At 43.5% G+C, this 130,891-nt stretch overlaps 1 protein-coding gene across 1 annotated transcript; it reads right to left on the bottom strand.

The window, feature by feature from the left end:
* Nucleotides 1-12,672: 12,672 nt before the first annotated feature.
* Nucleotides 12,673-121,127, bottom strand: LOC310800173 (exostosin-1a-like). The gene is made up of 11 exons (XM_083662757.1): nucleotides 119,880-121,127; nucleotides 51,003-51,096; nucleotides 50,275-50,382; nucleotides 47,923-48,042; nucleotides 35,999-36,131; nucleotides 33,526-33,644; nucleotides 31,815-31,910; nucleotides 16,660-16,749; nucleotides 15,583-15,743; nucleotides 15,316-15,487; nucleotides 12,673-13,894 (listed from the first exon to the last, which is right to left on the bottom strand). The coding sequence occupies exons 1-11, from the start codon at nucleotides 120,851-120,853 to the stop codon at nucleotides 13,709-13,711; spliced, it is 2,253 nt and encodes a 750-aa protein (XP_083518883.1). The 5' UTR covers nucleotides 120,854-121,127; the 3' UTR covers nucleotides 12,673-13,708.
* Nucleotides 121,128-130,891: the final 9,764 nt, after the last annotated feature.

The raw sequence follows: 130,891 nt of genomic DNA, 5'->3' as shown, positions 1-130,891 counted from the left end.
TCTCATATACACTCTCCTACATACAGACTGTATCTCTCATATACACTCTCCTACATACAGACTGTATCTCTCATATACACTCTCCTACATACAGACTGTATCTCTCATATACACTCTCCTACATACAGACTGTATCTCTCATATACACTCTCCTACATACAGACTGTATCTCTCATATACACTCTCCTACATACAGACTGTATCTCTCATATACACTCTCCCACATACAGACTGTATCTCTCATATACACTCTCTCACATACAGACTGTATCTCTCATATACACTCTCCACATACAGACTGTATCTCTCATATACACTCTCCTACATACAGACTGTATCTCTCATATACACTCTCCTACATACAGACTGTATCTCTCATATACACTCTCCTACATACAGACTGTATCTCTCATATACACTCTCCTACATACAGACTGTATCTCTCATATACACTCTCCTCACATACAGACTGTATCTCTCATATACACTCTCCTACATACAGACTGTATCTCTCATATACACTCTCCCACATACAGACTGTATCTCTCATATACACTCTCTCACATACAGACTGTATCTCTCATATACACTCTCCACATACAGACTGTATCTCTCATATACACTCTCCTACATACAGACTGTATCTCTCATATACACTCTCCTACATACAGACTGTATCTCTCATATACACTCTCCTACATACAGACTGTATCTCTCATATACACTCTCCTACATACAGACTGTATCTCTCATATACACTCTCCTACATACAGACTGTATCTCTCATATACACTCTCCTACATACAGACTGTATCTCTCATATACACTCTCCTACATACAGACTGTATCTCTCATATACACTCTCCTACATACAGACTGTATCTCTCATATACACTCTCCCACATACAGACTGTATCTCTCATATACACTCTCCTACATACAGACTGTATCTCTCATATACACTCTCCTACATACAGACTGTATCTCTCATATACACTCTCCTACATACAGACTGTATCTCTCATATACACTCTCCTACATACAGACTGTATCTCTCATATACACTCTCCTACATACAGACTGTATCTCTCATATACACTCTCCTACATACAGACTGTATCTCTCATATACACTCTCCTACATACAGACTGTATCTCTCATATACACTCTCCTACATACAGACTGTATCTCTCATATACACTCTCCCACATACAGACTGTATCTCTCATATACACTCTCCTACATACAGACTGTATCTCTCATATACACTCTCCTACATACAGACTGTATCTCTCATATACACTCTCCTACATACAGACTGTATCTCTCATATACACTCTCTCACATACAGACTGTATCTCTCATATACACTCTCCTACATACAGACTGTATCTCTCATATACACTCTCCTACATACAGACTGTATCTCTCATATACACTCTCCTACATACAGACTGTATCTCTCATATACACTCTCCACATACAGACTGTATCTCTCATATACACTCTCTCACATACAGACTGTATCTCTCATATACACTCTCCTACATACAGACTGTATCTCTCATATACACTCTCCTACATACAGACTGTATCTCTCATATACACTCTCCTACATACAGACTGTATCTCTCATATACACTCTCTCACATACAGACTGTATCTCTCATATACACTCTCCTACATACAGACTGTATCTCTCATATACACTCTCCTACATACAGACTGTATCTCTCATATACACTCTCCTACATACAGACTGTATCTCTCATATACACTCTCCTACATACAGACTGTATCTCTCATATACACTCTCCTACATACAGACTGTATCTCTCATATACACTCTCCTACATACAGACTGTATCTCTCATATACACTCTCCTACATACAGACTGTATCTCTCATATACACTCTCCCACATACAGACTGTATCTCTCATATACACTCTCTCACATACAGACTGTATCTCTCATATACACTCTCCTACATACAGACTGTATCTCTCATATACACTCTCCACATACAGACTGTATCTCTCATATACACTCTCCACATACAGACTGTATCTCTCATATACACTCTCCTACATACAGACTGTATCTCTCATATACACTCTCCTACATACAGACTGTATCTCTCATATACACTCTCTCACATACAGACTGTATCTCTCATATACACTCTCCTACATACAGACTGTATCTCTCATATACACTCTCCTACATACAGACTGTATCTCTCATATACACTCTCTCACATACAGACTGTATCTCTCATATACACTCTCCACATACAGACTGTATCTCTCATATACACTCTCCTACATACAGACTGTATCTCTCATATACACTCTCCTACATACAGACTGTATCTCTCATATACACTCTCCTACATACAGACTGTATCTCTCATATACACTCTCCTACATACAGACTGTATCTCTCATATACACTCTCCACATACAGACTGTATCTCTCATATACACTCTCCACATACAGACTGTATCTCTCATATACACTCTCCTACATACAGACTGTATCTCTCATATACACTCTCCTACATACAGACTGTATCTCTCATATACACTCTCCACATACAGACTGTATCTCTCATATACACTCTCCTACATACAGACTGTATCTCTCATATACACTCTCCTACATACAGACTGTATCTCTCATATACACTCTCCTACATACAGACTGTATCTCTCATATACACTCTCCTACATACAGACTGTATCTCTCATATACACTCTCCTACATACAGACTGTATCTCTCATATACACTCTCCTACATACAGACTGTATCTCTCATATACACTCTCCTACATACAGACTGTATCTCTCATATACACTCTCCCACATACAGACTGTATCTCTCATATACACTCTCCTACATACAGACTGTATCTCTCATATACACTCTCCCACATACAGACTGTATCTCTCATATACACTCTCCTACATACAGACTGTATCTCTCATATACACTCTCCTACATACAGACTGTATCTCTCATATACACTCTCTCACATACAGACTGTATCTCTCATATACACTCTCCTACATACAGACTGTATCTCTCATATACACTCTCCTACATACAGACTGTATCTCTCATATACACTCTCCTACATACAGACTGTATCTCTCATATACACTCTCCACATACAGACTGTATCTCTCATATACACTCTCCTACATACAGACTGTATCTCTCATATACACTCTCCACATACAGACTGTATCTCTCATATACACTCTCCTACATACAGACTGTATCTCTCATATACACTCTCCTACATACAGACTGTATCTCTCATATACACTCTCTCACATACAGACTGTATCTCTCATATACACTCTCCTACATACAGACTGTATCTCTCATATACACTCTCCCACATACAGACTGTATCTCTCATATACACTCTCCTACATACAGACTGTATCTCTCATATACACTCTCTCACATACAGACTGTATCTCTCATATACACTCTCCTACATACAGACTGTATCTCTCATATACACTCTCCTACATACAGACTGTATCTCTCATATACACTCTCTCACATACAGACTGTATCTCTCATATACACTCTCTCACATACAGACTGTATCTCTCATATACACTCTCTCACATACAGACTGTATCTCTCATATACACTCTCTCACATACAGACTGTATCTCTCATATACACTCTCTCACATACAGACTGTATCTCTCATATACACTCTCCTACATACAGACTGTATCTCTCATATACACTCTCCTACATACAGACTGTATCTCTCATATACACTCTCCTACATACAGACTGTATCTCTCATATACACTCTCCTACATACAGACTGTATCTCTCATATACACTCTCCTACATACAGACTGTATCTCTCATATACACTCTCTCACATACAGACTGTATCTCTCATATACACTCTCTCACATACAGACTGTATCTCTCATATACACTCTCCTACATACAGACTGTATCTCTCATATACACTCTCCTACATACAGACTGTATCTCTCATATACACTCTCCTACATACAGACTGTATCTCTCATATACACTCTCCTACATACAGACTGTATCTCTCATATACACTCTCCTACATACAGACTGTATCTCTCATATACACTCTCCCACATACAGACTGTATCTCTCATATACACTCTCCTACATACAGACTGTATCTCTCATATACACTCTCCTACATACAGACTGTATCTCTCATATACACTCTCCCACATACAGACTGTATCTCTCATATACACTCTCTCACATACAGACTGTATCTCTCATATACACTCTCCACATACAGACTGTATCTCTCATATACACTCTCCTACATACAGACTGTATCTCTCATATACACTCTCCCACATACAGACTGTATCTCTCATATACACTCTCCTACATACAGACTGTATCTCTCATATACACTCTCCCACATACAGACTGTATCTCTCATATACACTCTCCTACATACAGACTGTATCTCTCATATACACTCTCCACATACAGACTGTATCTCTCATATACACTCTCTCACATACAGACTGTATCTCTCATATACACTCTCCACATACAGACTGTATCTCTCATATACACTCTCCCACATACAGACTGTATCTCTCATATACACTCTCCTACATACAGACTGTATCTCTCATATACACTCTCCCACATACAGACTGTATCTCTCATATACACTCTCCTACATACAGACTGTATCTCTCATATACACTCTCCCACATACAGACTGTATCTCTCATATACACTCTCCTACATACAGACTGTATCTCTCATATACACTCTCCCACATACAGACTGTATCTCTCATATACACTCTCTCACATACAGACTGTATCTCTCATATACACTCTCCCACATACAGACTGTATCTCTCATATACACTCTCCTACATACAGACTGTATCTCTCATATACACTCTCCTACATACAGACTGTATCTCTCATATACACTCTCCCACATACAGACTGTATCTCTCATATACACTCTCTCACATACAGACTGTATCTCTCATATACACTCTCCCACATACAGACTGTATCTCTCATATACACTCTCCCACATACAGACTGTATCTCTCATATACACTCTCCTACATACAGACTGTATCTCTCATATACACTCTCCTACATACAGACTGTATCTCTCATATACACTCTCTCACATACAGACTGTATCTCTCATATACACTCTCCCACATACAGACTGTATCTCTCATATACACTCTCCTACATACAGACTGTATCTCTCATATACACTCTCCCACATACAGACTGTATCTCTCATATACACTCTCCTACATACAGACTGTATCTCTCATATACACTCTCTCACATACAGACTGTATCTCTCATATACACTCTCCCACATACAGACTGTATCTCTCATATACACTCTCCCACATACAGACTGTATCTCTCATATACACTCTCCCACATACAGACTGTATCTCTCATATACACTCTCCCACATACAGACTGTATCTCTCATATACACTCTCCCACATACAGACTGTATCTCTCATATACACTCTCCCACATACAGACTGTATCTCTCATATACACTCTCCCACATACAGACTGTATCTCTCATATACACTCTCCCACATACAGACTGTATCTCTCATATACACTCTCCCACATACAGACTGTATCTCTCATATACACTCTCCTACATACAGACTGTATCTCTCATATACACTCTCCCACATACAGACTGTATCTCTCATATACACTCTCCCACATACAGACTGTATCTCTCATATACACTCTCCACATACAGACTGTATCTCTCATATACACTCTCCCACATACAGACTGTATCTCTCATATACACTCTCCACATACAGACTGTATCTCTCATATACACTCTCCCACATACAGACTGTATCTCTCATATACACTCTCCCACATACAGACTGTATCTCTCATATACACTCTCTCACATACAGACTGTATCTCTCATATACACTCTCCACATACAGACTGTATCTCTCATATACACTCTCCCACATACAGACTGTATCTCTCATATACACTCTCTCACATACAGACTGTATCTCTCATATACACTCTCCACATACAGACTGTATCTCTCATATACACTCTCCCACATACAGACTGTATCTCTCATATACACTCTCCTACATACAGACTGTATCTCTCATATACACTCTCCACATACAGACTGTATCTCTCATATACACTCTCCTACATACAGACTGTATCTCTCATATACACTCTCCCACATACAGACTGTATCTCTCATATACACTCTCCCACATACAGACTGTATCTCTCATATACACTCTCCTACATACAGACTGTATCTCTCATATACACTCTCCCACATACAGACTGTATCTCTCATATACACTCTCCACATACAGACTGTATCTCTCATATACACTCTCTCACATACAGACTGTATCTCTCATATACACTCTCCTACATACAGACTGTATCTCTCATATACACTCTCCCACATACAGACTGTATCTCTCATATACACTCTCCCACATACAGACTGTATCTCTCATATACACTCTCCTACATACAGACTGTATCTCTCATATACACTCTCCCACATACAGACTGTATCTCTCATATACACTCTCCTACATACAGACTGTATCTCTCATATACACTCTCCCACATACAGACTGTATCTCTCATATACACTCTCCCACATACAGACTGTATCTCTCATATACACTCTCCCACATACAGACTGTATCTCTCATATACACTCTCCCACATACAGACTGTATCTCTCATATACACTCTCCCACATACAGACTGTATCTCTCATATACACTCTCTCACATACAGACTGTATCTCTCATATACACTCTCCACATACAGACTGTATCTCTCATATACACTCTCCCACATACAGACTGTATCTCTCATATACACTCTCCCACATACAGACTGTATCTCTCATATACACTCTCCTACATACAGACTGTATCTCTCATATACACTCTCCCACATAAGACTGTATCTCTCATATACACTCTCTCACATACAGACTGTATCTCTCATATACACTCTCCCACATACAGACTGTATCTCTCATATACACTCTCCTACATACAGACTGTATCTCTCATATACACTCTCCTACATACAGACTGTATCTCTCATATACACTCTCCTACATACAGACTGTATCTCTCATATACACTCTCCTACATACAGACTGTATCTCTCATATACACTCTCCCACATAGACTGTATCTCTCATATACACTCTCTCACATACAGACTGTATCTCTCATATACACTCTCCCACATACAGACTGTATCTCTCATATACACTCTCCTACATACAGACTGTATCTCTCATATACACTCTCCTACATACAGACTGTGTCTCTCATATACACTCTCTCACATACAGACTGTATCTCTCATATACACTCTCCTACATACAGACTGTATCTCTCATATACACTATCCTACATACAGACTGTGTCTCTCATATACACTCTCTCACATACAGACTGTATCTCTCATATACACTCTCCCACATACAGACTGTATCTCTCATATACACTCTCCCACATACAGACTGTATCTCTCATATACACTCTCCTACATACAGACTGTGTCTCTCATATACACTCTCTCACATACAGACTGTATCTCTCATATACACTCTCTCACATACAGACTGTATCTCTCATATACACTCTCCCACATACAGACTGTATCTCTCATATACACTCTCCCACATACAGACTGTATCTCTCATATACACTCTCCCACATACAGACTGTATCTCTCATATACACTCTCCTACATACAGACTGTATCTCTCATATACACTCTCCCACATACAGACTGTATCTCTCATATACACTCTCCCACATACAGACTGTATCTCTCATATACACTCTCCCACATACAGACTGTATCTCTCATATACACTCTCCTACATACAGACTGTATCTCTCATATACACTCTCCTACATACAGACTGTATCTCTCATATACACTCTCCTACATACAGACTGTATCTCTCATATACACTCTCCTACATACAGACTGTATCTCTCATATACACTCTCCTACATACAGACTGTATCTCTCATATACACTCTCCTACATACAGACTGTATCTCTCATATACACTCTCTCACATACAGACTGTATCTCTCATATACACTCTCCTACATACAGACTGTATCTCTCATATACACTCTCCCACATACAGACTGTATCTCTCATATACACTCTCTCACATACAGACTGTATCTCTCATATACACTCTCTCACATACAGACTGTATCTCTCATATACACTCTCCTACATACAGACTGTATCTCTCATATACACTCTCCCACATAGACTGTATCTCTCATATACACTCTCTCACATACAGACTGTATCTCTCATATACACTCTCCCACATACAGACTGTATCTCTCATATACACTCTCCTACATACAGACTGTATCTCTCATATACACTCTCCCACATACAGACTGTATCTCTCATATACACTCTCCCACATACAGACTGTATCTCTCATATACACTCTCTCACATACAGACTGTATCTCTCATATACACTCTCCCACATACAGACTGTATCTCTCATATACACTCTCTCACATACAGACTGTATCTCTCATATACACTCTCCCACATACAGACTGTATCTCTCATATACACTCTCCCACATACAGACTGTATCTCTCATATACACTCTCCCACATACAGACTGTATCTCTCATATACACTCATATAGGTAGGAAATATTACTTTGATCTTGATGAACCCAATAACTATGGGAATGCATAGCATTCCTCATATTGGCTAAGGGCCTGTGTCCACCTAGCGTCTTTTTCCGACCGTTAAACGCTGGGGAGCGCTGATCCCAGCGCACAATATACAAGGAAGCAGTCTGAAACTAACGTTAGTTCAGTGCGGTAGTAGCTTGATAGCTGACAGCTAACATTAGCAAACAACACGCATACAGTGATTTAGCTCAACACTCACCAGAAATATCAAGTGTCTAGCCAATCTGCTCCCACAATTGAGCCTTTCTGTCTCTGTTGCGATAGTTTCTCCATGATTAAGTTGCCAGAAAAGCAGCACCACCCGACACCAGCGTCTTTCTGAAAAGTTAAAATATTCTCAGCTGGAAGCGCTGGGAGTCGGGCGCACAAAAACGCCGGAGCGCTGTGAAAATAGACGCTGGGCGCAGCGCACTTTCTCTAGACGTCCGTGTGCGCCCGCATACGCTCTCCCCCCCATTGGAAACAACTGAAAAAAGACGCCGGAGCTGATGAAAAGACGCTAGGTGGACACAGGCCCTAAGAAGAAAAGAAAGAGGAAGAAGCATAAATAATCTATTGGCACAACTCGGGGTGAAAGGTTACCAAAAGCGATGAACGAAAACAAAATGGCAACGCTAGCAAAGGAAGAGTCAGAGCAGGTGTGCGTACATTTCTCGAGAAATGCTGCTGGCTTTATGAGGAAAACGTCATTGGCAGATATGAGGAACTAAGAACTGGCTGATGCGAGATGATTCAAAACAGCTGCAACATTCCAGTTCAACCAAATCACAGAACGAGCAGAAAAAACCCGATATGATGATAGGACATATCGAGGCCGAAGGAAAACGGAGCTTGAGTGTTTGAGGACATTTCTCACAAATCATTTCAGTCTTCAGCTCACCGTGGTGGCAGGGTCAGGGAATGCACTGATCTGCAGCGTATGACATACAGTATGAGGCTCACGTTTGTGTTGAAAAACTCCTGGAAAATGTCATGAAAACATAATTAAGACATGTTGAACTGAGGGAACATAGATCTCTTCAAAGTTTTCACATTTTGCCATTTCCAAGGCAACGCTTATAACCAAGTACAATAGAACCTCACTCATCTGACTCCCTCAGAGATGAACAGCTGTTAATATCAGGTTGAGATTTGGAATTCCACAAGTCCCACTACAGTCTTATTTTGAAGTTGAAAGGCTTCTAACTGCATGTACCAACCAAGAAATACCCAAAATTGTGCAAAACCACCTAATATACAGTAGCACCGTTTCCTTGTTACATACTTCCTTCCTTCCTTGTGTCTGTCCAGGTCAGCAGCAGTCAGTTCAGATGTCAAGAGGTTCAGATAACTGAGGCTCTACTGTATCACAAGATGTCATCTGGTCATATTGGCTCAAACCAAGTGGGCAAAATACAGTACTGTGTTGTGTTCGGCGTGCCGATTCTGAATGGTTGTGATGTCACAGTTTCCCACAACATTTCCTTCTGCCCCCGGATGGAAACATGACCAGCCCCGTGTCTCACACTTGTCAGCCTGGGCTAATGCCAAAAGCTGCAGTCACTGGCCCAAATTAGATCTAATCTATGGAGATGATAACAGGATATCCCTCGCTAAGCCAAGCCCCCAAAACCATCCACTCCCTCGTAGGGGTGCTCCAAAAAATCTATTCTTGAAAGGATCGCGATTCTTAATGCCACAATTCCTGGATCGATTCCAAACTCACAAGAATCGATTCTTCTTCGTATTGTATTGTATTGTATTTTTTTTTTTTTTTACAGTGCACCTGAACGCAACATGCAAGATACCGGCTGAATAAGTGTCCAAATGTTCATGTCATATTGTGTACTGTACTGCCACGGTGCCACCACCTCTTGCACTTAAGAACTCTGGTTAATGTATTCCCCCCAAAATCTATAAATCCTTCTCAAAGTCTACAGATCCCCCCCAGCCTATAAATCCATCTTATCTGAAGAACATAAGGGGGGAATTCCCCCCTAGTTTGCAAAATGAATTTAGACCCTGACTGTAATACTTCAGAAGTTGAATTTGAAGTTCAGCATTAATAGATTTGTCATTTTTTGTCTTAGATTTACCTTTGTGTGTTATTGCAATATAAAACTACATAATTGAGAACGATTCTAGATTCTGGAATCGAGAATCGTTGGAATCGAGAATCGTTGGAATCGAGAATCGATTCTGCAATCGGATCGTGACCCCAGGAATCGGAATCGGATCGGATCGTGGCTTAGCCGGATCGGAGCACCCCTACTCCCTCAGCTCCGAGTAGACTTGCGTTTCAAAACAGACGTTTGGCTCCACTGGCAAAGCTCAGCCTTAGTTAAGGCAGGGCAACTGATCCTTTACTAGCCTTCCCCCGGGTTAGCACACATTCAAGTACCGGTTCAAGCTTGTCCTATACATCCTTTACAAAAATAAAAACAATATATCTAAAGACATGATGCAGGTTTGTTACTAAAATTAAAAGTGTTAACAATCGGCGGCTTCATCCACAGAAATTTGCCCTGGATTCCTATAGCGCTGAACAGTCACGTGACGTCTTTTGCCCCGGAAGTGAGTTTCTCATTCATTTTCTCCATAGACATTTCGAAAAATCCTTATCTAATGAATTTTAAGGCTGGAACCAAACTAACCCATGACCAGAGTTGGGGTCCGTTACTCAAAAAAGTAATGTATTACACATTACACATTACTTAAAAAAAAAAAGTAATGCCTTACTTTACTTGATTACTCCCTGGAGAAAGTAATTCGTTACACTACTCGTTACATTACTTTTGCGTTACTCCGTAACATCGCCTGAGATGCATTGTCACGTAATTTGCCAGTTAACAATACAACATTAAACCTTACATATATGCCCATATATTAGCACAAATCTCTATCGTAATAAGGTAGGTTGCAAAACTTTTCCTGTCTGATGGTGGCTGTCCGTTCCCTGCCATCTGTATTTTGCTCAATATGTTTCTGGAAAAATGGCGATTTCATTCTACTGTTGAAACTGGCAACATTTCCTCTACCATGTAGGAGGAGGCAACAAGCCTGATATATATATATATATATATATATATATATATATATATAAATGTCCATCTCTGATTTTGATGTTACCTGGTGAAAAGAAAGCTTTTGCTGAGATCTTTCCTCTCTACACTTATCTTGCTAGTAGGCAAGTAACGAGTTAAGTGTTTGATTAGTAACTGTAATGTGATTACTGCACTTAGGGACAGTAGTGCCTTACACTACTCGTTACCGACAAAAGTAATGTGATTACAGTAACGCGTTACTGTAATCACATTACTTTTGTAATGTTATCCCCCAACACTGCCCATGACCTACTGAATCGTGAGTGACCATAAAACATTTCAGTTGGAGCAAAAACAAAAAATACAGAAGGGGAGGAGGAGGAGGGGGGAATTTAATTTTCAATTTTTGTCTCTGGAGAAAACGAACAGGGAACTCACTTCCGGGGCTGGAAAAGTCCCGTGACTGTTGAGCTCTATTGAGTTTCTGTGGATTCTATCTATCCCCACAACACAGATTGAGGGGAATCTTCATGTGAGCTGATGTCTTCGGGGGCGGAGGGGGGTTTAAATATACGAGTCCTGCTTATTATGGTGCATTCTGGACTGCGATTTGCATAAAATACAAAATAAAATAATTTCTTTTGTTCAGAACGGCAGATAATGACAGACACGTTTTGCTTGTTCATTTGACACAAAATAGTTTCATCGTACTTCAGTTAGGAAAGCACAACCGTTAATGCTCATCTGAAGAATTGACCAGAATATCCATAATCTCACCCGTTATAAAGAAGACCGCAAATCACGGAGGGAAAAAACAAAAACAAAAAAACAGGAAGCAGCAAGATCAAGGTGCTCGTTCGCACCCGGTCTGTTTCGGGACTCGACGCCGTTCGGTAAACTTGAGGCACTGTGAATATCAGATCATCCATCCTAACTCAGTTCTGTGGCTGAGGCCGTTTGTCAGTCCTCTCGTCACCCACCTTACCACTGGGTTTAATTAAGACAGTACAGAGAGAGTAGTGCTGGCCGCCATTCATTCATGGTATAAAATAGCTAAAACGCATCCAAAATAGTGTTATCCTCTTCATCGTCATAATTACCAATAATAACCTCTTCTCTTGAACCTGTGCATAGTGAACAGAACAGACACTTTTCAATAGGTGCGTGTCGGGAGCAGTTGAGCACTTTTAAAATGTCAAAACGGCAAAGCTGCTATACTCGGCTCCATCGCTTCCGCCGCTTCCGCCAGAGTCCATCAGTTTATAGTCATCAGGTCACTGCTGGCGTGCGACGGCCAAATACAGCCTCGTTTATCAAGGTCAAATACAAGGTCAAATACAGCCTAGTTTATCAAGGTCAAATACAGCCTCGTTTATCAAGGTCAAATACAGCCTCGTTTATCAAGGTCAAATACAAGGTCAAATACAAGGTCAAATACAGCCTCGTTTATCAAGGTCAAATACAAGGTCAAATACAGCCTCGTTTATCAAGGTCAAATACAAGGTCAAATACAGCCTCGTTTATCAAGGTCAAATACAGCCTAGTTTATATCAAGGTCACATGGGACCCTGACAGCTGACCCCCCACGACTGCACATGAGCGAGTGAGGAAAGGAGAAACGGAGGAAGAATGGAGGACGCAGCGACAGCAGACCTCCATGCGTATCTTCTGTCCTACTTTCTCTTCCTCCTCTCCCCAGCCGTACCCCGTCCTGTTCACCTCTGACGCCCCACGCCGACCACGGACAGGGGCGTCTGCGTTATTGCTCTGCGGTGTCCGCCCCCCCTCGCTCACTCGATTTGTCCGGAGAGCGGAGGGAGGGCTCGGGGGGGTTATAGCCTCTCGATGTCCCTGTACTTCTTGCGCAGTATGGACACCTGATCCTTGAAGAGCAGCGGGTCCAGCCTCATCTGGGAGTGGAGCAGGGGCATGCTGCCAAACCAGCTGGCAAACTTGTTCATGCAGGTCTGACGCTGGGCGAAGTGGTCCGGGTCGGCCCAGCGAGACGCCCGGGACGTCTGGGGGGGAGGGGAGGGAGGGAGGGAGGGAGAGGAAAAGAGAGGGGGATGATGACAGAGAGATGGAGGGACAGAGATGGAAGAAGACGGGTAGAAGGAGGTAGAGCGGGAAGAGAAACAGAGAAGAGACAAAGACCATGAATAATGCATCGGCAATTATTCTGTCCTTCCACAGCCTATTGTGATTCGTCATCAGTTATTTTTTGAAGCGCACTGCAGGACAACAACTTTCAATTTCGATTTGCAAATCAAAGACGGGTTGTAACCCCCAAACACCCCCCTCATCCCCCCAGGGGTGGTGTGTGTCTAGACTAGAAGCCAATCGGGAAAGGCATAGGCCTTATTAGAGTCCTCCACTCTGAGTGTCGTTGTGGAAAATACAGTAAATGATTATGTCTGCTTCTAGAGTTCCGAATCAGGAGTTGCCATGTTTAAGGTACTGAAGGATTTGCAAAAAGAAAAAGAAAATTATATTGCTAATTAAAGGTCCGATCCGTAAGTTCTAACTATTACTGACACCGGTGGCTCCCTTTTTCTATTTACTATAGATACAATTATTACATGCCTTCAAATAAGTCGTCAAACGAGTGTTATTTATTGTGACAAGCAACCTTTTTTCCCAGCATCAGAGTTTTAACAAGGAAATGTGCCCAGCTGCAGCAATCAGTCACGTTCTAGACCGGATTCAAAAATAAGGTGGATAAAGTGTTTTCTCTCGACTAGAAGATAAGAGTGTATGGAGGTGGTTTTTGCTCAAAGTTTTGATTTGTTTCCTAACACTCCTCTCAAAATAGATCCAGGCTTTCTCTCTAACACAGCATTCAGCAGCATAACAAGCTCTAGCGCAGTGATACTCAACCACATGCGGCCCGCGGGCGCCCCGTGTGGCCCGCAATGGATTTTTTTTTACTGTGCACCTGAACGCAACATGCAAGAGGGACTACAGATGCAAATTAGCTTTTCGCTATCTCTGGTGCAATATATTTATTGTGTACTGTCCCTGCTTCAATAAACAATAAAGATAAAGATACCCGCTGAATAAGTGTCCAAATGTTCATGTCATTCTGGCCAATACTCCACTTCTGTTATAGCATTTCAGTCTGGAATATGGAATATCTTTCAATAATCTATAATTTAGCTGCTAAATTTTCAAATACCGCCGTCTGCTTGCTACCCAGGCACTTATGTATGTACTTAACCTAACTAACTTAATTTAACGAACTATCCGGTGTGCACAACATTGTCAGACTAAACTCCGGCTGACACCCCAAAAACCTACAATCAGCTACAGAAAAATGTATATTGATTGTTTATTAACTGGCCCCTGGCCTTCTATCATTTCACGAAAGTGGCCCCTGGGCAAAGCAAGATGAGTATCCCTGCTCTAGCGTTTCATTACAACTCCACTGACGGCCCCTCACCTGCCCCATCATGGTCTCCTTGTATTGTTTCTTCTGGGTGACCTTAATCGGCGGCAGCTTGGTGACTGAGGACACCAGGAAGTTCATCAGGATGTCCTCACAGTTTGACATCTGGTCTACCATGGTCTTCAGACTGGCTGGAAGGTAGGTAGTGTACAAGTAGTGGTAGTATCTAGGAGAGGGAGAGAAATTGAGAAGGTGTTGCGTTAATATCGAATAGAGTAGAATAGAACAGCAGAGAAGAGAGCAGAAGGTCAGTGAAGGTACCTGTGGTAGATAGCAGCCCCAGTCAGCACCATGGAGTAGTCGTTGGTCCATTTGGAGGTGTAGCCCCAGCGCTGCTTGTTGCTGTCCCAGAAGTGGCTGCGGGCCGGATAACCAACAATCCGCTCTGGGAAACTCCGCCACACCGTGAAGGCAAAGTCCACCTTTCACCAAGTAGAGAGGGAGTGAGAGACGAAGAGAGAGAGAGAGAGAGGAAGAGGGAGAGGAAGAGGGAGGGAAATAACAGGATCCTTATCTATAAATAAATAGATAAGCTACAAATACATACAAAAGCTAACTGCAGCAATTTGTGCAACGTGTACTCTTGAGTAACAATTGTTCTAAATTTTCGTTTTCTGGTTGTCCTACAATCAATCAATCAATCAAGTTTATTGAGCAGACTCAGTCAGTCCATAAAGTACATACAACATTTAAAAAAACACACAGGGACATAAAAGACAAAAAACAGAAAACTCATTGCACAAGGCAATACCAATATGTCCAAAGCTGGGAACCATATCTGACAGTGCTAAACTTGGGGTTAGTCAGCACCTGGATTACACAGTTCATAGACCCGTTTAGACGGCATATAAATTTATACATCAATTTCCTCAGGAGAGCCTCAAAGGTGTGAATTCTGGCCGTACAGAATAGTTCGCTGGCACTACTCCACCTGGGCTTGTTCAAGAGAATCCTAAAACAGTCATTATACGCAACCCGTAGTTTGTGATGGCTCTCTTTCCTAAACTTCACCCACAAGGGGGCAGTATACAACGGTGTACAAAAAGATCTAAAAAGAGTGAATTTGACACAGTCAGAGCACCAGTTAAATCTCCTAGCCAGCATGTTAGCCTGTGCATTACAGCACGCGGCGCTGTCTATACATGTCATCATCGTCCATCAGACGATCAGTTATTAAGTGTCCCAAATACTTTGTTTTACAGCAGACGGATAACATTTGCTCTGAGAGATAGAAGAATGGGAATCTGAGGTCCTTGTCCCCCTTAACCCTACAGATTAAAACCACACTCTGTTTAGCATTATATGTTATATCACTACAGTATAGTATATATACAGTACCTCTGTGGTGGAGAGCACGGTGTCTTCATCCAGACTGAGCACAGCATCAGTGGGGATGGTGTCATAGGGCAGGAAGCGACTGCTCATCACCTGAGAACACATACGTACATTAGCAGAACGTTGGTGGTTGGGACATCTCTGCAGAAAGGAGCACATTCTAACGATTTGAGCGCTTGTGAAGTATAGCTCCCTGGCAAACAGTCTCTCTTCACGCCTGGCAGCATGATAAAGGCATTGGCTCTTTACAGTTTACAGTAGTGTGTGTTAAAACTGGAGACAGACAGTTTTAGGAATACCACCACCTGAACTCACATTAGAAATAGATAGATATCTTTATAGAATACTTAGAATCGCAGCCATGAAGCAGATAACAAGGAATTGGTTAAAACCTACTCCACCCCTCTTTAATAAATGGAAGTCAAATATAAACAACATTCTAGAAATGGAAAAAATAACTTACAGAATCCAAAATCTAGAGGTAGAATACTTGAAACGATGGAATAAATGGATTAACTATACGGAACACACCTGAAAATGAAGTTTTTAATGAATTAATGAAGAGTTAAGGGGCGTGTATGTATGTACGTATGTACGTGTGTGTGTGTTTTTTTCTTTTCTTTATGTGTGTGGAAGCGTGTGTGTGTGTGACTGTGTGTATGTGAGTATGCATGCAAGTATTTTTTTTTCTCTCTTTTATTTAAAGTATTGTTGCTGTTTTTTTTCAATACAATTACCATGGATGTTGTATATTATCATCTTTTTTCTTTTCTCACATAAAAAATACATAACATATTGTAAGAAAGTTACGTATAAGTATAAACAGTTTATGTAAATCTATGTAAAAAACAAACTGAAATCTTGCAATAAAGTAAAAAAAAAAAAAAAACGGAGACAGCCAAGCATTGATGTCGACAAAACGAACACCATGAAGGCGACATAACGAACACCATGAAGGCTTTTGCAAAAAGACACTCATTCACTGAAGATCTAAATATAGGGATGGAAATCTACAAGCAGTGGAGTGTGTTTATGCTCATTAGCCGTGCCTCTCCGCGTGTATCTATGCAAATAGCTCCGTATAGAAAGTGTTGTAAGGGTTTCTGCGATTTTAGCACAAATAAATACTCATCTAAATGCCTATTCCATTCCAAATATACTGTGTGGGTTTCTATCCAGGTTTGACTGCAGTTTCTAAGACATTGTAAGACCCTTATCTTATCACCCTCTTTATGACAATAGATTTGAGTATCAATGCTACACGACTTCATTCTGTGTTGGTTGTTGTGGCCTTCCCAAGAGGAGAAATATGTTGTACCACAGCATGGCTACGCTCGGTCATTCATATCAAAACTGCGAGGGTCGTGGATTCTTTTTTTAATTAATTTTTTTTCCAGATTTTTTGTCCCATTTTTAACCCCCTTTAGTGCTAATTAAATTTATTTATCCTGGTTGCTGCTCCACCCTCTGCTGATCTGGGGAGAGCCGAAACTGGCTCCATGCTTCCTCCGAGACATGGGCAGTTAGCCAGCCGCTTCTTTTCACCTGACAGGGGAAGCTTCACCGGTAGGACATAGCACGTGGGAGGTTCACGCTATTCCAACCGGTTCCCCTCCCTCCGAACAGGCGCCCTTAACGACCAGAGGAGGCACCACATTAGCAACCAGGATATTGCATGTTTTGGTGAAGGGGGTTCCTATATGAAGGAAACCCCCGGGAGGCACGGGGAGAACATGCAAACTCCACACAGAAAGGCCCTTTTGACGACCGCACGCATTCCTTCAGTGTTCACAGCGTCCCAGGTGGGAATCGAACCCAGGACCTTCGAGCTGTGAGGCGACAGCGCTTACCACTGCACCACCGTACCCCCCCGGGTCGTGGATTCTTACGAGGACAAAAAGTTTGATCCACATCCTATTTTTCCTACCAGGTCCCGGGGAAAATGAAACACAGTAAATGACCATAGAGTTGTGACTGGACTCCTTTCATTGAAAATGGACCAGAAGCTTAAACATAGCAGCATTTGATGTTGGTTGCTTGTTTTGCACAGTGACCCCACAGTACAAAGCATCCAAAACCCAACTCTGCTCTTGCCGGTTTGGACAGAAAGGAAGAGGCCAGAGCCAGAGCTGGATGTGCACTGGGCTAGCAATGGACCCGTTTCACAGCAGCCGTTTTGAGGTGGTATAACGCAGGAAGTAAAGCAGGTGCAATCAATACCCTTAAAGGGATAGTTCGGATTATTGGACATAAAGTTGTATGAACTCCATACCAGTTAGGTTGGGCGATGACTGGGTGGAGTGATCCTCTGAGTGACCAGGTGTGTGACTGGGTCAGTTAACGAGGTGGAGTGATCCTCTGTGTGACCAGGTGTGTGACTGGGTCAGTTAACGAGGTGGAGTGATCCTCTGAGTGAGCAGGTGTGTGACTGGGTCAGTTAACGAGGTGGAGTGATCCTCTGAGTGAGCAGGTGTGTGACTGGGTCAGTTAACGAGGTGGAGTGATCCTCTGAGTGAGCAGGTGTGTGACTGGGTCAGTTAACGAGGTGGAGTGATCCTCTGAGTGAGCAGGTGTGTGACTGGGTCAGTTAACGAGGTGGAGTGATCCTCTGAGTGACCAGGTGTGTGACTGGGTCAGTTAACGAGGTGGAGTGATCCTCTGAGTGACCAGGTGTGTGACTGGGTCAGTTAACGAGGTGGAGTGATCCTCTGAGTGAGCAGGTGTGTGACTGGGTCAGTTAACGAGGTGGAGTGATCCTCTGAGTGAGCAGGTGCGTGACTGGGTCAGTTAACGAGGTGGAGTGATCCTCTGAGTGAGCAGGTGTGTGACTGGGTCAGTTAACGAGGTGGAGTGATCCTCTGAGTGAGCAGGTGTGTGACTGGGTCAGTTAACGAGGTGGAGTGATCCTCTGAGTGAGCAGGTGTGTGACTGGGTCAGTTAACGAGGTGGAGTGATCCTCTGAGTGAGCAGGTGTGTGACTGGGTCAGTTAACGAGGTGGAGTGATCCTCTGAGTGAGCAGGTGTGTGACTGGGTCAGTTAACGAGGTGGAGTGATCCTCTGAGTGAGCAGGTGTGTGACTGGGTCAGTTAACGAGGTGGAGTGATCCTCTGAGTGAGCAGGTGTGTGACTGGGTCAGTTAACGATAGTCAATTGTGTCGGGCAGTGATTGATGCAGGATGTATGTATGCAGAATATATATTATGTGGGGAGACATTTATTTTTTGTATCATTGTAAAGCAACAGCACAGTAAAGAGGATATTAATCTAACATGATGTCTGTAGTTCTTTATAGATCTAGCCTCTTAATTTGGCTCTCAAAGTGCACCAGATTGAAGCATTTTACTTTAAAATGGACAACATTTTCCAACCAGGGGGGCACAGCGCCCCCTGGAGCCGAGTGCACCAGCTGGGCGTACGCCTAGGTGTAACGCTACGTCCGACGTAGAACTCAAAGTTACGACTAACTTAATTTTATGACTAGTGCACCATGTAGTCTTAAGCCCTGTATGCGCTGCGCCTGGGTGTAACTTTTACGTCTGGTATGGAGCAGGCGTAAAAGTTACACCCAATGCGTACCCATACTGACTGGCAGCTGTCTCATCTTGATCTGCGCTGTCGGGACTGACAGCTCTGTGCTGTCAGTGCCGTTCAGTCCTGTGATGCGGGGGAATCTTCTCCAAAAATATCCATCGATATGTGTGTGACGTTTTGGGCGCAGGACCTCCGCTTGTCGGCGGGTTTTTAAAAGCCGATGCGTCGGAAGATCTTCCCATTTCTTCCTGACTTCGTCAACTGCCCGCAGTGCGCAGTCTGCCATCGCATTCAGTACTGATTGCACTTGTGATTGTGTTTGTTTGTGTTGGCGCTGTTAAATTGAGCTGTGAGAACGTTTCTACGCTTTGAATACAACTCTATAAGTTTGAGCTGAGTTGGAGCTGTCTGTCAACTGTCTTGAGCTCGTCTGAGAGAAGTGTGTTGCTTGGCAACAAGCACGTATCCACGTGGACGCGCACGTCCGCAGCCTAAAGACCGGGCGCAGCTACGACCATGGTAAGTCAGGCTTGGTGCACTCGGTGTAAATTAAAATCACAACGTCGGGCGTAGCTAAGACCAGCGTAACAGTTAAGACCTACTTTTTTACGCCCAGCTGGTGCACTCGGCTCCTGGGCCCCCCGCACCGCACTAAAATGACCTCGGTATTTCTCAAACCCTGGCTACGGGCCTGCACGGAGTTATCAAGTTTTACTCCTAAAGAAAGCATGCATGTGTTATGACATCTCATTTCAACAATAAAACCACAGTCTTGCTGTTGATCAGACCGCGCTATTTATTATTGGCACTACTTTCTGGCTCCAGCACTGCATCCGCGGTGGTCACTATAACGCTGTGTACAGGTGTTTCAGACACAGCGCGCTCTGTAAACAGTAGGGGTGGGGGGAAAAATAGATTCACCTAAGTATCGCGATTTTTAATGTCACGATTTTTTGAATCGATCTTTTATTCCAGAATCGATAATCGCAATTTTTTTTTTTTTTTGGGTGCTTGCAGTCAGGCCACTCACTGAACAGCAGGCCAGGCGCCGCCTACTGGTTTACTAGTGGTTTTATTACTTTATTAGTTAGTCTGAAGTAATAATTACACTTCAGGGTTAAAGTGGGTGCATCTCATTGTAAAATTGGACTTCAAACGGCCCAAATCTGGCTTCAAACGGCCCAAATTGGGCTTCAAACGGCCCAAATTTCACGCGCGTCAGCCCATATCGGCCTGGCCTGCTTGGTATCTAATGCCCGGCCTGAATTGTGATCCCAGTCCACCCCTGTTTTTAACTATATCGCCCAGCCCTACTCATGATATATAATATACAGTCTCTAGTGTATGATTCAACTTTTCCCATGTTCTAATCTAGTGTAAAAAGCAAACAAACTGAAAAAAGAAAAGAAAAAAATTAACAAAAATCGCAATAAATCGTAATATCGAATCGCAATAATCGTAGAATCGCAATACTTAAGAATCGCAATATAAATCGAATCGGCACCCAAGAATCGTGATAGTATCGAATCGGGAGATAAGTGAATCGCCACAGCCCTAGTAAACAGGCTACTAAAACATACTAAACATGTCTGGCTATGAAAGCGATGAAGATATGCCGTTTACACCAGATTCGAGGGGATGTCTTTATGAACCTGTTACCTTGTTCTCTCCCTCTATAACAATGACAGGGACTGAAGTGGTGCTTTTACCTTGTTCTCTCCCTCTATAACAATGACAGGGACTGAAGTGGTGCTTTTACCTTGTTCTCTCCCTCTATAACAATGACAGGGACTGAAGTGGCGCTTTTACCTTGTTCTCTCCCTCTATAACAATGACAGGGACTGAAGTGGTGCTTTTACCTTGTTCTCTCCCTCTATAACAATGACAGGGACTGAAGTGGTGCTTTTACCTTGTTCTCTCCCTCTATAACAATGACAGGGACTGAAGTGGTGCTGTTACCTTGTTCTCTCCCTCTATAACAATGACAGGGACTGAAGTGGTGCTTTTACCTTGTTCTCTCCCTCTATAACAATGACAGGGACTGAAGTGGTGCTTTTACCTTGTTCTCTCCCTCTATAACAATGACAGGGACTGAAGTGGTGCTTTTACCTTGTTCTCTCCCTCTATAACAATGACAGGGACTGAAGTGGTGCTTTTACCTTGTTCTCTCCCTCTATAACAATGACAGGGACTGAAGTGGCGCTGTTACCTTGTTCTCTCCCTCTATAACAATGACAGGGACTGAAGTGGTGCTGTTACCTTGTTCTCTCCCTCTATAACAATGACAGGGACTGAAGTGGTGCTTTTACCTTGTTCTCTCCCTCTATAACAATGACAGGGACTGAAGTGGTGCTTTTACCTTGTTCTCTCCCTCTATAACAATGACAGGGACTGAAGTGGCGCTTTTACCTTGTTCTCTCCCTCTATAACAATGACAGGGACTGAAGTGGTGCTTTTACCTTGTTCTCTCCCTCTATAACAATGACAGGGACTGAAGTGGTGCTTTTACCTTGTTCTCTCCCTCTATAACAATGACAGGGACTGAAGTGGTGCTGTTACCTTGTTCTCTCCATCTATAACAATGACAGGGACTGAAGTGGTGCTGTTACCTTGTTCTCTCCCTCTATAACAATGACAGGGACTGAAGTGGTGCTTTTACCTTGTTCTCTCCCTCTATAACAATGACAGGGACTGAAGTGGCGCTTTTACCTTGTTCTCTCCCTCTATAACAATGACAGGGACTGAAGTGGTGCTGTTACCTTGTTCTCTCCCTCTATAACAATGACAGGGACTGAAGTGGTGCTTTTACCTTGTTCTCTCCCTCTATAACAATGACAGGGACTGAAGTGGCGCTTTTACCTTGTTCTCTCCCTCTATAACAATGACAGGGACTGAAGTGGTGCTTTTACCTTGTTCTCTCCCTCTATAACAATGACAGGGACTGAAGTGGTGCTTTTACCTTGTTCTCTCCCTCTATAACAATGACAGGGACTGAAGTGGTGCTTTTACCTTGTTCTCTCCCTCTATAACAATGACAGGGACTGAAGTGGTGCTTTTACCTTGTTCTCTCCCTCTATAACAATGACAGGGACTGAAGTGGTGCTTTTACCTTGTTCTCTCCCTCTATAACAATGACAGGGACTGAAGTGGTGCTTTTACCTTGTTCTCTCCCTCTATAACAATGACAGGGACTGAAGTGGTGCTTTTACCTTGTTCTCTCCCTCTATAACAATGACAGGGACTGAAGTGGTGCTTTTACCTTGTTCTCTCCCTCTATAACAATGACAGGGACTGAAGTGGCGCTTTTACCTTGTTCTCTCCCTCTATAACAATGACAGGGACTGAAGTGGTGCTTTTACCTTGTTCTCTCCCTCTATAACAATGACAGGGACTGAAGTGGTGCTTTTACCTTGTTCTCTCCCTCTATAACAATGACAGGGACTGAAGTGGTGCTTTTACCTTGTTCTCTCCCTCTATAACAATGACAGGGACTGAAGTGGTGCTTTTACCTTGTTCTCTCCCTCTATAACAATGACAGGGACTGAAGTGGTGCTTTTACCTTGTTCTCTCCCTCTATAACAATGACAGGGACTGAAGTGGTGCTTTTACCTTGTTCTCTCCCTCTATAACAATGACAGGGACTGAAGTGGTGCTTTTACCTTGTTCTCTCCCTCTATAACAATGACAGGGACTGAAGTGGTGCTTTTACCTTGTTCTCTCCCTCTATAACAATGACAGGGACTGAAGTGGCGCTTTTACCTTGTTCTCTCCCTCTATAACAATGACAGGGACTGAAGTGGTGCTTTTACCTTGTTCTCTCCCTCTATAACAATGACAGGGACTGAAGTGGTGCTTTTACCTTGTTCTCTCCCTCTATAACAATGACAGGGACTGAAGTGGTGCTTTTACCTTGTTCTCTCCCTCTATAACAATGACAGGGACTGAAGTGGTGCTTTTACCTTGTTCTCTCCCTCTATAACAATGACAGGGACTGAAGTGGTGCTTTTACCTTGTTCTCTCCCTCTATAACAATGACAGGGACTGAAGTGGTGCTTTTACCTTGTTCTCTCCCTCTATAACAATGACAGGGACTGAAGTGGTGCTTTTACCTTGTTCTCTCCCTCTATAACAATGACAGGGACTGAAGTGGTGCTGTTACCTTGTTCTCTCCCTCTATAACAATGACAGGGACTGAAGTGGTGCTTTTACCTTGTTCTCTCCCTCTATAACAATGACAGGGACTGAAGTGGTGCTTTTACCTTGTTCTCTCCCTCTATAACAATGACAGGGACTGAAGTGGCGCTGTTACCTTGTTCTCTCCCTCTATAACAATGACAGGGACTGAAGTGGTGCTGTTACCTTGTTCTCTCCATCTATAACAATGACAGGGACTGAAGTGGTGCTGTTACCTTGTTCTCTCCCTCTATAACAATGACAGGGACTGAAGTGGTGCTGTTACCTTGTTCTCTCCCTCTATAACAATGACAGGGACTGAAGTGGTGCTTTTACCTTGTTCTCTCCCTCTATAACAATGACAGGGACTGAAGTGGCGCTGTTACCTTGTTCTCTCCCTCTATAACAATGACAGGGACTGAAGTGGCGCTTTTACCTTGTTCTCTCCCTCTATAACAATGACAGGGACTGAAGTGGTGCTTTTACCTTGTTCTCTCCCTCTATAACAATGACAGGGACTGAAGTGGTGCTGTTACCTTGTTCTCTCCCTCTATAACAATGACAGGGACTGAAGTGGTGCTTTTACCTTGTTCTCTCCCTCTATAACAATGACAGGGACTGAAGTGGCGCTTTTACCTTGTTCTCTCCCTCTATAACAATGACAGGGACTGAAGTGGTGCTTTTACCTTGTTCTCTCCCTCTATAACAATGACAGGGACTGAAGTGGTGCTGTTACCTTGTTCTCTCCCTCTATAACAATGACAGGGACTGAAGTGGTGCTTTTACCTTGTTCTCTCCCTCTATAACAATGACAGGGACTGAAGTGGCGCTTTTACCTTGTTCTCTCCCTCTATAACAATGACAGGGACTGAAGTGGTGCTTTTACCTTGTTCTCTCCCTCTATAACAATGACAGGGACTGAAGTGGTGCTTTTACCTTGTTCTCTCCCTCTATAACAATGACAGGGACTGAAGTGGTGCTGTTACCTTGTTCTCTCCCTCTATAACAATGACAGGGACTGAAGTGGTGCTGTTACCTTGTTCTCTCCATCTATAACAATGACAGGGACTGAAGTGGCGCTTTTACCTTGTTCTCTCCATCTATAACAATGACAGGGACTGAAGTGGTGCTTTTACCTTGTTCTCTCCCTCTATAACAATGACAGGGACTGAAGTGGCGCTTTTACCTTGTTCTCTCCCTCTATAACAATGACAGGGACTGAAGTGGCGCTTTTACCTTGTTCTCTCCATCTATAACAATGACAGGGACTGAAGTGGCGCTTTTACCTTGTTCTCTCCCTCTATAACAATGACAGGGACTGAAGTGGTGCTGTTACCTTGTTCTCTCCCTCTATAACAATGACAGGGACTGAAGTGGTGCTTTTACCTTGTTCTCTCCCTCTATAACAATGACAGGGACTGAAGTGGTGCTGTTACCTTGTTCTCTCCATCTATAACAATGACAGGGACTGAAGTGGTGCTTTTACCTTGTTCTCTCCCTCTATAACAATGACAGGGACTGAAGTGGTGCTGTTACCTTGTTCTCTCCTTCTATAACAATGACAGGGACTGAAGTGGTGCTTTTACCTTGTTCTCTCCCTCTATAACAATGACAGGGACTGAAGTGGCGCTTTTACCTTGTTCTCTCCCTCTATAACAATGACAGGGACTGAAGTGGTGCTGTTACCTTGTTCTCTCCCTCTATAACAATGACAGGGACTGAAGTGGCGCTGTTACCTTGTTCTCTCCCTCTATAACAATGACAGGGACTGAAGTGGTGCTTTTACCTTGTTCTCTCCCTCTATAACAATGACAGGGACTGAAGTGGTGCTGTTACCTTGTTCTCTCCCTCTATAACAATGACAGGGACTGAAGTGGTGCTTTTACCTTGTTCTCTCCCTCTATAACAATGACAGGGACTGAAGTGGCGCTTTTACCTTGTTCTCTCCCTCTATAACAATGACAGGGACTGAAGTGGTGCTTTTACCTTGTTCTCTCCCTCTATAACAATGACAGGGACTGAAGTGGTGCTGTTACCTTGTTCTCTCCCTCTATAACAATGACAGGGACTGAAGTGGTGCTTTTACCTTGTTCTCTCCCTCTATAACAATGACAGGGACTGAAGTGGTGCTTTTACCTTGTTCTCTCCCTCTATAACAATGACAGGGACTGAAGTGGTGCTTTTACCTTGTTCTCTCCCTCTATAACAATGACAGGGACTGAAGTGGTGCTTTTACCTTGTTCTCTCCCTCTATAACAATGACAGGGACTGAAGTGGTGCTGTTACCTTGTTCTCTCCCTCTATAACAATGACAGGGACTGAAGTGGTGCTTTTACCTTGTTCTCTCCCTCTATAACAATGACAGGGACTGAAGTGGCGCTGTTACCTTGTTCTCTCCCTCTATAACAATGACAGGGACTGAAGTGGTGCTGTTACCTTGTTCTCTCCCTCTATAACAATGACAGGGACTGAAGTGGCGCTTTTACCTTGTTCTCTCCCTCTATAACAATGACAGGGACTGAAGTGGTGCTTTTACCTTGTTCTCTCCCTCTATAACAATGACAGGGACTGAAGTGGTGCTGTTACCTTGTTCTCTCCCTCTATAACAATGACAGGGACTGAAGTGGTGCTGTTACCTTGTTCTCTCCCTCTATAACAATGACAGGGACTGAAGTGGTGCTGTTACCTTGTTCTCTCCCTCTATAACAATGACAGGGACTGAAGTGGTGCTGTTACCTTGTTCTCTCCCTCTATAACAATGACAGGGACTGAAGTGGTGCTTTTACCTTGTTCTCTCCCTCTATAACAATGACAGGGACTGAAGTGGTGCTTTTACCTTGTTCTCTCCCTCTATAACAATGACAGGGACTGAAGTGGTGCTGTTACCTTGTTCTCTCCCTCTATAACAATGACAGGGACTGAAGTGGTGCTGTTACCTTGTTCTCTCCCTCTATAACAATGACAGGGACTGAAGTGGTGCTTTTACCTTGTTCTCTCCCTCTATAACAATGACAGGGACTGAAGTGGTGCTTTTACCTTGTTCTCTCCCTCTATAACAATGACAGGGACTGAAGTGGTGCTGTTACCTTGTTCTCTCCCTCTATAACAATGACAGGGACTGAAGTGGTGCTGTTACCTTGTTCTCTCCCTCTATAACAATGACAGGGACTGAAGTGGTGCTGTTACCTTGTTCTCTCCCTCTATAACAATGACAGGGACTGAAGTGGTGCTGTTACCTTGTTCTCTCCCTCTATAACAATGACAGGGACTGAAGTGGTGCTTTTACCTTGTTCTCTCCCTCTATAACAATGACAGGGACTGAAGTGGTGCTTTTACCTTGTTCTCTCCCTCTATAACAATGACAGGGACTGAAGTGGTGCTTTTACCTTGTTCTCTCCCTCTATAACAATGACAGGGACTGAAGTGGTGCTTTTACCTTGTTCTCTCCCTCTATAACAATGACAGGGACTGAAGTGGTGCTTTTACCTTGTTCTCTCCCTCTATAACAATGACAGGGACTGAAGTGGTGCTTTTACCTTGTTCTCTCCCTCTATAACAATGACAGGGACTGAAGTGGTGCTTTTACCTTGTTCTCTCCCTCTATAACAATGACAGGGACTGAAGTGGTGCTTTTACCTTGTTCTCTCCCTCTATAACAATGACAGGGACTGAAGTGGTGCTTTTACCTTGTTCTCTCCCTCTATAACAATGACAGGGACTGAAGTGGTGCTTTTACCTTGTTCTCTCCCTCTATAACAATGACAGGGACTGAAGTGGCGCTTTTACCTTGTTCTCTCCCTCTATAACAATGACAGGGACTGAAGTGGTGCTGTTACCTTGTTCTCTCCCTCTATAACAATGACAGGGACTGAAGTGGTGCTTTTACCTTGTTCTCTCCCTCTATAACAATGACAGGGACTGAAGTGGTGCTTTTACCTTGTTCTCTCCCTCTATAACAATGACAGGGACTGAAGTGGCGCTTTTACCTTGTTCTCTCCCTCTATAACAATGACAGGGACTGAAGTGGTGCTGTTACCTTGTTCTCTCCCTCTATAACAATGACAGGGACTGAAGTGGTGCTTTTACCTTGTTCTCTCCCTCTATAACAATGACAGGGACTGAAGTGGTGCTTTTACCTTGTTCTCTCCCTCTATAACAATGACAGGGACTGAAGTGGCGCTTTTACCTTGTTCTCTCCCTCTATAACAATGACAGGGACTGAAGTGGTGCTGTTACCTTGTTCTCTCCCTCTATAACAATGACAGGGACTGAAGTGGTGCTGTTACCTTGTTCTCTCCCTCTATAACAATGACAGGGACTGAAGTGGTGCTTTTACCTTGTTCTCTCCCTCTATAACAATGACAGGGACTGAAGTGGTGCTTTTACCTTGTTCTCTCCCTCTATAACAATGACAGGGACTGAAGTGGTGCAGGGACTGAAGTGGTGCTTTTACCTTGTTCTCTCCCTCTATAACAATGACAGGGACTGAAGTGGTGCTGTTACCTTGTTCTCTCCCTCTATAACAATGACAGGGACTGAAGTGGTGCTTTTACCTTGTTCTCTCCCTCTATAACAATGACAGGGACTGAAGTGGTGCTTTTACCTTGTTCTCTCCCTCTATAACAATGACAGGGACTGAAGTGGTGCTGTTACCTTGTTCTCTCCCTCTATAACAATGACAGGGACTGAAGTGGTGCTTTTACCTTGTTCTCTCCCTCTATAACAATGACAGGGACTGAAGTGGCGCTTTTACCTTGTTCTCTCCCTCTATAACAATGACAGGGACTGAAGTGGTGCTTTTACCTTGTTCTCTCCCTCTATAACAATGACAGGGACTGAAGTGGCGCTTTTACCTTGTTCTCTCCCTCTATAACAATGACAGGGACTGAAGTGGTGCTTTTACCTTGTTCTCTCCCTCTATAACAATGACAGGGACTGAAGTGGTGCTTTTACCTTGTTCTCTCCCTCTATAACAATGACAGGGACTGAAGTGGTGCTTTTACCTTGTTCTCTCCCTCTATAACAATGACAGGGACTGAAGTGGTGCTTTTACCTTGTTCTCTCCCTCTATAACAATGACAGGGACTGAAGTGGCGCTTTTACCTTGTTCTCTCCCTCTATAACAATGACAGGGACTGAAGTGGCGCTTTTACCTTGTTCTCTCCCTCTATAACAATGACAGGGACTGAAGTGGTGCTTTTACCTTGTTCTCTCCCTCTATAACAATGACAGGGACTGAAGTGGTGCTTTTACCTTGTTCTCTCCCTCTATAACAATGACAGGGACTGAAGTGGTGCTTTTACCTTGTTCTCTCCATCTATAACAATGACAGGGACTGAAGTGGCGCTTTTACCTTGTTCTCTCCCTCTATAACAATGACAGGGACTGAAGTGGTGCTTTTACCTTGTTCTCTCCCTCTATAACAATGACAGGGACTGAAGTGGTGCTTTTACCTTGTTCTCTCCCTCTATAACAATGACAGGGACTGAAGTGGTGCTTTTACCTTGTTCTCTCCCTCTATAACAATGACAGGGACTGAAGTGGTGCTTTTACCTTGTTCTCTCCCTCTATAACAATGACAGGGACTGAAGTGGTGCTGTTACCTTGTTCTCTCCCTCTATAACAATGACAGGGACTGAAGTGGTGCTGTTACCTTGTTCTCTCCCTCTATAACAATGACAGGGACTGAAGTGGTGCTTTTACCTTGTTCTCTCCATCTATAACAATGACAGGGACTGAAGTGGCGCTTTTACCTTGTTCTCTCCCTCTATAACAATGACAGGGACTGAAGTGGTGCTGTTACCTTGTTCTCTCCCTCTATAACAATGACAGGGACTGAAGTGGTGCTTTTACCTTGTTCTCTCCCTCTATAACAATGACAGGGACTGAAGTGGTGCTTTTACCTTGTTCTCTCCCTCTATAACAATGACAGGGACTGAAGTGGTGCTTTTACCTTGTTCTCTCCCTCTATAACAATGACAGGGACTGAAGTGGTGCTGTTACCTTGTTCTCTCCCTCTATAACAATGACAGGGACTGAAGTGGTGCTTTTACCTTGTTCTCTCCCTCTATAACAATGACAGGGACTGAAGTGGTGCTTTTACCTTGTTCTCTCCCTCTATAACAATGACAGGGACTGAAGTGGTGCTTTTACCTTGTTCTCTCCCTCTATAACAATGACAGGGACTGAAGTGGTGCTTTTACCTTGTTCTCTCCCTCTATAACAATGACAGGGACTGAAGTGGTGCTTTTACCTTGTTCTCTCCCTCTATAACAATGACAGGGACTGAAGTGGTGCTTTTACCTTGTTCTCTCCCTCTATAACAATGACAGGGACTGAAGTGGTGCTGTTACCTTGTTCTCTCCCTCTATAACAATGACAGGGACTGAAGTGGTGCTTTTACCTTGTTCTCTCCCTCTATAACAATGACAGGGACTGAAGTGGTGCTGTTACCTTGTTCTCTCCCTCTATAACAATGACAGGGACTGAAGTGGTGCTGTTACCTTGTTCTCTCCCTCTATAACAATGACAGGGACTGAAGTGGTGCTGTTACCTTGTTCTCTCCATCTATAACAATGACAGGGACTGAAGTGGTGCTTTTACCTTGTTCTCTCCCTCTATAACAATGACAGGGACTGAAGTGGTGCTTTTACCTTGTTCTCTCCCTCTATAACAATGACAGGGACTGAAGTGGTGCTTTTACCTTGTTCTCTCCCTCTATAACAATGACAGGGACTGAAGTGGTGCTTTTACCTTGTTCTCTCCTTCTATAACAATGACAGGGACTGAAGTGGTGCTTTTACCTTGTTCTCTCCCTCTATAACAATGACAGGGACTGAAGTGGTGCTTTTACCTTGTTCTCTCCTTCTATAACAATGACAGGGACTGAAGTGGTGCTTTTACCTTGTTCTCTCCCTCTATAACAATGACAGGGACTGAAGTGGTGCTTTTACCTTGTTCTCTCCTTCTATAACAATGACAGGGACTGAAGTGGTGCTTTTACCTTGTTCTCTCCCTCTATAACAATGACAGGGACTGAAGTGGTGCTTTTACCTTGTTCTCTCCCTCTATAACAATGACAGGGACTGAAGTGGTGCTTTTACCTTGTTCTCTCCTTCTATAACAATGACAGGGACTGAAGTGGTGCTTTTACCTTGTTCTCTCCCTCTATAACAATGACAGGGACTGAAGTGGTGCTTTTACCTTGTTCTCTCCCTCTATAACAATGACAGGGACTGAAGTGGTGCTTTTACCTTGTTCTCTCCCTCTATAACAATGACAGGGACTGAAGTGGTGCTTTTACCTTGTTCTCTCCATCTATAACAATGACAGGGACTGAAGTGGTGCTTTTACCTTGTTCTCTCCATCTATAACAATGACAGGGACTGAAGTGGTGCTTTTACCTTGTTCTCTCCCTCTATAACAATGACAGGGACTGAAGTGGTGCTGTTACCTTGTTCTCTCCTTCTATAACAATGACAGGGACTGAAGTGGCCGGCCAGCGGTGTTTGGCTGGGAGAGGCTTGTCGCAGTTCCACAGAACGATCACCTGCAAAGAGGGGGAAATAAGTCAAGCTTAGCGGGTCGTTCTGAACACAGTCGATGTCTGGAGAGAGATCCAAACCCACAATAAAGGCTCGGTTCTATTCAGAGCCCTGTTTTAACTTGACTTATTTGTGTGGAAGCAAAATAACAACATCTTGCTGCTGCAGCAGAGCTATTTTCAGAACTGATGCACACCCTACAACTACATGACAGCTACACACTACAGTACAGTGTATAGCTCTATCTATCTATCTATCTATCTATCTATCTATCTATCTATCTATCTATCTATCTATCTATATCTATCTACCTACAGTATCTATCTATCTATCTATCTATCTATCTATCTATGTATCTATCTATCTATCTATCTATCTATCTATCTATGTATCTATCTATCTATCTATCGATCGATCGATCTATCTATCTATCTATCGATCTATCTATCTATCTATCTATCTATCTATCGATCTATCTATCTATGTATCTATCTATCTATCTATCTATCTATCTATCTATCTATCTATCTATCTATGTATCTATCTATCTATCTATCTATCTATCGATCGATCTATCTATCTATCTATCTATCTATCTATCTATATATCTATCTATCAATCTATCTATCTATCTATCGATCTATCTAAATTCACACATAATGAATGAATAATGTCATATTTGCAAAATATATATTTTTTTAGATAAATGTCAAAAGTATTTGTCGTTGCTGAAAACGGATGAGAGCCACTGCAGCACAGCATCATTTTTTTGTGTGGCTGTTCACACAGACATTTTAAAAGTGGCCCATATCAGACTCCAGTGTGAACAGGTCACGGACCTGAAGTGACCCACATACACAGAAGAACTATAACTTCACACGCAGCACACTGCTGTTCTACGTAAACCCGGAAGAAGACAGCAGTAAACATGGTGGTAGCGGACGATGTTGTTTCATCTGTTGTTTACGGTTTAATTTACAAGTTATTGTGCAGTGGAAGACAGGGAATACAGGAGCAGATGATAGCGAGGAGGAGGAGAAAGAGATCCAACATTTTAATGATGGCATTTTGTGGAGCAATAGCTGCTACTTCTTGTTAATACTTATAAGGTCTAAAACCTCACTGTCCCTCCACTGATTAGCTCCGTCACAGCTGTCCTCCATGTTTATAATCACAATCTGCCCGCTTGGTCATCCCTCCTCCCGCCAGTGCAGAATAGTGATGAATGTCGCTCTGGAATGACGTAAAAGTCACATTGAAGCATTAAGTCAGATATGGGCCAGATGTCTGTTCACACCGGAGTCACTTTCAAAAACATCAGATTCGAATCTGATGTTTTACCACATTTGAAAGTAGCCCAGGTCGTCTTTAAAAAAGTCACTTTCAATGTGACTTGTACTGTTCACACAGTCATGAAAAAGACTGATCTGAGTCACAAAGATTAGATTCAAGCACTAAGGATGGCTGTGTGAACGTAGCCTAAGAGCACAACGTGTGTGTTCTGAATCACCTGAGCAGCAACAAGGGGACGTCACTAACAGCACAACGTGTGTGTTCTGAATCACCTGAGCAGCAACAAGGGGACGTCACTAACAGCACAACGTGTGTGTTCTGAATTACCTGAGCACAGTACTGGGATTTGGCCACAGCCACAAGCAGCTTGATGATTGGCTGGGACTGGGACACCAATGGGGTGACCACATGAATGATGGCGGTGAACTTGGGGTACGGCTTGATACCTGGAAAACACCAACAGTGACGATCAGAATCAACAGAATCAATTGGCCAAGTCTGTTTCCAAGTATGTGGGAGACCTGAGGCCTATACCACGAAGCAAGATTAGTGGCTTAGCGAGGTAACTTCACGTTTAACCCTGGGTTTGCCGTGCTACGACGCTAGTTTACTTCTAAAGCTGCGTTCACACCGACCTATTAAAGTTTTTCGCTGGCATCGAGTTTACATACAAAGTCAATGCAAACGAGCGATTGAGCGTATATTCGCCCGGGAGAAAAATCGCTGGGCGTCCGAGCGACAGAGACAGAGCGATGGGGAGAAAATACGCTCGTCGCTCGAGATGAAATATCCCAACTCGAGCGAAATTACGCTGGCATCAGTCGCTCGCTGTTCAACGCTGATTGGCTGCCGTGTGAGAGTGAGTCAAGGATCACACTGGCTTGGAACAAACCGCTGGTTTATTGTGTGGCAACAAACCGCATTGACAGCTGATTGACAGGCTGACAGCTGACATGAAGTGAAGTCTGTACTACTGGTATAGAGCTTGCGTTAGGAGCACGCTGATAGGCTTAGCTTATAAACAACTACGGTGGCTCGTAGTGGACAAACATCATGACATTGCGTAACGTTATAGCCCCCAGATGTCCGTCAATTATTGTGCCTGTTGACAAGCGATTTAAACAGAGCGACAGAGCGATTCCAAAGGGTTGAATCAAGCGACAGACAGAAAAATAAATATCTCGGTGTGAACACAGCTTTACTAGTGTCAGTTCTCTGTACAGCCACAATTTCTATGACAACTGCTTGGTTGGATTTTAAGCCCAAGTATAATTAGAAGACCTTCATGCATAAGAAGCACCTCTCTGATAGCTGTGTGTCTCTTGGTGTGTGCTCGTTTAGTTCAAGCTGTGTGCTGCTTGGCCTATCACAGCTGAGCTCTAATTAGGTTGTTGAAGAAAAGGCGCCAACCAACAACAAAGTCCCGACGTCAAAAAGTCATATCTGGCCAATTAACCACGCGCACAGACAACATGGCTAATTGCTAATTGGCGTCCTTCTCCTTGCCAAATTATGAATAAATAAAGATTAACTGAATACTAGAGCCCGACCGATACTGGATTTTTTAGGGCGATGCCGATATTTAGCCTGACTCCACCAGACGGGGGCGGCATTGTTCCACAAATTCACAATCCACCTCAGTTTGGCCCTGGCCTCAGATAGGCGTTCAAACCGGCCGCCACCCAGGCGCACCAATCAGCGTGAGCTACGGGCGGGCTTTAGGCGAGACCGGGTGTGACGCCACCGAGAGGCGCCTCTGCGTTTGTAGTTCTTTCACTATTCAACATGGCGGCGGCTACCGAGGCTAGCTCCAGTGAGCTAGTCAAACATTCTATTCAAAACAATAAGCTAACATAAACGTTAAACACTTGATCTTACAGTGAGTACGAAACCGTAACTGTATTGCTGTAACGTTATCAACTATGAACGTTAGTAAACAAGACATTGTTGTAGAATTTGGGGAGATAGCCTTCAGACCGTTGCTAGGCTGGGAGAACATAGCAGCCATCAGCTAGCTGTAAGGCTGCTACGTCATGAAGGGAAGTCGATCTGATTGGTTGGCGTTGGCAAGCCCAGACGGTGACAGACAGACGGTCCATCCAATCACCTGCCTAGTAGCTTGAAAAAAGTGACCGCCCTCTTCAGCAATTTAGCTTGGCCGAATCCAGATGGATGTTGGTTGTGAAACAAATGTGAACGAACTTACATCCATCTGGCAGCGTCAGGTTAGATATCGATATTAGGGAGTAAACAATTCCGATATAGATATATATCGTCCGAAATTCTTATATATTATACACATTATATTACACTTTTTTTGCAATGATCCCTCAAATATGACACTTGACAAAGATATGACTTGACATGACTTGAGATATGTAATGTAGGCAGGATATTTTACAGCTTATCAATAAATTTCATTGTCCAAAATGACATCAATGCAATGAAACCGTAAACTGAACTCGGAATTAAATAATTATAAATAACTAGAAATACAAAAACACAAATAGAACAAATATAAAATATAACTTGAGTTAAGAAAAAAGATCAAATATACACAACGTGCTGTCTTATAACTTAAAAAATACAAAATAAAAAAAGTATCTGCAATATCGGCCAACATACCGGCCGATACCGATATATCGGTTATCGGCTGATATCGGTGGACCGATATATTGGTCGGGCTCTAAATACAGCACCTATGCCAGTGTTGTGTCATGTGTGAAAATCACAGGTTATCAAACCTTACCACAGAGAGTGTGTCGTTAAAGTGGTTTTTATAAGTGCAGAATCCACGTACCCAGCTTGGCGTAGTAGAAGGGGAAGTCTCCCAGGTAGGTGGAGTACTGAGGCAGGGTGAACAGACCTCCAGGCTGACTGTTCCACATGAGGCTACTCCTGGAGGTGTGCTGCAGCACACGGTCCTGGATGATCTGCAGAGGGGAGAAGAGGAGAGGATTCAAGGAACGGAGAGGAGAGGATTCAAGGAACGGAGAGGAGAGGAGAGGATTCAAGGAACGGAGAGGAGAGGAGAGGAGAGGAGAGGAGAGGAGGGAAGAGGAGGGAAGAGGAGAGGAGAGGAGAGAGAGAGGATTCAAGGAACGGAGAGGAGAGGAGAGGAGAGGATTCAAGGAACGGAGAGGAGAGGAGAGGAGAGGAGAGGATTCAAGGAACGGAGAGGAGAGGATTCAAGGAACGGAGAGGAGAGGAGAGGAGAGGAGAGGAGAGGAGAGGAGAGGAGAGGAGAGGAGAGGAGAGGAGAGGGTTCAAGGAGAGGAGAGGATTCAGGGAGAGAAGAGGGAAGGAGAGGAGACGAGGACAGGATTCAAGGAGAGGAGAGGAGGATTCGAGGAGAGGATTCAAGGAGAGGAGAGGATTCAGGGAGAGAAGAGGGAAGGAGAGGAGAAGAGGAGAGGATTCAAGGAACGGAGAGGAGAGGAGAGGAGAGGAGAGGAGAGAGGAGAGGAGAGGAGAGAGGAGAGGAGAGGAGAGGAGAGGAGAGGGGAGAAGAGGAGAGGAGAGGAGAGGATTCAGGGAGAGAAGAGGAGAGGATTCAAGTAGAGGAAAGGAGAGGAGACGAGGACATGATTCAAGGAGAGGAGAGGAGGATTCGAGGAGAGGACTCAGAGGAGATGAGAGGAGAGCAGAGGACTCATGTTCTGTCAGAACTAGTGTTTTCTGTAAAGTGGTCAAATAAAAATCGATTTCAAACAGTAAGTACCAATCAATTGCTCTCAGCACACCTTGTTCCAATGTAATTCAATTGCCCAAAGGGATGACAGACAGATCATGATATCTCCCTGCATCACACTTACTGTAATGGGCGATCAGAATGTCAGATGTCAGCCATCGTTGTTCTGTTTTCCAAAAGCCGCTTTGCACTAAAATCAATTCCCTTATAATGAAACAAAATCTATTTCTAAGTGTGACGATGTGCCAGAATGCTTCTGAGAAACCGTCTGACACAGCTCAAATTGACAAATGAGACAATGAGAGTCACCTTACGTAAACAAGTGCAGTGCCGGCTACGAATGCCTGGGTATAATAAGCTTTGCATTAAGCCGACATGTGTCTTCTCGTATAAGATCACTTGAAAGGGCCGCGAGCAAATTGACTATTCAATTTACGTCACTTACATTTTAAATTCTAGACTGTTATTTTACGTTATTAATGTAGCTTGCTAGCTTGCATTGCCCACTGAATACAAATTAAATGCTAACATGATTTTGTGTTAAATAGAATTGACGCTTTTGACCATATTGTGAAAAGGAGAAAGAAATGACACAGATGAGACTTTACGATGCCAATGGCCTGTGGCTATATTCAAACCCTATGTACTATGGCTGCTTTAAACAAGCTTTATGAGCTGATAAACAAGACTCCCATCAAAGTCTGTTAACCTCAATTTAAAGCCAGTAGCTTTTCTTTTGTTTGGCCCTCAATCTACCTGTCCTGGGACAAGGCACAGTCCAGGGAGGCATACAGACTGCCTTAAAGTCAAAGTGAACCGGAGGCGAGTGCAATAGCACGAGCGTCGGAGACTGAAAACAAATTGAGAGGCGGACCATATACGTGTCGATGATTTGATTTGACAATTCTGTCGACTGGCTTTGGCATCGGCCAATCATGGCGTGTTCCACCCCCAAATCGAGTGGGATTCAGCGTGTTGTCGTGCTACGCGAGTGGGATCCGCGGAGTACCAGGCAGCCACTTTCTTCGTGCGGAGCGAGCGGACAATCCGATGCATGGGTGCTGCCCGCCCGCCTGAAATCTCCGAGGGACGACCCCTGACTACCACGCTCTCAAGCGCGCGCGATTCACGCTATTTCTGTAAATACGATATCCCTGGAATGCGCGTTTTAACGAGCCAGTTACATTTCTTTCTTAGAGATTATAGTTTTTGTTTTTTGTTCATGTTTCATGCAATTGGCCAAGTTAGTAGTTAGTTTATGGGATAGTAATTCTGCCAGATGACAGGCACTATGCCCATTTTCTACTTCATTATCCTGAAATGAAGATTTGATTGACAGCTGCATGTCGTGATATGATTGGTTGAAATGGGGTAGAAATTTGATAGTACTAGGTGACGTCAGCAAACTGTAGATTACTGTTATCAATGAAATCTTGAAAAATGAACTTTTGATGTGAAAAAGTGTGAAAAACTAAAGAAATTAGATTGTTGTGCTTTTGTTTGCATACATTATTAAATAGGTGCACTGCATACCCAGGTATTTGAACTAAAAGAAAAGAAAAGTCATTTTTGGGTTCAGCTCGACTTTAAAGGTCCCGATTCGTGCAGCTGTAACCTCTTAAAAACGTGTGTCTCTGGTCCATAAAACATGATTCTGGATTAATCTGTCGAAAATATAGCAAACCCGTTTGTTGTGACGGAGTTCTCACTCCCTCTTCTGGTCGCTTTCCAAGAACAGCCTGTTTCTATAATATATTCAGAACTAACAGTTCCCATTGGCCGCTGAGGGAGAGCCCGCCCCAGGCTCCCAGCGGCCAATCAGATTAGCGTCTGTGGACCAGCACGCTAGGTTGCGAGTTATCGTTAACTAAACGGTACTACGCTAAAGAGGACATCTCAAAATGCCTAGACTTACCGAATGCACCTCTGCAGTTGCTGGATCACGTACAGTTGGCGTCGCTCCAGCTAGAAGTGTTAATTTTGTGGCTATAGACTAAATGGTGCAGGTAGCTTGTGTGAGAGAGACCCGCGCAGTATGCAGGAGGAAGCTAGTGACGTCCCGATTCCCCCAGATTCCCCTCTGGGCAAACGAAGCGTTTGGGGGTGTGGCTTGGAGGAGACTGCAGGGGGACGCTGGATAGGGACAAATCCAACTGTGGCAGTTCTGAGCGTGTGACCACTCATTACAGGGAGGGCTGACAGCAGTATATATGCATTTACAAGTAAAAACAGCTTTTGCACGGAATGGGACCTTTAAGCTAGAATGATGCTTGACGTTTGGACTGTCGCACAGAAATGAGAGACATGGAATCCTGAGGAGAAAACGCGTGGAGCTTTTATACTCTGTGCAGGTTTCTGCTCGTGGGAAGTGAGCGGGAGTCTTGAAAACGCCACTTTGTCCGCCCAGCCGCGTCTGCGTAGTTACAAAATTCAGGGGTGTGTGCACGGCCAGGCGAAAACCGTCCACACGGGAGCCTTGCAGAGGGGCGTGTCTGCTGATTTGACGTGACTTTTCCGCACGGACACTCGCCGATGTGGGATGCATAATTCCATCTTTAGATGAATGCACTAACCTCGCATCACGCCAAAAACATAAATCTACTCGCGGACCACTAGGGGGCGCCCGTGGACCACCACTGTTTGAGAAACACTGCCCTAGAACAAGGTTAAGATATTGACAGAGTAAACACATGGAAGATCAGCTGCTTGGGGGTGTAACTTTACTCTGTTGAGAGAGAAACCCCAGCCCTGCCTTCCTCTGCCCTGACTTCCTCTTGCCTGGGACCAGCCTATGTAACATGATCCAGGGAGAGAGACTAATGATGTGAACTGTAGATAATAGCACTAAACGTAATAATGCTTAAGAATAGGCCAAGGGAAAATCAGCAATACTCTTAGTGGCTGCAGAAAATTGACTTCTTACTTTGTCCGTATTAATGAACTTTCCATTATCTGCCGGTGAAATTACATTCAAACTGCAAAATGATGGTATATTTTAGCTGTGGCTGGTAAGTTTATCCCCTCAGCCTCAGCCCGCCCCGTGGGCAGCCAGCCATAGTTTGGAGGTCGTACAGGTATGCTACTCAGCCCGCCCAGTGGGCAGCCAGCCATAGTTTGGAGGTCGTACAGGTATGCTACTCAGCCCGCCCAGTGGGCAGCCAGCCATAGTTTGGAGGTCGTACAGGTATGCTACTCAGCCCGCCACGCGGACAGCCAGCCATAGTTTGGAGGTTGTACAGGTATGCTACTCAGCCCCCAACGCGGGCAGCCAGCCATAGTTTGGAGGTCGTACAGGTATGCTACTCAGCCCCCAACGCGGGCAGCCAGCCATAGTTTGGAGGTCGTACAGGTATGCTACTCAGCCCGCCACGCGGGCAGCCAGCCATAGTTTGGAGGTCGTACAGGTATGCTACTCAGCCCGCCACGCGGGCAGCCAGCCATAGTTTGGAGGTCGTACAGGTATGCTACTCAGCCCGCCCAGTGGGCAGCCAGCCATAGTTTGGAGGTCGTACAGGTATGCTACTCAGCCCGCCCAGTGGGCAGCCAGCCATAGTTTGGAGGTCATACAGGTATGCTACTCAGCCCGCCCAGTGGGCAGCCAGCCATAGTTTGGAGGTCGTACAGGTATGCTACTCAGCCCGCCCAGTGGGCAGCCAGCCATAGTTTGGAGGTCGTACAGGTATGCTACTCAGCCCAGTGGGCAGCCAGCCATAGTTTGGAGGTCGTACAGGTATGCTACTCAGCCCGCCCAGTGGGCAGCCAGCCATAGTTTGGAGGTCGTACAGGTATGCTACTCAGCCCGCCCAGTGGGCAGCCAGCCATAGTTTGGAGGTCGTACAGGTATGCTACTCAGCCCGCCCAGTGGGCAGCCAGCCATAGTTTGGAGGTCGTACAGGTATGATATTCTAAAGATGAAGTTAAAACAGTGAACGTGACAGCAGTTTTGGGATGGACATATGCCCATCCAACTACTTGGATGGGCATACTTGGATTATGACTAGGGATGGGGCCGATCCGATCCAATATCGGTATCGGGCGCTGATATTGGCACTAATTCACGGATCGGATCGGATTGAGAGAAAATAATCCGATCCAAAATTATTATTATTATTATTTTGCAATTCCAGCGCAGGCGCTGGCCGTAATTTGCCCATGTATAATAGTATCCTTCTTTGCCTTGTATATTTTCTTAATTTTGTCTGCTTTTTGCAAGGTATATTAAAAAAAGAATAATTAATTGGCCACATATTTGCCTATACTGTATATTCAAGAAAAATATTGGTATCGGCATAATATCGGTATCGGCAGATATCCAAATTCAGGTATCGGAATCGGATCGGAAGTGAAGAAAGTGGATCGCTGCATCCCTAATTATGACACTTGGGTCTACTGCCCAGTACCGGTAGTTCAAAACTTTTAATCCCTATCTGATCTGATCAGATTTGGATTTTGGGTAGTTCAAAACCAAAAAACAGGATTAGGATCACTTTGATATCCGATCAGATCAGGAAATCAAATCCAAGCTTTAATCTGGATCAAATCTTCAAAACGGGTAGTTCAAAGCGACAACACAGGATTGGGATCAGTTTGATCCCAAAAAACTGGATTATCTTGATCCCACCAGAGGGGTGGATTTCCAGTGGATTACCAGAGCAAAATGTACTATACAATTTATTTAAAAATATTTTTCAATATAAATAAGATGGCAAAGTTTGTTAACTGAAATGATACACAATTTTTAGCCTTCATGGCAAATACATTTTATTTAAAATTTTTTGGTCACGTTTGTGGTGGCCTATTTTGTTTTCAACCAAATCTTGATGACATAAATGTTTATGCTCATAAAAGTATCACAACAAAGATTGTCAATCACAAATGTAATTTAGATTAAAGAAAAAATATCTTCAACAAAAAAAAAGGTCCATCATCTGTCATCACCTTTCAAAAGTAATTGCGGACAATAGCATCTCGCATTGCACCACCACTCAGTCTCTCATTTAGAGGGAAATCCATAGGTGGGCCTAGATCATCAGCAGGTGCAAGGGGCTCTGGGGGATCATCGATGTCAGAGAGGGGGACTCTGCGATGGACAGCGATATTGTGTAGCACAATACAAGCCAGTGTTATGTTATGTTAGAATTCAGCTCCTCAAAGCACGCCTGGATGATCCAGCTGCCTTTGAATGAATGTTTTTTTGTTGTTACCCTAGTGGGAGTATTTTTTCCATGATGATTTTATGTCCTTTATGTATTTAAAAATATAATTAGACATTATAGATGTCTCTGCAATGTGGTCTCTTGTCTTCCTCCTTGTATTATTTTTCATATCCACTAGATGGAGATCGGTAGGATTAAAGCACTGATATTCAGGATCTAGTAGTAATCTTGAAAAGTCTGAAACTGGATCAGGGTGATCCTATCCTGAATTGCTTTGAAATACTGGGACAAAATCTGGCCGAGTTGTCTGATCCTGGATCACAGAAAATGGGATTTCAAAATCTGATCGGATCTGATTGAGATTAAAAGTTTTGAACTACTGGGCCCAGGAGATGGAGTGAAGTGGAGAATCCGGCTTGCCAAGATGCTTACACATCCTCTCTGTCTCTGCCCCTGCCCTCTCTACATCATTTGGTTTCTCCCTCTACATCATTTGGTTTCTTCCTCTACATCACCCCCCCTCTCTCATCATTTGGTTTCTTCCTCTACATCACCCCCCCTCTCTCATCATTTGGTTTCTTCCTCTACATCGCCCCCCCTCTCTCATCATTTGGTTTCTTCCTCTACATCACCCCCCCTCTCTCATCATTTGGTTTCTTCCTCTACATCGCCCCCCCTCTCTCATCATTTGGTTTCTTCCTCTACATCGCCCCCCCTCTCTCATCATTTGGTTTCTTCCTCTACATCGCCCCCCCTCTCTCATCATTTGGTTTCTTCCCTCTACATCGCCCCCCTCTCTCATCATTTGGTTTCTTCCTCTACATCATTTGGTTTCTTCCTCTACATCACCCCCCCTCTCTCATCATTTGGTTTCTTCCTCTACATCATTTGGTTTCTTCCTCTACATCGCCCCCCTCTCTCATCATTTGGTTTCTTCCCTCTACATCGCCCCCCTCTCTCATCATTTGGTTTCTTCCTCTCTCATCATTTGGTTTCTTCCCTCTACATCGCCCCCCTCTCTCATCATTTGGTTTCTTCCTCTACATCATTTGGTTTCTTCCTCTACATCGCTTCCCTCTGGTGTGTAACTTTAGCTGAGCAGCAATATGATCAGCTGCTGCTCACCACACAGAATAGAGATAAATGGACTCTGACAGGAACAAACTGCTGACATGATTGATAGCCGAGCCACAGCTCCAGCCCCACAAACATCACAGCGTGTTGAACACTTTAGATCTGCCCTCTCCATTTTCAATCTAGTCTGTTGTGGTTTCATTGTGGTTTCATCATCACGACAACAAGCACAGAGTCTGCACCTGTATGGTTATCATCACGACAACAAGCACAGAGTCTGCACCTGTGTGGTTATCATCACGACAACAAGCACAGAGTCTGCACCTGTGTGGTTATCATCACGACAACAAGCACAGAGTCTGCACCTGTGTGGTTATCATCACGACAACAAGCACAGAGTCTGCACCTGTGTGGTTATCATCACGACAACAAGCACAGAGTCTGCACCTGTGTGGTTATCATCACGACAACAAGCACAGAGTCTGCACCTGTGTGGTTATCATCACGACAACAAGCACAGAGTCTGCACCTGTGTGGTTATCATCACGACAACAAGTACAGAGTCTGCACCTGTGTGGTTATCATCACGACAACAAGCACAGAGTCTGCACCTGTGTGGTTATCATCACGACAACAAGCACAGAGTCTGCACCTGTGTGGTTATCATCACGACAACAAGCACAGAGTCTGCACCTGTGTGGTTATCATCACGACAACAAGTACAGAGTCTGCACCTGTGTGGTTATCATCACGACAACAAGCACAGAGTCTGCACCTGTGTGGTTATCATCACGACAACAAGCACAGAGTCTGCACCTGTGTGGTTATCATCACGACAACAAGCACAGAGTCTGCACCTGTGTGGTTATCATCACGACAACAAGCACAGAGTCTGCACCTGTGTGGTTATCATCACGACAACAAGTACAGAGTCTGCACCTGTGTGGTTATCATCACGACAACAAGCACAGAGTCTGCACCTGTGTGGTTATCATCACGACAACAAGCACAGAGTCTGCACCTGTGTGGTTATCATCACGACAACAAGCACAGAGTCTGCACCTGTGTGGTTATCATCACGACAACAAGCACAGAGTCTGCACCTGTGTGGTTATCATCACGACAACAAGCACAGAGTCTGCACCTGTGTGGTTATCATCACGACAACAAGCACAGAGTCTGCACCTGTGTGGTTATCATCACGACAACAAGCACAGAGTCTGCACCTGTGTGGTTATCATCACGACAACAAGCACAGAGTCTGCACCTGTGTGGTTATCATCACGACAACAAGCACAGAGTCTGCACCTGTGTGGTTATCATCACGACAACAAGCACAGAGTCTGCACCTGTGTGGTTATCATCACGACAACAAGCACAGAGTCTGCACCTGTGTGGTTATCATCACGACAACAAGCACAGAGTCTGCACCTGTGTGGTTATCATCACGACAACAAGCACAGAGTCTGCACCTGTGTGGTTATCATCACGACAACAAGTACAGAGTACTACAGAGTAGTTGTACTGGCCTACAACCTACAGAGACCCGGGTTCAATTCCTGGCAGTGGTACTTTCCGGCTTGGTCAGACGTTCCTACAGACACAATTTTGCCCGTGTCTGCGGGTGGGAAGCCGGTTGGGTGTGAGTCAGGGGCGCCGGAAGCAGGGGGACATGGGGACATTTTGTCCACCTTAAAATTTGGTCCCCCTAAAAAAAGAAGAAGAAAAAAAAAATCTTTCCAAAATCTGAGGGGGCAACTGCCCCTGACGCTTAGAGCCCACTTTACACTGTTTACACAGCCTGTGATGCTTGTTAAAGCCATGATCATTGTGGGATTATTACACCTGAGAGACATTACTGTACTGTCTGTACTGCACTCACTGTCATTGGCTGCTGCTATAATCGTATACGGTTATTGTTATTTTATTTTTGTGTTGAGATGACAAGTTTTGCACTGTGTTTCAAAGTGATAATAATAATAATAATAATAATAAGTTCAGTGTTTCTGCCTGTGTTGCTGTCTGTTGTAGTGTAATTATAAAATGACCTAAAGGGAGAGCAGGTCACCAAGTGAGTGAGAAAAGGAGAAAATACTGAATAATGACATCACTACAGTATAATCCTAATATTAATTTAAAATGAGATATTCCTCTAAATATGGCTAAAAATCATCCAAATGTAAAAAAAAACGTCAATTTTTCTTATATATATTTATTCTATATATTTCTATATATATTTATATATATATAAAAAAAGAAAAAAAAAGTGTACCCCTAATTGCAAACTCGTTCCGGCGCCACTGGTGTGAGTCCTGTTCAGGGGGAGGAGGAGGGGGAATTGTGGGAGTCATGTGATCCTCCCACATGCTACATCCTGCCTGGTGAAACTCTGAAGCAGCTGGTGACTGCACATGTATCACTGCACATGTATCACTGCACATGTATCACTGCACATGTATCACTGCACATGTATCACTGCACATGTATCGGAGGAAGCATGTGCTAGGAGGCAACAACTCTCCCAAGATCGACAGAGGGGCGGAGCAACGACTGGGACAGCAGGGGAAATTGGCCAAGTACAATTGGGGAGAAAATAGGAGAGAAAAAAAGATTGATAAAAAAAGATTTATGTCATATTATGTATCTTTATGTAGGGCTGTGCAATTAATCGAATTTTAATCGTAATTACAATGTTGGCTTCCCACAATTATGAAAACAAGATAATCGAGATAAAACAATTATTTTGTATCTATTATTTATTTTAGTTAGCCTATTTATTTATCTTTTTTTTTAACCTTTATTTTCATCTATTTCTTTGTTTTTCAGTTCAAGTAATTTCCGCACTATAAGCCGCAACTTTTTCCCCATTTTTCGGCCCTGCGGCTTATATAACAGTGCGGCTTATCTATGGATTTTTCCAGCTAACGGCCACTAGGGGACCTCCTAAATCTATGGATTTTGCTACGAGAGACAGAACGAGAGCAAGACAGACATTACGAGAGCGAGACCCTGATTGGATGATGTTGCAAAAAATGTGCCTCGCGACCTGATTGGAGCACTGTGCCACTACGCTCTCTCAGCCACTACAGTAAAACACCATCCCTCCTCCCTCGCTCCCTCGCTCCGGGGGAAAAATGGCAGCGATTGAGCCTGAAAGACAGTCTGAATGAAATTGAATGTAACGTTCCCAATTCTATGTATTACATTCTAAAAAATTTACGGCAACATTTTGGAAGGCTAAGCCACACAACTAGCTCGTTGTAATCTAACATCATGGTTCAAAAGATGGAGAACTGGCTGTGTTACGACGATGAGGATGCAAAACATGTAATTTGCATGTTTCGTTCCACCCATGTTTCGTCCGCGCTGCCAAATTCAATGGAATGAAACGAATCTTGTAGCCTATGTTCGACGTAGTGAAGTGTTTTTGATTGATTTGTTCATCGGACTCAAAACGGTCTCCACTGATAAGACACGGAGATCTCTGTTACAGGCAGGCGCTACGCCTCCTCCTGACTAGGGATGGGCATTGTAAGGGATTTAAATACTCGAGTACTCTCCTTCTGTTATGAAAGAGTACTCGAGTACTCCCCCCCCCCCCCCTCGGGGGAACGACACACACACATGAAAGATCCTAAGTTTGGCTATGTTAAGCAGTTACCATTAGCATTCGCCAAATGCCTGTGATGAGAGCAGGGGTGATCTGCTTTGTATGGGGCTGTTCACAGCAACTTCACACACATTACCAATTTTGCATGGAAAAAGCGCTGCCTGGTGCACTTTTTAGTTTTTACAGATTGACTGTGATAAGGTGATCCGGTGTTAGCCGTTAGCCTACCTCAGTAAAAGTAACTCCCAATACATGTCGGTAATCATTCCATACTGCTTCTTGATCACTGTTAAGTAAATCCACTTATTAAAAACTCTGGTGTTCTGCCAAAAAGTGATAACTGCAAACATGATAACTGCAAACAGTAATAATGTTCGCTAACGTTAACCGCAAAAACCACCAACAACATCCGAGTGATGGTCCCCGCCCGTGGTGAAACACGGAACGTTTGGCTATGGTAAACAAAGTTACTGTCAGGGGTCCGTTAGTCAAAGTGGTCCGTCCGAGTAAAAAACATCTAACGTTAACATCTTTGCTTGCACATCTATATATAAATTGGCCATGAACGGAAAACAACTGCAATCAAATCTTGTTTATTTTACATCTGCTGAATATAGATTGCGTTAATATACATGGACGTCTGTGTTGCTGGCGATTCGCCAGACGCTGTTAACGTTAGATCGGCCATTTTTATAGGGGAGGGGGGTGGGGCGAGTACCCGGACAGCGGAAACGGTACTCGAGTACTCTCGTTACAAACGAGTACTCGAGTACCCGAGTACTCTCCCCCATCCCTACTCCTGACCAGTTTTAAACATTAAAACACCTGCGGCTTATAGTCTGGTGCGGCTTATATATGTAACAAACAGTCAATTTTGCTGCTGCGGCTTATATTCAGGTGCGCCTTATAGTGCGGAAATTACGGTATATAGTTCAAAGAAATCCAGTATTAAAAAGACAAGTATTTTCAAGTTCAATAAAGGCATGGTGTCGACAAAGTAATTTAGCCCAAAAAATTAGTAATCGTGTTAAATAATCACGATCTCAATATCAGTCAAAAATAATCCTGATTATGATTTTTGCCATAATCGAGCAGCCCTATCTTTATGCTTATGTGGGTGTATGTGTGTGAGGGTGTGTGTGTGTGAGGGTGTGTGTGTGTGTGTGTGTGTGTGTGTCTGTGCATGCATGTACCTCCAGGGTGGTTAGTACTATCCTCTCCACAGAGTTGAAGTAGGCCTCCCAGAGGAGCTGGGTCTGCTGTCTGAGGGACAGGATCTGATCCTGGTGGATGGAGCGCACCGTGGAGGGGATCTGGGACAGAGGTGAACAAGAGTTCATTATATTTACCCCAGAAACTGAAATAGAAACATTCTGGTAGAATTACCCTGGATACTGTCATTATTATATCCACACAGTCAGTCTGCCATTCACTGTCACATCGAAAAGACTGCAAGATTTCTCTCAACGTCAGCATCGAGTCTTCTATATCTCTTAGCTGTAGGAGACAGCTGACTCAGACTATCTAGTGAACCCATAGGGATAACACAGGTTAAGACTCAGACTATCTAGTGAACCCATAGGGATAACACAGGTTAAGACTCAGACTATCTAGTGAACCCATAGGGATAACACAGGTTAAGACTCAGACTATCTAGTGAACCCATAGGGATAACACAGGTTAAGACTCAGACTATCTAGTGAACCCATATGGATAACACAGGTTAAGACTCAGACTATCTAGTGAACCCATATGGATAACACAGGTTAAGACTCAGACTATCTAGTGAACCCATAGGGATAACACAGGTTAAGACTCAGACTATCTAGTGAACCCATAGGGATAACACAGGTTAAGACTCAGACTATCTAGTGAACCCATAGGGATAACACAGGTTAAGACTCAGACTATCTAGTGAACCCATAGGGATAACACAGGTTAAGACTCAGACTATCTGGTGAACCCATAGGGATAACACAGGTTAAGACTCAGACTATCTAGTGAACCCATAGGGATAACACAGGTTAAGACTCAGACTATCTAGTGAACCCATAGGGATAACACAGGTTAAGACTCAGACTATCTAGTGAACCCATAGGGATAACACAGGTTAAGACTCAGACTATCTAGTGAACCCATAGGGATAACACAGGTTAAGACTCAGACTATCTAGTGAACCCATAGGGATAACACAGGTTAAGACTCAGACTATCTAGTGAACCCATAGGGATAACACAGGTTAAGACTCAGACTATCTAGTGAACCCATAGGGATAACACAGGTTAAGACTCAGACTATCTAGTGAACCCATAGGGATAACACAGGTTAAGACTCAGACTATCTAGTGAACCCATAGGGATAACACAGGTTAAGACTCAGACTATCTAGTGAACCCATAGGGATAACACAGGTTAAGACTCAGACTATCTAGTGAACCCATAGGGATAACACAGGTTAAGACTCAGACTATCTAGTGAACCCATAGGGATAACACAGGTTCATTGCATTTCAGGGGCCCTTTACACGAGGACAGTTTGTGGAAGAAACGACACAATAGCGTTTCCTTCACACCTTTTCCTTCACACCTTCTCCCTGTTTACATGAGCGCTGTTGAATTTTTAAAACGCCGTAATGTACATGCCAGGTCGCTAGGTGGCAGTGTGATCACCTTATTCTTTGCCCATACAAGGACGCTTCTGCATGACGTCATTTCGTAATCGTCTTTCCGGTTTTAAACGCGGAAGTAGAGTACGCCTTCCGCAGTCATTTAGACTTGCCAAAAAGCTGTTTTCAAGCTAAAAAAAACCCCAAACTGTTTTAAAGTTTTAATATTTGTCGGGTGAGAATGTAACATATATGTGACCAGTTTATCAGAATAACGCCTATTGGAAATCTTTAACGAGCAGCGAGGACCGGGAGCGCTGAAACCCTACTGTAGTTAGGTTACTGTGAGAAAACACTGTCGACGTGCTTTTGTAACTAACGTTAAATGCAGACCGGGCACAGCCATCGGCTCCTCGCAGCAGTAACGTTATGAACATGTAACTGAAGTTGGCCGCAGTGTAGCTTAATTCTGAATGTTGCCAAACTTCATTCATACTGACGTTTTATTTTGAAAATGGTTGCCAACTCGCGCACGGCTATGGCGTAATTGCGTGTGTCGCGTGTGCAGGCACATCAGAGTTTCTGAAATGAGCCGTCTCAAAGCGATTACATGGAGCGCTCAGCTGGAAGCGTCACCAAGAATTCCACTCTGGAGGGTGGTTTCAAAATGTGTCGTTTCCTAAGCACAAATTCGCCGTCGCCGTCTAAAAGGGAGGCACTAACGATAAAATAATTCCCCGTCACCATAGGAAACCGTCCTCGTGTAAAGTGCCCCTCAGACTATCTAGTCTGAACCCATAGGGATAACACAGGTTCATTGCATTTTAGTTTGGATGTTTCTGTCTTGAAACATAAAGGCGCCGATGTAGCAAAGTTGTCCCCAATATGGCAATGTAAAAACTGCCTGTACGTTCTGCTCCAGCTCGGTAGGAAACTCCTACCTGCAGCAGCAGCCTCTCATCCCCGATCACAGCTGCAGTGTTCCAGCTGATGATCTCCGAGAAGGGCAACTCCCAGCCGTTACTCAGCATCACCGGTACACACGCCGCCTGGAAGAGGGATGCACACACACGCACACACGCACACGCACACACACACACACACACACACACAGGGACAAGGACACGCACAGACACACACACACAGGGACAAGGACACGCACAGACAAAACGCACGTCAACAAATAGAAAAAGACACAAAGTGCGGTTGGTCAATGGAGAGAAAATCATTAAGGACGTCTCCTCTGTGGTATCAGCAGCGAGGCTAATGACACTCACCCATCATGTAATATAATACTTTATCCCTCATCCAAGAGGATGAGGATTTATCCCTCCCTGCAGTTCTACTTCTAATTATAAATATAGATTTGTTTTTGCTCATTTGCTTTATTTGATAGTTGACAGTAGAGAGTGACAGGACATATTGGAGAGAGAGATGGATGACAAATGGACGTAGAGATGGACGTAACAAATGTCACAGGCTGGATTTAAACCCAGGAGCCACCATCATACCACTAATGAATTCAGATTTAATACCAATTAGGCCTATCAATTAGGACCCAGGAGACCATTGAATAATGAACATCCTTCTGAGTGTGTGTCTCTGTGTGTGTGTGTGTGTGTGTGTGTGTGTGTGTACACACACACACACACACATGTGAACCACTGACCTGCAAGGCCTCCAGGAAGCGGAAGGAGCCCAGGCGTCGTCCTCGGGGCACCAGACAGAAGGTGGAGTTGTACAGCATCTCTCTATAGTCGTACCTACAGGAGGACAGACAGCAGAGGAGACGACAGGACGTTACAGACCGGCCACCACATTCATTACCAGTGTTGGGCAAGTTACTTTCAAAATGTAATATACTACATATTACTAGTTACTTTAATTTGAAAGTAATAAGTTACTTTACAATATTACTATCTGTGTAGAGTAACTCGTTACTTATTACACTACTTTTGCATTACTTTCACCAAAACAACAGCAGCAGCAGAATGACATCGCTGCCCCGGAACCATCCCGAAAAATAATGTCAACCGCCTTGAAGTCAGTGTAAACCAGGGGTGGCCAAACTTTTTTGGTTGTGGGCCGCATACAGAAAAATATAAGGAGTCGTGGGCCAAACAATATTAAGCGAGGCAGTTTTCGCGGCAAAAAAATTGGACCAGAAAACCCTTGTGCCATCAAAAATTTAATTTCTATCTAAATAAATATATGACACATAGTTTATTGATGCACTCACCTATTACAATGGGTATTTCTGTATGTTATCAAGTTTTTGTTTTTCAGTTTTTTCCCCCGTTTTCGTTTTCGTTTTCGTTTTAAACTTTGAAACAGAAAAACGGAAAAACGGTTTTAGCAAATTTTTTTATTTTTATTTTTTTTACATTTTTTTTTTCTAAATTCATGGCGGGCCACTTAAAAACGGGCAGCGGGCCACAGTTGGCCCGCGGGCCGTAGTTTGGCCACCCCTGGTAAACAATCCAACATTCTAAATGTTATTCTTTTCCTTTGTTATGGGCTACATACACAACTCCACTACTTCCTGAAATGAGTACAGCTTCTTTATTTCCTGTCATCACTATTGGATGAACTGATTAATGTCAGGTGTGCTGCAGTCACAACAGTGATCAGGCACACCTGATTAATCAGTTCATCCAATAGTGTAGGACAGGAAATAAAGAAGCTGTACTAATTTCAGGAAGTAGTGGAGTTGTGCATGTAGCCTATTGTCATCTATAGTGGTTATTTGCATAAAAACAGACCGATTGATTGGGAAATTATTGTATCTTCATTTAAATATGTGCTTTGATTTTTATTTTTTTTAACTCAATTTGTAACTTGAGTTACTTGACAAAGTAACTGGTATAATATTACTGAAATCCTATAAGTAATAAGTTATATTACTGAGTTACTGCAAAAAGTAATATATTACATGTAATATGTTACTTTTGTAATGAGTTACCCCCAACACTGTTCATGACACTACTCAACACATCACGTCACACATGCATGGAATAAGGTCTGTGGTGAAACAAAAGTTTATGAAACAGAGAAGTTTGTGTTCAGCAAGATAATTCACAAATGAGGACCACTTATGACTTCTGAAGCGTTTTCTGAAAATCATGAAAAAAAAAAAAACAGATTTACGCTGAGAAAATCATCAAACATTGTCCTCATTTGTGAAGATTATCTTGCTGAACACAAACTTCGCTGTTTCATAAACTCTTGTTAACCACAGACCTTATTTCATGCATTTAACCAAAATTCCCATGCAAAAATCCCATCGACATTTACATGTACAGTAAGAACGTCCAGGTCTTCCTGCTCATTCCTGCAGTACACTATTACTATTGCTGCAGAGTACTCTATTACTATTGCTGCAGAGTACTCTATTACTATTGCTGCAGAGTACTCTATTACTATTGCTGCAGAGTACTCTATTACTATTGCTGCAGAGTACTCTATTACTATTGCTGCAGAGGAGACAAATAAACAAGACCAGAAACTACGTCATTATGAAAACGGAGAGATGGCTTTTTCATGCTCGCAAACTAATCTGAAATTTGTTGGAACAATATTCACAACAGCCAAACAATCTATAGCACAAACAAATAGGAGGAGTGGATAAATACTCTGCAACATACTGTACATTACCAACAATCAATGAAAACACAGAGAGAAAAGTCATCAGTGAACACTGTGGTTGGACAAACTCAAGTATAGGACCTAAAAGAAGCAGAAGTCATGACTGGAATTGAGTTTGTTCACAACACTGAGATATGCTTCGTCTGCACACAGCAAATACCAGGCGAGGCTTATTCCAAACGGCCTCAGTGTAGCACAGGCCAGAACAGACGAGTCACCTTTACTGCCTCAGTGTAGCACAGGCCAAAACAGACGAGTCACCTTTACTGCCTCAGTGTAGCACAGGCCAAAACAGACGAGTCACCTTTACTGCCTCAGTGTAGCACAGGCCAAAACAGACGAGTCACCTTTACTGCCTCAGTGTAGCACAGGCCAGAACAGACGAGTCACCTTTACTGCCTCAGTGTAGCACAGGCCAAAACAGACGAGTCACCTTTACTGCCTCAGTGTAGCACAGGCCAGAACAGAGGAGTCACCTTTACTGCCTCAGTGTAGCACAGGCCAAAACAGAGGAGTCACCTTTTTTTTAACAATGGCATACCTGGAAAGCACAACTGCTTTCGGGGAAAATCGTGCACCTTGATCTTGACCGCTCCCCCCTTCCCATCCTCCTCCTCCCACCCAACTATAAACTAGGGATGGGCATTTCTAGCAAAAACACTATTAGAAATTCGCTGGCCAAAGTCGACTTTTAATCGAAATTCGAAAATAAAATTAAAAATGTAATTTTTTTTTTTTTTTTTTTTTTTTTGTGTGTGAGTGAAATGTTGCATTGTCTCCCCTGATTCTAAGTCTAAGGTCTAATTAAGTCTAATTAATAAAGTATTAATTAATAGAAAAAGCTTCTGCTGTGGATTTTTAGCTCATTGCACCACTGAAGTAAAGAACATGTTACATGACATTGACATTTTCAAAAATAAAAAACAGTTTTGACAATCATGAGTGGTTCATTAAATATTTATTCGGCTCAGGTCTGAGTGCCAAAGGGGTGCCAAAGTCACCCCCTCTCCCTCTTCATGGGATTTCATCCGCCATTCATTTTTCCATAAACCTTGCTTAAAATGCTTATAAAAATTGTTTTACTTGCTCAAACCAAGCGATTCGACTATACTTAGAATCAGGGGAGACAATGCAACATTTCACTCACACACAAAAAAGAAAAAAAAAAAAGAATTCGAATTTCGACTTTCAATAATAAAAGTCGACCTTGATAATAACAACGATTATTCGAAAATTCGAAATTCGATGCCCATCCCTACTATAAACCCAGTGCCCTCTCACCTGCACATCTCACCTGCACATCTCAACCAATCACTCTCCTCCCTCCCTCCACCACCACCATCCTCCAATCTAAGCCTCACTCAGCACTTGCTTGGATTAAGGAGCTGCTTGGAATTCCTTCAGTGTCAATATCATGTGTGTGTGTGTGTGTGTGTGTGTGTGTGTGTGTGTGAGAGAGAGAGAGAGAGAGAGAGAGAGAGAGAGAGCATGTGTGTTGCCTGATCATGCCTAAAACTGGGTTTGTAAAGCCTCAGTATTTCTCGTGTGCATAGTTTATTGATGAGTGTATGCTTTATACACTAGCATCTGTGTGTGTATGCAAAAGTGTGTGTATTTTTTACATGAGAATGCAAATATTACAAAGATGTACAGGTGAGTCGGTGAGTGCCAGGGGCTACTATCATACCATCTCTGTGCGCACATGTGTGTGTGTGTGTGTGTGTGTGTGTGCGCACGTGTGTGTATATATATTATATTTGAGTAATAGCTCATGACAGGCCATGGTATGGTCATTTTATTACAGCTAATGGGCGTGGTTCTGCATCGGGCGTCAACCCTTAGCTGTTATAATGATCATATATTATCATGGCCTGATGAATTGAGCTATCTCTTTTATAAAACGGTTACCAAGTATGGCAATATGACATGACATGCACATGTGCACAGCCACATGCATGTATGCCCCGCCCCCTCAACGATGTATGCCCCGCCCCCTCAACGATGTATGCCCCGCCCCCTCAACGGCATCACAATATAAAGTATCACATGGTGCCTCGCCGTGCCTTGTGGGCATCAGTCTGAAAAGTGTTGCCTTAACCTTCTTGTTCATAATGAAGACGTATAGTTTTACACCATCAATCAGATCAAAGAGGGGAATTACCAGTGTGGCGTCTGAATGATTGATATGGAGTCATCAGTGTCATTGTAATGAGTGAGTCATTACTAGGCGCTGGAGCACGAGCAAGAGCAAGAGCGTAAATCATGATATGGCAGCAGCTCAAAATCATTGGGAAGCACAAAATCAGGCTTTACAAATAACAACCAAGAGAAAAAGAGTCACAGAAAAGTAAGTCGCTGTAGCTTCATTTATTTCTCCAGTATATGGCTAAAGGCAGGGAGTGAATACTTTTTTGCAGTACTAGTTAAGGTAATAAGATAAATGTGGATGTCAAGAATCCCTGCTGCTGGTTAAGGGATGTAGATTGTTGTGCTACTGAGCACAGTAAAGCTGCGTTCACACCGACCTATTCAAGTTTTTCGCTGACATCGAGTTTACATTAGGGGTGTCAAAAATAATCGCGATGCGGACGTGCACGATTCTGCATTGATTCACAAATGTCAAAAATCGATTATTAAAAAAATAATAATAATAAAAATGGGGGGGGGGGGGGTAATAATCGAATAAAATATAATGGAAGTACATGCAGTTGTTTATTTGGATCATAATACAATGTAATTCCAGATGCACTTTTATTTTAAAAGTAGCCACACAGTGAGAAAAAAGAAAGTGAGAAAAAATAAATCATGTATTGGGGGAAAAAAAGTGATGCATCGATTGAAGATGCATCGAGATGCATCGATAATCGTAATCGAATCGAATCGTAGCCCTCTGAATCGTAATCGAATCGAATCGTGAGGCCAGTGAAGATTCACAGCCCTAGTTTACATACAAAGTCAATGCAAACGAGCGGTTGAGCGTATATTCGCCCGGGAGAAAAATCGCTGGGCGTCCGAGCGACAGAGACAGAGCGATAGGGTGAAAATTCGCTCGTCGCCCCAGATGAAATATCCCAACTCGAGCGAAATTACGCCGGCATCAGTCGCTCGCTGTTCAACGCTGATTGGCTGCCGTGTGAGAGTGAGTCAAGGATCACACTGGCTTGGAACAAACCGCTGGTTTATTGTGTGGCAACAAACCGCATTGACAGCTGATTGACAGGCTGACAGCTGACATGAACTACCGGTATAGAGCTCGCGTTAGGAGCACGCTGATAGGCTTAGCTTGTGAACAACTACGGTGGCTCGTAGTGGACAAATATCATGACATTGCGTAACGTTATAGCCCCCAGATGTCCGTCAATTATTGTGCCTGTTGATGAGCGATTTAAACAGAGCGACAGAGCGATTCCAAAGGGTTGAATCGAGCGACAGAGAGAAAAATAAATATCTCGGTGTGAACACAGCTTAAGCAGTCGGCTCAGTGGAGAGAGAGAATTCCCTGCATGAGCTTAAAAGGCATAAATAATGTTTGAGACCTCATACAAGTTAAACGAGATTTAACACAATAACAGCAGATGCTAAAAGCTTCCCTTATCTCAAACCAAAGCTATTAAAACCAACATCTGTACTCTGTCTATACTGCATATTTCCATGTTGCACTGGTGGTGAAATCCATTCCCTTTGTGCTTTAGTTGTATAGCTTTAATCAGTGCTTTGCCAGATGTCACAGCAGAGCACTTCTATTCATCTGTTAACAGTTGGATTACATACTGTAACCTTTGTTCAGCAAGGACCAGATGATGCTAATGCCTACCCCACACTACAGGATAATTTGCAAGATTATGGCGAAGATTCCCCCCTCCCGATTTTCTCGGGGGTGCTCCCGATTTGAAGCGCGTCGGGCAGATAATCTTCCCAAATGATCCTGTAGTGTGTGGGGTTCAAAGATTCACAATCGGGAAGACTGCCTCTTCCCGATTGTGAATCGGCCATATCTAACATGTTAGATATTTACAACCCGACAGGAGATTGCATCTTGAGCAGAGAGCCAGTAGTAGCTGCGTTTCCATTAGTTTTTCGCAAAATAAACTGGTCCGCGTCCACCCGCAGCCCCGCACAGAAACAAAGAACGAGGAAATTGTCATCGAGGTGAAATACCCGTGCGTCTTTGAACGGGACGGAAAACTAATGCTATACTGCAAAGCATGTAGCCTACAACAAGCGCTTAGGTCTCAGCTTCCCGCATCGCGAGTGTCCGCACGGAAAAGTGAGTCAAATCAGCAGACGCGCCCCTCCACAAGACACCTGTGCAGACGGTTTTCGCCTGGCCGTGCACAGTAGGCCTACACCCCGAATGGACGCGGCTGTCCGCGCAAATATTAGTTAAACAAATCCTTTCAGTGCAAATGCATTATAAAAAAAAAAAAAAAAAAAAAAAAATCGAAAACGAAATGACACTACTACACCCGGTGCGCACACTGAATAGGCATTTTAAAAGTTAACGTCGAGCCCTGCTTCAAGGTGAATCTTCGGCATAATCTTCTAGTGTGTGGGGTTGCGTTTGAACAGACGCGATTGTGTGTGTGTCCCAAGATTGAAATGTTAAAAAATCGGCTCTCTCTGTCCTGTAGTGTGTGGGCTCTCAAGATTTTTATAATCTTCAAGGATTTGAAAATCCTGTAGTGTGGGGTAGGCATAAGCTAGCTGGCTTCTCCATGATAATAATGTCCAAACTAATAGTGTCCGTGTTTCCCATACATAAAGGAATTTATAGCGCACCGCCACAAAAGGATTTTGACCAATTTTTAATTTTTTTACAGTGCACCTGAACGCAACATGCAAGATACCCGCTGAATAAGTGTCCAAATGTTCATGTCATTCTGGCCAATACTTCTGTTATAGCATTTCAGTCTGGAATATGGAATATCTTTCAATAATCTATAATTTAGCTGCTAAATTGTCAAATACCGCCATCTGCTCGCTACCCAGGCACTTATGTATGTACTTAACCTAACTAACTTAACCTAACTAACTGTCCGGTGTGCACAACATTGTCAGCCTAAACTCCGGCTGACACCCCAAAAACCTACAATCCGCTACAGTTAAAATGTATATTGTTTGTTTATTAACTGGCCCCTCGCCTTCTATCATTTCACGAAAGTGGCCCCCGGGCAAAGCAAGTTGAGTATCCCTGACCTATAGGGAGAAATGTAGTTTGTCATTGTAAACCCACAGCACAGTAATGATGACATGTTCTTCATAGATCTAGCCTTTTAATTTTGCTCTTAAGCTTTCTCAAAGTACACCAAATTCATGCATTTTACTTTAAAATTGCGGGGGGGCATGCCCCCGCACCCCCCTAGGGGGTCTGCGGTCCCCCACCACAAATACTCCAAATCCTGTGGGAAACACTGAGTGTAGCAGCAGGTTTCCCACTTCAAGGCTAAATAGCAAAACCCATTTATGATGGAGTCACTAGAGCAGAGCGGATTAACGGCAACAAAGAGCATAAGCGCTGCAGCTAAGCTTGATATTGTTTTATTATAGTATTAATGTAGACATAGCGATCCATTATCAACGCAGTATATAGTAGTGCTTTAGGCTATCCTTAATCCTTATAAAAAGTACTATAGGCTCCAATGCTCATAGTGGTAGCATCGCTAATGTTCTCCCTTCTCCCATCAGTGCATCTATTATGAACAGTGTTGGGCAAGTTACTTTCATACTACATATTACTAGTTACATTCATTTGAAAGTAATAAGTTACTTTACAATATTACTGTCTGTGTAGAGTAACTCGTTACTTATTACAATACTTTTGCATTACTTTCACCAAAACAGCAGCAGCAGCAGAATGACATCGCCGACCCAGAACCATCCTGAAAAATAATTTCAACCACCTTGAAGTCAGTGTAAACCATCCAAAATTCTAAATGTTGTTCTTTTCCGTTGTTATTGTCATCTATAGTGGTTATTTGCATAAAACACAGTTTGATTAGGAAATGATTGTATCTTTTTGAAATGTGTGCTTTGATTTAATCAAATGTAACTCAATTTGTAACTTGAGTTACTTGACAAAGTAACTGGTATAATATTACTGAAATCCTATAAGTAATAAGTTATATTACTGAGTTACTGCTAAAAGTAATATATTACATGTAATATGTTACTTTTGTAATGAGTTACCCCCAACACTGATTATGAAATCATGATGTGATTCATGTGTATGACTCCATCTCAGATATGAGAGGCTATCATTAAGCACAGCAGCCAAATAATCCAGCCAGAGGCAACGTCATAACTCGGACCGTTTTGCAGGCCCATAAAAACCAAAAGTATAGGTCCTTCATATCTAAGCCTGGCTGGGTGTAAATGCCTCATCCATCACTGGTGCTGTCAGTAGGAACTGAGACAAGACCAGATGTTTCTCTGCCTGCATAACTCCCTGCTCTCCTTCTCCTCCAGATGGCTGCTGCCTGTGGGGAGGAGCAGTCTCACAGTAGGCCCACTGCATGTCAGGGAGAAGTTAGAGACTGAGCGTTCCAAAAACTTCTTCAGGAGGTTACCACCCCGGGCCTGTGTTTTCAGTGCTATCTTCACTGAATTCTCAAGTTCACATTCACAGGGTTGCTGCTCCGCAGATTGGCGTCATGGTAGGATAGATGTCTGTTTGTAGTTCGTTCCCACCTCCTCCCTTTCCTGTTCTCCTCCCCCACTATTCTAAAGCATGGCACCCATTCTATTCTATATTTCTCTATGATTGTTCAATGTGTTATTATTACTACTGTAATTTGCTACTGTTGTGTCAAGCTAGAATTAGCTAGTACATATTTTCTGTGAAGTCCTCTGAGACATGCTTGTGAATTAGGGCTATACAAATAAACTTGACTTGACTTGATTCGGTCCTGTCTAGCTCTATGGGCGGTCAACCTTAAAGGGATACACCACTTTTTTGGAAGTTTAGCTCATTTGCCACATCCCCCCCACATAAGCAAGATACACCATGCCTTACCGGCACTGTCCGCTCAGTTTACAGTGAGCTACAGTCGTGAAGTTAGTCATTATCGGCATAGAATGGAGGCTAATGGTACAGCTGTTAAAAATCTGCCAAAACACACAAATCACCGCGCCAAAATACATGTTGTGCTTCGGGGACTCACCACACGATGAAATATTAATCCAAAATGCACATAATGTCTTTTTGGAAGGAAAAGAGGTAGCCGGCACTACTTTCCAAACATGGCCGCCGACCTCTTTTCCTTCCAAAAAGACAGATTATGTGCATTTTGGATTAATATTTCATTGTGTGGTGAGTACCCGAAGCACACCATGTATTTTGGCGCCATGAGATGTGTGTTTTGGCAGATTTTTAACAGCTGTACCATTAGCCTCCATTCTATGGCGATAATTACTAACTTCACGACTGTAGCTCACTGTAAACTGAGCCGACAGTGCCGGTAAGGCATGGTGCATCTTGTTTATGTTGGGGGGATGTGGCAAATGAGTTTCTAAACTTCCAAAAAAGTGGTGTATCCATTTAATAGTGTCTTCTTATTAGGGATGCCTTTATCGATTAGTTTTCCTGTCGATTACCCTTAAATTCTGAAGACGATTAGTCGATTAGTCTATAAGCAAAAAAAAAAAAAAAAAAAAATTAAATTTTTTTTTTTTTTTTTTTAAACATTTAAAGCAGCTACGAGCAACTTTTTCGATTGTTATTAAACAGTATAATTACGATATTGATGCATCACATCTTACCTATAATAGTAGCTGAGACCAAAGCCGTGTCAATCGGAGATTGCTCCCTTAGGTGATTATTACCGTAACTCTGTGTCTGTCTAAACTCGCGTCAACAGGGGGCTCTCTCCTCTCTCTCCTACCGCCGGCCCGGCTACACCCGGAAGTGAAACCAGGAAATGAAACGCAGCTGCCTGCCTACGCCGTTTGCGCTGCCTAGCAACATAACATAAACAATGTGAACGCCACGCATACTCTCGGGAACATCTCTCGTTATATTCTAACAGGTTTTTTGGAAGTTATTTTGTGGTTATGGCCGAAGTGGCTGCTGCAAACCGTTTCATTTCACTTCCTGATCTGCCCTGGCTACAGACACACTAACACTGGCCGATTCACTCGGGGTTCAAGCGAGACTACTCTGCGTTGGTCTCGTCGACTATTAGAGGTAAGATGTGATGCATTGATATTAAATTTATACTGTTTAATAACAATCGAAAAAGTTGCTCGTAGCTGCTTTAAATTAATAAAAAAAAAAAATTATAATAATAATAATCAGGACGCCATCTAAATTGACCATAATTTAATCTATGTCAAAACATTCAACATGCAATTATTACATGTATTTATTTGCATTATCGTGCACACAGGCAACGACTTTCTCTTCCAGTTTCCAGTCACTGACTGCTTCTCGCAGGTGTGCTGCCAGATTTTCACCGCTATGCCTGTCCTCCATGGGGCGGGTTTGTAGAACACAGCTACAGAGCTGTCCACGTTCGTTGATGAAATGACAGGTTATTGTCACGTATGCTTCTGTTGCAATGGACGTCCAGATGTCTGACGTTATTGCCACACACTGTGCCTCCTCTAATAATAATAATAATAATAACTTTAATTTATATAGCGCCTTTCATAAAACCCAAGGTCGCTTCACAAAAGTGGGATACAGATAGGGGAGAGAGGGGGGGAGGAAACAAACAAACAAACAAAACAAACAACAGGGACGGTTGAACTAAACTGAACTAATTAATGTGGAAAGGCCATGGAAAAGAGATGTGTTTTGAGGTGTGTTTTGAAACTGTTCAGGGTCGGGGCGTTACGGATTTCGGCAGGGAGAGCGTTCCAGAGGGTGGGGGCAGCCACGCTGAAGGCTCTGTCCCCAAACGTTTTGAGTCTGGTACGGGGGATGGATAGCAGACCCGCGTCTGAAGACCGCAGGTTCCGGGATGGAGTGTGTTGGTGAAGGAGGTCGGACAGGTATTGGGGGGCAAGTGCGTGAAGGGATTTGTAAGTGAGAAGGAGGAGTTTGTACAGGATGCGGAACTTGACCGGGAGCCAGTGGAGGTGAATGAGGGTGGGGGTGATGTGCTGCCAGGGCTTGGTGTGAGTGAGAACCCTGGCAGCTGAGTTCTGCACGTACTGGAGCCTGTCCAGGGCTTTGCTTGGAACCCCGGACAGGACTCCATTACAGTAGTCGAGCCGGGAGGTGATGAATACATGGATGAGGGTTTCTGCCACGGAGTCTGAGAGTGAGGGACGGAGACGGGAAATGTTTTTGAGGTGGTAGAAGGCGGACTTGGTGATGGATTTGATGTGGGACTGGAAGGAAAGGGTGGAGTCAATGATGACGCCCAGGTTGCGAACTTGAGGAGATGGTTTGATGGAACAGCCCTCGACGTGGAGGAGGAGATCTCCAACCTTCCGGAGCAGTGGCTTGGGGGCCACAACCATGAGCTCAGTTTTACTGCTGTTGAGTTTGAGTAGGTTGGTTGTCATCCAGGTTTTTATGGCGTGGAGGCAGGTGACCAGAGACTGTGGGGGGAGCTGAGTGGATGGTGAGGTGCTGAGATAGAGCTGAGTATCATCAGCATAGCAGTGGAAGTTGAGTCCGTGGTGACGTATGATCTGGCCGAGGGGGAGCAGGTAGGTGATAAAGAGTATGGGACCCAGCACAGAGCCTTGAGGGACGCCATGGTTGACTGGGGCAGGGGGGGAGGAGGAGCCGTTGATGGTGACAAACTGAGTTCTGTTGGAGAGGTATGATTGAAACCAAGAGAGAGCTGTACCGGTGATGCCAAGGAGGTCAGATAGGCGTTTGAGGAGGATTGTGTGGGAAACTGTATCAAAGGCAGCGGAGAGGTCGAGGAGGATGAGGATAGTGATTTTACCGGAGTCTGCAGCGATGAGGAGGTCGTTAGTGATCTTGATTAGGGCAGTCTCTGTGCTATGGTGTGTTCTGTAGGCTGACTGAAGGGGTTCATAGAGCTCATGGTTGGGCAGGTGTAGATGGAGCTGGGCAGCCACTGCTCTTTCCAGGACCTTGCTGAGGAAAGGAAGGTTGGAGATCGGCCGGAAGTTGTTCAGGTCATCAGGGTCCAAACCAGGCTTCTTTAGGATAGGAGTGATGGAGGCGATTTTAAGACTGGGGGGAACTGTACCAGAAACTATGGAGGAATTGACTATGTCTGTGATGGAGGAGCAGAGGGTAGGAAGGCAGGCTTTAACCAGAGCTGTTGGCATGGGGTCCAGGGAACAGGAGGAGGCTTTGGCTTTAGTGACTAGTTTGGTTACCAGTGCGGCATCAACTGGGGAGAAGGAAGAGAGAGAGCATTGGGGGCGGAGGGGGGGCGCTGAGGGTGTCTGTGACACGTTGGGAGGAGGGGGGGCAGGTACGAGGAGTTGCTGGTGAATGGTGTCCACCTTAGCCAGAAAAAAGTCCAGGAATTTAGAGCAGAGGTCAGGGTCATCAGGGGTGGGGGAGGCAGCAGGGGGGCGGAGCAGACGGTTAATGGTGGTGAATAGTGTCCTGGGGTGGTTTTGCTGTGAGCCAATAAGGGTGGAGTAGTATTTAGTTTTGGTCTTGGTGAGTTCCTCCTTGTAAGCTTTCACATGGTCTTCAAAGGCCAGGCGGTGGACGGTGAGGCCAGTTCGTTTGTGGAGCCGCTCCAACCGACGACCAGTGGACTTCATGGTGCGGAGGTTGATGGTGAACCAGGGGGCGGGGCGGGTATATGAGACGGTCCGGGATATAAGGGGGGCCAGAGAGTCCAGGCTACAGGATAGAGCAGTGTTGTAATGGGCAACTAGGCCATCAGGTGAGGTGTCAGGGGGAGCCTGGGCCATGTGGGTTGCGAGCAGGTCAGATAGAGCTGGTGAACTCACTGACTTGGTGTTCCTGAAAGTGATTGTGCGTCGAGGGCGGAGCGTGGGTGAGGGGACAGAGATGGAGAAAAGGACAGCATGGTGGTCAGATACTGCCAGGTCCAGACACTGCAGATGGGAGGGAGGGGTACCGGTGGAGCAAACTAGGTCCAGAGTGTGACCTTTGACATGGGTGGGGCCTTGGACATGCTGCGTGATGTTAAAGCAGTCCAAGACTGACAAGAATTCAGCTGCGAAGCTGCAACTGGAGGAGTCCACGTGAATATTGAAGTCGCCCAGCAGGAGGGTAGATGGAGACTTGGAGCAGACAGAGGTCAGGAGCTCAGTGAGCTCAGCCATGAAGGTGGAGGAGGCTTTGGGGGGGCGGTAGATGAGGACAAACTGCAGTTGAGGAGAGCCAGAGAGTGAGAATGTGATACACTCAAACGACGTGCTATTTGGTGCGGGGGTTTCCTTGACCCGGATGTTGGCACGGTGGATGACAGCCAGCCCACCGCCACGGCCGACGGAGCGGGGTTTCTGGAGGTACACATATCCAGGGGGGGTAGCTTGATTGAGTGATAAAAAGTCCTGCTGATTTTGCCATGTCTCAGTTAAACATAGAAAATCCAGTTCTCTGTCAATGATAATGTCATAGATCAGTAGTGATTTATTGTTTAGAGAGCGAGTGTTGAGCAGCATGAACGAAGCAGGAGAGGAGACAGGCAGGATGAGAGGACTGATACTGTCAACACAGACCAGGGGCTTGAGACAGCTAGTGCGCAGTCGCACATGGGGTTTGTTGTGATGACGTCGCCAAGCAACAGGGAAGTGCGCAGCGGAAGATATTACAGGGATAACGTTGGTATCAGCGGGAATAAATTTATGTCGGGATGCTCTATGTATATAGCGGGAGCGTTGTAGGAGTCCAAGTGATTTGACGACATCCAGACAGATAGGAGCAGCAGAACCTAAAAGGCTCCGGAGAACGAGAGAGGAGTATTTGAGCACCATATCGATAGCGGGAGATAGCCAGCAAGCTATGCAAGCTATGAGCCGGGAACGGGGAGCCCAGCCCAGCCCAGCCTGCTGCGCGATGACAGGGATAGGAGGGAAGACACGGACAGTCCAGGTAGCGAGCGATAAATCAATCCAATTGGGGATAATCCAAGTGACGGGGAAGGAGGGAATCCGAGCTGAAGCCCCAGGAGATGGAGGAATCCTGCTAGCTAGCAGGGGTAGCTTGACAGCTGGGCTGCGAATGCTAACAGCTGGCAGGCAGCTAACATTAGTCCCTGATGGCTGATCGTTGACAGAGAGGGTAAGTGCCACGATGTAAAAACAGAAGTGCACAATCTGCATGTTGTTGTAGCAGGATTGCAAGTAACAAACATACATAGAAATTAAACTAAAGTTGACCGGCAGAGAAGCGGCGACATGAACGCCAGCGTCCTCTCAAACCGGAAACACTACTCTAACTGCTGTTTAATGTACTCAGTCATTTTGCCATGGCTCACCTCCACTCTGGATGTTATCAAGGTGCGCCCCGGCACGGTGTATGCGGGCTCGACAAAGTTCATCAACTTGCGAAAGCCTTCGCCCTCGACAAAGCACAGTGGTAGCATATCGCGGGCAGTCATCTCAGCGAGGAGTTGTGTGATCGTTTCGGACCGGCGAGGGTCACATCGTCTGCGGGGTTCTGCAGTAAAAGCTGTGATACTGGTCTGCCTGCTACTATCCGCATCATCTCCTCCACGCAAGTTTACGTCGAGATGCTTGTTCTGAAGGTGGGTCCTCATTGCAGTGGTAGAGTGGTTATATGCAAGCTTGAGAGAACATAGCCGACACACAACCTTGTTGTCTCTTTCTTCATCAAAGTATTGCCAAACTTTGCTAGTTTTCTGTCGCGTGCGGGGAGGGGGGCGGAGGGGCAGTTGCCTTCAGTGACCCTGGGAATTCTACTAGCGCATGGATGACTGACGGTGAAAGACGCAAAAAATAAAAATAAAATAGTAAAATAATTGTCGATTAGTAATTTTCACTCCGACTAGTGAGTGTGTCGACGACTAATCGATTAATCGATTATTTTGCGGCACCCCTACTTCTTATATATAATATATAATAAATATAAGATATATTTGAGGGAACCCGGTTCGATGGTATTACTGGCACGCAAAATAACACAAGGCATAATTACATTAGGTCATGTGTAGGGGTGCACCGATCACTGATTGCTGATCGCCTATGGGAAATATCTGCCCAACCGATCATCGACCGATCACCGATCACCGATATATAAACTCCTCAAAAAAAGTTTGGAAACGTTATTTCGGTCGATTATTTCTCCCCTTTAATAATACCAATTGGCATTGTATTTTATATCGTTGGAAAGCCTGATTAGTGATAGGGCTTTTTTTTATTAAAAAAATAATAATAATAAAATAATAATAATATAAAAAAATATCGGCAATCAGCCGAAATATCTGCAATCAGCCGATCGCATATCTAGTCATGTGTATTGGTAAATGGGAATAATGACAAAGTGTTGTAGAGCAGAGGTCTAGAATAGATAAACTGCACAGTGTCTGGGCCATGTGGTAGACAGACCTGAGACTACTCAGCACATATGATGACAACAGCTGTCATCTCTGAGCCTAACTTTCCATTCAAGTTCAGCGGTAGAGAGAGATGGACTCATTGTAGAGTGATGGAGTCATTCCCAATGCTAAACCAGGCTGTGCGCTTTTCATTCAATCTAATGGAGGCTGTTTCATCAGGAGAATATCCAGATTGAGCCAACACATTTGAGAACAGCTGCGCTGAAAACACAAGTCTCAATTATCAGACTAGACATGATCATTTTCAAACTATAAATTACAAATGGGGTAATAGAGAGGGAGTAAAAGCTCCTCCGGGCAAAGTGTAGTCATGCAGATCTGCAGTATTTCTCCATCTCAGACTAGTTAGGCTGTCTTCATAATGTGTCTTATCACTCAGCACACACAGTGTGTATGATTCACCACAACACACCTGGCTGTCTTAATGATGTCTGTATGATTCACCACAACACACCTGGCTGTCTTAATGAGCATATGTCAAAGCTACAGGAAGAGCACGATAACGATAAAGCATGTTTGATCCACATGAAAATTCTTGTATTGATTATTGATTTCTGGAACAATATGACCAAATAAACTAAACTAATCAATCAATAACCAATATTTACCGATGTCGATATGATCAGTATAAAAACACATTTCTATGATAATCAAATTGTGTACATATTGAAAAACACATGTGAACACTGTGAATTTGGAAAAGTTATGGATTTCTTTATTTCCAAAACATTTGGAGAAGCCCATAAATGATAGATTTACCGCCTTTTTTCTTCTCAATGTGAAAATTCTGGCTGATAACCGATATTAACATTGCAACATTGGGCCAATGACTAACATCGGCCGATACCGATATGAATGCCGATATATCGTGCATCCCTACTTAAGAGTCAATCAACAAATTGGGATCAAGTACACAGTCGTATTGCGAGACAGAGTAGCCCAGGGGGTTCTCAAACCTTTAGACCAGGGATACTCAACTTGCTTTGCCCGGGGGCCACTTTCGTGAAATGATAGAAGGCCAGGGGCCAGTTAATAAACAATCAATATACATTTTTCTGTAGCGGATTGTAGGTTTTTGTGGTGTCAGCCGGAGTTTAGTCTGACAATGTTGTGCACACCGGATAGTTAGTTAGGTTAAGTTAGTTAGGTTAAGTACATACATACTAAGTGCCTGGGTAGCGAGCAGACGGCGGTATTTGACAATTTAGCTGGAGCTCAGTCAAACTTTATTTCACGTTAGTTTTTATTGTGAATCAGATTCAAATTCACAATGAAAACTAACGTGAAATTATTAGAAAATGGTCGGGGGCCACTCTGCACCCTGTCGCGGGCCGCATCTGGCCCCCGGGGCACAAGTTGAGTATCACTGCTTTAGACCATACCATGGAGCCCCATTTGATAAGATTGTGTCCTAGGCTCCCTCATCTGATCAGATTTTTGCTTTTAGATACAGAAAGTGTATGAAACCCATGACCAAAATAGTCACAGATTCTGTCTTGTGTTACTGAGTTATGGATGGAATCATAGTGAAAATAAATTATTCACCTTTTTGCTGGGGACTACTTGGAACCCCCACAACGACCCTTGGGGATCCCCAGACCCCACTTTGAGAACCACTGGTGTAGCCGACTGCACAGCCGAGTACAAACTATCTACGAAGCCTGAACTCCAGTATAAACAGCAGCACTTTCTGCCAATGAGCGGGTGAGATAGAGCCGTAATGCATTCCGGCGGTGGACACGGACACATTCACACGGGACTTAACCTCAACCAACTCTTCAATTAGACCAGCCGCACTGTTGACACTTCCTGACCACGCAGTCACTTTTGGTTAGGAACCACCATCATTCAGAAATGTGAGTTATTTCATTTGACGTCTCCATAAACATATAGGCCTAAAAACGATTTTTTAAAAATATAATCATGTGACATGTTCCACGCATAGAAGAATATTCATTAATTGCAACATTTAACAATTGCTTTGGTTAAAGTGCAATTAGAAAGGTGAAGTCATTCTACAGATGACTAGGAATTATACTATTATAAAAAGAGACTTTTCTGGGCAGTGGAGAGGTAAAAGCACTCGCCGGGGTTCAATCCCCGGCAGCGACTAGGGACTAGGGATGGGAATTTCATGCATCTTCCTTAACCGTTAGTTGTGGACCTTAACGATCAATTAACCGGTTAATCATTAATGTTGTAAAAAAAAAAAACATTCATGTTAGGGTTAGGGTTACCGATAGGGCTGTGAATCTTCACTGACCTCACGATTCGATTACGATTCAGAGGGCTACGATTCGATTCGATTACGATTACCGATGCATCTCGATGCATCTTAAATCGATGCATCACTTTTTTTCCCCAATACATGATTTATTTTTTCTCACTATTTTTTCTCACTGTGTGGCTACTTTTAAAATAAAAGTGCATTTGGAATTGCATTGTATTATGATCCAAATAAACAACTGCATGTACTACTTCCATTATATTTTATTCGATTTTAACACATTGAGTGCCAGCCATGTTTTCATTCCTGTAGGTAAGTTGTGCCAGGGGTGTTTTTGACGATTCTGGCTCATTTTAGAACAGCCGAGGATTCTTTTCTGTTAAGAATTCATGAACACCAATCATCTAAAAATAACTAATAGAATGTGTGCTTTCTCTGTCTAAAAGAGTTAGTTTGCAGAGTTAGTAGTTATGTAGATATTAGCCGTTGAGTACAGCATGGTTTCAGCGTCTGGAAATTTATTCAGAGATAAATGGCTTTTTGTGAAACAGTCACTTTAACCATTCATTTTTGGCATCAGTAAGACCGTCAGACATTCTAAACAATAGTTTTGAACAGTAATTTCCTCCATAACAACAGGAAACACCCCTCTCATTCAAACTCCTCCCTCCGTGTGTCTTCTCCTCCTTCCTCCTGGCTCTAACAGCGGGCGTGTCAGAAGCGCGTTGCTGCTGCCTGCCTGCCTGTCTGCGTGCCTGCCTGCCTGCGTGCGGGGACGAGTCTGAAATGGATTACTGTAAAATCGCCTCGCCATTTCCTTGAATGGCTTGCTCCCGCGGTGTGTGTGTGTGTGTGTGTGTGTGTGTGTGTGTGTGTGTGTGTGTGTGTGTGTTCGCGCGTTGCTCCGCGGCTCTGGGGGGAGGGGATCTCTGTCCGTTCTGTGTGTGTGTCTCCGGGCTTCTGACTGTAAAATCGCCAAGCCATTTCCGCGGGAGGCGGCTGCTTTTGGCGGCTGCTTTTGGTCCACGGGTGGCTGTGGCTTCTCTCTGTCTCTGTCGCCACTTAGTGGTCGGTAAAATAGATTACACACATGCTCATGCTCCAATAGTTATCTCGAAGATGTAAAAGGGGTTGATTGATGTCCCACCGTCAAAAAAACATGTAAGACGAGTTATTTCGGCTCTGGCACTCAAGCGCTGGATTATGTAAGACGAATTATTTCGGCTATGGCACTTAACTCATTGAGTGCCAGCCACTTTTGGAGAACGGACGCTCCCAGTGCCAGAGTTTTCAGAGCGTTTTCAGTGATTTCTCGAGGCCCACAGAATATTGTGTGATATTACTATGTAAACACCGAACACGCAAAAAGAACAAGGAGACTCTATTGTATCATCAGCAAAAAAAAGTTTATTGATACCATTTTCCGTTCTTTAGTTATGAGCCGGAGAAGATAGGTTGTTTTCAGCGTTTTCAGGCATTTCAAATTATAAGCTGAGATATTCAGCCTTTTGTGAAATGCAGCATTTCAAGCACATTCACTGACTCTAGATACGGTAATATTTTCTGATGTAGTGATGTGGTGTAGTTGTGTCCTGCCCTGCGTGCCCCACCCCCCCTCCCCCCCCTCAGCTGAAAACTCCTCCCCACACTAGTAACACACAGCCTCGCACCAAGCGTCTAGGAAGCCTGGGAAGCGCCGCCTCCCAGGCAGCGCAACATGGAGAAGCCACACGCGGACTGCAGTGAAAGGTTTGGCTTTTCAGTGTCGCGCTGCTGCTTTTCTAGCGGCTAATCATGTGGAGAAACTATGCTGACAGACAGACAGAGGCAGAAGGACTCAGTTGTGTGCGCGGATTGACTGTGTTCGCACGCACCGTCAGTTGCAGCCACTGGCTGCCAGCCAGAACAATCTACATGGCTCTGGACTGCAGCATGAGCGGGTTCTCTTTCATCAAGGCTATTTAAGGCTGTGTATTCCTGACATTTCTGTAATCTGGAGAGCACTGTCGCCACCTAAGGGTTCTGTAAAATAGGTTATAGACCTCCAATAGCTACTATAGTTGTACAGGAGCTGCGGAAGGCTTTGATCGACGTCCCACCGTCAAAAAACGCATTGGACGTCGAAGGACGTCCGTGGCACTCTACGTCACTATTTAATTGGACGTCGAAGGACGTCCATGGCATTCAATGAGTTAAGGTGTTAATAATCGATTTTTGACATTTGTGAATCGATGCAGAATCGTGCACGTCCGCATCGCGATGCATCTTATAATCGATTATTTTTGACACCCCTAGTTACCGATCATGTGACTACCTCCTCACGTAACCAACTGCTCCTTCTATTGTTTGGGTGAGGTATGCCCTCTGCTGGACTGGTGGAATAACACAGTGTAAGCTCTGGACATTGAGGTGATACATACAACCATGGATCTACCTATATTATACAACGTCGGTCAAAACAGTTAATTCGTTTTAATCGGTTACATTCTTAACGGCAGTTAACCGACTACCGGTTAATCATTAACATCCCTACTTCCGACTTGGTAGTTATCGTGTAGCAGAGGAAGCATGTGCTAGTCTACAACTCTCCCCAGATCGGCAGAGGGGGCGGAGCAACCGGGACAACAAGGGAGAATTGGCCTAGTACAATTAGGGAGAAAATGGGAAAAAACTTGATAGTAAAAAATAAAAATTCGTTTTCTCTGTAAATACAGCACAGTACTAGGACTGAAGTCAGAAGGGAAATGTAACAACAACAAAATATAAGCTATTATGCCCTCAATGAACTGTGCAGGTTTAATCTTCCAATTAACTCCTTTTATTGACACCTAAAAACAGATTGTTGTTGAACGAGACGGCTAAATTAAGCAGGTCTATGATGTAGACTTTTAATCGCTTCAAGGAATACTTCACACCAAAGCAAGGTGCTGTCCTTATTTCCTCATCCCTGTGTCAGTCAAAACTCCACTTCAGTTTGTGGGACCATCAAACACACACAGCAAGTTGGCACCCGTAGCTCCATCTCTCAGTCTTCCCAATTAAAGGAACACTCTGCCCATTTTCAACCAGCTTTGTATCATTAGAACATCAGTAGTATATCAGAAAACTGTAAACTGTTTTGAAGTCTGTCATTTTAATAAAAAAGGCTACATCATAGACCTGCTTAATGTAGTATAAAAATAAATATAATTATATGACATACTTCAAAACAGTTTACAGTTTTCTGATATACTACTGACGTTCTAATGATACAAAGCTGGTTGAAAATGGGCGGAGTGTTCCTTTAACTATTGAAGCTGATGAAACGATGATCTTTTTACACCTTAAAAAAAAAAATCATCATTCATATTCTCCATACAGCTCCGGCAGCAAAATCTCAAGTAGCCAAAGGAGTGCAGCCCGGGCCAAGAAGTCCAGTGTTTTTCATGGATTATAATATTTCTATGCCACTTCTGCTTCACTGGACAAAGTGCAGTAGAGAGAGAGAGACAGGAAGGGGAGATGAAAGAGGGAGTTTGAAGTCGATCAGACAAACGCTTCTGGAGATACGTGAAGGACAGAGAGAGAGAGACACTGCCGGTATTATAGTGTAGATATTGACATGTATGATTGAATCATTTCCAGTGAGGAGCATGCTGTCTTCACTCAGACTCAGAGTCTATCTTTTTTTTTTAAAGAGGACTGACTGACTCAACCACAATCACCTGATGCTCAAATCAGCTAAATCAATGAGCTTGTGGACGACCAGAGGAACAGGAGGCCACAGCGTCACCCCCTGTCCTGGTTGTCATCCAGGGAAAAGAAGTGAAGAGAGGAAGTGAAGGGGGTGGACTCAAATCAATAGAGCTGGGTATTGGTTCAAATTTCAAGAATCGATTTGATTCCGATTCACAAGGTTGCGAATCCATTAATCCCGATTCGATTCGATTCCGATTCGATTCATTTCAATATTGATTTGGTTAGTGATACTAAAACATTTTTTTTTTAGCTGTAACCTGAATTACATGACTGTCCAGTTATGTAACACAGGGGTTCCCAACCTTTTTTGCGCCAAGGACCGGTAGATACATGGGGAAAAAAGTTGCGGACCGGTTGTCAATTTTAATGGTTTAAGTTACACATATATTTACTCACCAGGTCGTGACAAAGGGTAAATAACAGCCTTTTCATCTGTCAATAAAGACACTTTCACAATTATGCACAGTGATTTGATTTCAGCCTATATCATTTCTAAAAGTAGATATTAATGATCAAACATTTCCATTTATGTAGCCTACAGTATTTACGTTTTTGTTTCAACTACAAACATAAACGTCAACTTGAAACTATGTTTCAACTACCACACACACAGCCTATAATATTATAGCCTATGTTTATATATATATATATATATATTTAAGCAATATAGCATGAGAGCAAGTGTGTTGTGGAGAATATATCCCGCTGATAAGCTGTTATCCCACGAGGCCGCAGGCCTCGTGGGATAACAGCTTATCAGCGGGATATATTCCACAACACCACGCAGCTCGAGTGCTATATTGCTTTTATAAAACGGTTTCCAAGTATAATAATATAATAATAATAATACTATAAGTCCGACTGGCATGGTTTTTCTTTAAGAGTCAGTTGAAACACTACTGTAAGGCGGGACCTCTAGCAAGAAGATAGACGTGCGGGTGATTTGATTGGATCGTTCTGGAGACTGAAGTCGACATTGGCCAATCCTGGCGCTTGCTGAGAAGCTGAGAGCTTTTTGCAAAGCCCGACACCAGAGCCGTATGCCGACACCAAGTAACGTTACGTCTTATTTAGAAATGCGGGGTTAAGAGTGAGGGCGCGCGAGAGAGGGGTTAAGACATTAGCCCGCGTCTATTCTTGTACAAAACATCATTTTCTGCGAAGTATTAGTAAAGTTATAAGCGAAGATCGATTCACAAGGATCTGACAGCTGTCTCCGCCATTTGTTTGTTGTTATTTTTTGTTGGCTTTGCTGAAATTTATAAGTTTATTGCCACATTTTGATCAGGTAATCATTCCAAAATCATTCTGGCTCTTATATGGATGACAATGTGGCAATAAACTTATAGATTTCAGCAAAGCCAACAAAAAATAAAGGCATAATTCTAACACAAAAAGCATTAACATTTCAGCATCTAAATAGACACGCCTTGTTTGGGCATGAGCTCATTGAGTAAATAGACAAAAAAAAATGTTTTTTTTTTTTATATTAACTGATAGACCGACAGCAATAACCGAACAACGACGTTAGCGACGGTTAATCGATTAACGGTTAACCGTTGACATCCCTAATTTGAACCCAGCCCTACAAATCAATATCATTAATGTGATGATTATTAGGTCAACTTAAAGGATTTTGATGTGTGCAGAAGTGACAGCACTTTCACCATCTTTTGTGTGGAATGACCCAAGCTCAGCTACAGTGGTGAGCAAAACACTATGTCGTCACAGGGAGGTTGACCTTTGAACTTTTGGATATAAAATCTCATCACTTCATCATTTTATCCTATTAGACAGACATACTGCGAAATGTGGTCATAATTAGCGTATGAATTATCATGTTATGGCCAAAAATTGTTTTTTTTTAGGTCACAGTGACCTTGACCTTTGACCATCAAATTGTAATCAGTTCATTCTTCAGACCCAAGTGGACGTTTGTGCCAAATTTGGAAGAAATCCCCTCAAGGGACAGACGGACACACAACCCGAAAACACATTGCCTCCAGCCACGGAGGCATACAAAGAATTTTCCATCTGAAAGCAGATCAAAATGGTGAATAGGCATTTAAACTGTAAAGCAACAAAAAAAAAAGTCATGCTTCCTGAAATCTACTATTAGTCTAAGCTTTTGAATAATATTTCACACATGGATGGATTTTAATTTAGTGCTTTCATTTCATTTTGTGCAACAACAACAATGGATCAAATGTTGAATTTCATAATCCTGGGATTGTAACGTCGTCTGTGGTTCACAAAGAGAAAAGAGAAAGAAAGATGGACAGAAAAAGATCAAGCCGTCTCCTAGCAACAAGGATGGATGCTGTGAAAACACAAGTGCACGGCTCGCTCCGTCAAGTGCCTGAGGAGGCTCCTGAAGAACGACCCGTGGGTTTGTCTTCAACATTCTGGGCGAGAGACCACATAACAACATGACGACTCAAGAGAGCCGGTTGCTTCAGCTCCACTAGGAGACATGGAAGTGCTCATTTGGGATCCCCAAAACGCTCTGCTTTTCATGTCTACGTCGACGTCCCCCAGGATGAAATCACTGGGGGGGACTACCACTCACTCTCCTTCTGTTCATCTGTTTGTTTGGTCAACCGTCGCACACCCTCTCTCAGACACTGCTCAACAGATTACCATGCAAAACAAACTAGCATCATTATCACTGATTAGCCCAGAGGGGGGACGCATCATTTGACATGTTTAAAAAATAAATTCATATTTATCATCCACAGAACACTTCACCACTCATGTACATATTGTATATATTGACTCGATTTGATTGCACTTGCAACTTTGTGATTGTCTTTAGTTATCTTCCTACTTCTTATCTCTGTATATTGATGTGACCGCTACGCTGCATACAGACACTAAGACAAATTCCTCGTATGTAACTTGCAAACTGTGGCAATAAAAGTGATTCTGATTCTGATTCTGATTACAGTATATAGCCTCGCAATGAAGCCTTTATCTATTTAACGATAGCTAGATTCAAAACGTGTGTCCTCATCAGAGGAGTGATGGTGTGCTGGATTGGAAATGGGGATTCCTGGAAACTGTGGGAGCACATGGTACAGTCTTGAGCAACAAGCTCAATAGACTTTTGATTGAAACTTCTAAAAAAAGCATTCAGTGTTTTTCCACTAGACAATTTTTCAGGCCTGGAGGGATTTCCAAAGGTCCCCCGACCACAACGGTGGGGGTCCTCGCTGGCGACGCTAAACTTTTAGCTAACCTGTTCACATCGATGTTCGCAATGGCATCCCAAGTATCATCATACTATTATGGGATGCGATGCGAACAGTTGTATTGTGGGATGTGCGTTTCCCAGGCAACGACACACGTTGACACGTTTTGGAACAGCACCGCACGCTGGCACGATGCTCCTAAAAGCAAAATGCTTATTGTTTTGAATGATTTGGCATCTTCTATTACTGTCAACACTGTCAGCACCAGTATTGTTGTATTGTAATAATACGCCATAAAGGTTTATTGAAATTTTGGGGAGAGCAGAAAAAAAAAAGAAAAAAAATCCTGGCCTGGCGGGCCCGCCAGGCCTGTAGAGTGGTAGGGGAAACACAGGCATTGATGTAATTTTTTTTAAATGATCTGAACTCTTCCTCCATTTTCTTTCTCTCAGCTCAAAACATAAACATAACCTACCTCCTGAACATCTTTCTAAGCCCTTCACATGCCTTCCAACATGAAGGGATACATCTAAAATGAAAGACTTATTTGTCCCTGTCTATCTTGCAATCTCAGGGGGAATCCTGACTAACTAACAGTGTTGGGCAAGTTACTTTCAAAATGTAATATACTACATATTACTAGTTACTTTACAATAGTACTGTCTGTGTAGAGTAACTCGTTACTTATTACACTACTTTTGCATTACTTTCACCAAAACAACAGCAGTAGCAGAATGACATCGCCGCCCTGGAACCATCCCGAAAAATAATGTCAACTGCCTTGAAGTCAGTTTAAACAGTTCAAAATTCTAAATGTTATTCTTTTCCTTTGTTATTGTCATCTATAGTGGTTATTTGCATAAAAACACACAGTTTGATTAGGAAATGATTCTATCTTTATTTAAATATGTGCTTTGATTTTAAAAAATGTAACTCAATTTGTAACTTGAGTTACTTGACAAAGTAACTGGTATAATATTACTGAAATCCTATAAGTAATAAGTTATATTACTGAGTTACTGCTAAAAGTAATATATTACATGTAATATGTTACTTTTGTAATGAGTTACTACCCCCAACAGCTAACAGTTAGCTAACAGCTAACAGTTAGCTAACAGCTAACAGTTAGCTAACAGCTAACAGTTAGCTAACAGCTAACCGGAGCACATCTTGTCACAGGATGTACTGAACCACACCAATCAATCATCTAATATGAAGCTGGCATCAGGACCTCCTCTGAGAAGATCAGCCTGGGCCTAATTCACGTCGCTAGGGGCATACATACAGTAAGTGGTTTAGCTAAGGGTGTGTGTGTGTGTGTGTGTGCGTGTGTGTGTGTGTGTGTGTGTGTGTGTGTGTGTGTGTGTGAGTGTGTGTGTGTGTGTGTGTGTGTGTGTGTGTGTGTGTGTGTGAGTGTGTGTGTGTGTGTGTGTGTGTGTGTGTGTGTGTGTTAGGGGATGACGGGGTAGGGGGGTGGCTCCCTTGTGCGTCTTTGGGACAAGAGACTAGGGAGGCAGCCCGGTGTCTTTGCAGAGGCGGTTAAGTGAAAAGTCATGTTTTCAGATGGTCACCTAAATAACAACATTCAAGATGGCCTTAATTCCCAAGGATGCACTGCCTAGAGTTTATAGAACATCAGTCAGTCAGCCAGAGAGTATCCTCAAAAACACAGAACTCCACAAATAGGCTAACCTGAAGCTGCCAGATAGGTTTGTTTTCACATAACCATTAGGGGTGGGAATCACCAGATGCCCACGATACGATACTAAAACGATACTTGAGTCACGATACGATAGTATTGCGATATATTGAATATTGCGATATTGCGATTTCTTACTTTTTCAACTGCAAATGATGTCCCCAAAGGAAAACTTTGTCAACATCTGGTTTATATAAGAACAATTTTTCAGTCTGTACATCTGACTTCAACCATTTTATTGCAGCAACATTGTCAAGTAGACAGACCAACAACTTTCATAAAGTCATGTCATAGTTGCATGCACCTGACAAACTGAACTGTTTGTTACAGTCTACTTACAGTCCACCTTAACTGGATGTGTGTGTGGACTACTGTACTTGGGTCGTTTTTGAACAATGCAAGTTCACTTCACTTGCACAAAACATCTTGTGCAGCCCATTCAGTAACTGGGGAATTTGTAAATTACTGTTATGACAAAACTGTTACTGTTAAAACAAAATGAAAATATGCTACCGTTTGTTTACTGCTGGCCTTGGAACTAAAGTTTATAGTAGCCCAGTGGCCTGGCATGGCCTGCAAAAAAAAAAAAAAAAAAAAAAAAATTGCAATATCGATACTTGGCGTCCAAATATCGATACAATATCGTCTATACTATGGTGTATCGATTTTTTCCTCCACCCCTAATAACCATCTGGGAATGAGTCACTCGCCCGCTCAGGGAAAACCCTTTAAAAGAGGCAGGCACTTTCAAAAAAATATCTGGCAGGTAATTGGATAAACCATCTGTCCATCACGTCCATTAAGGGCTCGCTCTCGCTGGTGTCACACCTAAAGCCCGCCCATAGCGGCCTCATAGGATGCTGATTGGTGCAAACCACTGCTGGTTTTGGATTCAAACCAATAGATTGGAGCGTGGCAGAGATGGATGTGTCATGTGATCGTGATCTCGTGCGAATCCAGCTGCTTTCGCAAGATGACAAATAGGCTCCGCCTCCACGTCGGAGGCAGCTTCAATACTGTCTTGGCCCTCTGACTATATCTCATGTTCTCCTTCCTCTCTGCTGGCTTGATGGGCTGCTGGCTGTTGCCAGGAGGACCATGACTTCAAGCCAAAGGAATGTCAGCTTCAAAGGCACTGAGGGAAAGTGAGTGTCATCTAGGGCTGGGCTAAAAAATCGATTCTCCGATTTTTTATCGATTTTTATTTTAATCCTTTGATATTGATTCGTATGTCCAGAGATCGATTTTATTTATTCAATTTATTTTTATTTTTATATAAACATAGGCTATAATATTATAGGCTGTGTGTGGTAGCTGAAACATAGTTTCAAGTTGACGTTTATTTATGTTTGTAGTTGAAACAAAAACATAAATACTGTAGGCTACATAAATGGAAATGTTTGATCATTAATATCTACTTTTAGAAATGATATAGGTTGAAATCAAATCACTGTGCATAATTGTGAAAGTGTCTTTATTGACAGATGAAAAGGCTGTTATTTACCCTTTGTCACCACCTGGTGGGTAAATATATGTGTAACTAAAACCATTCAAATTGACAACCGGTCCGCAACTTTTTTCCCCATGTATCTACCGGTCCTTGTTGCAAAAAAGGTTGGGAACCCCTGTGTTACATAACTGGACAATCATGTAACTCACGTTACAGCTCAAAAAACATGTTTTAGTATCACTAACCAAATCAATATTGAAATTAATCGAATCGGAATCGAATCGAATCGAATCGAATCGGGATTAATCGATTCGGAACCTTGTGAATCGGAATCAAATCGATTCTTGAAATTGTTATTGTTATTGTCATCAGATGAGAAAGGCACTGAGCAAAAGTGGTTGTCATCTGGGGCCGGTTGCACCAACTGGTCTTAACTATGCCTGGTCGCAACTCCTACGTCGGTCTTAGTTAAGACCAGTCTTTAGAGTGGACTTACGCCTGTTGCACCAACAGGGCTTACGTCTGGTCTTAACTACGCCGGTCGTAGCGATGCGCGTCCATGTGAAAGCATGGGAATGCCCACTGGAATGCGGCACGCGACCTGTTTAGAAGAGTGTGCTGACGTCAAATGACGCTCCGCTGATGGGTAATCGGCTGTAATAGTGTGGCTAATGTTAGCGGCTAACTGTTACTTGTCGTTACTTTACATGGCAGTAAAACGCCACTGAATGACCAAATTGATTTAACTTTTAACCATTTCGATTTCCACTTTCCATACGGACCCCCAGCATTGGTTAGTTGTTAACGTTGTGACTATATTTATAACGTTTATAACGTACTCCGGTTTGCGGTTTATAATTGAGGGCTGAATACAGCCGTGCTGAGGGGTTGTGGCTATTGCGCAACACACAGGTGAAAACCGTCTATACTGCACCTTACGCCTGCTCTGGACTAGGCGTAATATTTACGACCGGTCTTAGTGAGAAAAAGGCTGCAACCGGCGTAGCTGTTAGGTGGTAAAGTTACGACCGACTTAGCTTAAGACCAGTCGTAAGAGCAGTTGGTGCAACCGGCCCCAGATGAGAAAGGCACTGAATGACAGTGAGTGTCATCAGATGAGAAAGGGAGAGAGGAAAAAACAACAGTTGTCAACCGCACGCTGTATCCAAGCCACACACAGCAACTCAGTCACACACAGTGCAAACCATTGAGCTACAGTAGGGCTGCACAATATATATATTTTTTTTTATTTTGTATTTTTTAAGTTATAGACAACATGTCGTGTATATTTGATCTTTTTTCTTAACTCAAGTTATATTTTATATTTGTTCTATTTGTGTTTTTGGATTTCTAGTTATTTAGAATTATTAAATTCCCAGTTCAGTTTACCGTTTCATTGCATTGATGTCATTTTGGACAATAAAGTTTATTGATAAGCTGTAAAATATCCTCCCTACGTTACATATCTCAAGTCATGTCAAGTCATATCTTTGTCAAGTGTTTGATATTTGAGGGATCATTGCAAAATAATTGTGTAATATAATGTTTATATATAATATAAGAATATCGGCCGATATATCGATATCGGAATTTTTTTACTTCCTAATATCGGTATCGTCATCGGCCTCCAAAATCCAGTATCGGTCAGGCTCTAAAACAGTACAATGCTAAAGACACAAACGCTGTTTGGAGGGTAGGACTGCACAGGGCTTCTTGCACAGGCACATGTATAGACACACATTACATCATATTAACAGGCATGCAGAGCAATGATTACATGTCTGCTTTGAACACAATGAGCCTTTTACATACTGAGCAATCAAACCCACTGCTGGTAAAGTGTGGGGTTAACGAGCACACACACACACACACTCATATTACGTGGGCTTAATTAGCCATCAACATATGACATGGGGGCACTGGGCTCTGGTATATAAGGGGGAGTCACAGTCAGTCAGCGCACCAGACGGCCTGTAAGAGAGGAGCGATCTCTGAGGAATGTGGAAACATTAGCTTTTATTGAGCTTGTAGGAATCTAGCACACCAACATGTCATCTACGCCCAGCGACTTGACCTTGAAGTGTGTCTGTGCATGTGTGTGTGTGTGTGTGTGTGTGTGTCCGTGTGTTTGTGTCCTTACACATGTGTGTCCCTGGACATGCCTGTGCACTCTCCAATGACATGCGTGACTAAAAAAAGTCATGAGGTTCAATGCAGGTTCAAATGACACTGTGATATCTGACCCCGCAGAGCAAGGCTGTCAATCAATAACCAAGACTTTCAGGGTCCAGATGCACAAACATAAGGGGTGGGGGAAGAAATCGATACACCATAGTATCGCGATATTTTGGCTGACGATATTGTATCGATATTTGGACGCCAAGTATCGATAAAAAAGAAATAAAAAAAATTGCAGGCCATGCCATGCCAGGCCACCGGGCATCTGCCCGATGTTGCAGTGCGTGCCTGCAGTGGCGTATTGAGTCCAGAGAAGCTTAACAATGTAGCCTACATTTTGGGCAAAAAAAGAACAAAACAAAAAAACACTGCATGTTTTACTTCCGGTGAGGTCAAGGAAAAGGTAGGAAAAGGAGTTAGACAATATATCGAAATATCGCAATATTCAATATATCGCAATATCGGCGATATCGCAATACTATCGTATCGTGACTCAAGTATCGTTTTAGTATCGTATCGTGGGCATCTGGTGATTCCCACCCCTAACAAACATCCAGTGGTCAGGGTGTGATACCATAGGCGATTCTAGACCTTCCAAACAGGGGTTGCACCACCCAGAAGTCAATATTACTCCGGTAGGGGGATCTCCAGGGGGGGCAGTGCCCCCCCCTGAATAAAGACATTTTGTAAATTTTCAAATAAAATGCATTAATCTGGGGCACTCTGAGAGCAAAATGAAGAGGCTAGTAGATATGAAGAACTACACACATCACATTAATATCCTCTTCACTATGCTGTGGCTTTACAGTGATGAAAAAATAATTGTCTCCTTATATAGCCTATTCTATCTGCATGCTAGTGTTTCCCAACCACTGAACCGTGGCCCACTGGTGGGCCTCAGAGCACCATCTAGTGGGCTCCTAAAGCAGGTGTTTGCAGTCAACTACTTGAAATGAATATGTGGCAGTCAAAATCTATTTGTGGTGCTCAAAATCTATTGTGGTGTACCTCCACATATAGATAACTGTATAGGAAACACTGAATGTTATAGTAGGATATGACAACACATTCTGAACAGGGCACTCCTGAAAAAGAGAGCATTGCTCTCAGTGAGACTCCCCCTGTATAAATAAAGGTAAAAAAAAAAAAAAAAAAAAAATCATCTGGCCACTAGGGGTTGCACGTGCAGCCAGTGCACCAACGTATAATCGCACATGTGTGATACTACACTCGCCTTAACTCATGGAGCCTAAAATACACCGGAGGCCTCAGGATGGAAGTGTCACAGATTAATGGCCAACAGTGGTCTGTGCATGAATGGGCTTTCACAGCACTAGCTTGTGCTTCATAGCATAGAACAGGGATACTCAACTTGTTAATAAACAATCAATATACATTTTTCTGTAGCGGATTGTAGGTTTTTGGGGTGTCAGTCGAAGTTTAGTCTGACAATGTTGTGCACACCGGATAGTTCGTTAGGTTAAGTTAGTTAGGTTAAGAAGTACATACATAAGTGCCTGGGTAGCGAGCAGACGGCGGTATTTGACAATTTAGCGGCTAAATCATAGATTATTGAAAGATATTCCAGGCTGAAATGCTATAACAGAAGTGGAGTATTGGCCAGAATGACATGAACATTTGGACACTTATTCAGCGGGTATCTTGCATGTTGTTTTCAGGTGCACTGTAAAAAAAAAAAAAAAAAAAAAATTGCAATTCCATCGCGGGCCACACAGGGGGCGCCCGCGGGCCGCCAGTTGAGTATCACTGGCATAGAACACCGACTCTTTTATCTGAAGCCGTGGGTAGATGAGCAACTTTTTGAGGCAATGGAGATGAACAACGTTGCCACCCAGGCTACTGGGTATGGATGGATCGATAATTTCTCAAAACCCGAAGATCAATAAGAGCCATGCTTATTGACACTGCCGTCGAGACTAGAGGGTCCTATACCGTAATGTTACTGTACGTCTCGAGAGACGAGAGTCATGTCATTTACCTCAAATCACTGGTGCACAAACATACATTCATTGTCTAATATCAATTTAATTTAATTGCCTGCCGGCCGCCGTTAAACTAAACCAAGAAGAAGAATGGAATTGCCTCACCAGTCTAGGCAAATTTCATTTTGTGCAGAAATCAAACCAGTTCTGCCCAGGATTTATTGTTGTCTCATCTTACCACCAAATAATAGAATAGTATTGATAGTGGTATCGATGAAGGCTCGGCTTGTTAAGCAGTCTCGAAGATGGTATCAATATCATTCAAAATGAACGATCCACATCCCTATTGGGACAAAAACAGTGTGTGGATGAGAGGGCGTGTACCTACTTTTGAACTAGCTGTTTACATTGTTGCAGGAGCTTAGCTGTGTGTCATGGCTTTTACACCTATATGATTAGATTACAATGACAGGTGCTTTCAGGCATGAAAAGCAGAGTGTGCTTGTGAAGCATATCCCTGTTATGAGACTGACTAGTATGGGAAGCTATATGTACTAGGGCTGGGTTAAAAAAAATCGAAATATCGATATTGAATTGATATTCATGTGAAGGAACAAGTATCGATACATAAATCCCAGTATCGATATTTTACCGAAAAAAACATTTAAATAAACATAGGCTATAATATTATAGGCTGTGTGTGGTAGTTAAAACATAGTTTCGAGTTGACGTTTATTTATGTTTGTAGTTGAAACAAAAACATAAATACTGTAGGCTACATGTGCATTGTGCATGCACCATGAGCCACATGTACAGACCTCAAATCTGTTTGCACTATAATGTTTGTGAACTGGAAATGTTCATGAGCTGTATTTTATTTTATTTTATTTCATTTACAAAGCATTTATACTTTATGAAACACTGTTTACAACATGCTGCTGTTCAATGATTCTGTTGTATAGTGGAAATCTAAATTTGTTTGGCTTCTCACAGAAGACTGTAAAGAAAGAGACAGAAGACTGTAAAGAAAGATAAGATGTTGAATGAATGACTATGTTGGTCATGTTTAAATAAAAAAGAATTACATGATGTAACTGCTTGCTTGATGGTCAATTCTTAATATAAATATTAATATTTTTTAATAACGCACCAGGTTAGAGGGTTCCTTGTACAATTTACAGCATTAGTTCTTTGAGAATCTCTTCGATTATCAAAGCAAAACTGGTATTGTAACTAAAATATCGATATCGAATCGTATCGGAAATCGTATCGACTTGGGACCTTGTGTATCGGGAAATCGTATCGTATCGGGAAGTCAGTGGCGATACCCAGCCCTACTATGTACACTGGTTGACTGCAGAGGGGAAAATGTGAGGCTATTTTGATCATCATTCCAGTTGATCCTTTAACCTGTGTCCACTGTCCAAAGTCTTTCCTGATGGAAGTGGAAGTTAGCACAGTAAATGAGCACAGTAAGTCCTTCAGTGGAGAAAACATTTCCTGTAGTGGAACATCCAGGACCAATCACAAAGGAAGTATTTCAGATGCCCAGGACAGGAAAGGCCAAATAAAGGCGCTTCAGAATGCTAAAGTGAATTTCCCCCGTTCGCCCGTCCATCGTGACTCATAGCTTGAGCTCCTGCAGAGTGCAGACTACATCATGGTAGGAGATCATTGATGTCTTATGGAGAAAACAGAGATGGTTATATTTACTAGAGCTCGACCGATACTGGATTTTTGAGGCCGATGCCGATACCGATATTAGGGAGTAAAAACAATTCCGATATCGATATATCGGCCGATATTCTTACATTAAATATACACATTATATTACACAATGTTTTTTGCAATGATCCCTCAAATATCAAACACTTGACAAAGACTTGACATGACTTGAGATATGTAATGTAGGCAGGATATTTTACAGCTGGGGCAGCTGTAGCTCAGGAGGTAGAGCGGGTCGTCCACTAATCGCTTTGGATAAAAGAGGTCGGTGGTTCGATTCCCGGCTCCTCCAGTCTGCATATCGAAGTGTCCTTGGGCAAGAAACTGAACACCAAATTGCTCCTGATGGTGTGCCAGCACCCTGCGTGGTAACCTGCTGCCATCGGTGTGTGAATGGGTGAATGTACCTACTGACTGTAAAGCGCTTTGGATAAAAGCGCTATATAAATGCAGGCCATTTACCATTTACCATTTACCATTTTACAGCTTATCAATCAACTTTATTGTCCAAAATGACATCAATGCAATGAAACAGTAAACTTAACTGGGGATTTAATAATTAGAAATAACTAGAAATACAAAAACACAAATAGAACAAATATAAAATATAACTTGAATTAACTCATTGAGTGCCAGCCACTTTTGGAGAACGGACGCTCCCAGTGCCAGAGTTTTCAGAGCGTTTTCAGTGATTTCTCGAGGCCCACAGAATATTGTGTGATATTACTATGTAAACACCGAACACGCAAAAAGAACAAGGAGACTCTATTGTATCATCAGCAAAAAAAAGTTTATTGATACCATTTTCCGTTCTTTAGTTATGAGCCGGAGAAGATAGGTTGTTTTCAGCGTTTTCAGGCATTTCAAATTATAAGCTGAGATATTCAGCCTTTTGTGAAATGCAGCATTTCAAGCACATTCACTGACTCTAGATACGGTAATATTTTCTGATGTAGTGATGTGGTGTAGTTGTGTCCTGCCCTGCGTGCCCCCCCCCCCCCTCCCCCCCCCTCAGCTGAAAACTCCTCCCCACACTAGTAACACACAGCCTCGCACCAAGCGTCTAGGAAGCCTGGGAAGCGCCGCCTCCCAGGCAGCGCAACATGGAGAAGCCACACGCGGACTGCAGTGAAAGGTTTGGCTTTTCAGTGTCGCGCTGCTGCTTTTCTAGCGGCTAATCATGTGGAGAAACTATGCTGACAGACAGACAGAGGCAGAAGGACTCAGTTGTGTGCGCGGATTGACTGTGTTCGCAGCCCCCGTCAGTTGCAGCCAGAACAATCTACATGGCTCTGGAGTGCAGCATGAGCGGGTTCTCTTTCATCAAGGCTATTTTAGGCTGTGTATTCCTGACATTTCTGTAATCTGGAGAGCACTGTCGCCACCTAAGGGTTCTGTAAAATAGGTTATAGACCTCCAATAGCTACTATAGTTGTACAGGAGCTGCGGAAGGCTTTGATCGACGTCCCACCGTCAAAAAACGCATTGGACGTCGAAGGACGTCCGTGGCACTCTACGTCACTATTTAATTGGACGTCGAAGGACGTCCATGGCATTCAATGAGTTAAGAAAAAAGATCAAATATACACAACATGTTGGCTATGACTTAAAAAAGACAAAATAAAAAAATATCGGCATATCGGCCAACATATCGGCCGATACCGATATATCGGTTATCGGCCAATATCGGCCGATAATATCGGTGGACCGATATATCGGTCGGCCTCCAATATTGACAGAAATATGCACTCCATTTATTTGCTCTTTTGTGACCAGTTATTTTCCAGATGATATTCTGAGCCTGGTTTGGCAAATTAATGTGAATTCTACGGTACCAACATCTTAGCCTGAGTCACTACACTGAGAGCAGGTCTGAGAGCAGGTCACGTGGAGGCTGGGTTTACCCAGGCTACCAACATCTAGCACCGTTTCCCAGAAGAAAATGAGTGGCAGTAGAAAGAAAGCAGGGCAGATTTTGCCTCCGACAGATGCCGAATTTCTATCACGCTTCCATCTTCACAGAAGCGGTGGAAGGACTGAAGTTGCTGCTTACTGGGCTTTAGGGAAAACACACCATTTATTTCACCATAAGTCAATGGAGCAGATGATCTTATCTGGCGTTCCATTTGCACTGGGAACTAGGAATTCCCCAGTTGTCACACCTGAGTTGACCGTGTTCCAGTAAAACATTGTTAGCAAAACCAGTTGACAAAGATGGAGACTTGAGACTTGGTGACTGAGTCCCTGTTTTTATGACTTGCAACTTGACTTACTTGGACTTGGAAGTTAAAGACTCGAGACTTGACTTGGGAGATGATGACTTGTTTGTGTTAACTCATTGAGTGCCAGCCACTTTTGGAGAACGGACGCTCCCAGTGCCAGAGTTTCAGAGCGTTTTCAGTGATTTCTCGAGGCCCACAGAATATTTTGTGATATTACTATGTAAACACCGAACACGCACAAAGAACGATGAGACTCTCTTCTATCATCTGCAAAAAAAAGTTTATTGATCCCATTTTCCGTTCTTTAGTTATGAGCCGGAGAAGATAGGCTGTTTTGAGCAAAAAGACACTTCAAATTAGAAGCTGAGTTATTCCGCCTTTTGTGAAATGCAGCATTTCAAGCACATTCACTGAGTCTGAAGATAATATTTTCCGATGTAGTGACGTGGTGTAGTTGTGTGGTGCCTGCGTGCCCCACCCCCCTCTCCCCCCCCTCAGCTGCAAACTCCTCCCCACACTAACACACAGCCTAACACGCACCCAGTCTATTTTCAGAGCGCTCCGTTTTTTTGCGCCGGCTCCCAGCGCGACAAGGAAATGCCAAACCGGACTGCAGGGAAAGGTTTGGCCCTTCGGCGTCGGGTGCTGCCTTTCTGGCGGCTAATCGTGTGAAGAAACTATGCAGACAGACAGACAGAGGCAGAGGGGCTCAGTTGTGTGCGCGGATTGACTGCTGTTCGCAGCCAACATCAGCTGCCATCTATATGGCTCTGGCTGCAGCATGAGCGGTTTCTCTTTGATCACGGAGGTTTTTCCTGCTGTTTTCGGACCTTCCTCTAATCTGGAGAGCACTGTCGCCACCTAATGGGTCGGTAAAATAAGTTATACACATTCAACATGCCCCAAAATTTTACAGGAGATATATTAGGCTTTGATCCACGTCCCACCGTCAAAAAACGCAATTGACGACTTTAGTCGTCATTGGCACTCAACGTTACTGAAGCAATTGACGACTAAAGTCGTCATTGGCACTCAATGAGTTAATCAGTTTAAATATGAAATATGAACAAATGTAACGGAGTGTACCAAAGTCTGATGTAGTTTGACTGTCAGTGTGACTGTTCAACAGTGATCAAGAGGACATATTCTTTTGATTTGAGAAGAGATAAATACTGTAAGTTTAAGTTATTTGTTTTATTACGTTGTAGTCTGGCTGTCAGTCTTTCACTGTTTAAACTGATGTGGAGGGTTTTTTTTACTGAGAAGAAATTAAGAAATAAATAAGCTTTTGTAAACTTATTTGACTTTTGTTTTATTACATGTATTTCACTGAATATCAATCATTATAATGCAAATTCAATTCATTGTCATACTTTTTGAACAGGCTAGATAAACTGGCCAATAAAATCACTATTAGAGAGGTACTAATAGCTTGTCTTGTCTTTATAAAGGAAGGTAAGACTGCAGGATCTTGGGCGCGGGGGGAAAAGTGACTTGACTTGCCTTAACTAAGGACTCGACTTGACTTGACAAAACCTGTGACTTGACTTGCCCAAAACAAAATGACTTGGGACTTGCTTGAGACTTGGACCAAATGACTTGGGACTTACTTGAGACTTGGCCCAAATGACTTGGGACTTGCTTGAGACATGGACCAAATGACTTGAGACTTACTTGAGACTTGGCCCAAATGACTTGGGACTTGCTTGAGACTTGGACCAAATGACTTGAGACTTACTTGAGACTTGGACCAAATGACTTGGGACTTACTTGAGACTCGGACCAAATGACTTGGGACTTGCTTGAGACTTGGACCAAATGACTTGAGACTTACTTGAGACTTGGACCAAATGACTTGGGACTTACTTAAGACTTGGACCAAATGACTTGGGACTTACTTGAGACTTGGACCAAATGACTTGGGACTTACTTGAGACCAAAGTGACTTGGTCCCATGTCTGCCAATTGATAACATATTGTGTGGGTATTGCACATACATACAAACAGTGTAGCAAGTTAGCAACATGTCCACAGTTAGACGTTAGACAGAACTGTGTGTACAACTGATTTAATGAGACATCAGTGCTTATAAACAGTGCATCAATACAGCTTTCACTCCTGTTGATGAGGGAGCTTCCATCTTGGATTTTGATCAGAGTCAGGGAGTAGGACACATGACATTCCCATGTGTGAACTCAACTGGGAAATTCCCAGTTCTCAGTGCAAACGGAATGTGGAATTAGTTCAAAGATGGCTTTTTGGAAAACAAAGTGTTTAGTAATTTTCTCAAGGCACTTATGGCTCACCCATCTTCTTCCTAGTTAATAAGTTGAAAGAGAGCTTCATAAAACATTTACAGACACACGGGGGGGGGGGGGGGTGGATCTATATGACCCCAGGTTAATTCACCTACAAGTAATTACTACGCTCTCAATCTTCTATCACACTTCTTTATTAACATTGCTCATCGGACCGATGCCGATATGTTAAAAAATGACTAACATCGGCCGATACCGCTATGATTGTCGATGTATAGTGCATCCCTAATCAACATACATGAGGTTAAAAAAATCGATATATCAATATTGAATCGATATTCATATGAAGGAACAAGTATCAATACATAAATCCCAGTATCGATCTTTTAAAATGCATTTTACAATTTTTTTATTTCTTTTTTATAAACATAGGCTATAATATTATAAGCTGTGTGTGGTAGTTAAAACATAGTTTCAAGTTGACGTTTCTTTATGTTTGTAGTTGAAACAAAAACATAAATACTGTAGGCTACATGTGCATTGTGCATGCACCATGAGCCACATGTACAGACCTCAAATCTGTTTGCACTATAATGTTTGTGAACTGGAAATGTTCATGAGCTGTATTTTATTTTATTTTATTTACAAAGCATTTATACTTTATGAAACACTGTTTACAACATGCTGGTGTTCAATGATTCTGTTGTATAGTGGAAATCTAAAATTTGTTTGGCTTCTCACAGAAGACTGTAAAGAAAGAGACAGAAGACTGTAAATAAAGATAAGATGTTGAATGACTATGTTGGTCATGTTTAAATAAAAAAGAATGACATGATGTAACTGCTTGCTTTATGGTCAATTCTTAATATAAATATTAATATGTTTTAATAATGCACCAGGTTAGAGGGTTCCTTGTACAATTTACAGCATTAGTTCTTTGAGAATCTCTTCCATTATCAAAGCAAAACTGGTATTGTAACTAAAATATCGATATCGAATCGTATCGTATCGGAAATCGTATCGACTTGGGACCTTGTGTATCGGAATTGTATCGTATCGGGAAGTCAGTGGCGATACCCAGCCCTAGTGATAAAAGCATCTATTTTATTGAATTTCACATAATGCACAGAAGTTCAGAGGACCAACTCTCTAATCAGTAGTTAATCATCTATCTTCCAGAGGTGAGGTTAACGAGAGAGATCTTTTGAAATGCTCTCTGTCTGTACGCCATAAAGCAGAACTGTCTGTACGCCATAAAGCAGAACTGTCTGTACGCCATAAAGCAGAACTGTCTGTACGCCATAAAGCAGAACTGTCTGTACGCCATAAAGCAGAACTGTCTGTACGCCATAAAGCAGATCTGTCTGTACGCCATAAAGCAGAACAAGTCTGTACGCCATAAAGCAGAACTGTCTGTACGCCATAAAGCAGAACAAGTCTGTACGTCATAAAGCAGAACAAGTCTGTACGTCATAAAGCAGAACTGTCTGTACGCCATAAAGCAGAACTGTCTGTACGTCATAAAGCAGAACAAGTCTGTACGCCATAAAGCAGAACAAGTCTGTACGCCATAAAGCAGAACAAGTCTGTACGCCATAAAGCAGAACTGTCTGTACGCCATAAAGCAGAACTGTATGTACGTCATAAAGCAGAACAAGTCTGTATGCCATAAAGCAGAACAAGTCTGTACGCCATAAAGCAGAACTGTATGTACGTCATAAAGCAGAACAAGTCTGTACGCCATAAAGCAGAACTGTCTGTACGTCATAAAGCAGAACAAGTCTGTACGCCATAAAGCAGAACAAGTCTGTACGCCATAAAGCAGAACTGTCTGTACGCCATAAAGCAGAACTGTCTGTACGCCATAAAGCAGAACAAGTCTGTACGCCATAAAGCAGAACAAGTCTGTACGCCATAAAGCAGAACTGTATGTACGTCATAAAGCAGAACAAGTCTGTACGCCATAAAGCAGAACTGTCTGTACGCCGTAAAGCAGAACAAGTCTGTACGCCATAAAGCAGAACAAGTCTGTACGCCATAAAGCAGAACAAGTCTGTACGCCATAAAGCAGAACAAGTCTGTACGCCATAAAGCAGAACAAGTCTGTACGCCATAAAGCAGAACAAGTCTGTACGCCATAAAGCAGAACAAGAGACTCCTGGAGATAATCACATAACTGTTGTTCATGGAACGGCCATTAGCGCTGGAATGTAAAGCACTTGTAAAGTCTGGGAACATAAAGATGTCAGATCACTCAGGTCAGAGGTCAAACTACTTGACTCCCGGGGACCAGCAGGTGGCTTGTTGTCCCCTCAGTCAATAGCTGAGGAATCTAAAGCCTATGATACACTAGAGTAGACATTAAGACATATTTGAAAATCTTCACAGATTATAAAAAGTCTGCAGAGTATAACCACACTACTGGTTCCTGAAGATTTTCTATGACGACTGAAAAACCAACTGAAGCCAGCAAACTCGCGGGAAAACAATGAGCTCTGGCGGCTACTAACCATACGGAAGCTAGACGATTTGACTTTCAAAATAAAAGCGCTAATGTATTAGTGCATGACTCACTAGGATTCCCTAACCAATCCCTAGAGACCAAGGCAACCGGCGGCAGCACTGCAGTAGTAGTAGTAGTAGTAGGGGTGTCACGATACACTCAGTTCACGATACGATACGTATCACGATACTGGGTTCACGATAACGATACGATACGATACGATTTTAACAATATTTTTTTAAACTTGAATAATGACAATATATGACTGGAAAAGTAGTATTTTATTTGAAATGCACAAATACAAAACATGCTGTTGTGGGAAATTGTTATTACAATAACAACTAGAAAAAACATGAGATTGGAGATAAGGCTTATCTTGAAATAGAATGAGTTACACCGTCACTTAGATTTACTTTGAACTAAAAGGTTTCTCAGCAGTATAAATTCTCATTGTGCATCTTCAGTTTTTCTTCAAACTCAAACAACAAGAATGTTCTTAGTCTATTTTTTATGCATCTTCAGTTTTTCCTGTCAAGTAAACAGTTTTGCCAGAAACTCAATTGAATGGTTTCTCTCCTGTATAACTTCTCATGTGTCTCTTCAGAGACTTGTTCAACTGAACTACTTTCCACACATTGAACTTCAACAAACAAAGACGTTTCTTTGTCTATTTTTGAAAAAGAAAAAAAAAAAAAAAAAAAAAAAATCACGATATGAGATTTCATCTCAACGATACATATCGTGACGTTTTACTATCGCGAAATTTCGTGGGACGATATATTGTGACACCCCTAAGTAGTACTCATGCATAACAGAAACAAACACAGCAGGTTATCTCTACTTTGGCTACTACATTTGGCAGTTGTAAAACAACTAGGCATGGCGGCCTCGCCCGTAGCTCGGCCTCGCCTGTCCCAGCAGCTGTTCTGCCCTTGGGGTCAGTAGTAGGGCTGCACAATGAATCGTATTTTCATCGTCATCGCAATATGAACATGCGCAATAAACACATTGCAAAGACTGCCTGAAACAAAAGTGGTTTTATTTACATGCGTCATGCATTCCCACTCAGCATCTGATCATTTTGTCTTGTGTTGTAAATCCAGCGTACACCTTTCCCTTGCAACAGTGTGCTCCGCCCCTCTGCCAAAGCCCAAACACGCTGTGTGTGGTTTCAGCTAGAGTCAGTGTGTATTTCATTTCTTTATTCAGTGGGCATAGGCGTTTGGGGTCTATGTTAGCATTATTAAAGCAGAAAGACGTAGGAACTGTATAGCTAAAATGCATACTTTAATATTTGTTTATTCATCGCAAGTCGTATCGCCATCGCTATATTGAACAATGTTATCGCACATTGCAGATTTTCCTCATATGGTGCAGGCCTAGTCAGTGGCTCCCCTGCCCCATGAAGTTTGCTTTTTTTCAGCAGGAGTCATAGTCTTCTCAGGAGTTCGAGTTGATGATTCTTCTATAAATAGGTCACGATGACATCAATTTCATTGTGACATCATCAGTGACATCATTAGTGATGTCCTAGCCTTGAAACACAGGCTGTTGCCTTGTGTTACCACTGATGATGTCATCAGGTATGTCATAAGACTGTACAATGTCTATGACATCAGTGGGACAAAGGCTGAAACAGACAGAGTTTGCTGACTCATCATTGATGACTCATCACTGATGACATCACATCCAAGATCCGGCTCCATCATCACTGATGTCACTATGACATCACTGATCAGTCTTGTCACAATGCCTCCTTGTGTGTGTGTGTGTGTGTGTGTGTGTGTGTGTGTGTGTGAGTGTGTGTGTGTGTGTGTGTGTGTGTGTGTGTGTGTGTGTGTGTGTGTGTGTGCGTGTGTGCGTGCCCTTATGACATCACTTTTGACATCATCACTGATGACATCACATCATTAGCTAATTAGCTCAATTAAAAAATCCGGCTCTGTCAGGTCACCTGCGCACTGGTGCCCTTTACACCCCCTGAAAGTTTCAGCCTGATCGCACTTGAAACGGCGCAGCTGTGGCCGGACACAGAACTGAAACATGTATACAAACAAATCTGTAACACAGAAAAGCTGCATATTAGGGGTGCACCGATCAATCGGCAAGCAATCTGTATCGGCCGATTTTGACCTCAAATATGCGATCGGCTGATTGCCAATATTTCGGCTGAGTGCCGATATTTTTTTATATAAAATTTCTTTTTTTTTTAATAAAAAAAAGCCCTATCACTAATCAGGCTTTCCAACGATATAAAATACAATGCCAATTGGTATTATTAAAGGGGAGAAATAATCGACCAAAATAACGTTTCCAAACCTTTTTTGAGGAGTTTATATATCGGTGATCGGTGATCGGTCGATGATCGGTTGGGCAGATATTTCCCATAGGCGATCAGCAATCGTGATCGGTGGCAAAAAACGTGATCGGTGCACCCCTACTGCATATGATATTATGACGCACGGAAAAAGCACAGAGCTCATCCAGCTTACTGATGACAGCCAGCCTTGGATATATCGGGAACAGGAGAAAAGGTTCCTCTGGCATTGTGAAGTGAAGTAATGAGATGAGCAGAGTGTAAATTAGGGTCTCGAAAACAAAGTGTAAACACAGGCTTTTAGCAGCAAGCCCTCAAGACTGAGAAGATCATTAGCTCACAGGTACCAGACCACAGAGAGGAGAGAAGCAGCCTCAATGCCTTCAGTGACACAAAGAGAGATGACAGGGTGGCGGGCGGCCATACTAGTAATGATGGAGAAGTGAAACATATAGTGCAGTTTATCCTCGGGGGATACACCACACCACATGAAATTAATAATAATATAAGAAGAGGCCACGCTGCTGCTGATGCTGAGGGATGAACAGGGAGGCGTGTCTTATTTGTCGTGTGTCTGCTGCTGAGTTAAGACAATCTGACAAGCGGGACAATGTGTCAGCTTTCACTAGGGCTGGGTATTGGCAAGGACCTCACGATACGATACGTATCACGATACATGGGTCGCGATACGATTGTATCGCGATACATTGCGATACAATACATATTGCGATATATTGCAATACTCTAGACAATTGACTCAAAATTAAATAATAGAGCTAAAGATACAACACACTGTGTACCGCCCAGGTAGTGTAATAATATGCACATCACTTTATACTGATAAGTTAGTGGACAACTCTGCTGAACTCCTCTGTATCCTAACAGACCCAGGCTTTAGTGTCTGTACTGTGAGGCAGCTGAGTTCCTCTGTATCCTAACAGACCCAGGCTTTAGTGTCTGTACTGTGAGGCAGCTGAGTTCCTCTGTATCCTAACAGACCCAGGCTTTAGTGTCTGTACTGTGAGGCAGCTGAGTTCCTCTGTATCCTAACAGACCCAGGCTTTAGTGTCTGTACTGTGAGGCAGCTGAGTTCCTCTGTATCCTAACAGACCCAGGCTTTAGTGTCTGTACTGTGAGGCAGCTGAGTTCCTCTGTATCCTAACAGACCCAGGCTTTAGTGTCTGTACTGTGAGGCAGCTGAGTTCCTCTGTATCCTAACAGACCCAGGCTTTAGTGTCTGTACTGTGAGGCAGCTGAGTTCCTCTGTATCCTAACAGACCCAGGCTTTAGTGTCTGTACTGTGAGGCAGCTGAGTTCCTCTGTATCCTAACAGACCCAGGCTTTAGTGTCTGTACTGTGAGGCAGCTGAGTTCCTCTGTATCCTAACAGACCCAGGCTTTAGTGTCTGTACTGTGAGGCAGCTGAGTTCCTCTGTATCCTAACAGACCCAGGCTTTAGCGTCTGTACTGTGAGGCAGCTGAGTTCCTCTGTATCCTAACAGACCCAGGCTTTAGTGTCTGTACTGTGAGGCAGCTGAGTTCCTCTGTATCCTAACAGACCCAGGCTTTAGTGTCTGTACTGTGAGGCAGCTGAACTCCTCTGTATCCTAACAGACCCAGGCTTTAGTGTCTGTACTGTGAGGCAGCTGAACTCCTCTGTATCCTAACAGACCCAGGCTTTAGTGTCTGTACTGCGAGGCAGCTGAGTTCCTCTGTATCCTAACAGACACAGGCTTTAGTGTCTGTACTGTGAGGCAGCTGAGTTCCTCTGTATCCTAACAGACCCAGGCTTTAGTGTCTGTACTGTGAGGCAGCTGAACTCCTCTGTATCCTAACAGACCCAGGCTTTAGTGTCTGTACTGTGAGGCAGCTGAGTTCCTCTGTATCCTAGCACAGTGGTTCTCAAATGGGGGTCCCCCAGGGGTCCGTGGCACTTTGCCAGGGGGTCCGCGAAAAGTTTTCAGGTAAAAATAAATAAATAATAATAATAAAAATAAAAAATTAATAAAAAAAATAAAAATGCTACATGTTACTTATTCCTTCTCAAACTACTTCCTACATGGTGCTAGTCTATCAAAATATCTTGGCTGTCATTGATTGTGTTGCATAGTGGTTTTCTGTACTGTTGACTTGTGATATTGTTAGTTGCTTTGGACAAAACAAAAGTGTCTGCTAAATGACGTAATGTAAATGTAATGTAATAAAAAATATATATATATTTTTTTTTGCAAAATCTTCATAGTTCAACGAAAATAGTTTATGCTTTAAATCTAAAATGGTTCATGGATTACATTCTAATAACAAACCTATCAAATCAAAGGTCAAGTTACCGTGGAAACAATTAAGCTTAGCCCAAAATCACAAATCAGAATGAGGGGGTCCCCGGTATATTTTCTATCTTGTAAGGGGTCCTTGGCTGAAAAACATTTGAGAACCTCTGTCCTAGCAGACCCAGGCTTTAGTGTGAGGCAGCTGAATTCCTCTGTATCCTAACAGACCCAGGCTTTAAGCGTGTGTTGATGAATTCCAGAGCCAGCAGGGCAGGTCATTAGTTTAAACAGCGGGACAGATCAAAGACAACACTTCCTGCTTTGCCCTCTGGTTATGACCTCGCACGGGGAAGTCACATGACCTCGCACGGGGAAGTCACATGACCTCACATGGGGAAGTCACAAGTTCCACCCAGGTGGAAGAAAGCGCCGACTGGGGGATTTCTGCTATGAAGCCTGGCCAACATCAAGGGCCCCGTGTTTGCTGCTCGGGCACCAGTTGGCATGTCGGGCTGGACAATTAAAAAAAAGTCATATCTCATATTTTTATACTAAAAGGTCGAGCCCGACCGATACTGGATTTTTGGGCCGACACCAATATCTCTGCCGATCTGGAGAGAGCCGAAAACTGGCTCCATGCTTCCTCCGAGACATGGGCAGTTAGCCAGCCGCTTCTTTTCACCTGACAGAGGAAGCTTCACCGGTAGGACATAGCACGTGGGAGGATCACGCTATTCCAACCAGTTCCCCTCCCTCTGAACAGGTGCCCCTAACGACCAGAGGAGGAACCACATTAGCAACCATGATATTGCATGTTTTGGTGAAGGGGGTTCCTATATGAAGGAAACCCACAGGGGGCACGGGGAGAACATGCAAACTCCACACAGAAAGGCCCTTTAGACGACCCCACCCGGGCACTCGAGGACATGCAGACGGGCACGCACTCTTTCAGCGTTCCAGGTGGGAATCGAACCCAGGACCTTCGAGCTGTGAGGCGACAGCGCTTACCACTGCACCACCGTACCCCCTCGGGCCGACACCAATATTAGGGAGCAAAAAAAATCTGATGTCGACATATCGGCCGATATTCTTATATTATATTATATACATCATATTAAACACATTTTTTGCAATGACCCCCTCAAATATCAAACACTTGACAAAGATATGACTTGACGGGACTTGAGATATGTCATGTAGGCAGGATATTTTACAGTTTAACAATAAAATCTATTGTCCAAAAGGACATCACTGCACTGAAACAGTAAACTGAACTGGGAATTGAATAATTATATAAATAACTAGAAATACAAAAACACAAATAGAACAAATAACTTCAGTTAAAGCAGCTACGAGCAACTTTTTCGATTGTTATTAAACAGTATAATTACAATATTGATGCATCACATCTTACCTATAATAGTAGCTGAGACCAAAGCCGTGTCAATCGGAGATTGCTCCCTTAGGTGATTATTACCGTAACTCTGTGTCTGTCTAAACTCGCGTCAACAGGGGGCTCTCTCCTCTCTCTCCTACCGCCGGCCTGGCTACACCCGGAAGTGAAACCAGGAAATGAAACGCAGCTGCCTGCCTACGCCGTTTGCGCTGCCTAGCAACATAACATAAACAATGTGAACGCCACGCATACTCTCGGGAACATCTCTCGTTATATTCTAACAGGTTTTTTGGAAGTTATTTTGTGGTTATGGCCGAAGTGGCTGCTGCAAACCGTTTCATTTCACTTCCTGATCTGCCCTGGCTACAGACACACTAACACTGGCCGATTCACTCGGGGTTCAAGCGAGACTACTCTGCGTTGGTCTCGTCGACTATTAGAGGTAAGATGTGATGCATTGATATTAAATTTATACTGTTTAATAACAATCGAAAAAGTTGCTCGTAGCTGCTTTAAGAAAAAGGATCAAATATACACAACATGCCGTCTATAACTTTAAAAAATAAAATAAAAAAATACCGGCCATATCGGCCGATACGATATATCGTAGGGCTGCTCGATTATGGCAAAAATCATAATCACGATTATTTTTGACTGATATTGAGATCACGATTATTTAACGTGATCACTCATTGACGTTGGCAACATCATGCATTTGCAAAATGTGTGAACTTTAAATATAATTTAAGGGAAAAACAAGGACATAAATGAAAATAAAAGTATTATTATTTTTAGTTCAATAAATAGACTAACTAAAATATTAATATATAAAAAATAATAATTGTTTTATCTCGATTATCTTGTTTTCATAATTGTGGGAATCCAAAATTGTAATTGAGATTAAAATCTGATTAATTGAGCAGCCCTAATATATCGGTGATGGGATAATATTGGTGGAGCCTGTGATGGGCACAGGGCAGCTCAAACACAGGGAAGCTGACACAAATAATCCAAACTACAACTCAACTCAAAATGGCATATGATATAAAAGGAGAGCAGCAGAAATCACAGAGAACAGGCAGTGTCACTGAGGGAACTGCTGCTGACACACTTTCCTCCTTCTGTTAAGACATTCCACAAGACAGCTGCCATCGCTTATTAACTGACAATGAAATGTACACATTGACACAAAACAAACTGCTGCTCGCCTCTGGAAAACCACAAATATATCAACAGAACTCAAACAACTCCTTGCCAGGTTTAACTGAAGTGCTTGTTTATAGTTCAAAGGGTAACAGGTAGTGTCCTCTAGAGCAGTGGTTCTCAAATGGGGGTCCGCGGACCCCCAGGGGTCCGTGGCACTTTGCCAGGGGGTCCACGAAAAGTTTTCAGGTCTTTTTTATTTTTTTATTTTTTTAATAAAATAAAATAAATGCTACATGTTACTTATTCCTTCTCAAACTACTTCCTACATGGTGCTAGTCTATCAAAATATCTTGGCTGTCATTGATTGTGTTGCATAGTGGTTTTCTGTACTGTTGACAAATTGTGATATTGTACAGTAAGTCGCTTTCGACAAAATAAAAGCGTCTGCTAAATGACGTAATGTAAATGTAATGTAATAAAAAAATATATATATATATATTTTTTTTTTTGCAAAATCTTCATAGTTCAACGAAAATAGTTTATGCTTTAAATCTAAAATGGTTCATGGATTACATTCTAATAACAAACCTATCAAATTAAAAGTCAAGCACGTTACCGTGGAAACAATTAAGCTTAGCCCAAAATCACAAATCAGAATGAGGGGGTCCCCGGTATATTTTCTATCTTGTAACTAAGGGGTCCTTGGCTGAAAAACATTTGAGAACCTCTGCTCTAGAGAGAGAGTGGCGTCAGCGGAGGACCAAAATGCGAGACTCATTAGCCAATGAACAGCCAGGAATGGGTCTCGCGCTACTTTTGCATGCTAAAATAAAGCTGATAATGTACAATTTGATTCAAGGGGGGGAAAACCCTTTCAAAGTACAACACAAACTGTCTATTTTGCTGCAACTCGACAGTGCTGCTTAATCCAGGACCTTACTTCCTGGAACTCTTGAGAGTAAAAAACTGGTCCATTGGAGTGAATGGAGATGTCGGGACTCTTCTATCTAGATGGCTCTGGGTAACAACAGGTCAAACAAGCCTGGAGAGAAACCGTATCTTGTAGATTTGTTTTTCCATCCCACATTTTTCCTCAACTCAATTCCAAAAGATGTGTTCACAGGTCTGACATGACTTGATGTGTTCACAGGTCTGACATGACTTGATGTGTTCACAGGTCTGACATGACTTGATGTGTTCACAGGTCTGACATGACTTGATGTGTTCACAGGTCTGACATGACTTGATGTGTTCACAGGTCTGACATGACTTGATGTGTTCACAGGTCTGACATGACTTGATGTGTTCACAGGTCTGACATGACTTGATGTGTTCACAGGTCTGACATGACTTGATGTGTTCACAGGTCTGACATGACTTGATGTGTTCACAGGTCTGACATGACTTGATGTGTTCACAGGTCTGACATGACTTGATGTGTTCACAGGTCTGACATGACTTGATGTGTTCACAGGTCTGACATGACTTGATGTGTTCACAGGTCTGACATGACTTGATGTGTTCACAGGTCTGACATGACTTGATGTGTTCACAGGTCTGACATGACTTGATGTGTTCACAGGTCTGACATGACTTGATGTGTTCACAGGTCTGACATGACTTGATGTGTTCACAGGTCTGACATGACTTGATGTGTTCACAGGTCTGACATGACTTGATGTGTTCACAGGTCTGACATGACTTGATGTGTTCACAGGTCTGACATGACTTGATGTGTTCACAGGTCTGACATGACTTGATGTGTTCACAGGTCTGACATGACTTGATGTGTTCACAGGTCTGACATGACTTGATGTGTTCACAGGTCTGACATGACTTGATGTGTTCACAGGTCTGACATGACTTGATGTGTTCACAGGTCTGACATGACTTGATGTGTTCACAGGTCTGACATGACTTGATGTGTTCACAGGTCTGACATGACTTGATGTGTTCACAGGTCTGACATGACTTGATGTGTTCACAGGTCTGACATGACTTGATGTGTTCACAGGTCTGACATGACTTGATGTGTTCACAGGTCTGACATGACTTGATGTGTTCACAGGTCTGACATGACTTGATGTGTTCACAGGTCTGACATGACTTGATGTGTTCACAGGTCTGACATGACTTGATGTGTTCACAGGTCTGACATGACTTGATGTGTTCACAGGTCTGACATGACTTGATGTGTTCACAGGTCTGACATGACTTGATGTGTTCACAGGTCTGACATGACTTGATGTGTTCACAGGTCTGACATGACTTGATGTGTTCACAGGTCTGACATGACTTGATGTGTTCACAGGTCACATGACTTGATGTGTTCACAGGTCTGACATGACTTGATGTGTTCACAGGTCTGACATGACTTGATGTGTTCACAGGTCTGACATGACTTGATGTGTTCACAGGTCACATGACTTGATGTGTTCACAGGTCTGACATGACTTGATGTGTTCACAGGTCTGACATGACTTGATGTGTTCACAGGTCTGACATGACTTGATGTGTTCACAGGTCTGACATGACTTGATGTGTTCACAGGTCTGACATGACTTGATGTGTTCACAGGTCTGACATGACTTGATGTGTTCACAGGTCACATGACTTGATGTGTTCACAGGTCTGACATGACTTGATGTGTTCACAGGTCTGACATGACTTGATGTGTTCACAGGTCTGACATGACTTGATGTGTTCACAGGTCTGACATGACTTGATGTGTTCACAGGTCTGACATGACTTGATGTGTTCACAGGTCTGACATGACTTGATGTGTTCACAGGTCTGACATGACTTGATGTGTTCACAGGTCTGACATGACTTGATGTGTTCACAGGTCACATGACTTGATGTGTTCACAGGTCTGACATGACTTGATGTGTTCACAGGTCTGACATGACTTGATGTGTTCACAGGTCTGACATGACTTGATGTGTTCACAGGTCTGACATGACTTGATGTGTTCACAGGTCTGACATGACTTGATGTGTTCACAGGTCTGACATGACTTGATGTGTTCACAGGTCACATGACTTGATGTGTTCACAGGTCTGACATGACTTGATGTGTTCACAGGTCTGACATGACTTGATGTGTTCACAGGTCTGACATGACTTGATGTGTTCACAGGTCACATGACTTGATGTGTTCACAGGTCTGACATGACTTGATGTGTTCACAGGTCTGACATGACTTGATGTGTTCACAGGTCTGACATGACTTGATGTGTTCACAGGTCTGACATGACTTGATGTGTTCACAGGTCTGACATGACTTGATGTGTTCACAGGTCTGACATGACTTGATGTGTTCACAGGTCTGACATGACTTGATGTGTTCACAGGTCTGACATGACTTGATGTGTTCACAGGTCACATGACTTGATGTGTTCACAGGTCTGACATGACTTGATGTGTTCACAGGTCTGACATGACTTGATGTGTTCACAGGTCTGACATGACTTGATGTGTTCACAGGTCTGACATGACTTGATGTGTTCACAGGTCTGACATGACTTGATGTGTTCACAGGTCTGACATGACTTGATGTGTTCACAGGTCTGACATGACTTGGTGGATTTAGACAACACTTGAGATCTGGGATGAGAGGGGTCAAGGGAGGCTGACAGAGATCCTTTCTTCACACAGCCCTTATCTGACAAAGTAGTCCAAGGACAGGGCAGATGTGTGTGTGTGTGTGTGTGTGTGTGTGTGTGTGTGTGTGCGCGTGCGCGTGTGCACATGTGTTGTGTACTCGCGTTATCTGATGATCCAAGTCACTACGCAGCCAAGCCACACAACACGGCCAAGACCAGCTCAGTGGCCTTGTGGTCCGAGTGTCCGCCCTGAGACTGGGAGGTCGTGAGTTCGATCCCCGGCCGAGTCATACCAAAGACTATAAAAATGGGACCCATTTGCCTCCCTGCTTGGCACTCAGCATCATAGGGTTGGAATTGGGGGGTTAGATCACCATGTGATTCCCGAGCGCGGCGCACCGCTCCCCCAGGGGATGGGTCAAATGCGGAGAACAAATTTCACACATTGTGTGACATTCAGTGGGACTTTACATGGTGGCTGATAATGTTTCAGCACTGCCAGTTATTAAACCCAGCAGCCACAGTCCCACAATGACGATAATACATTTAAAAAAAGTGAAACAAACATGTCTACTCAGATCCCAGTCCCTAGTAAGGGACGGATCAGAGTAGGGACTCCCTACTAAAAAAAAAAAAAAAAAAAAAAAAGAAGCAGAAAGAATAATTTAAAAAAAGCTCTCTTTAGTCAATCAAAAGCAACAGACGTTGAGGGCCTCTGCCTGAGGGCTTGTCAGGTCTGCACACTGACTGGAGGATTTGCATGCTCTTGGTCTTTAGAGTGCTACTTAATTCTACGTGGAGGTCTCAGAACACGTTTCATTATACATGAGGCGTAATTGACAAAGCCCTCGTCATGCTGAGCAAGCAGCTACATCTGGGAGTTTGAAGGGAGGATAATGTACTTCACTGGTCTCGCAAACACAAGCTTGCTGCGTCAAGTGTGTGAGTCAGTTCAGTTCCATAGAGAGGCAAAGTGACCGCCTACTTCCTGCTTCAGCACTGTACCAGAGATTTTCATCCGCCATTTATTTTCCCATACACATTTCGTAAAATTCGTATAAAAAATAGTTTTACTGGTTCAAACCAAACGGTACAGATATATTTAGAAACAGGAGAGATCGCATAACATTTCTCTGGGACCAAAATGTAAAAAAAAAAATGCCGATTTAAAGAGAATATTTTTTCAATGTTGTTTTTTTAAGTTTTGGTCTGAGTGAAAATGTTCTATGGTCTCTCCCGATTATAGCGTTAGCTGAACCGTTTGGTTGGACGAAGTAAAACCAATTTATAAGCATTTTCCGAGATGTCTGTGGGAAAATAAATGGCGGATGAAAATCTCTGGTGCAGTGCTGAAGCAGGAAGTGACGTTCCACTTTGCCTCTCTAGTCTATTCCCTAGAAGCAACAGTCAAACTATTTGAGATAGTAGGTGTTTTCAGACCAGAGGAACTTTTTCGTCATTCTAAGAACAGTTGGAGGATTCGGAACTCCCTCCTTTTCATTGTGTCCGCACCGCAGGAAGTGTGAACCCTCATAGTTCTTAGCACGTTGTTTTGATGGACTTCGTTTAGCTCCTACTTCAAGGTAGGTGCTCCCAGCACAAGAGGAACCTTGTCTGACGTATTTGTACGTTGATTGGTCAAACTTCCAGCGAGGTGGTAAGTATCATCATCAATAACGTTAGCTAGCTAATTATTATCCAAAGTAGTATCAATCCCCCGTAAACGCTCACCTAGTTTCATAGTCTCTCTCGCTTTCCCCGTTCCCCTGCTCCTTTCCCCACCTCTCCTTCTCCGCTCTCTCCTCCCCCACATTTCCCATTCTCTCCCCACCTCCTCCCTCTCCCTGCTCTCTTCTCCCCCACACCCCCCGCTCTCCCTCCCCCCTCCCCTCTCCTGCTCTCTCCTCTTTCCCCCTTCCCCTGCTCCCTCCCCACCTCCTATACTCCCCAACATTTCCCATTCCCTCCCCACCCGCGGGTTGTCCACTAATCGCTTTGGATAAAAGAGGTCGGTGGTTCGATTCCCGGCTCCTCCAGTCTGCATGTCGAAGTGACCTTGGGCAAGACACTGAACCCCAAATTGCTCCCGTTGGTGTGCCAGCACCCTGCGTGGTAACCTGCCGCCATCGGTGTGTGAATGGGTGAATGTACCTACTGACTGTGAAGCGCCTTGGATAAAAGCGCTATATAAAATGCAGGCCATTTACCCCATCACTCTCTCACACCTACGTCACTTCAGCTTATTGGTAGTCCTAATTATTTAATAATGCAAACAGAAAAGAAGGCCATGAATGTAGTTCTCGGGGCGGGGGAGCTCCCCAGTAGGCAGTCCCTTAGGCAGTCCCTCTCAGGAAGTCCTCAGAACCGTTTGGTCTGAAAGCACCCAATGTCACCGGACAATTCTGAAACTATCTTCAGTGTATTTTGTCGGTAAACTGACTTAGGACAGTTTCCCAGGTGCCTTGATGAAGGTCACTCTTGTTCATCTAGCACAAAAAGTAGCTCATCTAATTTAATGCCTGTCTAACTGGGCCTGTAAATTCATGTAAATTCCCTGCACATTTAATGCCTATTTAACTTAGCCTGTAAATTTCATGTACATTCAATGTAAACTCTTATTTAACTCCGACTGTAAATTCATGTAAATCCACTGCCTATTTAACGTCTATTTAACTCAGTCTGTAAAACTCATGTAAATCCAACGTAAATTCATATTTATCATCCACAGAACACTTCACCACTCATGTACATATTGTATATATTGACTCGATTTGATTGCACTTGCAACTTTGTGATTGTCTTTAGTTATCTTCCTACTTCTTATCTCTGTATATTGATGTGACCGCTATGCTGCATACAGACACTAAGACAAATTCCTCATATGTAACTTGTATACTGTGTAGGGATGGGCATTTCTAGCAAAAACACTATTCGAAATTCGCTGGCCAAAGTCGACTTTTAATCGAAATTCGGGGGGAAAAAAGAAAAAAAAAGTTAAAAAAAAAAAAAATGTGAGTGAAATGTTGCATTGTCTCCCCTGATTCTAAGTCTAAGGCTTTATTAATTAACTCATTGAATGCCATGGACGTCCTTCGACGTCCAATTAAATAGTGACGTAGAATGCCACGGACGTCCTTCGACGTCCAATGCGTTTTTTGACGGTGGGACGTCGATCAAAGCCTTCCGCAGCTCCTGTACAACTATAGTAGCTATTGGAGGTGTATAACCTATTTTACGGACTCATTAGGTGGCGACAGTGCTTGCTCGGTGCAGTCCAGATTAGAGACAGGTCCGAGAAACAGCCTAAAAGCCGTGGATCAAAGACAAACCGATGCATGCTCCCAGAGCCATTTGCTCTGTCGCGGGAGCTGACATTGGCTCCGAACAGGAGTCAATCCGCGCTCACAACTGAGCCCCTCTGTCCCTGTCTGTCTGTCTGTCTGTCTGTATAGTTTCTCCACCGGATTAGCAGCCAGGAAAGCAGCCCCTGACGCCAAACCATTCAGCAATCCGGGTTGGCTCTTCCCTGCTGTGGCGCTGAGAGCCGACAGCAGCACACAAACGCAGCACTCCGAAAATATAATGGTTGCGTGAGGCTGTGTGCAGTGTGGGGAGGAGTTTACGGGGGGAGGGGGGGAGGGGGGTGGTGCACGCAGGGCATCACACAACAACTACGTCACTACATCAGAAAATATTATCTTCAGACTCAGTGAATGTGCTTGAAATGCTGCATTTCACAAAAGGCGGATTATCTCAGCTAATAATTTGAAAAGCCTGAAAACGCTGAAAACAACCTATCTTCTCCGGCTCATAACTAAAGAACGGAAAATGGTATCAATAAACTTTTTTTTGCTGATGATACAATAGAGCCAGCTCGTTCTTGTGCGTGTTCGGTGTTTACATAGTAATATCACACAATATTCTGTGGGCCTCGAGAAATCACTGAAAACGCTCTGAAAACTCTGGCACTGGGAGCATCCGTTCTCCAAAAGTGGCTGGCACTCAATGAGTTAATAGAAAAAGCTTCTGCTGTGGATTTTTAGCTCAAACAAGCATTGCACCACTGAAGTAAAGAACATGTTACATGACATTGACATTTTTGAAAATAAAAAACAGTTTTGACAATCATGAGTGGTTCATTAAATATTTAGTAGGCTCAGGTCTGAGTGCCAAAGGGGTGCCAAAGTCACCCCCTCTCCCTCTTCATGGGATTTCATCCGCCATTCATTTTTCCATAAACCTTGCTTAAAATGCTTATAAAAATTGTTTTACTTGCTCAAACCAAGCGATTCGACTATACTTAGAATCAGGGGAGACAATGCAACATTTCACTCACACAAATTTTTTTTTTTTTTTACATTTTCTTTTTTTTTTCGAATTTCGACTTTCAATAATAAAAGTCGACCTTGATAATAACAACGATTATTCGAACATTCGAAATTCGATGCCCATCCCTAATACTGTGGCAATAAAAGTGATTCTGATTCTGATGTTATATCACCATTTCTAGTGTACTTTTTACACTCCCTAACCCTCTCCTCTCCGATCCATCGCTCCAATCCAGGTTTACTTGGCAGCTCCACCTATTTTCTGCTGTTCAATCCAGCCCACTCCTATCACATGATCTGTCTCCTATCACATGATCTGTCTCCTATCACATGATCTGTCTCCTATCACATGATCTGTCAAGATGCAAGGTGGTGTGTGCCTTTATATTATATAACGATGGAAAGTCTCTTCACAGAAAGGACCACACTCTGTGCCTGGTGCCTTACCTCACTGTCTCACGTCTGGTGCCTTACCTCACTGTCTCACGTCTGGTCCCTTACCTCACTGTCTCACGTCTCGTCCCTTACCTCACTGTCTCACATCTCGTTACCTCACTGTCTCACGTCTGCTTGCTGGTATTGTTAATCCCATGTCAGAAAAAGTCTCCAGGTGTGTCGCCAACGTTAGTTTCTTTTGAGAAAGATTGTCTCCACGGGCGTCTGAAAAGTTGTCTCGACTCAGATGTAGCCATGAGTTGTGATGCAGCGAGTGTTGTATGACTGTGAGCGTCCATGCTAGTACTTTAAACAGCAGCAGCGTGCGTCTTGTCTCTATGAACCTACAGAATGGACGGTTAAAGCGTAGACTCTTGCTTACTTTAAAACTTGTATTATCAACATGCATATAACGTAACGTTCGCTCTAGTCTAGCTGCTGTGGATACCCGACTGGTGTCTCACTGTTATTGTTCCCGGGAACAACATGCACTGGTAGGAACTAACATTTCCCGGTGTAACCGGTAATACCGGTGAAGTCACGTGCTTATTATTCGGTGTGAAAATGTTCACACCGTGGCATCCCTAGTCTCGTCCCTTACCTCAGTCTCACGTCTCGTCCCTTACCTCAGTCTCACGTCTCGTCCCTTACCTCAGTCTCACGTCTCGTCCCTTACCTCAGTCTCACGTCTCGTCCCTTACCTCAGTCTCACGTCTCGTCCCTTACCTCAGTCTCACGTCTCGTCCCTTACCTCAGTCTCTCAGCATTCCAAGTGGAATACATCACCTGCACATGGCTGCCAAGGACTAGAGAGACGTCATCCTGTCAGGACAGGACCAGAGACCAGAGACCGATACAGAGAGCGAGAGGGGGGGGCAGATCTCAAGTAGTACACACTATCAAACTTGAACAAGATCAAGGTTCCATTCTTCCTATATGGGCTTCAGGCAGCAGGTGTTTCATTGTTCACAGCACACCGAACCCATTTAACCAAGGGGGCAATGCACTGGACGAGCCAGAAAGCCTAACTGCAACTACGGCTGCATGTAAACGGGAAAATTAGTGGATTATTCATTTGGTCGGAATATTGTCTTTTTCGGAATATGGGCAAAAACCGGAATATTGTGTGCATCATGTAAACGTAGTCATGGAGTGCGATCATGGAGGCCATCTGAGAAAGAAAGTGCAGCATTCAGCTGGTTTCTGGACCAGAGTAACTGACACCCGCACACCCATGACTGATCCTCTCTTCAAAGCAGCTCTTTAAATGGCTTTTCTTCTTGAACTAGATAGCAGCACATTAGAAAGCAACAGGGAAGACAGACAGGAGAGTGGGTGTGTGAGTGCGATAAGCAGTGTTGGGGGTAACTCATTACAAAAGTAACATATTACATGCACTATATTACTTTTAGCAGTAACTCAGTAATATAACTTATTACTTATAGGATTTCAGTAATATTATACCAGTTACTTTGTCAAGTAACTCAAGTTACAAATTGAGTTACATTTGATTAAATCAAAGCACATATTTCAAAAAGATACAATCATTTCCTAATTAAACTGTGTGTTTTTATGCAAATAACCACTATAGATGACAATAAGAAAGGAAAATAACATTTAGAATTTTGGATTGTTTACACTGATTTCGAGGTGGTTGAAATTATTTTTTGGGATGGTTCCGGGGCGGCAATGTCATTTTGCTGTTTTGGTAAAAGTAATGCAAAAGTAGTGTAATAAGTAACTCTACACAGAAAGTAATATTGTAAAGTAACTTATTACTTTCAAATGAAAGTAACTAGTAATATGTAGTATATTACATTTTGAAAGTAACTTGCCCAACACTGGCGATAAGCCAGACTCAGGCTCATAATGTTGTGAGTGAATAGCGTGAGCTTTAGCCCCCCCCCCCCCCCCCAGTTCGCCTCTTTCTTTACTGGGACGTCCTGACTGCAGCTCGCTCACTTTGGCTTTGAAATGAATGTGGTCGTCAAACACGTCTAGACTCTAGTTCAGAGAATATATGAGGTCAAATATGAGCACGCTTCATTTCTGCCAACGGATGCTGCTGCCTGCTGTAAATACACCGACGTGTTTGCATCAGTCATGGTGGAAATGGAAATATCACACACACACACACACACACACACACACACACACACACACACACCTGGGGATGTATTGACGAGGTGACATCACAGGGCACTCAGTCATGCATAGAGAGCTAGCTTGAGCCTGTGGAGTCAAAACACACTGTGTGCTCTAAATGCAAACTGAATTCTCAGTAAAGCTAAGCCCACAGATGACTCATTTGTATCAAATGGAAGAAAAACAACCTTAGCAATGTATCTGGTTCTGTCTATTTGGCTTGTAAGTAACAGAGTCTGTCAACAAACTTTCAACAAACATACAATGTTTCGAGACGGTTTTGGGAAGGTGGTAAAAAGGTTAAGTTTCCAGCCCTGTGTGGACTAGGCATGGGTCGGAGTGAAATTTTTTAAACCGGTTCGGTATCGCTCTCCAAACCGAATCTAACCGGTATACCGAATTTTGCCACTAGGTGTCGCACTTTGAGCAGTGCTTCCCAATTTGATAAATGACTGTAGTGCGACTCTAGTCCACTTGGTGGCGATAATGCACCTCTAAAATGGTTTGCCAACCACAAATAACTGAAGAAGGAGAAGAAGGAGGAGGAGAAAAAGAAGAAGAAGAAGAAGAAGCAGCAGAGTCATGTTGTTTTGTTTATTAAATGACCCTCTGTGAGATATAGTGTAATAAATGAATGGTCATACTTGACCACATGTCCGTCAGCGCAAAGTTATGGCCCTCTGAGTTCAAAATTTAAACGTTGTTTTTCTCAGTTTGTTGGAAAAATGTCGGTTCAGACATTTTTTATGGAATCAAAACAGTTCCGGCTGGTACATTGGACCGGACCAGTAAAACCGGGAATCGACCCATGCCTACTGTGGACCTATATTTAGTTTATACATTATATATATATATTTTTTTTTTTAAATAAGTGCACTATGCTCTGAGTGCAGATCAGTGGGCAAGCCCACCCTCCCTTCCCTCTGAGGATGCGGAAGTGAATTGAAAAGCTGTAGTTCCTCGAATGGCCACTAGGCGTCTGGGGCAGTAGGCATTCCCCCCCTTGTTAAAATGCCCGACTTTGTAACATCTTTCAAACATCTTGTGTTAGATAACTGGACAGTCATGTAATTCAGGTTACAGCTAAAAAAAACATGTTTTAGTATCACTAACCAAATCGATATTGAAATTAATCGAATCGAATCGGGATTAATCGATTCAGAACCTTGTGTATCGGAATCGAATCGATTCTTGAAATTTGAACCAATACCCAGCCCTATTGGTAAATAATTGGTTATGTGCCATAACAGCAATGTTAATCTTGGTTATCGGTATTATTGGCTATAAAGTTCATATCGGTGCATCCCTAGACACAGCTAAAGTGAATGAGCAGGAACTTGTGAGATCTACCATCCTCCAGTGATCATCATCTCCCCCATGATGCTCTGTGGAGCCAGCGTGACGTTGGCTGGCAGCCCGCTCTGCCAGGGGATTTGGCCGAATCGTGAGGATTTAAAAGCCTGTAACTCTATAAATACACCTACCAGACTAACTCTATAAATACACCTACCAGACTAACTCTATAAATACACCAGACTAACGTCAGCGCCCAGCGAGCCGCGACACGCACATCCCTCTGTGGGATGGCTCCTTTGTGTTTTTTGTCTCTTTTCTGCTTCTCTCTGGCTTTCACTCTCTCCTTTCTATCTTTCCATTTAACAGTCTCTCTCTCTCTCTCTCTCTCTCTCTCTCTCTCTCTCTCTCTCTCTCTCTCTCTCTCTCTCTCTCTACATTCCTCTGTCTCTCTCTCTCTCTCTCTCTCTCTCTCTCTCTCTCTCTCTCTCTCTCTACATTCCTCTCTCTCTCTCTCTCTCTCTCTCTCTCTCTCTCTCTCTCTCTCTCTCTCTCTCTCTCTCTCTCTCTCTCTCTCTCTCTACATTCCTCTGTCTCTCTCTCTCTCTCTCTCTCTCTCTCTCTCTCTCTCCTCATCTCTCTTCTCTTCTCTTCCCTCTCTCGCTTGACGGGGCCTCTTAATTGGACACAAGCTGTGAGGGGGCTTTCAGTTTGAAGTTAAAATTGCATCTGGGTCTACCTCCCGCCTCCCACCTCCCACCTCCCGCCTCCCGCCTCCCACCCCGCGCCTCCCGCCTCCCACCCCCCGCCTCCCACCCCGCGCCTCCCGCCTCCCGCCTCCCACCCCGCGCCTCCCGCCTCCCGCCTCCCGCCTCCCACCTCCCGCCTCCCGCCTCCCACCCCGCGCCTCCCGCCTCCCGCCTCCCGCCTCCCACCCCGCGCTTCCCGCCTCCCGCCTCCCACCTCCCACCTCCCGCCTCCCACCCCGCGCCTCCCGCCTCCCGCCTCCCGCCTCCCACCTCCCGCCTCCCGCCTCCCACCCCGCGCCTCCCGCCTCCCGCCTCCCGCCTCCCGCCTCCCACCTCCCACCTCCCGCCTCCCGCCTCCCACCTCCCGCCGCGTCTTCTCTGCTCTCTTCTGGCTGCGTTACAGGCTTGTACACAAAGTGGCTGACTGGAGATGTTGTATGAAGGACAGACAGTGTGGAGGAGAGTTGACTGTACCAGCTGGCTGGAAATAGCAAAGGAAATGACAGCTAAACAGACAAAAACCAAGACACAGTTCACTTGCCAAATAGAGCATTAGACATAATTAGAGCCCGAACCGATATTATCGGCCGATATTGGCCCATAACCGATATATCGGTATCGGCCGATAGGCATGGGTCGATTTCCGGTTTTACCGGTTCGGTTCGGTTCGGTATACGAGCCCAAACCGGTTTGATCACGTGCAAACCGAAAAAACCTAAAAAAAAAAAAAAAAAAAAAAAAAAATTTTTTTTTTTTTTTTTTTTTTTTTGCCAGTCCATTCTGATTGCACTATTGTTCGTATTAGCCTCTTCTCAAGTTGCACTAGTAGGCAAAAGTCTTATTTTGTTTATTATGTTGATGTTTGAAGAAAAGTTAAGCTGAATAGTTATGAGAAATAAAAACAGTGTGTTGTTACAGTTAAAAGGTTCTGCTTATTTGTATTCAGTGTTCGTGCTGGTTGGCAGCATACCAGCTTAGAGGTGCATTATCGCCACCAACTGCAGCCGCTTTGATACGTTTTTTTGGGGAATATCGAACCGGTTTCAAAATGTTCAAACCGACCCATGCCTAGGCCCTATATTGTGTGAATTTGTGAGTTTTGAAGTTTATAAGGCAGCTCAGCTGTAAGCCAATCCATTCTGATTGCACTGCTTGTGTTTTTATTAGCCTTTTTCTCAAGTTGCACTATAGGCAGAAGTCTTATTTCATTTATTATTTTGATGTTTAGAAGAAAAGTTGAGCTGAATAGTTATGAGAAATAAATACAGGGTGTTTGTTACACAGGTGTCCTGCTTCTTTTTATTCAGTATCATTGCTGGTTGACAATACCAGCTTAGAGGTGTATTATCGCTATCAGGTGGACTGAAGTTGCACTACAGACAGTTATGGGCTACACTCGGGAGCCCTGCTTGAAAAAAAAAAAAAAAAAAAATTTAATTACAAAAAAATCGGTATACCGGTTCGATCCGGTTTAGACGGCAATATCGAACCGGTTTTAAAATTTTCAAACCGACCCAGCCCTATCGGCCGATATGTTGGCCGATATTTTTTTATTTTGTATTTTTTAAGTTATAGACAACATGTCGTGTATATTTGATCTTTTTTTTCTCTTTTTTATATTTGTTCTGTTTTTGTATTTCTAGTTATTTATCATTATTAATTTCCGAGTTCGGTTTACTGTTTCATTGCATTGATGTCATTTTGGACAATAAAGTGTATTGATAAGCTGTAAAATATCCTGCCTACATTACATATCTCAAGTCATGTCAAGTCATATCTTTGTCAAGTGTTTGATATTTGAGGGATCATTGCAAAAACATTGTGTAATATAATGTGCATATATAATATAAGAATATCGGCCGATATATCGATATCGGAATTTTTTTACTTCCTAATATCGGTATCGGCACCGGCCTCCAAAATCCAGTATCGGTCGGGCTCTAGACATAATTGCATCATATATGTTTGCTGATACTTTTCCAACTAGAGATCTTTCTAACAATGTAAGAATACAATAATGTCTCCTGATCCAATTTCCCCACTTCTTCACAGCATCAGTGAAAGTTCCTTGTTGCTGGTGATGTCGTGCAAAGTCTGTCTCATCATCGAGTGGATGGATGAGCAACATTCATCTAGGGGCCATACTGTATCATTTCCGCAAATAAAGCCTGGGCCCGCCAGGCCAGAAACAAATTGCACCCTTATTATTATTTTATTTTTTTCTGATCTGCCCAAAATTTCAATAAACCTTTATGGCATATTACTACAATACAACAATACTAGTGTTGACAGTCATAGAAGATGCCAAATCATTCAAAACAATAAGCATTTTGCTTTTAGGATCATTGTGGCAGCGTGCGGACAGACGCTATCGTCATTATAGTATAGATTACATCATGTAGGATAAGGACTGGAGGGATGTGGATTATATGGCCCACAGGCTGCTCCCTCCCTCTCACTAACAAAACTGAATGATTTTATCATTACAGAGAAGCAAACAAAAGGAAAAGAGCACCAAGCCCAACTCAGAGGACTCTGACTTAAAGTCAGTCATAAAGTTCTTTAGGAAACCTGCTGCTGGTCAGTTTATACAAAATGATAAAACAAGAAAAAGATATATAAAAAAAAAGTAAAGTAACTTAACACATTCACTGCCAATGACGAGTTGACTCGTCAAACACAATCCAACCGTTCACTGCCAATGACGAGTTGACTTTTTTGACGGTGCTACGTGGATCAATGCCCCCCACGTCTCCTATAAAAATATTGGAAGTATTGAATTAGTATAATCTATTTTACCGACCAACTAAGTGGCGACAGTGCTCTCCCGACAGAGAGAAAGGCAACCAAAAACAGCCGCGGGAGAAAGCCATTCTCAAGGAAATGGCTTGGCGATTTTACAGTCATCAGTCACCAGACTCGCCCGAGAGCGGCCGCGCCAGCAGAGCAGCACACCGAGAGCGGTGCTGGCGTGGGGGATTGCAAATTTGCATAATAGATTATGGGTGAAACACACTTTGAAACACCCGCAGAAAGGCCAGAATCGCATGCATTCCAAAAACCCAGAAACGAGCGAGCCTCATTCTCATACTGTAGGCGAAAACGCTTTCACGCTGCTGCACACGGGCGGGTGGGTTCCAAAAATAGACTGGGTGGGCAGCATAAAGCCTAGAATCGCACAAAGCTTCATCAAAGCTCTCAACCGAAAATCCAAGAAACGATTGAGTCCTATCCACAGTCCACACTCGCCACACTCGCCGACGAGGGGCCGCCAGAGAGGGAGGCTGCTCACTGCTCAGACAGGCAGGAGAAACTGGCTTGTGACAAACGCCACCAGACACGCCCACGGAGGGAGGAGTTTGAAGGAGAGGGCGTTCAGAACTATATTGTTCAGATGTCTGATCTCTCACTGATGCCAAAAATAAATGGTTAAAGTGACTGTTCTGCCTGTTTGATTGAATTTCACAAAACTGCGATTATCTCAGCTTCCTGTCTCAGACACTGAAACCATGCTGTACTCAACGGCTAATATCTACATAACTACTAACTCTACAAACTAACTCTTTTAGACAGAGAAAGCACACATTCTATTAGTACTTTTGTGAACTTCGTGTTCACAAAGTCCAAGCAGAAAATTATCCTCGGCTCTTGTCAAATGAGCCAGAATCCTCAAAAAACGGCTTGGCAGAAGCTACCTACAGTAAAAAAAAAAAATGGCTGGCAGTGAATGTGTTAATAATGGCATCCATATTACAATATTCTAATTATTATTATTATTTATAGATATAGCTAGATAGATAGACAGATAGACTGGCAGTTACTTCATCCCCGAAAGAAATGTTAGATTAGAAAATAAAAAATAAACATTTTCTTTTGGGGTTTTTAGAGTGTGAGGATGGAGAAGATTTTAGAACACAACCAGGGACCTCCACTGAAAAAGAGGCAGCCATCCTCAGACTTCCCCCGTCGGGCCGAGCCGTGCCGGCTACTACTTTCTGCAACTTTCACATAGAGACACTGCATGAAATAGGCCACGCCCATCACGGGGGAAAAGCTCCGTTCATTTCCACACACCAGCGTCATTTTCCTTGAATTAAACATAGCTAAAAGCTGTTGTGTGGTGGGGCTGCGCAGACAACAAATGTAAAAAAATTGCCAGTTAAAGTTTTTTTGGTACTCCTGAGCAAAACAAGGAAGCCATTGAGAATTGGCGACAAGAAAAATGTGGATCTAGCTGTCAAGGAAGTAAGTTGAGAGTGTTCATCTTCCGTATATACGATCTTTCTGTGCAACACGCAACCATGCACGTGACACAGGAGAACGGCAGGATTGGAGGGGGGGGTTTCTGTTTCCCCCCGTCTTGGGCGTGGTTTCTGAATGAGGACGCGTTACGCAGTGTCTCTATACTGCTTCATCAGATTTGCTCCTGAAAAATAAGTGTCATTCCTATCCTCGTATCCTGGCGTGCACTAGTGAACAAACATAATGACACCCTGTGAAGTAGGGATGTTCATCAATTATCGAAAATCGATAATTGATCGTTAAGGAATTGAATCGATCATGTGGAATTTGGATCGATTATTGTTATTTTTATTTTTTCTATTTTTTTTCGGACTAGGTTTGGGTGGAATTCGTTCCTCCTCGCCCCACTCCATTGCACAGCCGACTAACGTGAGGTGGAGCTTCATATAGTCTCTAGTTTTCTGGCTGGGCACGGGCCTTTGTGCCAACAAAACTGTTTTAAACATGGGGAATTCACACCGGCATGCGCCGGGGACACAAACAAACGCACCCAGCGGTCTGCGGACCTCAGTGAGGCTCAGGCCTGTTGATTTGACTCTTGTGTTGTCAGCTAAGCTGGAAGACGCCGATTGCCTTACATCATGTAACCTGACATGTAACATGTTTGTTTACCTGGCCACAGCGCTAGTGTCTGATATTCTTACTACACAGCGGCATCGCCATTATAGCTGGCCGAGAACGCGCAACGTTATTACCAGACCAGAGTAAAAAAAAATATATATATATATATATATATATGTATATATATATATTATTATTATTAGGCTATCGATAATCGATGAATCGATAATTGATCGTTAATTTTCCCGATTTTCGATTATGGAAATTTTTCAAAATGAACATCCCTACTGTGAAGGAGAACACATCAACGTATTAATTTGAGGACAGAAAGTCATCGTCTCGCTCGTTCTCACTCTCTGATCCATATTGTGTCTGAACCCAAACAGAGCCGTGACGACAGCCTATGAAGCTCTGTCACCCTGACTGAACATCTGATGACACTGCAGCAACAACACAGGACAGAGAGGGTTGACATGGGGGTCGCTCACAGCAGGAGGAACCCCTAACTAACAACAGAGGGGTCACACAGGACACAGAGGGGTCACACAGGACACAGAGGAGTCACACAGGACACAGAGGGGTCACACAGGACACAGAGGGGTCACACAGGACACAGAGGGGTCACACAGGACACAGAGGGGTCACGCAGGACACAGAGGGGTCACGCAGGACACAGAGGGGTCACACAGGACACAGAGGGGTCACACAGGACACAGAGGAGTCACACAGGACACAGAGGAGTCACACAGGACACAGAGGGGTCAGGACACAGAGGGGTCACACAGGACACAGAGGAGTCACACAGGACACAGAGGGGTCACACAGGACACAGAGGAGTCACACAGGACACAGAGGGGTCACACAGGACACAGAGGAGTCACACAGGACACAGAGGAGTCACACAGGACACAGAGGGGTCACACAGGACACAGAGGAGTCACACAGGACACAGAGGGGTCACACAGGACACAGGTCACACAGGACACAGAGGGGTCACACAGGACACAGAGGAGTCACACAGGACACAGAGGAGTCACACAGGACACAGGTCACACAGGACACAGAGGGGTCACACAGGACACAGAGGGGTCACACAGGACACAGAGGGGTCACACAGGACACAGAGGGGTCACACAGGACACAGGTCACACAGGACACAGGTCACACAGGACACAGAGGGGTCACACAGGACACAGGTCACACAGGACACAGAGGAGTCACACAGGACACAGAGGGGTCACACAGGACACAGAGGGGTCACACAGGACACATGTCACACAGGACACAGAGGGGTCACACAGGACACAGGTCACACAGGACACAGAGGGGTCACACAGGACACAGAGGAGTCACACAGGACACAGGTCACACAGGACACAGAGGGGTCACACAGGACACAGAGGAGTCACACAGGACACAGGTCACACAGGACACAGGTCACACAGGACACAGAGGGGTCACACAGGACACAGAGGAGTCACACAGGACACAGAGGGGTCACACAGGACACAGGTCACACAGGACACAGAGGGGTCACACAGGACACAGGTCACACAGGACACAGAGGGGTCACACAGGACACAGAGGAGTCACGCAGGACACAGAGGAGTCACACAGGACACAGGTCACACAGGACACAGGTCACACAGGACACAGAGGAGTCACACAGGACACAGGTCACACAGGACACAGAGGAGTCACACAGGACACAGAGGGGTCACACAGGACACAGAGGAGTCACGCAGGACACAGAGGAGTCACACAGGACACAGGTCACACAGGACACAGAGGAGTCACACAGGACACAGAGGAGTCACACAGGACACAGAGGAGTCACACAGGACACAGGTCACACAGGACACAGAGGGGTCACACAGGACACAGAGGAGTCACACAGGACACAGGTCACACAGGACACAGGTCACACAGGACACAGAGGAGTCACGCAGGACACAGAGGGGTCACACAGGACACAGGTCACACAGGACACAGGTCACACAGGACACAGAGGAGTCACACAGGACACAGAGGGGTCACACAGGACACAGGTCACACAGGACACAGAGGGGTCACACAGGACACAGGTCACACAGGACACAGAGGGGTCACACAGGACACAGAGGGGTCACACAGGACACAGAGGGGTCACACAGGACACAGAGGGGTCACGCAGGACACAGGTTTAGGGGCCGGGGCATTCCTGGGTTTGTCTGGGAAATGACTGAGAAAACAGGAGACAGAGGGGCTTCCCCTACTGGCAGCAGCGCTTTGTCCAACGCTAATCCAGCCCACAGAGCCACAGTCAAACAGCCAGCACCATACAGTAGGGGTGGGGGGGGGGGAAATCGATACACCATAGTATCGTGATATTTTGCCTGACGATATTGTAAAAAAATAAAATAATAATAAAATAAAATAAAAAATTGCAGGCCAGGCCACCGGGCTGCTATAAACTTTAGTTCCAAGGCCAGCAGTAAACAAACGGTAGCATATTTTCATTTTGTTTTAACAGTAACAGTTTTGTCATAACAGTCATTTACAAATTCCCCAGTTACTGAATGGGCTGCACAAGATGTTTTGTGCAAGTGAAGTGAAGTTGCATTGTTCAAAAACGACCTAAGTACAGTTAGTCCACACACACATCCAGTTAAGGTGGACTGTAAGTAGACTGTAACAAACAGGTCAGTTTGTCAGGTGCATGCAACTATGACATGACTTTATGAAAGTTGTTGGTCTGTCTACTTGACAATGTTGCTGCAATAAAACGGTTGAAGTCATATGTACAGACTGGAAAATTGTTCTTATATAAACCAGATGTTGACAAAGTTTTCCTTTGGGGACATAATTTGCAGTTGAAAAAGAAATCGCAATATATCGAAATATCGCAATATTCCATATATTGCAATATCGGCTATATCGCAATATCGCAATACTATCGTATTGCTATTGCGATCGATTCCCACCCCTCCCATACAGTCACCACTAACAACAGCCAGCAACCAAATACAGAAGAAATACGCCATTTAGCCTAAAAATACCAAAATATGATTTTTGGTCCGTATCGCTCAGCCTCTCGCAGCTAAGGTCTCTCTCAGATTCAATCCCATGTGTCCTAAAGCAGAGTAAAACACTGAACCTGTGTGTGTGTGTGTGTGTGTGTGTGTGTGTGTGTGTGTGTGTGTGTGTGTGTTTCACAGACCATTTCACAGCTGGGCTACAGGTGTAAACTTCTAGTTTTCATAGTTGGTAGCCTGGGTCATGTCCATAAGCTGGTTGTGAGAGGCCTTCAGATGGCTGGTCTCCCAAAGAGAAGGGCCAAGCAGTTAGCCAGATACTGTTCAATATCTACTGTGATCGGCAGCCGCTCAATATGGAGGAGGCGCTGCTTTTTGTACCCATGAAGTGGATACTGACCGTTATGTTGCATTACAGTATAACTGTATATATATCAACCTGTCATGTTATCATCCTGTGTGTTTCTTATGTGTATGCATTATTGTGTTTGCCGTCTGGGCACTCATGTAAGTAACTGACTCCCAGCATTTGACTGCACTATTACTGTTTATGTCCTTTGCATACTTGTATTTATGTGGACATAAATAAATGTTTCAAATGTGTGTGTGTGTGTGTGTGTGTGTGTGTGTGTGTGTGTGTGTGTGTGTGTGTGTGTGTGTGTGTCACACACTCAATCAAACTGTGCCTCAGGCTGTAAAGTGTGGATCTACTCACTTGTCGTACTCGGTGTTGTCTCTGTCACAGCGTCCGTCCTTGTGTCTCTGCCAGTCCTTCCCGTGCTTACAGGTGGTGAGCAGGACCACGTCCTGCGAGTTATGCACGTGATATAAAGCGTTCCTGGTGTCTGAACCTATTCCAGTGAGGTACCTCTTCCCCTTGAAAACGAGCATGTACTTCCGGTACGGCGGGATGGAGTTGTGTCTCAGGTAGCCCCGGTCCCCTCCGGTCCTGGGGTGCTCTTTGGAGAAGAGCGGGATGGAGACGTCGAAATGGGGCCGGAAGCTCTCGGTGCTGATGCTGGCCTTGGCCAGCATGGCGAGGCCGATGTCGAAGCCCAGGTCCTCCGTGTAGTCGGGCCACGTCCCCGAGTACAGGTTGAAGATGATGTGGTTGGCGCCGCCGTTCCAAAGCGGCAGGCCCTGGATCTTGGCCTTCAGGTTGTGCACGTACTGCGGCGAGAGCTGGTCCCGGTCCAACGTGTCCAAACCGAGGACAAACAGACACGCCCGCGCCGGGTCGGACGTGTAGAACCTGGAGGCCTCGACGGAGGACAAGATGTTGCGGTAGCTCTCGGACATCTTCTCGCCCTTCTGCTGCGGGTAGACGTAGACTTTGAAGCCGTGGCTTTTACACGGGGCGAAGTCGAAGCAGGAGTCCATCCTGCAGCGTGCGCCCGTGTTGACGTCTGAGACGGTGTCCCTCTTCTGCCTGGGTGACAGGTGGCCGTTGTAGCCGTCGCTCTCCTCTTGGTTCCAAGGGGTAAAAGGCTGCAGGGCTCCCGGGACGCGCCGCCACTGCTGCGCGCCCCCGGGGCGAGAACCACCGGCCAGGCTGCGGTGGTCGCCATCACGCCGGCCGGGACCACCCCGGTGTCCGGACAGCGGGACTTGTATCCCCCCGAAGCAGAACAAGAGAAGGAGACACGCACCGGCTGAGAACAGGACCAAGTAGCGTTTTTTGGCCTGCATCAGAGTGTCCTGCTACAGTCTGGGACCAGACGCCCGCCGAGAAATCCCACCACAAGTCCCCAGCAAGTGTTGTTGGCTTCACCACCTCCGACGGGAGCGCTCCTCCGCCATCTTCCCCCGCCGGGCTGCAAGGGGGGTAACCCGCGGCTCACGTCTCCCTCCACCTTCCGCTTCAGATGCCTTTCACAAGTCCGACAACTGATCCAGTGCATGTGGGCGATTTATAATGATCATTCACCTCTCTCCTCGTAACTGTTATCGATTAACTAGGCTGCAGTTTCTACACAGCCAGCAGCAGAGTGATCCCGTCGCTCAAGCCGCCAGGGGGGCTTCTTCAAAGTGGGGCACCCTACTTTTCTTTGTTGACATTCTCTTTCCTTTGCCCCTAAACATGCATTTTCAGCGTTGATGTTTGACAGCCAGAACAAAAAGCTAACTGATCATAATGTCGCCCTGTAACGTGACGTTAAAACAGCGAGGTGTTACTGTGCACACTTTTTTCCTAGACCCGAACTATTTCCCCTCCTGGACGTAACGACCCAAGCGGGGCAGCGGAGCCCCCGGCGATACATTCAACAACATAACCGATCTCACATGTTGGCTTGAACATGAAGAACATACTGAAAACATAGAAGTGACGTTTACAAACGTGAATCACTGCTCTGTCCAGCTAATTGACACACCTAGCAAGAAGCTAAGCTAGCTGGCTAGTTTAGGAAAACACTCCATGTTAGCTGGTTAGCTAATCGGTCGTATCATCAAAGTGCCTTTAAACTGGAGAGGCGCACCGGTCTGTCCTCTTCCTCCGGTAACTCACACAGTCACAGAATGATCTCCCGGTGCTCCTACGAGACTGTGAGGACGGTCTGTCCGTTAATTAACGCTACTAGTCCATTCGGGTTTAGGGTTTGACTGGTGGCTCCGGCAACAACAAGCGCTGTTCGCACAGACTGCAAGCACAGCACAGCAGTCCCACCACTTCTTCTTCTTCTTCGGATTGATAGCTTTCCGGCAGACTAGATGCCTTTACGGCGCATTACTGCCTCTCACTGGTCGGAAATATTATTGTCCCACCACGACAGCCCACAGCCGATGATGTGACAAGGGAACTAAAAAAGAAGGAAAAGACATCACTGACGTCACCAGTGTTGGGCAAGTTACTCTCAAAATGTAATATACTACTTATTACTAGTTACTTTCATTTGAAAGTAATAAGTTACTTTACAATATTACTGTCTGTGTAGAGTAACTCGTTACTTATTACACTACTTTTGCATTACTTTCATCAAAACAACAGCAGCAGCAGAATGACATCGCCACCCTGGAACATCCCAAAAAATCATTTCAACTGCCTTGAAGTCAGTGTAAACCGCCCAAAATTCTAAATGTTATTCTTTTCGTTTGTTATTGTCATCTGTAGTGGTTATATGCATAAAAACACACAGTCTGATAAGGAAATGATTGTATCTTTTTTTAAATATGTGCTTTGATTAAAAAAATGTTAACTCAATGTGTAACTTGAGTTACTTGACAAAGTAACTGGTATAATATTACTGAAATCCTATAAGTAATAAGTTATATTACTGAGTTACTGCTAAAAGTAATATATTACATGTAATATGTTACTTTTGTAATGAGTTACCCCCAACACTGCACGTCACAGCGTTGGGGCCAGACTTTGGGGCCATGCAGTCCCACTATAAACCATACAGTTTGTGTAAAACCTTTGATTGGGGGAAAAAAGTGCTTCAACAAGATTAAAGAAAAACATTAAATGTTGACTGATGCTCCTTTGGTCATCATGATGTAGAGTTAATTCTAGCTCTACTTTGGACCAAACTGGGGGTGGGGGGGGTTGAGCTACAGTATAGAGACAGTCCGCATGTCTGAGAACGCCCACAAAATGTTAAACGGCTGGCGCGCGAGTGGGGTAAAACCGCCGATATATCTCATGGGCTGACTCACCAAAAGACGGTGCTGCGGCTCTAAACTACAGGTTTGGGGGTTCTAGAGCAGAACACAAGACGTCTGCTCAGATGTGCGTTTACTGCGGTGGTTAAATTCCCGATCGTGTCTGCCTGGGCTGGGCTATCAGCTAAATTCTAACTTTGCTGAATGGATAGAACGGGGGAATTTACCCCACCCTGACCCCGCCCCCAGGCTAACCCAGCGTCTATTGTGGGCATTCCTAGAGCTTGTATGGGCGTTCCCAGACATGCGGACTGTCTCTATAGGCACGGTTCCAAGATTTTTGGCTTGCCTAATACATGGGGCTGCGTGGCGCTAAGAAAATAGTCGATTTCATGACTTCAGAGTTAGGCCTACTTTATAACAAAGTTCTTGTTTTGTTTTTGTTTTGTTTAGTTTTTGTTTTTTTTTGCCAATAAAAGCAGACATGGCACACAGCACATTCAACATAAATGTAGTTTTTAACTGAATTTGGCCAACGAATATTGAACAAAATAGCTATAAATTGAATGCAAGTCACCACAAGGCAATGACAAAAATGTGTCTCTCATGCAAGGCGAAATACTTCAGGACCGAAGCGCCGCTGTCCCAGTGAAGTCTTTCAGCAAGAACACCACAATATATCAAAAATGTCACAACAACAAGTGCATTTATTCGGATTCCATATCCATAATCAGACAACTGTGCATTGGTAATAATGTTTCTATCACAATGTCAGAAATTAAATGAATAATATCCAATAATCCAATTAGTGGGCGGGCACACATGTCAAAGGGTACACGCATGGCACGAGCATGCAGTCAGGGATCGAATGGCTGGTTATTAACTTTACATATTTCTTTATTTAACAAAACTACTAACTGGGCCCCGCTGGCCAGAGCCATGATCTGTTTGGAGACCAATAGTAAGGAAAACTAAGATAAAAAAAAAGCAAAAAAGCATCAGTCAACATCACATAATGTGTTTTCTTTAATCTGGTGGAAACATTTTTCATTCAATGGTGAAATGGCACCATGCACGCCCCATTCACTTCAATAATACTCCTCCCCAGGGCATCAGACACTTTGAGCCAGTCAACATTATAGCCATGGACTCACTCCACCTGTCTACATAGGAAGAAATAAAAATAAAACACCAACACACTTTACTGTAGCTATAATCTCATTGTGCAATAAAACCCAATGCAATAACTGCAAAATACTGCAATGTGTGCAATAATCAAATCAACTATCCACACGGTTACAGGTGTTCTTTTACTGACTGGACCTAATGCACCTTACTGTTTATTGTTTATTATTATGATTATGATCATTAGTAATGATCCTACATAATATTATCTCATATAGGCCTACAGCAGTGTGAGTGATAGTAATGATTCATTACTATCACTCACACTGCTGTAGGCCTATATAAGATCATATGTAGGCTACCTCTCATATTCACTTCTATTCAATGGTAGGCTACTTGACAAGGATTGTAGGAGGTAGCCTATAATTGGTGACACTTTCGTGTATAGGCTACTTAACTTCTATTCTATTCTAAAAAATAAATAGTGGTGTGTGTGTGTGTGTGTGTGTGTGTGTGTGTGTGTGTGTGTGTGTGTGTGTGTGTGTGTGTGTGTGTGTGTGTGTGTGTGTGTGTGTGTGTGTGTGTGTGTGTGTGTGTGTGTGTGTGATCAATAACGTTGGTTATTCTGATATTCTAATTCTGAATAGAAGTGGCCCCAATGCAAAATTCGGATGCTGTGACGTCGGTGATGTCTTCTCCTTCGTTTTAGTTTCCTTGTGACGTGACGTCCTTCCAGCGCGCACAGTGTGTTTCCATTGGTTCCCGTCACATCCGCGGTGGGCGGGGCTTCTGCTGCACCCATTCACAAGCAGGGAGAAGCGAGCAGAGGAAGGGAAGATGAGACCCTGCACACATTCACCAGCAGAGCCCTGTGAACTCCAATCAAGTGGGCTCAAACTGTTTCAGTCCAATTCCCAAACCAGGGGTACGTCGTGTACCACTAGGGGTACTTGAGCAGCTTGCAGGGGGTACTTGGACAGATTGAGGGTTACAATTTATTTTCCAAAATGATAAAAACAATATTCCAAGTAATTTTATGGGCCCATATTGGTAAAACTGATGACTTTTTCCATTTGAAATTGGAAGAATTGTATTAAAGGGGCGTCATTCAAATGATTTTCATTCAATAATCAAATGTGTTAGAGAGGCCTACTAAATGTTTAATATGAGTTCAATAGAACAAATATATGAGAATCATCAACACGCATGACTGAGGGGGGACTATTGGCATGGCAAAACTGCTCAAGGGGTCGCGTTGAAGCACTTTTTACAGACTGGCTTCATTTGATGTGTCCGGGCTTGCCTTGGCTGTCGGCAACGTTGCTTAGTCCCTGTCGGGCTGTGGAGGAGGACGGACTGTGGCCAGAGAGCGAGCAGAGAGGAGAGGGGAAAATCAGCACACCCACACATGAAGCTGACATAGGCTACTGCTCTTATTATCACAAGATCATTTCGCCAGTTTGCTTTAATGTGCGCGAATGATTAGATTATGCCCGCTGGAACATTAAGCAACGTGTGTACACCTCGCCCATGAGAGTGTCGTGGAAAATGACTGCACCCGTTTCTCACTAGTATCCGCTAAAGCGCATACCGCTCTTCTGACTGGATCGAAAGTGGTGAAATCTCCGCGACGACGGGGTCGCGCTTATACCGGCACGACACCTTTCTCACAGGCAGGCATTAGACCACGTTCCGGTCATTTTGCGGTACAAAGCGCATGTGGGAAAAGGGCTTATGGTGTAGGCCTATCGATTCCCCCCCCCACCCCTACTCGTAAAGGCCCAATTATACTCCATTTTCATCCGTAAATAAGGGCGTCTGTTTCAAACAGTGTAATCGTCATTGCCCACATACTTCCATGCGTCTTTCACGTTGGTATCATGTTAAGCAATACATCCACCAGTGGGCAGTAGAGAGTCAAATGTATGAGTGTGTGTGTGGTTTTGCTCCGTTTCATGCATATCCTAGCTTTCAGATGACGGACAGAAAACGCACGAAATGAACGCAGAGTACGGACAGAAGGCTCTGTCCGTCTCCGTCTCCGTCTTTAACGTTGAGTATAATTGGGCCTTTACACACATTTCCATCTTCTAGTCTGAGATTGCCCTCTCTTTAATCAATTTTTATGAAGGGATTCCCCCAGGGAAATTCCATTGTCCCTAACCAATCAGAGACCAACGTATTCGCTTGAATCTTATGTTAGTTACTCCAGTCAGGAGAACAAAAAGAAAAAGAAATCTCCCCTTTGAATAAATTGAATAAATGCCTTCAAAGCAGTGTGCTGTTCGGATTTCAAAGTAATTGGTACTTTTAATCAATTTAAAACAGCCTCGAATCCCTCGATAGCATTGTTATTAAGGTTACTCCTCGGTGCACTTGACAACGGCTTACTTAGTCCCGCCCCTTGGGCTGTTTATTGACGGTGATTGCCTAATTGTCCCTGGGCGCTGATTGGTTATTAATTTGTTCAACCGAAGTAATTGCCATAGCATATCACAATGCCAGACCAGAAGCAGCCAAAACTCAACTCAGTGGAGTGGGTGGATTCGAGGCAACGGGTGAACCCATTTATGCCTCAAATCCACTTGGGAGTAACCCTGGTTGGACCCTCGGTGTCAAAGGGGAATTGCTGTACAATCTGCAAATTATTGTTGGGTTTCCAATAGGTGTGTGTGTGGGGGGGGGGGGGGTTGATACAGCATCACAATATTTTGTGGGAAATATATTGTATTGTATCGAATGCCAAGTATCGTGATATTTTATTATACAAAATGTCAAGTGCATTTATGACCGGTTTCTATGACAGTGTTGGTCAGTCTGTCTGCTTGACAATCCCATTTTGCTGAAATAAAAATGATTGAAGTGAGATGAACAGACTGGAAACGTTATCTCATTAGATTAAAAAAAAATGATTTTGACAAAGTTTTTTCCTTTGGGGACATCATTTGCAATTGAAAAAAGGTAATAAATCACAATATATCGCAATACTATCGTATCGTGACTCAAGTATCGTGCTAATATCGTATCATGGGGCATCTGGTGATTCCCACCCCTATAGTTTCCAACAGGCTGATACTGGTTTGCATCACTTCTATAGTCCATGTGATGAATACAGAATAAAGGCAGATCAACAGAAAATGTAGACAATTGGATTCAAGGAAAAAAAGAGGTGTAATAAAGATCTGCAGGGGGGCTGCTTGTGTCTGGTTCTTATCTGCAGCTTAATGAGAATGTGGAGATGCTAACGTCTCCATGCTATTTGCATTGTGTTTGCAGAGCTGAGCACTGGCCAGATTTGGAGCAGCAGGGTGACTGAGCCAGTGTGTAATACATGATGCAACCATGCCAATATCTCATGTGGATGCACCCAGGTCAGCATAGCTACCCCGGCCAGCCAGCCAAGCAACTAAACCATTGTTAATAACCACATTGCAATGCTAATTTAGCTGTTGAATATTCCAGACATGTACATGTATGTGCAAATTAGCATTTGAGGTATGGATGCAGGATTGTCGATTTTTTTGCAGATATTTGGTTATTACTTTCCAACTCTTTTGGCCGATTGCTGATGCCGATACACCAATCAATATACGTGTGCATTTCTCACTGGCTAATTTCAGAGAACATCAATTCTCGCCTGTAGAATTAACACATTATGCATTATACTTTTATCATGATGGCCCAATGGTAGAGGCAGGCATAAATACAATGCTTTTCAAAATGTACACATTCACTGGGCAAAATAAGAAAACTACCGTACTTCAACTTGTGTAAAACATGACATTTTTCATTACCATATGTTTTTTGTGAGTTTGGGTCCCAGGGAGACACAAAATGTATCTTTTGGGTCCCAAGATGAAACGGTTTGGGAACCCCTGATGTAGAGCATATAGCCTCGGATGTGATCGTTTAATATGCTGATACCCTGATTGAGAGTGATGGCCTTGTTGGCGTGGAAACCTCATCCATCTGTGTTCAGGCTGAAACACACAAATCACGTCCGAGTGTATCGGGACGAGCGGTCGAAATGGAGGGCTCGTGTGAGAAATGGAAGTGCCACTGTCTCAGCACAGGGAAGGCCAGAGGCCCTGGAGAGCCACTTGATACAGATCTGACAGCTGGGGCCCTCTGCTGGGACTGACGCCGGCGTAGATGTATACTTTTCATTATTTATTTTGTCCAGTAAGCTCAAAAATCATCTGAAACTGTTCAAATGTGTCTTGCATTGGTCGACGTGGGAGTAGTTCTTCTTCCTCTCGCCCATTTCTCCGACAAGGAAAGCTCATTTTGACTGGACTGTGACTGATGGATAGAGACGGTTCATTCTTTTGTCAATGTTTCAGTCATAGGAGCTTTCTCAAGAAACATCATGCCCTATATATTCTAGATTGCTCCTTTGCTGAAAGCATAGCATTAAAAAAAAACACATCCTAAATCCCTTCGCTGAAACTTTCAATTCACTATTCAAAAGCAGTGTTGTAGTAATCGACCACAAAAAGCTTTCACGCTATCAGGACCTTGTTAGAATTCAAAGTGAATGACCATGGGCCATGAAGGAGCAACGCTAACTCCTTTCTTAATAATAAGTGGCAATCTGGGAACCCAGAGTCTATTTTTATTTGAAAAATAGACTCTGGGTTCCCACATTGAATAAGTGGAGACGCAGCCTCAGACAGAAAGTGATGCAAAAATCTATTTTGTGAATCTACTTTTTCCTTTTTGCATCCAGGTGTCTTGTCTTGTCAAACACGTTTGTTTGCATTTTGATTTCATTTGCTTTGTTGGTGGAATAGTGGATTCAGGGAGAGCATTCAAAAGGCATGGTGATACAGTCATCAAGTATGTCATCATCATCATCATCATCATCTTCATCATCACCACCACTGGTTATGATCATGACTTTCTTCTTCTGCTGCTGCGTCTGCTTCTTGGTCTTCTATAGATTAGAAAAAGGAAGGGGTTGAAAGTGAAAAAGAGGGAGAGAGGAAGCAGTGTCAGAATGGGCCTCTGGAGGGCGACTGTGCGCAACAGCAAGTATGATGGGTTCACGTCGAGACTGGACTTATGGATCTGTTTTGACAGCAGCCCCAACAAAGTGTTTCATTTTGAGTTCATATGCAGTCAGGGTTGTCCTGACCTGAACTCAAATATATCAGTAATTTCTCTCTCTCTCTCTCTCTCTCTCTCTCTCTCTCTCTTGCAACTCAAAATCAAAGAATAAACTAATGTCCCTCCCAAATGTATAAGACTAAAATCCTGTGTGTGTGTGTGTGTGTTTGTGTGTTTGTGTGTGTCTGTGCTTGTGTGTGTGTGTGTGTGTGTGTGTGTGTGTGTGTGTGTTATGTGTGTGTGTGTGTGTGTGTGTGTGTGTGTGTTATGTGTGTGTGTGTGTGTGTGTGTGTGTGTGTTTGTGTGTGTGTGTGTGTTTGTGTGTGTTTGTGTGTGTGTTTGTGTGTGTCTGTGCTTGTGTGTGTGTGTGTGTGTGTTTGTGTGTTATGTGTGTGTGTGTGTGTGTGTGTGTGTGTGTGTGTGTGTGTGTGTGTGTGTGTGTGTGTGTGTGTGCGCGCGCACACACGCGCGTGTGGCTGCCAATATGCTCAGCACCTTTGTGTGCACATCCATGCGTGTGTGTTGGAATGTCTCAATCACAGAGCAGTGATCAGGTTCCGTTACACATCATGCAATAACTTTGAGGTCTCCATAGACAGAGAAACCATTTCTATGCTAATGAGTCTGACAGCAGTAATGAGTTGCAATAAATAGCAGTGTTGGGCAAGTTACTTTCAAAATGTAATATACTACATATTACTAGTTACTTTCATTTGAAAGTAATAAGTTACTTTACAATATTACTTTCTGTGTAGAGTAACTTGTTACTTATTACACTACTTTTGCATTACTTTGACCAAAACAACAGCAGCAGCAGAATGACATCGCCGCCCCGGAACCATCCCCAAAAATCATTTCAACCGCCTTGAAGTCAGTGTAAACAATCCAAAATTCTAAATGTTATTCTTTTCCTTTGTTATTGTCATCTATAGTGGTTATTTGCATAAAAAAACACAGTTTGATTAGGAAATGATTGTATCTTTTTTAAATATGTGCTTTGATTTGATCAAATGTAACTCAATTTGTAACTTGAGTTACTTGACAAAGTAACTGGTATAATATGACTGAAATCCTATAAGTAATAAGTTATATTACTGAGTTACTGGTAAAAGTAATATATTACATGTAATATGTTACTTTTGTAATGAGTTACCCCCAACACTGATAAATAGACATCTGCTGCTTGATCACATTCATATTAAAGCACTACTGCAATCAGCCTGCTATCCGTCCTGAAAGCCACTTGTTAGCTCTGTCCCTCCCTCCGTGTGGAACTGCTTTGGAACCTTGCATAATGTGATGAGCAGTGTTGGGTGTAACTTATTACAAAAGTAACATATTACATGTAATATAATATTACTTTTAGCAGTAACTCTGCTTTGTCTCTCTAAAGAAAAAAATAATGTTTTTACTAACTTAACTTTACCACTATTCCTTCAGATGTTGTAGTTGTCATAGACTGTGTTGCATAGTTGATTGCTCTATTGCTGACAAAAATGTGTTATTGTAAGTCGCTTTGGATAAAAGCGTCTGCCAAATGACGTAATGTAATGTAACTCAGTAATAGAACTTATCAGAATCACTTTTATTGCCACAGTATTTGCAAGTTACATACGAGGAATTTGTCTTAGTGTCTGTATGCAGCGTAGCGGTCACATCAATATACAGGGATAAGAAGTAGGAAGATAACTAAAGACAATCACAAGGTTGCAAGTGCAATCAAATCGAGTAAATATATACAATATGTACATGAGTGGTGAAGTGTTCCGTGGATAATATGAATTTACGTTGAATTTATATGAGATTTACAGACTGAGTTAAATAGGCAGTGGATTTACATGATTTTACATTTTACATGATTTTACAGTCAGAGTTGAATGTACATGACATTTA

Source organism: Poromitra crassiceps (genome assembly GCF_964638095.1).
Source record: "Poromitra crassiceps genome assembly, chromosome: 29".
In the NCBI taxonomy this organism is placed as follows: Eukaryota; Metazoa; Chordata; class Actinopteri; order Beryciformes; family Melamphaidae; genus Poromitra; species Poromitra crassiceps.
The sequence above is the reverse complement of the archived record's forward strand: the minus strand, read 5'-3'. Positions and strand labels throughout refer to the sequence as shown.

Coding starts and splice junctions, on each gene's coding strand:
- LOC310800173 (XM_083662757.1), bottom strand. CDS start 120,853: ATGCAGGCCAAAAAACGCTACTTGGTCCTGTTCTCAGCCGGTGCGTGT. Junction 48,043..50,274: donor ATGAGAGGCTGCTGCTGCAG/GTAGGAGTTTCC, acceptor CCTCTGTCCCAG/ATCCCCTCCACGGTGCGCTC. Junction 15,744..16,659: donor CCGTGCTCTCCACCACAGAG/GTACTGTATATA, acceptor ACTTGGTGAAAG/GTGGACTTTGCCTTCACGGT.